This window comes from Drosophila hydei, unplaced genomic scaffold (genome assembly GCF_003285905.1).
Source record: "Drosophila hydei strain 15085-1641.00,03,60 unplaced genomic scaffold, DhydRS2 tig00000232-arrow-arrow-pilon, whole genome shotgun sequence".
Lineage (NCBI taxonomy): Eukaryota > Metazoa > Arthropoda > Insecta > Diptera > Drosophilidae > Drosophila > Drosophila hydei.
Genome location: NW_022045690.1, coordinates 2,089,533 through 2,233,711, shown reverse-complemented (window position 1 = coordinate 2,233,711; position 144,179 = coordinate 2,089,533). Strand labels below are relative to the sequence as shown.

The window sequence follows — 144,179 nt, the reverse complement described above, 5'->3', positions numbered from 1 at the left end:
AGGCGATTGTCTGCGTGCATTCTCTTTCAATTTTTGCAAATGCAAATATATAAACATATATATATACATATATATATGCACATATAGACATATAGATATATATATATATATATATATACATATAAAATTTCAATTGAAATTTAACTGGCAATAAGTGTTTCACATCTGTTTTCAATTAAAATTTCTATTTTTTAATTAGTTCTCTTTTCTTCTTTTGCTAGAAAGGTACTTGAAGTGTCTACACTCAGAAGGAGCCGGGGCTAGGGCAATGGGGCGGTTGTGGGTGGTGGGGGTAGAGGCGTGGCGTTAACTATATAGTGTGTAAATAAATTGCAGCGCAACTTGCAAAGCGTTTTTCGTATTTACATTTAAATTTAACTAAGGTTTCGCTCTACACGTTCAACCATCAACGTTTAACAATTTTTGTGAGTTGACAAAAAACAAAAAAAAAAAAAAACAAAAATTCTTTACAATAAAAATAAAAGAAAAGAAAAGGAAAGCTCTTTAGGTCCGGAAAAACAAAGAAAAAGTGTTAACAAGATTTGCATAAATTTGTAACTACAATATAGTTTAATGCCTAAAAACTAATTGTTGTTTTGTTTTTATTTGTTGTTTCGTTATATATTGTTTTTTTGCTTATGGTACTAAAAGTATCTTTGATTTAACATTTACTTGAGTGTCGCATGTTGTGTTATTGTTTTTGTTTGTTATACATATACATATACACATACATATACATATGTATATATATATATATATATATAGGGTATGCGGATTGCTATGCTACGCTTTATTGGCCCGTGTTTTGTTAATTGTTTTTGTTTTTGGTTGATTTTGTTAGCACTTAAGTTAATAATGTATAACATATGATAATTGTAATAATAGTAATATAATAATAATTGTTGTAATCATAATAGTTATAATAATAATATAGTAAGTAGTATATAACATGTAGCGATATTTAAACAATTCAATTTGATTTTTGTTTTTTTTTTTTTTTTGTTTCTCTTCTTACTTTTTTCTCTCTAAGGACTCAATTATAAGGCGCTATATGTTGTTGTTGTTGTTGGTTTTTTTAGTACTATGCATATGCAAATATGCATGTGTATATATAGTTGCATGTGTATATATATATAAATATGTGTGTGTTACATATATGTTGTTGTTTTACTCACAGCAAACAAACAAATAAAAAGTACTTTGATAACGCAATTGTTTGCTATTTCCTCTCATTTTTCGTTCTTTTTTTTTTTAATTTTTCACATTTTTGCTATTTTTTTCAGTTTTTGTTTTAATTTTTTCGCCTTCCGCTTGTCTTGTTTTAAGTTTCTTGTACATGTGTAAACAATTACATTTAAAAAATCGTGCCCAGCTAGCACCTTAGGACATTTCATTTTGTGTTTTAGTTTTGTTGTTTTTCATTTAAAGCGAGTTAAAAATTTTTAAAAAAGTTATGTATATATATATACATATATATATATATACATATATATATATATATATATATACATATATATATATATATATATATATATATATATATATATATATATATATATATATACATATATATATATATATACATATACATATATATGTCTGTTTATATGCACAAGTTGTAAATTAAAAGCTAACAAAGAAAATTGCAACTATTAAAAAATTATATAATGGCCAACAATCAAGTCGAATATAAAAAATTAACATCTAAAATTAAGCTACTAAAAAATGGATTTTAAAAAAATAATAATAATCATTAAATAATAAATATATATATATACATATATATATATTTATATATATACATACATATATATTCATATACATATTTATATATATTATAATCAAGAAAAAAATGTATCATCGATAACAAAAAAAAAATAATAATAATAATTATAATAATAATAAACACAGAGAATGGGTAAATATTAAAATTGAAATTGGATTAAAACCAAAACATTTGACTAAATGCTACGCATTGTACAGAAATCGCTTTAGAAAGAGACAACAAATGGTGCGAGCAGCATGGTGAGGAAACTAGTGTGTGTGTTTTTGTTGTGTGCCAGTTCAGCAGACAGAGAGAAAACATAGCGATATAGATCTCTCTACAGTCGGCCGCCAGCTTTGCGCCATATTCACCGCATCCAATTGGCTTTTCGCTTGATTTTGGTACGCACTCCACGCAGAGGCTTTCCTTTGCTCTTGGCTGGCGCGGAATTTACCATAGCAGCGCTTAGCGACAGCATGGATTGCCCATTACCAGAGACGGCACCTCCACCATTTGGCAGACAGCTTATACTGGACAAATACAAGTTGGACGCATTGTTGCCCGTCGCAACGTTTGCATTGTATGGCTCATCGTAGAGCGGCCTTTGCTGCTGCTGTTGCTGCTGCAGCTGTTGCTGTTGCTGCTGCTGCTGTTGTTGCTGCTGCTGAGCAGACGCCCCGGCAGCAGCTACATTGGCAGCAGCGCTGCTGAGTAATGCCATTTTACTGCCGCTGCCATTTGTATAGACGCCGGTGTTCTGCGGCTGCTGCTGATGCTGATATTGCAGCTCGAGGTGCTGCCATTTCTCCTCCTCGATGCTGCGACTGGAGGCACGTTTGTGCGGCGAGCCGTGGCTGCTGCCACTGCTGCCATTGCTATGATAGTGGGTCGTGGTCGTCGACGAGCCGCACTCCACAATTGAGGAGCGCGAAAGGGAGAGCAGAGCATCAACACCATCGCGATGTCGCTGCTGATCGGCCAGCTCCTCGGGCGTGATATTATGACTAAGCAAACAGAATTCAAAAGAGAAGAAGGTTTAAAGATAAGCTCATACTATTTAAAGTCCACTCGACTCTTACTTCTCCTCGCTGCTGTCGTAGGCCGCATCGGAGCTGGCACAATTGCTGTCGCCGCCATGGCCAACACTCTGTTGTGTCTGCTGTACATTTTGGCCATTGCCGTTGCCATTGATCAGAGGTGTCGAAGCCCCACTGTCTGCATTGCTATTGCCGCCAGCCGAATAGGTGTGATCCTCGCTAGGAGAACTGGTTATCACTGGAGCACTATAGAGACAGAGAAAGAGAGAGAGAAGAGCAATCCTCTGATTAGTTGACCGTTGACGAATAACTCACGCAACTTACCCGTTGTGAAAGCTATCAAGGAAGGCTTTTGAGCCATGCTTAAGGAAAAGCATCGCCGCAGCCGCATGGACATCATCGATGCTATCGGCGCCGCAGTCACGGGCCAACCGCTCGAAATTTACGGCACTAATGGCAACAGAGCCAGCACCAGCTCCAGGTCCAGCTGGTGCTGCTACTACAACATTACCAGATCCATTCGCATAGTTGTACTTATTGTTGTTGTTGTTGTTAGATGCATAGTCCACCGACAGCTCCTCGTCCACAGCATCGCCCATGTAGTGCGGCTCCTCGATATTGCGAAATGCCTTGGACAGATTAGGAAATAGCTTCGGATCGAAGCGGGGATGATTGCCGCCAGCAGGCGCCGGTCCTGTGCTGCCATTGGACGTGGCAGCCTGGCTGCCGCTGCCGCTGCCATTGCCATTGGCCAAGCCGCCAATGCCCTTGGCGGGCGTTGTAGACGCCACTGAAACATGAGCAGTACCATCCAAGCTATCGTAGCCAGCAATGCTGCCAGCGCCGCCAGCAACGCCACCAGCATGGCCATTGGGGCTCTTAAGCATCGGACTTATCTTGTCAACGGCCGAGTTGGGGAAGTAGGGCGAACGGTTGAGAGCCTGCATCAGATTTGGTCGCTGCTGCGGCTCAACGCGCCACAGCGAGCCTTTTCCCATGTTGGGCGCCTTCTCCACCTTGACGAAACTCTTGTTCAGCGACAGATTGTGCCGCACGCTGTTCTTCCAGCCATTGGGCGCTGACTTGAAGTAGGGAAAATGCTGCACGATCCACGCGTAAATCTCCTTAACAGGCAACGCCTTCTCATTCGAGTCCTCAATGGCCATGAAGATCAAGGAACTGCAAGAGCGTAAAGTGCATGGGAAATGTTAGTTAAGCTCGAAGATAAGTTCGGCAAATTGTCAATTTAATATTGCTGCTAAAAGCAATGGAACCAAATACTTCACTAATCACGGAACTCGTTCTTTAGACTCCAGCTTCAAATCTTACCTAAAGCTATATGGCGGCTTATTGTTTGTATGCACGTATGGATCATATGGCACATTGTTGGGATGCTTTTGCTTTTGGGGCGTGCTGCTGCTGTTGTTGCTGCTGCTGTTGTTGTTGTTATTGTTGTTGTTGTTGCCAGGGCCGGAGCTGCCGTATGTAGCTGAATTGTTGTTGTTGTTGTTGCTGCTGCTGTTATTGTTGTTGTTGTTATTGTTACCGTTGGCTTTGGACATTGATTGATATTGAGGCGTGCTCGTGTGCATGCGTGCCCCATTGCCCAGGCCAATGTCGAACTCCTTGAGCGAGTCCTCGTTGTCGTAGCTGGCATAGCTGTTGGGGCTGCGCAGATTGGCAATGCCGGAAGCGGAACCAGTCGAAACGGAGCCGGAACCGGAACCGGAACCAGAACCATTGTGCACCGCCGTAGGCGTCATGGACGGCGGCGGCGGCGTCACCGACAACTGCAGCACACCGGTTCGCGGCTGCACCGCACTGTAGTAGGTGACAGGTGGCAAAAGAGCCGCACCTGGCGGCGTCTCCGGTGAGGAAATATTGGCGGGCTGTTGTGACCTGGGCATACAAAGAGAAGAAACAAAATATCGATTCAATTTCATTTAAATTTATTATTATTAAAGAGCAATTTAAACCATAAAAACTACTTCAAAATGGCAAGAGATGGGCAAGTGCGAACGAGACGGCAATCAAATAAAAATTGTTGGCAACTTTTTCAGAATGTTAACAAGGAAACTAATTCATTCATAACAATGAAAGCCTTTCCTCTTCACACCTTTATAACGAGTGAAAGACCAGATTCAAGACGAAACTCGCGATTAAGAGGCAGACAAAGATCGAACGGAAGAGACTGCATAGAGTGGGGGAGAGGGAGGAGAGAGAGAGAGAGAGAGAGAGAGAGAGAGAGAGAGAGAGAGAGAGAGAGAGATTAAGAACAGTTCCGGTCTGAAGAAGAGCGAAATAGCTTCAAAACCAGCGACGAATGCAAACAAAGCCAAAAAGTGTAAACTGACAGACTCCCTACCTCCCTCTCTCTCTTCTTCATCTAAGTCTGCATCTCTCTCTCTCTAACTCTTTCTCGCTTTTTCCTATCTCCCTCTCTGTTCCTCTGAGAGTCACTAAAACGTTTACGAATGCGAACAAAGCAAAAAGCCAATCATTTTTCGGCTCTTTTTCTATCTCTATCTCTATCTCTATCTCTATCTCTATCTCTATCTCTATCTCTATCTCTATCTCTATCTCTATCTCTATCTCTATCTCTATCTCTATCTCTATCTCTATCTCTATCTCTATCTCTATCTCTATCTCTATCTCTATCTCTATCTCTCTCTTTCCATCGCTCCACCTCTCTTTGTCACTCTGCCAAACAAAATAAATTGTTAAAAGCCACTTCAAAGATGATTAAAATATGCAACTTACATAACATGTGGAGCGGTAACAAAACTGTAGCCAGGTGGCAACGTTGTGGTGCTAACCACCGATTGTGGCGTTGTGTGTTGTTCGCTGGTGTTGTTGCTGTTGCTGTTGCTGCTGCTGCTGTTGGTGGTGGTGGCGGAGGCTGTGGCGGTGGTGTTGCTGCTGCTGCTGCTGCTATTGGGCGTTGAGTAGTTGACGGCATCGAATACTGCATTGAAGCTGTTCGATTTCGGCACTGGACTGTTGCCCCCATTGACGGCCGCCGTCGAGGAGCCCGAGGCGGAGCATGAGCTGAGCGTCGAATTGTTTGAGGAGGCGGGCGAGCTGACCACGGTAACGGTTGAAGCCACCACATGGCTGATATTGTTGTTGGCGACGGTGGTGCTACTGGTGTTGTTGTTGCTGCTGCTGCTGCTGCTGCTGTTGTTATTGTTGTTGGTGATGTTGTTGTTGCTGTGATCCACATGCACGTTCATCTTTTCGCGCAGATATTTCTTGTGCGGATGATGCGTTGTGGTATTCCCAGTGGATTTATAGCTAGCTGTTCCATTCGTACCATTGCTGCTGACAAAGATTTGCGACTGCTGCTGCTGCTGCTGTTTGTCAGTTGCTGTTGTTGCGGGCATGAAAGTGTTGCCGGCAACACGCGGCATAAAGGCACCAGCGACTGTTGCACCCGCTGCTGTGGCATTCGGTTTGCTGCTGGCTGCTTTGTACTCCACCACGGTGGTTGTGCCGCTGGGTCCCTTGTGCACCGTTGTGGTCCTATAGACGGCGGGTGACTGCGACAGCTGATGCTGTTCGTTGGCATCGCTGTGTGACAGTTCCTCGATTATATCGTTCACTAGGCAAATGTTGTAAGGCTCTGGTGTGGCTGCTGCAGCTGATGCTGCTGTTGCTGCAGCTGCTGCTCCGGCTGTTGTGGTTGTTGTCGCTGTGGCCGTTGTTGTTGGCGACGATTTGAGCGCCACTGCAACACCACCGCGTTTCACTGCTGCTGCTGCGGCAGCAGACGTTGTTGTTGTGGTCACAATGCCTTTGATCAGATTGCTCTCATTCAGCCAGGACAAGGGACGCAGCTCATCATCATCAGCAGCTGCGCCTGACGCGGTCAAAGCATCCGCCGCACTAAGCTCCAATTGCTCTGTGGCAAGCACCACTATATTGCCAGCGGCTGCTGCCGCTGCCGACGACGCGTTGCCCGCCTGCGTGGCATTCTCATATGCCGTGAAGCTGCCGCCATTGGGCCGCAACAGTAGGTACTTTGAGTTGGAATTCATGTGGGCGTGGCCGTGGCCGTGGCTGTGTCCGTGTCCAAGTCCCAGTCCCAGTCCTAGTCCGTGTCCGTTTGATGGCGGCGCTGCGGCCGCTGTGCCTGCCACGCTGTGGTAGCCGTGTGCAGCAGCTGCTGCTGCTGCCACCACGGCGGCGCTCGTTGCGGCTGCTGCCGTCTGCAGTTGCCCACGCAACTGGCTCAAATCGTGCGTCGTTAACAGCTGTGTGGGATTATCTGTTGACATGCTCCTGCAACAAAGGTCAGAAGAGAAGTTGATTACCGAAATTCAGCTAAACAAAGTTAAAGCTTTAACTTAAACCGAATCACGGATATCTAACTGTAGTTTCATTATATAGCCTATATCGGACAGATATCGTACACCATATATCATTTATACCATCATACAAGAGACAAAATTGAGGGAGATAAGTCTGAAGTGATCACATCAAGTTCTCAAAAATATCAAAATATGCAGCCAACAATCGATACATATCGATACATCGATGTCTGCAGAGGCTAAACGTGAAGGCAATTTAAAAGCGAAGAATTCAACTCATAATCAAGTGTTATTTTCCAATTAGCGATTGCTTATCAAATCAGTAAATATAAAAGACACACGCATGTGTCTTGCGCTTCTTCTATTTCTTGTTATTTTTTATCGGCGTCCTTCATTTTTTTTTATTGCATACCTCAATGCGCTGTCAGCACCACTGTGCCCCATTTCAATTACCCCGCCGATAATAAGTAATATTGCCACTAATACTCACACAAGCACAATCACAAGCACAAGCACAATAACATGCACACGCACTATCTCTCTCTCCCTCTCTCACACACGCTGTTCCTCTCTCCTTTCTTGTTTTGAAAAGTGGCCACATTTTTAAGTTAAATGCTAAACGCTTTACGCAATCATCACCAGCCGCCCGGGCCACCATTTTGTGTATGTATGTGTGCGTGTGTATTTTGTTTGTATTTGTTTCTATTTGTGCGTTGCTTTTTGCATTATTTTTATTTTCCAACAGCATTTTTTTATTGCTTCTAATTTACGCGTGTAGTTTTTGCCGTCTTTATGGCTTGATGAGTGGCTGCGACGCCGGCTGAGACGCCGACAGCTTGCGTTCACCTGCTACTAGAAATTGTATTTGTATTTGTATTTGTTATACTTTTTTACTTTTTTCGGCTGTTTTGTTGCGAGCGTCGCTTTGCGTTTGTATATTTATTTGTGTGTGTGCTGTATGCCTGAAAATTGTTGTTTACGCTCTTCATCTCCTCTCTTTCTAGATGGCTAGGTGTGTTTATTGTAGAATTATCTTATCAGCATTTTGCATTTAAGTTATAGCTACAACAGTAATATCTCTTGTTCAAGCTGAGAGCGAGCGAGTGAGCGAGCGAGGCAATATCAAAGGATATTGTATCAATGACTAATTCATATTTCTGGTATTTAAATAAATGTGGTACAGTTAAGCACACGTTTCTCTCACAGTTAGAGCTGATTAATTAAATAAATAGCTACACATGTCCGCATTAAATGCCGTAAGGGACAGCACTGTAAGTGTATTATTTATTGATTTTTATTGGCCACCAACAAAATTACTGTGACAACAACAAAAGAACAGTAAAACGAGCGCGCCACAACAAAGACGGCGAGTCAAAACAAACGATACGCGAAACGAACAGCAATGTAAAAGCAAAAGCAAAAGCTCAATAACAACAAAGACGGCGACAACAAGAGTTTAAGCGCCATACAATAGTCGCTTTACAGTCGCATGCCAAAATAATGGACGCACATAGCGGAGCAGCACTTCACAGCTGTTGTTCTTGTTATTGTTGCTGGAAGGCTGACTGCGAAAACACAAACAAACTAGAAAATAAAGCTTGCGACGCAATTTTGAAAGTTTCCGTCGTTGTCTTGGCAACTTTTTATAAACAAAATACAGCAACAACGTTAATTTGCACAGTAGCGTCGCACGAGAGAGCCGAACGACGCCGACGTCAGCGTTTGGGCAAACGACAACGTGGTTTTGGTTAGGCTGGCTCTCCTTCTAAGCAATGTATGTATGTGTATGTGTGTGTGTTTACCTAATTAGCTAAAAGAGACACACATACACACAATATACAAAACCATTATACGTTTGCATATAGTTATAATATTGCAATTTCAACACAAGCAAACATACGCATATACACCCTAGTGTATATATTGCAAGTTATTTGAGCCGCGGTTGTGACGTGTGCCAAAAACAAAGAAATGACAGCTCGTTGTTAGTCTCTCTTTTTTTCTTTCTCTCTCTCTCTCTCTCTCTCTCTCTCTCTCTCTGGCCGACTCTCTGTTGTTTATCTGCTTTACATTATGTGTTTGTTTATTTTTCAAGCGCAAGCCAAACGTCGCAGTTTTTCAGGCTTAGCTCAGTTAAATGCAAGAGAATGCGAATAGAAGAGTGTCGCAAAGAAAAGAATAGCCGTTGTAGCCGTAGCTTTTGCGCTTCGCTGCCGACAACGTAGCCGCGTCAGTTGTCAGTTTTTCGTTCTAGAAACGTCAACTGCTTCTGCTGCAGCGCTGCCTGCCGGCTGTTCACTTTCTGTTGTGTGACCTATGGACCTTTCTATGCTGCTTTTACTGCAGCTGCTGCGCTGTTGTTGTTATTATACTTTTGTTGTTCTGCTTATGTTGTTCATGTTATTATTATTGTTATGTGGGCGTCAGGGAAGAAGCAGCAGCACGGAAGAGTAAAATACGATTGGTTAAACTGTACCTGCTGCTGCTTATAACACGCGCTTTGTACTTGTGTAGATGATTCATACACATAAATATAAATACAACTTTAACCGCTGCTAATCACATAAAAACCACAATATCAAACACAATTAAGTACCGTTGTTTTTGTTGTCCCATTTAAAAGTATGTTTTAAGGGATATGCGTAAATTAACTGCTTCCTCTTTAAATAATCAACACTAAATCGAAAGAGTGAAAAAACGTGAGACAATCAGCAGAGGGGGTGGGTTATGGGGGCAGTCGGCTGCGGGTTTGTCACAATGACAAACACATATTAATGGATAATAATAATAATAATAAGAGAGGATGAGGAAGAGGAAGATGAGGGAGAGTAGGACATGACCAAAGCAAAACAAAGCAAATAGAAGAGAAGGCGCAACACTGTTGCTTTGTTGTTGCTTCGTTTATCTGATGCCATTTCGATCGCTCTCTAAATAAATAATAACAAATAGCAAAACAGTTCACGTAATCAAATAAAAAAGAGAGCGAACGAGCGAGGAAGAGATGAAGAGAGCGCACACGCGAGGTAGAGCGAGCTTTGCATATTTCCGGCAGCGCCGCCGCCGACGCCGCCAACAACAAAAACAACACTTTTAACAACAACAGCTGGCCAAGCATTTTTTGAGAGCTTTTAATGGCGTCCAATGACATGCGCTCCCGCTCTCCCATTCCCAAACGTTGTACTGTACTTGTCTATGTGTGAGTGTGTGTATGTTGGTGAAATATAAACAAAAATTATTGAAATTAAGTGTAATAAAAAATGCCAGAATACAAACTTAAATTAATTTAATAAAAATTCAAAAGTTCTAAGCTATATATACACTATATATACACATACATATATAATTTTTTTTGTTTTACTAGTTTTTTTATTTTAATATAGTTTGATGTACTGTTCGCTTTTAATTAGGTATTTATCTGGTGTAATTGTGTTTACTTTTTACTAACACACACACACACACACACACGTGTGGTAGTAGTTTAGAATTTTCTCGAGCTTTAGCTAAAGTAGACAACAAACAACGAAAAATTGTCGGCGACCACGCGGCGTATACGTAACCCCCATGCAAACAGCTCGCTGTATATGTGTATATATAATGTGTGAGTTTTGAGTCTATATATATGTACATACCCATATGTACATATATACACGGCTATTTGTGCGTGTCTGTGTGATGACTTCAAGTTGGGTCGCACAATTGTATATTACGTATACGCTACATATGCAGGCAGGCAGGCAGACAGACATAAGAAAAAGAAATAAATATACAGCAACGCACACACACACACACTCACATAGTCGTTTACAACAGATAAACAACTGGTAGATATATAGTAGAAAATATAGCAAAATACGCAAAAATATTAAGAAAACTTATCAAAAAAAAAATAAGTAACAAAAATAAAAACAATTTTAAAAATGAATAAATAAATAAGTAAACGAACGTCTGATGGAGACAGAAACACATAGCGGTGACAAGGCCGCTTTGAATGTGTTGTTGTTCTCTTAGTTCACTGTCTGCGTGTGTGAGAGCGAGACAGGGTAAGTGTTATTGTTTTCATTGTTGTTTCTAAACAACACTTTAGCTTTAAGTAAAAATTAAAAAATATTTATATGGATAAAAAAAATATTATTCAATTTCTTCTATTTTCCTTGCATAAAATAAAAGTTGTATTTCTTTTACTTTAAATTCATACACAAATACTAAAAAAAAAATGAAACGCTCTGCTGCTCAGCTCACTGCTCTCTTTAAGTGCGAGCTTTCACTCTTCCACATACGCACACAACGGCAGCGACAGCGCTGCTCGCTCTCTCCCTCCCTTCAACACAAAAACACACACACGTTAACTGTTCAACGTGGTTTTTATTATTTTTCTATGTATTTTTATACTTTTCGTTGGTTTTTAGCGAAATTCGTATATTTCTAGCATGCGGATTATGAAATCGAGACACCGATTAGAAGAAAAAAAAATAGTGTAAACATATGTAAAACCGACTATGGCAAATCATTGTATATTTTTTTTATTGTTTTTCGTATCCATGACTCTCACTTTGAATGCTCTCTCTTACTTCTCTTCGCTTAAGCTCACGTTCCTGTGCCCACTGACGTACACACGCACACACACTTTAACATATGCATATGTATATGTATATATGGCACCTTTTGTTGTTGGAAGTGATCCACATACCTTTGCACTAGAAGAACTGACAATGTTTTCTAAACATTTGGCACACAACAATTTATTGAACTCTTTTTAATTTATTTATTTATTTAATTATTTTAGCTAAGAAATGATATCTGAAATTTTGTAATTTCGCCTTTTATACTGAGGCCTCGCACAATTTGAACTGTAAAGCACGCGAGCAGACAAACGAATGAAGCGAAACGGCGGCAGCACCAGCAAATGAAATGCCGAAACGAGCCCCACACACACACATGCACACAAACATATACGCTCGCGAGCGCAAACGTAACAAAGCACGTAAGTTTGCAATGTGGGAGAGAGCCGGCATGCAACACACAAAGTCAAAAGCGCGTCGTAAACAACAACAAGAAAGCTAGATTTGACAACCATACAGTATGAGAGAGCATAATAACAGATAGACGCCGCTGCTGTTTGTGCTTTACGTATATATCTGTATGTTTGTGTGTGTGTGTAAGAGCGTTGGCGCATGACATTGCCATTTATTGAAAGCTGGGCAGCAGCAGCAGCAACAACAAAACAAACGACGGCAGCGTCAGCAGCGGTGTCGACCTTATTGACGAGTTTTACAAACTATTTTTGTTGTGCTTTACTCAAAGGATCAGACCCGCAACAAAAGCACAACAAACAGCTGTTTGGGTAAGGCCCTTGCGTGACTCAATTGAAAGATACAGAGAGAGACAGAGGAGGAAAGAGACAGAGCATTCATGGGTAAGCTTGAGGGGGAGAATGAATTAAGCTTTGATACTCTCTTCATGTTGATTACAATTGTTTATAAATATATGAGACACAAAAAACCATATTGTTGATGTTCTATGTTGAGACTTAGCTGAATTAACTCAAATTTGTTTAATTAATTAATAAATAATTAACGTACTTACTGAAAGGTGGTAACTAAGACGCTGGCGTCAACACGTGCGCTGCCAACGCATCAAAACAACTATAGCGTCGCTTAATAGCGGTCGCAGCAGGAAATACAAGAAGCCAAAAAGCTAAAGCAACAAAATGAAATCAGAAAAAGCTAACAGTATAATAACAACAACGCAAGCAGCGGCAGCAAAAGCTCGGCCAAATGCAGCGCAAGCATATATACTTGTTGTTGTAGTTGTATTTAGCATATTTAATTTTAGCCAGGCGGAAAGGAAAATTGAAAAACGGCATTGTCTTTTCTGCAGCTTCTTCCTCTTTGGACTCTCTTTGTTAAAAATAAATTATTATATTCATTTTATTTACGCACAAAACAAAAACAAAGCAAACGAAAGCGACAGATGGAGTGTCATATAAAAAGAGAGCAATGGAATGGAAGAGAGACGGAGAAGGAAAAAGAGAGCACGCGTTCGTCAGACTGAGAGCGGAATGAACTTTTGCCGGCTTTTTTGGGCCGCTGCGCAAGGGAGGGAGGAAAAACTGCAATCACAGCAGTAGCAGCAACAGCACAAGCAGCAGGCGCGACGAAAACTAAAAAAAGCGCATCAAACAAAATCGTCAACTAAAAATAAGCACATCTTTGTTGTTATCGTTTTGTTTTTGTATTTTGATTTTGTTTTTCTTTTTATTTTTGCTTTGGCATTTAGAGAGCACGCGCTTTGCGTTGCGTTGGTTGAATTCATAGTAGATTTTGTATTTGCCTTTGCTTTCGTGACTGCTGCTCTGTTGTCAAGCGCCGAAGTGAGAGGAATGCAGCGCTGGTCCCTTCCACACAGTCCCCGTCGCTCTTTACACTATCCTTTGAGTGACAGTTCTTGGGCAATTTTCAATTTCAATTGATTTCGTTGTTCAAAAAATAAACCTTTGCGAGTGCGTGTATGTGTTTTTTTTTTGGCTAAGCCAATTGCTGTCACAAAAACAAATTGGGTCAACCACAATTAATAAACCTAAATATAGCAAAAAAATACATCTGCAGCACCAAAAACAACAACAAATACTGCTGATAACAGAACATAACGAAGTAGAAACATCAAAGCTTTGAGGATCGATTATATTAACCGTTAAAGTAACAAAAAATCATAACCATCTAATCGTAAAGGAGCATAATTGTCCACCCGACAAAGATGTCAAATGACATTTTATATTCAGTTGTTACCTGCAGATTTATCCATCTATAAAAACTTATTTTTCATTTGGTTATTTATTTATGTATTTATTAAGTAGTTAACAAAAAACGTATATGTTCCTTTTATGTTACTTAAAATGGCTCCGCACAAAGCAGCATAAGTTTTTTCTTCAAATGATTCTCTGCTTGGTTAGCAACAAGATTGAACAAACCTTCAACATATAAATCACATTTTTCTTTTTCTTTTTTTTTTTAAAGGTATAAAATTCGTTGGTTTCTTGTCGCTCTTTAATCAACTTACTCGAGAGAGACAGAGAGAAAGAAAAACAGAGCGCGATAAACGTTTTCAGTCAATTAGCACATTGGAAATAATTCAATGCAGGAACAACTGAACTACAACAAACTGAACTACTTACTGACTATATATCTATCTATCGTATATATATATATATATATATATATATATATATATATATATATATATATATATATATATATATATATATATGTATATATATATAAATTAATCTGCATGGAGATCATCGGTGTTATAAAAACCAGCTCATAACTGGAACTGACTGGGTAGAGAGAGAATGAATTAGTAAATGGATTATGTACACGGGTTTACATCCGGAAAATAAGTGTTGATCCACTAATCTGCATACAAATAAGCATATTTACATATATGTATGTATATATATAATTGTATGTACATACGAATTGTATGTGTTAGATGTTCATCAAGCTTATCTAGATCAAATGTAATAACAGCTATTTTATTATGCAGTCTTTTTAGGAACGTTTTCTGTCATTTCACAAAGTAAACCAATTTTAATTTTTCTAAATTTATTTATAATTTAACATTAAAATTGTTAGAAAGTATTGGAATTTGATAGCTTGTTTTTTTTTTCGTATTGATATTTTTGTCGCATGCACCAAAAAAGGGTATGTTCAAGTGCTCAAGTGTTTTGCTTAGTTCGTTTTGTTGTCAAATTTCAGTTGCCTTATAGCTGTTGTTATAGTCGTTGTTTTTGTTTTTATTACTGTTGTTGTATAACAGAGCATACACGCCGGTTGCCTCTGCTGCTGCGCTGTTTCTGTTATTTTTTTAGTTTCTTAGTTTTGTTTGCATTTTGCGCATCGTTCGTATTGTTATTGTTGTTGCTTCAGACACACAGCCACACAAGTGCACACACACACATGCTCGTCTACATATACATATATGACTATGTATGTACATACATATGTATATCTTATCGCGCTAACAATACAAAGTTCTTTTTTGCTACTGCTTTTGTGTGTATATATGTCTGTGTATGTACATATATACATAAGTACTGTGCGAGCTAAATGCATACATACATAATTATTTTCATTTTTTATGTAATCAACAAAACAGCGGCCACATGCGGTGGCGGCAGCGCTGGCTTTTCTGCCGCTAGACATGCGGTGGCGACAGCGGCAGCGCTGGCCTCTACCGCCACCGCCGCCTATTGCTTCTCTCCTTTGCCAAGGTTCTCAAAAAAAGCACCAAAGACACTGACACCACGACACAGCACACGCACACATCTTGTGTGAGGTGCAAAGTCATAGCGTCAACAAAAAAAGAGGCAGACAGAGAAAGAGACGAGGGAGCGTCGTTAGTTTGGTGCCGAGTGGGTGGGCAGAAAAAGCGTCGCCTGCCTATGCGTGTGATGCTCTTTTTCTTCTCCTCTCACATTCTCTTACACTCTCCCGCTCTGTGACTGGCCGCCTTCAATCCCTTTCGCAGACGTCATGTCAAAAATATTATGCCTTGTTTGTGTCTGTGTGCACATTCATATATATTTTTGTGTATATGTATTCAATTAGTTTTTAATGGGGGCGTTGTACAAATTTCCAATTGATTTTTAAGCACACGCACACAGAGCTTAAGTTATCTTTATCATTGCATAATCTCTCTTTGTTGTCGCATGCTAATTGCACACAGTTTTTCTTGTTCTCCTTCTTCTTCTTCTGTCATTTGAAGCTCACGAGCGCAGCTCCGATGCTCAAGCAAAAGTCAGACAATGACGAGGTCGCTTTATCACAAAATTCAAACCCCGCTACGTCTAAACGAATCAACAAATACTAATGCAGCTCTCAATGCGCGCTCTCACTCTCTTATACACTCATACGACGCGAAAAAAGCAAAAGCAGAGTTCAGAGCGAATCGCAATAACAATGCAAATCCATAAAAGGCTGATCGCAAAAACAACAACAATAACAAATAACCAAACAATTTACAAAGCAGTGGCGTCGTCATGGGACGCCAACGCAGACGTTTACGTCGCAACGCTGTCGCTCTGTTTCTATTTTCCTGCTGACGCAGACTTTGCTGAGAGAGAAGCACACCATTTCTCTCATTTTTCAGTTCTGCCAAATGTGAGCGCGTAACGACGACGACGACAGCAACAACAATAACAACTGACTGAAACCGAAGACGTCGATTAGGATGCCACTGTACATTATTAACTCTGAGTTCGAATGTAAATCAATTATTAATCAGCATATAGACCGTTTCTATTCCAACTCAACTGCATGTGAATACGACATGATACCAATCGTATGTATGCATTCACTTATTGTTACAAATGACCCAAATATAATTTCATATTGTTCTGACGTCACTAATATACTGATATACTACGTCACACGCAAATGCAATGCGTAAGCACATTTTTCTTGCCAGATCTGTCACTGGTATGCCATGTGCTGTGCATGCATTAGTCTTTGTGTGCAAATAGGTGATATAATATGTCTGTAGGTACATACATACAAATAGAAGCAAAATATTCTTTTAGAATATTATGCGCAGCAAATAAATTATAACAAAGACGCAAAGAACAACAAAATGTAGCGTGGCTCTCTCAGTATGCGAGACTGGCACATCGTTCCGGACGACACTGTAGCAACAAAACGTACAAATGCGGGCGACAATAATTGCTGACCACCTCACACCACCCCCAACCACGACCCAGAGAGCTGATCGTTTGCAGTTGCATTTCAATTTCAATTGTTGCTGACTATGCGCTGGCAGCGACGCCGCCGCCGCGTGCGCGTCTGCTGCGGGCCACTGCAGCAGGGGGCGTCAAATTTACAACGAAAACAAACCGCAATGAGACGCGGGGGTCGTCGTCTCTGCCAGCACTCTGCCTGCAACGAAGCAGTTTTCTTTTTTTGGCTGTTGGTGTGACCAAGTTTTTGTATTAAAACGCACACACACACATTAACAATATAAAAAAAAATAAATAAAAATAAAAAAAAATATGGACACACCACGTTTTGTTATTGCTCTCATGAAATTGAATTTTTGTACGCTTATTTTCTTTTTTTATTTCGTATTTTGCACTCACGTTTTGTTGTTGTTGTCAGAGCCAGCTTCGCTGTTCCTCTCTCGCGCTGCAACGTCACCGTCGGCGCTTGGATTCTTATGCTTATCTCCTGCTCTCTTTCGTTTCTGTTGTGGGCGGCACTTGCTAACCTCTTTACGCACTTTTTGAATTTGGTTGTTATTGTTGTTCTTCTGCCTCTTGAACGTTGTATCGACCAATTAATTAACACTGCACGCGAACGCGCCACAAAAAGTTTGCCAAAGACGGCGAAAGTCAAAAAGCAAACAATGAAAAAAAAAGTCAAGTAGGCAAAATATGTTTAGCGTTTATGTCTGTGCATTGTCTAAAATCAAAGTCATCAACATTAACTTTAGTTGATATTGCAATAAGGTTGTTGTTTACTACTATTTAAATATTGTTCAATTAATTTCTAAGTGTTGTCTCGACACCGCACGTCCGTAGCGCTGAAAGGCACAATGCAAAATGAATGAGATTTACAGAACTCTGACTGTGGCGACAACGGAACGAAAAATGAAACGAAACAACACAAAACGAAAGGCACAAGGCGGCAAACGCGGCGCAGTCGCCTACGACTCACAATGGGACAAGTTCACCTCACAGACTACTCAATTAATGTTTTAAATTAAACATTTATTATTGTATATATTGTATATAAATTATGATTTTACACAGAATAGTATTTGAAATTGTTTGCAATCACTTTTGATTGTATTCATATAAAATAAGAATTTTGCCCATAGTGCGACTGTAAGAATTACCGTAGCAGTCGGCTCTGCTTATGCCTCTGTACCTGCTTGCGTGTGTATGAGTGTTTTTGTGTGTTTGTGACTGAGAGCGAGAGAGAGTGCGTGTGTTGGCGCTCCCGCTGCCAGACTTTCTGTTGTTTGTTGTTATTGCTGCTGTTGATGACGCTGTTGTTGCAACTTGTCAACACATTGACGTAAACTGACAACAACCGCAAAGCCAGCTTATTTAATTTTAAGCATTGGAATTTGGTGTTGCCGCCTTTTGCAAATTTCATTTATTTAAACACTAATGACACTCACAATTATTTGCATTTTAATTGCAAAAAAACAAAATCTTGTTTATGTGATTTTGACGCTCGCATACTACCGCAAGCACAGCGAACATACGAAAACATATGATGGCGCTCTTTTGGCATATCGCTTGTGTGTATGTGCGTGAGTGTATGTGTGAACAGCGTAAGAGAGCGAATCAGCCAGATCAAAACGCGTGGCAAACACATGGTTTTTGTTTTTGGTCAGAAAGAGAAGTAGCAACAGCATGGATCGCTTACAGTTATTTCAAGTGTGTTTGTTTGTTGTTGTACTTTGTTTTGCACAGTGGGACAAGATGCTTGCTAAAAGTGTTCGAACATAAAAGGTTATACATCAATTAATATAACTATTTCGCACATACATACATACATTCACGTTATATATTATTTTAAATGGACGTGATTAAAATTGCCAAGAAAATAAGAATATATATAAGCACTATATATATATATATATATATATATATATATATATATATATATATAAATTATATATATATATATATATATATATATATATATATATAATTTTGATATCTATCGATACAAAACATATACATAGTTACATACTCTATTCTATGTTTCGTACGTATATAGTTGTATGGCTTTGGATATTTTATGTACATATGACAAATATATTGGAAGGTAATGGTATTTATAAAATTAATGTGTGTACACCATAAAAATTATATGTATACATGTATGTAGGTATATATATGTGCACATGTGTCACACGCTGAGAGGCAAAAAAGTCAATCACACAAACACAACCGCAACATCAGACGACGCTATCGTGTGCGTCTGACGCTGAACTGCCCATCGACACCCGCCCGCAAATAACAAAACAGCGTCGCCGACAACAATCATCGACTGTTTTCATTCTCGCTCTCTCATATTAAGTTTATTTCTCTCTTCCTATCTATCTCCTTCTGTCTTTGTGTGTCTCGCTCTCACTCATCTTTCCGCATATACTGTTTAATACTTTAGCACAAAGTATCGGCATTTAGTTGATTCAGGCTAGGTATGCTAACAACAAACAAAAACGAAAGAGCACATCAAATACAAAATTTAAGAAAGAACAAAAGGTGTTATTAATTATTGTTTTAATTATTTAAAAAAAAAAACATAGAATATAAATATAATTATTAATATTTGTTATTCATATAAATAAATAACAATTATATCAAATTGTGCGCTGCTTTAGATTTATTCCTTTTGTCGACATATTCGAGATCAGCATGCTAGCTATTGACTAAAACAAAGTGGAAACTAAAATGCCGTTACTGTTTCTACGCTGCGTGTGTGTTGCGCTCTAGTTTTGATCACGAATATACCACACTAACGCGAACGCATACTTACAAACACAAGCAGAAGCACATGTACACGCTCGAGCAGAAGCACATGCACGTATGCAGACAGTGGGGCAAACGACGACGCACTTGTTCCACGTCGTACTATTAATGAAAATGAATTGTAATGCGAACGTGTTAATTAGAGAGAGATAGCAATGAAGAGAGCGGCTTTTTATTTGTCAATGTGTTTGTGCTTGCACTGGTCGTTGCTGATGTAAAAACAAACAAAACAAAAAGCAAAGCATAAGGCGAGTAGAAAACAAAGTGTGGCCAGAATAGACACAACAACTATTACTACTACGACTACAAAAACAAGAAGAGGAGTAAAAAGAAAGCCGATAAGCAACAACAACAATAGCACGAGTTCTTATCGTTTTGCCACTCAATTATACAAATTTTCATGATTTGCTATTGCCATTTTCGTGCTGCAGCTGGCGTCGATGGCTACGCCGACAGAGCCGTCGCACACTGTAAAACATTTTGCGACGCTCACGTAATTGAAACGTCGGTGGCGGCTTTTACTCTAATTGGAATTGTTGTATGCCCGTTTTCCGGCCGGTTTTGGCCAAAGTGATTTTTTTTAACGTGGCCGGCCAAAAGTAAATACACACATGAGCAGAGATAAAATGTATATAAATACAAACATATATATGTATTCATGTATGTTTACCTAAATATGTTCAAAATGCATACATATACACATATGTATGTATGTTTGTATAAAAAAATAGAACAAATGAAGCAAAAAGAGACAGAGAGTCAGAGTTAGCGGCATTAGCTGAGACCGCGACTGCATATAAGAAGCAGAAAAACTAACAAACAAAAATTATGTGGGCCACGCTGAGCGCAGTAGAAAGAGAGAGGGAAACCCGTAGAAAGAGTGAGACGGAGAGCGCGCGCATTGGCATGATAAGAGCGGCCCCCAAAACTGTTTACTCACAGTTTTAGACGCTACTGTCCCCATGCGGTCACTATGGTCGTTGCTTCAAAACTGCTCTCTCTCTCTTTTTTTTGCTGAAATACATACAGAGTGGAAGTGTATGGAGTTATACAATTCGCTCAAATCCAATAAGCAAGTGAAATTACTTGATTGGAAATTGCAATGCATGGCAATTTCAAGAGCGGCAGCAAGAGCACAAAACCAGTTAAAACATGCCACAATTCAAAGAGAGCAAGAAAGAGGGAGAGAGAAAACTATAAACAGTTAAACAGGTGCATAACAACAATGAATCGACTGCGTGAGAGCGTGCAAAAGCTTACACCACACAAATGCAAAAATAAACAAGTAAGAAAGCTCTAGTCGGGGTGCCCGACTAGGAGATACCCTGATCCCAGTCCTCTGAGTTTTTTTTAAATTTTCCGTAGTTTGTATCGAGTATTCAAAAAAAAAGAAAACAAATAAAAATCGACATTGCGAGACCAGGATTCGAACCCGGATTATTTGCGCAACGTGCACAAACTCTACCAACACCGCCACTTCATAACTAAAAAAAAAAATAGAACAATAAAAACATTTCATCTCCACTGGTCTCGAACCCGGCCCAAGCTGCATACGAGCGGCGTCTCTACCAACGCAGCCACTTCCCTTCTTATGCGAGATGTTGCAAATTTGAACATAAGTAGCAGCTAATAATTCAGCACAATTCAATCGCAATTTCAATTCTTGGAATAGAAAAGAATGCACGCATTTGAATGTATGTGTGCACACGCATAGGAAAAATGCGTGCGCGTGGCGCTGCTGACATGTGCTTTTGCAAATTGGCCAAACGTTTTGTTTAATAACTTCTGTTTCACTTAATGGATTTTAATGAAATTTTCAGCATATGATCTACATATCCTATTGGCTTGGTTGAGATGCAAACGCCTTCACATAATGGCCCTAGTTCCAACTAAACTTAAATTCTAAGAATTTGGGGGAATTTGGAGCCGGTATCCAAAATCCAACAAAAATCAAAATTGCATAAAATATACATAAGACTAAATACAAAATTTGGAAGCTCTAGCTCTTAAGACGTTCGAGATATAATTTATTTACTGCATTTCAATAATGTTTTTATTCGATAACAATTAAATGCGAATAGTTATCGAATATTTGAAACAAACTTGACCTGCGCGTGCTATACACGGACCTACAAAAAAAATTTCAAGTCTCTAGCTCTTATAGATGCTGAGATCCACGCGTTCACACATACGGACAGACGGACAGACGGACAGACGGACAGACGGACAGACGGACAGACGGACAGACAGACAGACGGACAGGGCTCAATCGACTCGGCTTGTCGTCCTGATCAAGAATATATATACTTTATGGGGTCTGCCACGCCTCCTTCTGCCTGTTACATACATTTGCACAAAACCATTATACCCTGATTTCCCATTTTTAATGGGATCAGGGTATAAAAATAAAAGAAAAACGAAAAACAAAAACAAAAGATACGAAACAAAAACATATACACACACATACACTTGCACGCACAGCGCGTGTTGAGCGTGCACAGTATGACCAGTAGTAGTGATAATGCTATGAATCTAGGAAAGTCACGCTGCGCTGTCAACACGTGATGACAAAAAAAATCATACATACTTATAAACGAAAATGCGTGTCTTGTCAAGATAACGCAAAGGCAAACGAGCGAAGGCAATCTTTTACGTCACCATATTGTGCCGTGCCAGCAGACAGCGACAAATGTGGAGATCAACACAGATCACTTACTCAACCCCAAAACGTGAACGTAAACCGAAATGTTTAAATGGCATTTTCCTAAACTATACACACACAAATACTCATTCACGTATATATGACTGTGTGTGTTTGTATAATCATGTGATACCAAAAATAAAGAAAAATGTGAAAATCAAATAACAGCGACTGCGACAAGGCACTAAAAAGTCACAAGCAAAAGTGGAGCAATAAAGCAAACAGTCGAAACAGAAACAGCCAAAAAAACATCATTGTGTGTATACACACACACAGTTGCATATATATATGTATATATAAATGCATGTGTGCACGGCAACAGTTCGTCCATTTCTAATAGGTTGTATTTGCAATTTACAACAAGAGTAAATCTATGCAAATAGCCGCAAGCAAAAACAAAACCAAAAGCAACAGCAACCGCAAACAAACAATCAAAAGATACGCACAGCAAAAATGTCTCGGGACGTCGTCTGTATTAAATTTCAATGAAAATGAAAACAGAATGCAAAGGAAAAGCTTTTGTACATATGCATGCATGTGCGCAGACATACATATTTATTTATGTAAATAAATTCAGTAAGAACCCAATCAACACTGGACCATCGAATCCCAAATACTCTACATACATACATATGTATTTATGCAAGAGTTGTACTCACATACATACATAATTAATTAAGACGTTCCACATACATTTTTTGTGGAAATAGGTTAGATGGTTAAAATTGATTCAATCTATAATTCTTAACAATATTACCGCATATCAGAAATTCCATGTAATATGCAAAAAATTGCATAGAAAGTTATATATGTGTATGCTTACGTATATATGTATGTGCATGCTACCATATCCATATACACAAATGACAGCAAAAATCGAGATGTCGTTAATATATTTTTTTTGCTCCTAGCGCGCACACCAAAAACAAATGAAAAAGCAACAAAGAAATTGGGAAAGCCAAAATTGTAAAAACAATCTTAGCAGCTAGTGGTGGTGAGTAAATAGAATAGAGAGAGCACAGAGAGAAAGAGGGAGAGAGAAAGCGCTTCTTTATTGTTGACAAGCTTTAGAAGCAGCTCGAATGCTGCACAGTGTCGTGAGTTTGTTGTGCAATCTATTTTTGGCGGCTTGGTGATAATCATTACATATGCAATGGATATCTACCACATAGTAGCTTGTAATTTTTATAAATTTGTTTTTTTTTTTTATGAAAATACTAAATATATTTACAGTATATTTATCAAGTTGTTATTTCACGTAAAGCTATTGCAGTGTGTTAACCACTGTACACTGTGTTTGTGTGGATCGCCGACTCGGTGAGGTCGTGTCGCCGATTTCATGTTTGTTTTGTTGTTGCTGTAGTCAGGCGAAGGGTGTGTGTTGGGAGGTGGGCGAACACATTAAATTTGTTTGCATTAAATACATGTGTTAATGCACGGACGCACACACATACACATGTCAACAAGCACATATACATATGGATGCATTTGTGAGCGCACGACAAAGAGTGCAAAAATAGTCGAAAAAAATTGCAGCAAATTACAATTTGATTTTATTCTATTTTTGGGTTTCAAACGCATTTTTGTTAGAGCCTCAATCGTCGTTTTAAATCAGTTGGTCTTTTTCACTTTTTATTCATTATTTGCGTTTTGTTCGTTTTGGGTTTTTATTGTTTACTCTGTCATCGTTCTTCGTTGGCTTTTGTATTTGTTTGTGTTATTGAGTTTGATATATTTTGCTCTTTGTCGGCCTGATTGCTGAGCCGAGCAAGTGTTCCAGGTATTGGCTATGTAGCTGCTGCTTCTGTTGTTGTTGTTTTTCTTTTCATCTAACCAGCTAAATAGTTGAATAACAAATGTACAAGTGATTAATAAAAAGCAATAAAAATAAAGCAACAGCGAACAAAACGACAACAATGCAAACAAACACATACGAACACGAACGCAATACAACCATAAGGCACCAACGCTCGCTCTCCTGATTCTCTTCCTCTCTTAAACGTTCAATGGCTCTTTGTACATTTGCGCTCTTGCGGCATCGCAATGTCAACAGACGCAAAATTCGATCCCGTTTACATTGGCTACGTTCACAGTATTATGTTTAATGTGCTTAGCTTGATTGATTTTTTTAACAATTGTAATTAATTTTTTATACTTTACGTAATAGTACATTATCTTTTTACTAATCTAAATGTCACATTCGCTTTGATATTTTTGGACTTTACATACATTCAAACACACACATATATATATACATATTTATATATACTTACATGTTACATGTACTCTACTGAACTCTACAGGCGAAGCTATGAAAATCCGTTTGAAATTTTTTTGGTGGTTGTTGTTGCTGCTTTTTTTTGTATTTGGCGACGTGTTGCCTCAATTAGTGCGCATTTCGCATGTGAGAGAGCTGCACGCAACAACACAAACATACGATTCTTTTGGCTTGCTCTATTTGTGTGTGTGTGCGTGTGTGCCGGTGGATCATGAGAGAGCCAGTCAATGGCTGGGGAAGAGAGGTCATATATATATGTGTGCGCTGTGTAAGAACAAGCTGAAGTGATATATGCATGTGTATATATATATATATATATTCAAATGTATGTATATTTGTATTTACGCATTTTTTCAGCATGATCTGAATGTGTTGTTATAGTTGTTGTTGCTAAATACAAGTTTGTTATGCGTACAAACATATGCAAAAAAAAAAACAATGTATATGCGTATTTAACTACACATGAATACACACGAGTAAATAAGCATGTGTGTGCATGTGTGTATGTGTGTATGTATATGGATGTGTGTTGTGTAAGGCCAACAACTTTTTGGGAACAACTGCAACGATCAGAAACTGCGTCGATAATCTATGGATGTCTTCATACATACATATATACACATACATATATACAGACACACCTATCAAAAGAAATTTTCCAACTTCTTTATTTTCTTTCTTGAAATAATTTTAAAATAAGTTCAATCAAGTTTTTATTGTTTCGCTTGCAGCACATGCAATGCAAATACATAGATATACATACATACATACACATGTACATACATATCTAGTTCATTTACATAGTTTAAAATATACGAAATCGTTTGCTTATCACCAATTTGTAATGGACAACGAAACCCAACGAAATGAGAAAGAAAAAAAAACTGAAAAGAAAAACGAAATCGAATAAACAAATCGCCAGCACTCACATATTAATGATAATTTGCTGAAGGTTAAATTGTTAATAACAAATCGATGGCGTCGTTTGTTTGGTCTGCCGGCAAACTGGAAACTGGAGTGTGAACGCTTTTAGCTCGATCCGATCTCATAATTGTTGCTAAACAGCGTTAATGACAAATCCACACACCTGTTTATATTCAATTATTCCAGCAAACATTCGTGCCATGCCAAAATTGTTATTTCTTTTTAAATTGCGCGCCAAAGCACGTGCTTCAATTGCCAGCTGCATAGCCACAGGGGGCGTTTCTTTGTACTTAATTAGGAAACACAACATAGATGGCGCTAACTAGTATGTTGAGACGAACAATAGCCAGTGGCATAACGCTTGGACTTGGCTTACAGTAGATGGCGCAGCAGAAATCGCGCACTCACATATTTCGTGAAAACATGAACAAGAGATGGCGTAACAGGGCAGCGTTTGTGAATGACATTTAATAATATGAACAAGAGAGGGAGGTAGTACAATATCGTTGCTCTGGTGTATGTCCTATAATATAAGCTCAAGATGGCGCTAGCTCAACTGTGCAGTATATACAAGAGATGGCGCCATCAACGATATTTGGATAATTACGCAATATTTGTAAATGTGTTAAAAAAGTCCAAAGTGAACTTTTTATTAAATGAAGATTGAATAATTCTTAAAGCCCATAAGGCAAATTAACAGCTGTATTGATAAGGGGCAAAAATCAAACATATTGAGGCAGTAATATTAAGTATACGTCTTCGCTGGGCCCCAAAACAGTGTTGAAAATGTTAGAACACATTAGCACTTCAACATCTTTACTTATTTAAGTTTTATTTATGCATCGTTTTTGGTTTTTTTGTTTTAAATATACAATTGGGTACATTCAAACATGCATTCAATTTACAAAGTTTTGAGTTTTAAACGTTATTTAAGTTTTATGAATTTAAATTCATTGATAATATGCGTAATATTTTGTTTTTGTATTTTTTTTTTTTGGTTTTGTTTTGTTTTTAATGTTATGTTTTACAATTACAATACAAAAAAAAAAAAAACAACAACATTTATCTATATTTATATAATATATAGCGTAGTTTTTCTAAGTTTTTAATTTTCAGAATATATTATTTATTTTTTTTTTGTATTTTTGGTATTTTTTAGTATGTATTTTTGGTATTAGTAGTATTAACTATGTAAGCTTGACTTTACGTATAAAATGTTGGATGTTTTATGCTTCAAGGGCATTTCTAAACAAGTTTTAAGATCTTACACAATTTTCTATTATAATGCATATGTATGCATACGTATATATATATATATATATATATATATATATATATATATATATATATATATATATATAGAGTATACACATATATATTAATAGTAGTTGTTTTTTTGGGATTTTTCTTAAGTTTGATGTGGCGCTTACAGAAAAAAAAACTTTGCGGAAGGCTCTGATCAGATTTTCGATTTGAAAAATACATACATTAACGTACATACATACATACATTGATGTATATACATAAGTACACACAAGACGAACATTCATATATTATAAGTGTATACACATGCATGTACATCAGTTTGCATACATACATACACAAGTGTACATATCTACATTACTGAAGATACATACATTAGTATACATAGATAAGTGTACATACATACGCACACATACATAAGTGTACATACACACAAATGTGTTCATACATATAAATGAAATATACATACATACGTCATTATAATGTATATACATACATCATAATATTGCATATACATACATATGAAAGGAAACATACATACTTATGCAGGTGTATGTATGTAGCATCATTGCAGATACAGTCATACATCAGACTGATGTAATACATATACCATAAAATATGCATGCATACATCATAAGAAAGTATATGCATACATACATCAGTTTCATACTTCATAGCAATGTATATACCAACATACATCATAAAAATGTATGCACATACATCAATTTGGGACTGTCTTCACAGAAAGTGGCTAACGAACATTCATCCCCGCGCAGGCGCAGCCAACTTAGTGCGGGCTGTGCAGTGTTGCCAGACTGGCTTGGGAAAGGTTAAAGAAGCTGAAGAAGAAGCTGACATCTACAGCTGGCAAAAGGATTTCGTGGAATTCAACGCATAAACGTTTTGTTCAAAGTGCTCCTTATAGATATTGATTCGTATTTTCGTATTTTCGTTTAGGGTTTTCATTGTTGCTTTTGCTGTTCACTACATTGACTAATTACTGTAGGTAGCGCACCTGGCGGCGGCTGCTTTATGCTCAGTTTACTGTGCTTACGTGCTACGGAAATGTTTCGTCTCGTCTCGTCTCGTCTCGCTCTAGCTGAAGAAGCTACCTCTCTCTCGCTCGCTTTCACGTATGCGTGCTCGCTCTCGCTCTCTCTCTCTGTCCTGCTCTTTCTCTATATATCCTTCGTATATACAATGATAGTCAAACTTAGGGCTAGGCATTTCGTTTTTCGTTATTTATCCGGGCATGGCCCACACACACACAAAAAAAAAATTAGTTTTGGTAATTGTACACGTTAAACTGACTTGGCTAAGGACTAAGAACTAAGCCTAAACGCTAACGACCTACTGCCGTTGGGGCTGGGGCTCTAGACGCGTTCCACTTGCGTGTCCGTGTGGACGGCCTGCAGCTCGAGCTCCGTTTCCTCGGCCAGCGTGTAGACGCCGGGCTTGATCTGCGCCTGGCCAGCTGTGAGTCCGTCGAGCAGCGGACTGCTGAGCGTGTTTTCCGAGGCGTTGGCATAGACGGGCGCCGGCTGGGCCAGGCCCAGGCGCGAGCCGTTCGGATCCATGGTCAGTATGGGCACCAGCTCATGGTTCACATAGTCCTTCAGCACCAGCGAAGTGGGCGTGTCTGCAAAGAGGTCTGAGCATTAAAAGTTTGCCCGCGAGTGGGTTTCGCAAGAGCTTGGCGCACCTGTCACCAGTGTCTCCTCGGTGGGATTGCGCTGATAGAGATGGCCACGCTTCTCATAGTGTCAGGACGCGGGCATATAGTATTGATTGCCATCCTCGTGCGACACATCCAACATGGAGCCGCCGGCGCCGACAGCGGTCGCGGCACCCGCCTTCTTGAACTCGACCACAATGCGTATGCGATGGACGATCTCCTCGTGGATGACATTGAAGCACATGGCGGTCAGCGTCATGCCGGACATGATGTACACCGAGCAGAACCAGGTGGTGGCATTCGAGTCGCGCCGCAGCCCAGGCAGCATGTCGCCGAAGCCGATGGTCGAGAGGCTCATGAAGCAGAAATAGATGCCGTCGACAATTGGCCAGTTCTCCAGGCGGTACAGCACGGCGGCCCCAAACACTATGTAGATGATCATCATGGAGAAGCAGAGCAAGATGGGCGCCAATATGCTCAGGCCGTGCATCGAGCCGCGCGACTCGCTGGCGCTCAGCGAGTCGATGTCGGCGCCGCCCGTGGCCGCTGCTGTGGGCATGCCCAAGCCTGGTATGCCCGTGGGTGTGCCGCCACTTGAGGTAGCCGCAGCGCCAGCTCCGACACCACCGGTGGCAACACCACCACCACCACCACCACCACCACCAATACCACCGCCTGGTGGCGCCTGCTTCTCGGGCGTGGCATGGTAAACGTCGCGCACGTAGTACGGCTCCTGCATGACGGCCTGCTGCTTGCGCAGCTCCTCCTGCTGCCGCTTGCGCTTCATGCGGCGCTCCTTCTCGGCCATGCGCTTCTCGTCGTAGCAGCAGTAGCCGCAGTTCGAGCACAGGCAGCAGCACAGCGCCTTCGAGAACACCTCCCGCGCCACCTTGGCCAGAATGCTGCCCGTGCTGCTCAGGTAGACAAGGGTCAAAGGTATGCCGAAGAAGGCATATGCCACCGTCACGATCCTGCCCAGAGCTGTACGTGGTGCGATGTTGCCATAGCCTGCAGAGAGGGAGAGAGAGACGAGAGTTAGTTGAAGATGTCAATTGGAGGTGTGAGAGCGAGAGAGAGAGAGGGGGAGAGAGAGAAGGGAGAGAGGGGGGGAGATAAGACGGGAGAGGGAGAGAGACAGGAGATGAGGCTAAGAAAGTGGGGAAGACAGAGAGATAGTGAAGGGAGTAGAACGAGAGAGCGAGAAAGGGAGAGACAGGTCACACATGGAAGGAGAAAGCGAAATGCAAAGAAAGAAAGAGGGAGAGAGTGAGAGAGAGCGGAAGATTTTAAACGACGCAGAACTCAAGAGATAGAAGGATAAATTATGAAATACGCTTCATAATAAAGGAAGACATACAAAGATAAAGAGAGAGAGAGAGAGAGAGAGAGAGATAGCAGGAGAACAGGTAAAATAGTGAGGAAGATAAATAGAAATAGTGCGTTTGTGAGAGAGAGATAGAGAGAGATATGGAAAGATGGAAACAAAGAAGAGGACGCTAGAGAGAGACAAAGAGAGAGAGAGGAAAAATCTAAGGATAGCAACATAAATGTAAATTGGACAGAGCTAAACAGAGATAGAGAGAGAGCAAGAGAGAGTCAGAGAGAGAGATAGTAAAGAAGAGAACAGGCTATAAATAGAATATTTAAATTCTTCCGAAGCTTTAGTTAAAATCTCGAGGAATTTGTTGAGAATTTCATAGACTGTACAGCAAATATGACTATATAGTAGCTATATAGCCTTAAGTTGGCTTACTGCATTTCAGCCAACTTCTGTTAGCTTAACAAATCGCTATGGCATAGCGACTTGGATCGGTTTAGTCAGTTCGTGTTGGCGCTTCAGTTGGAAAGTTAGTCGTCGTTATTCTAATTGGAATTCGTGCAGTCGACAGAGCTGATTGGAACGCATCACAAGGCAATTGGCATATCTCCGCCTCGGCTTAAGCATCTGTTGCAGAAATAATTAAGCGGGCGAGGCAATAAAAGTGCCTAACAAGCTGCGTCAGGTAGGCCGCAAATGAACGTAGTTATGTGTGGCATGTGCATGTGGTTGGTGGGCGTGGCAGACGCACACACCTGTATACATTGTCGTCATGTTCGTCAGGTGTCTCATGCATAAATTGAAAATTTCTTAATTTTATTGTTGGCGCTTGACGTATTTTTATGCACACGGCTGTACACCTGCGGGGCAGGGGCAGTGGCAGGAGGCGTCTCCTGTTTTATTGCCGTGACAGTGAATGCTTGGGTTTTATGAAAGCAGCGAGCTGCCGAGTTGCGGGCGCCGGACATTAAGACGGAGCACAGTGCTCAGAGCTCGGAGCACTCAGCGCAAATAAATTGAATCAATATAAAATCAGATGAAGCAAGTCGAGTGCCGACGACACAGCCAATAGAAATAGAGCCAAAGACTTTACATTGCTGCAGGGCCTCAATCACACTCACATACACACACACACACGCTCGCACAGCATGTAATTGCGTTGACAGCAAATTTAAATGAAATCCTCCGCCTGCCCAGAAATCTATGCTATAGCAAAATGTCAATGTGTCAGAAAGCAGACGACGCAGCAGCAGCAGCAGCAGCAACAGCATCACACACCCACACGCACAGCTTGTGATTTGGGTTTGGGGCTAATAATATTGGCATTGACCCGAAACCAAAAGCCGTTGCGCTGTAAAACTCAGCTGGCGCGCTGTCAATTTGTCGAGCAAGGGGTAGGGGCAGGTTGAGCTGATTGAAGCATCTACATATTTTATTGAAAGATATTGAAAGATTTCAATATTTAGACCGTTTATTGTGGGGCGTGTGTGACAGCGGGTTGCCCAGTTAAATGCATTATTCGACGCGTTTAACATACCAAGCATACAGATATATATCCAAATGTATAGTTAGTTATATTCAATAGCAAAGCAAAGTTTGTGCTGAGTTTTCAGACGCTTTTGTTCATTGCAACGCCCGAGCTAAGCGTCTTTTTGGCAAGTTTCTTATGAAAGTTTCTTAAAGTTTTCAGAGTTTATTCTGAAAGTTATATACTGAAAGAACTATTAATCTTAGTATTTCATTTTAATTGGCATTGGCAATTAATTAGCCTGAAACACATCCAGTTAGACTATGCATAGAGTTAGAAAAAATCTAACTAGAAACTCCAATTAGAGTTGAACTGCAGCCAGAGGACTTTGTATGCAATGGCATAAATTAACACAGCTCGACAGCGCATATATACACATATACATACATGTTTGTTCTTTTCAGCACACATTTAATTTAATCTCTGATATAATTTAGTCTACGCTGATCGCCTTCCTTTCTTATTTAGACTGCCCATTTGTAGTCGCTTTCTATTCGTCCAGCCAAATCATAACGACCCTGTCAGAAGCCTATCAGTAGCCATCTCGCTCTTACTGTGCACTTTCCGGGGCTACGTTTAGTAACAGCTATCTTTGTCTCGCTCTTTCGCAGTAAGAGTATGCGGACAAAAGTACAAATGAGAAGCGAGCAAATAAGACGCAAACTCACTCGGATTAGATTTGTACAACTCTAAACAAGGTCAGCTCAGCTGCTCACTAATACAACTGCAACAAAGGCAGCCAATCGCGACAAAATATAATGAAACTAGGCAGCTGTAAAGAGACTTTGCTACTCCTTGCACAAGATGGCGTCATTATATCATAACAATACGATTTTTGATGAAATTGAACAGCTTTTGAAATGTTAAAGATATATATAAATAGTGCTATAGCTTTGTAATCCACTTATCGCTATTTTGCTTATGCATCGGAGCACTCTCATAAAGCAGGATATGTCAACGCATAAAAGCCAATTCCCAGCAAAAGCAAAAAGAAGAAGAAGAAGTAGAAGAAAAAGAAGGGCGCCTGCCCACGCTAGATGCGCAATTGATGATAGTGAGTGCTGTGAAAATGGAAAATGAAATTTAAAATTATTTTGCAACTAAATTACTTGTCTTATTGCCGTCCAGGGATTGCCGGAGTTGGCTATTTATTGTGGCACAGTCGAAGGCAGCGCCAGAGTCGGAGTCGGAGTTGGAGTCGGGGTCGAGGCTGGGGCCGGAGTCGATGCCAAATCGGGACAGAGTCAGAGCAAACCGCCTATAAATTCCCATTTATGCCCAAGACAATCATAGCGAGATGTACGCACACACACACACTCACGCACACTCGTTTACATATAAAGTGTATCCTATATACATGCGAATGTGTGTGTGTTTATTATGGGAAATGTTCCCAAGCTGAAACTAGCAATGGACGCGTGGACGTGGCAGCACGCACGATCCTTGCACGAAACTCTGATTGTGCGTGGAGATGGACTACGCAATGAACTGTTGAAGGAACTGTGACTGCACTGTGACTTGACTGTGACTTTATTTATTTTATTTATGGACAGGTATATGGTATGATATGTGATAAATTTGGAGTATATATATGATATATAAGATATATGTATGACATATATATAATACATGAGCTATATGTGTAGAATACATATGATATATGAGATATAAGTAACGAGTATATCTGATATAAGTGATATATGATTGGAATATATATGACATATGTAAGGAATATATATGTATATATGTGATCTATATGATATATGTGATATATATATAGAATATATATGATATATGCAATATATGAATGGATTATATATGAATATGCACGATATATCAGATATATGTAAGGATTATAGATGATACGTATGATATATACGATATATCAGTTATATAAATATGGAATATATATGGTATATGTAGTATATGAATGTAATATCTTAAATATTTGTGATATATGCAATGTATATGATATGAGGGCTGCCTTATATACTAACATAGGCATAAACTAACTTCAACTTAGTCAATTCTGAGTGCTACACAACTATTTCTTTGCCACAACTTTTCCGATCAAGCAAAAGCTAAACTCCAAAGACGAATCCTGCTTCAATAATGCAATGCGACTTCCCCGCATCTCTAGAAAAGAAAGTGCTTGAGCCGTCCAAAGTTCTCTGATTTCGCACCGAATAATTTCTCTTTGTTCCCGAACATCAATAACGAATGCCTGAAGCCGCTGCAGAAGCCTTTAAACAGCTTCTCTCAGGGCTGAGTGGCAAACAATTGATTCAAGCGAACACCCAAGTTTATTGACTTCCAAGTAGAATGTTTTGAAAAACAATAAAAATATTTTCATGATTTCTTTGCTATATTTTCATTAAAAAGAGGCCTCGAAATGACTTTTCACTAGAATAGAATAGAATAGAAAATGTCATAAAATTCAAAGATTTCATTTTTATTTTAGCTCAAACTTCTTTCTAAGCACAGCTCTGATCATCAGAGTTGTGTGGATACTTTATAATATTGTAAAGTATTAGTAGCAAACGAATGTCGCATAAAATTAAGGGAAGCTCTTTAGCAAGACTTTGCCCAAAGCCTATGAAAATAATATTCCATTAAAAAGGCTCAGGTAACTCCAGTTTAAAGCGACTTAATGTGGGTATGCTAACTGTTGTTTATAGTAATCAAAATTTCATTGGCATTTCGTGTTCCAAACAAATGGGAAAGCGAAGCCAAAGGACGAGCCATCTCTAGGCAATACACACTCTGTGTGTGTGTGTGTGACTGGGGCCCAGTGCAGTGGCTTAGTCGAGGGCTGGCCAATAATAATAATCATATTGTTGGGTGCTCACAGTTCTTTGTAGGCGTTCGTCCAAGAACAATGTGCGTCCATTGAAAGCCGCAAAACAATAATAATAATAATAATAAGCCGCCTGGCAAGCAGGAAGCCATGTTAATACAAATGTCCCAGTGGCTGCCTCTGCTGACTAACGCAATTGCAAACTGACAATGCGACCCGAAATTCCTCCGTCGCAGACCCCCGCCGAGGTTCTCACTCTCTGCGCCTCGCTCTTAGCCAGTTGAGTATTTTATGCAGTGGGCGGCATTTGGGGATTGGGATTGGGATAGGACTGGGACTGGGTCTTGGGCGTATTTGCTTGTCGGCCCTTTGCATGAACTGCCAAGATCAGCACAAAATTTTTGCAAATTTTATTTTATAGCATTTTCACAAGTGGAAAGTCGTGTCTATGCCTCTCACTCACTCACTCGGGCACGTTCTCTAGCCTTGTCCCTGTCCCTGGCTGTAAGTGTGTGTGCTTTGGCCATTCGGGCTAAGCAAATAGCTTCGTTTGTTGTTTTGCTCTATCAATATTTGACTTTCGGCTTGTTTTTTGTGGGTGAACCTACGAAATTACCGAGCAACGACAACAGCAACAACAGCAGCTGAAGACAAAAATTACAAAAAACAAAAATAAAAAGCGCAAACGCCAGCACTTGACAGCCCCTGGGAAAACGAACAACTGCAAAACTCTGCCCCAGCAAAGGCAGCTCACATATATCCCACACACACAGCTTAAATTGAGGTGTGTGTGTGTGTGTGTGTGTCGGAGCGCCTTGACAATGCCAATTGAAAGATATTCTTCTCACATGAGCACACAAATGACAGATGAGCATCTCTGATAAGCCACACTCACACACACACACAGATTGTCAGTCTAACTGGATTTGTCGAAATTGTTCAGAATTCAAAGTTTTACAGCTATGGAATTTGCAACATTTTACCTTATATATGTTTATATATCCATGTATATATAGCTACATACTGCCTCTTCTCTAAATTGTTAAATTGGTCAAATCGACCTAAAGGGAAAACCTATTCGAGTGATTAGCCTCATTTTCTCATTTCTCTGTGTTTGTTATTTGCTGAGCTTTAATTGCTTTTCATGATTGCTTTTCGCCATGCTTCTTGCTTTGCTTTTCGCTATACTTCTCGCTTTACTTCTCGTCTTGCTTCTCCCTATGTTTCTTGCTTTGCTCTTCGCTATGCTCCTAGCAATGCTTCTCGCTATGCTTCTCCCTATGCTTCTCGCTTTGCTTCTTGCTTTGCTTCTTGCTTTCCTTCTCGCTTTGCTTTTCGCAATGCCTCTCTCTACCTTTCCTACCTTACTTCGCTGTGCTTGAAGCTAAGCTTCGCAATGCTTCTCCCTTTATTCTCGCTGTTCTTCATAGTAAGCTTGTTTCTGCACTTCATGCTATGTTCTTGTTATATTTCATGCTCCACTTATGCTTCTCACTTAGCTTCTCATTATGATAACCAGCGACACTATGCTTCTCCCTTAACCTTATCATTCTTTCTTATTGCTATACTATTCACTTTATACCTGTTTCTCTTTGTGCTACTCTCTATGCATCTCGCATATCGCTATACTTCTACATTAGGCTCTCATTATGCTTCCCGCTTCTTACTAACTTCTTACTATGCTTCTCACTAAGACTCTCGTTACGCTTCTCATTGAGCTACAAGTTAAGCTGCTTCATTATACACTCCACTAATCTTCTCACTAAGCTTCTCACTATGTTATTTATAGAGCTTCTCGTTCTATTTCTCGCTAAGTTTCTCTCTGAGCTTCCAAATTTTCCTTTTCGTTAGGTGGCTCTCTGCGCTTCTGCCTAACCTCACGCGCTGCATCTCTCATCATTTCATGTTTCTTGCTTAACTAATCACCATGATTCTCTCTGCTTCTCGCCTTATCGAACAATGTATTTAGCTCTATATAGCTTATAATGCTTCCCTCTGGGCATCGCTCTACAGCTCTCGCTGCAGTTCAATTACTCTGCTTCTCTCTGCTCGCAACGTGGTCTATGCTCTCGGTTACACGTTGTGCTTCTCGTCACGCTTCTCACTTCGCACTGCACTTAGCGTTATTTTGTGCTTGGGTTTTACGTTTGGTTAATTAAACTGGAATATCGAAGCGCCTGAGTTCATGACGCCATCTCATCGATCCGCTGTGGTCTGTAGTCTGGCTTCTGTGGCCGTGTCAAAAGGTGAATGGGTCGTGGACCCTATTGCGGCGCTATCTAAAATCAAGTGCACGAAGTTCACTTGATGTTCTCACCACTGAAGTAAAGCAAATTTCCGTTTGGTGGAACATAAAATTTATGGCCCACGGCCATGGCGTAATGGCACAATGCAGCCAGCTTGTCGGGCAGCCACACATGGCATTTGCTCTCTCTTTCTCTCTCTCTGTCGCTCTCTTGGTGTCTGCTACTCTGTCATGCATGTGCTAAGCACTGGTCTGGTGGGCACTTACCAATTGTGGTCAAAACGGTCAGCGAATACAAAAACGCTTTGGCGAAATTCCATTCATGCGGTGGTCCACCCACGCCGACGCCGCCGGCGAGGCGATGATGATGAAAGTGTGTGTGAAGGAGCACGGCTTCCGTGGCTGGATTGTTGGCTGAACCAGCTGAACCACCAGTGCCACCCCCAGCAGCAGCACCACCACCACCACCACCAGCAGCAGCAATCGAATGTCCGGCAGCCACATCGTCGTGTGATAATTGCAGCATAACATCCTCGTTCAGTCTCTTGATTAATTGGTCTTGAAACTTGGCAATTTCAAGTGCGGCTAATCTGTGAGTGAGAGAGACGAGGTGCGGTGGGGTTGAAAGGGAATAAGTAAGTAGTTTGATAGCTAAGTGTGAAACAGAAATGGGACGCTTTTGCTTACTTTGTCCAGTTCTCCTTGTAGAGTATGTTGAGAGAGACGGTTATGTCCCAGATATTCTCAATGGTGCGCTGTCGTACATCATAAGTGTCCGGCGATAGGGCAAACTGCGCCTGCCCCCCATCCATATCGTTGTCATCCAATCCATAAACAAAGTCATTCGATGCCTGACCGTACGCGCCACGCTCGATGCCATGGCCCAGATCCTGGCCCTGGGCAACTGCAGCGGCCACCGTGTCATTGTCCGTGTGTGGTCCCTGCTGCTGTTGATGCTGTGGCTGGTGCTGTGACTGCGTCTGCGTCTGCGTCTGCGGCGACCTTTGCTGTTGATAGATGCCGTTGCTGTTCCCATTGGTGTTGCTGTTGTGGCTGTTGCGCTTGGTGGATGCCAGCGTATGCTGTTGATGCAGCAGTGCCGAGTCCTCGTTCTCGATGGTTAGGAATATAAAGGAGCCTGCAAACAAGACCAGCAAACAGCATTAGACTCATGGGACTTTACACAGACAAACAACGACAACATAGTGTTAGCCTCCAAAATAAGCAACGGCAACTCATTTGTATTGTCAGCATAGTGGGGCTTGGGGCTTGGGGGTTGGGGTTTGGGTCTTGGGGCTTGACTGCTTTGGCCAAATGGCCAGCCAAGCTGGCCAAGAGTCATGCACGGCAATCATCAGCTCTTAAATAGCCCAATTTTATGGCCAACTTCGCATTGCAATTGTGTTGCTTAAATTGTGCCCATTCAATTTCTCTGTATTTCTCTGTATTTCTCTCAATTTCAATTCCAATTCAGAAATTTGCCAAGAATTTGTCCGAAAATCGTTGCTTTGTCAAGCTAAGCCAGCAGTAAGTCCTAAGGAATTTATTTTACGGCCTTTTACACAGCAATTACAAGTTAAATCAGTTATTGTTTTATTACATATATTACAAGGCTTTTAGATATTTTACTTTGACAGAGCAAAGGCTGCATTTTGTCCCAATTAATACGAAATGTACAAAATATTTATTCATCTCAAATAAAAATGATTTTTGTAATTTTCATACTCGTTTCCTCGTTCATTCTGGTTTCAATTTTCAAAAATAATTAAATCGAATAATTCCCAAATCTTTATTCTGCAATTGACTTAAATAATCGCTTTCATTGTTCACATATAGTTGTTCTCACTCAACTTATACTTCCTAACTTATGTATTCCTTTGTTTTAAGCTTTTTGCTTAGTTTCTCTTTAATTCTTAGCTCAGCTTAGTTTCTTAGTCGCCTTCTTTAAGTGTTTAGGCTTGCTTAGAATCGACTGAATTTTAAAGTTTTATATTTTCTCTCAACTTTCACTAAGTAAAACTTAGCTTCTTTCTTCTGCATTGCCTTTTTAGCTTTTGTACTTTAAGTCTCAAGTTATCTGTGATAATATTTGTAGTCAATAATGAACTCTTTGTTCTTTTACCATTTTCCCAGTCTCTGTCTGCATCCCTTTCTTTCTCGTTCTGACTCTCTCCCTCCCAGCTTGTCGCTCATACTCTTTACCTCCTTTTGTGTGGCTCTCCCTCTCTTTCTCTCTCATTCTCTTTTTATATCGCTCTCTCTCTCTCTCTCAATCAATCAATCTCTCTTACTATCTCTATGCTCATCCTGTCACTTTATCTCTGTCGTTTTCTGTTTCTTTTCTTCTCTATATCTCTCTTTGTCTCTCTTCTTTTCTATTTCTCTATCTTTATATATATTTTTATTCTAACACTTCCTTTACTTGGGTCTATTTATTTATTTTTATTCTCTCTCTTTCTTCCTTCCTGTCTTTCTCTGCCTCTCTGTCTCAATTTCCTTCTCTTTTGTCTCCCTCCCTCTCTTTTTCTCTCTGTTTTACTCTCTCTAATTTTCTTCTTCTCTCTGTGTCCCACAATCTATTTCTCTCTCTGTCTCTGCCTTCCTCTCCCTCTCTTTCTCTCTTCCCTCTAGCGCTAGAACTATCAAATGGACTTCAGGCTTGACATCGAACTCTTCTAAATTAAGTTCAATTCATCAAAACATTGACATTTTTAAGATATTTGCCCGTCGTGGGGACAGGCCTCTAGGAATTCCGGTCCATCAAAAAAGGGCAACGGGTCATGACGAATAGTCAGTGCCCAGTGCCCAGTGCACAGTGTAAAGCTTGACATTTGCTGCACAAATTCCGAGGCTGAAGCCTTGTCACTCACATAATGTCTATGCTGATCAACCAACACACTCACTCACACACGCACACACACACTCTGGCGCATAGGCAAACATGTGCTGCTGTAGCGGCATTTGTCAAGTTTGTGAAAAAGTTTTTCTGCTACACTCGCCGTAACTTGAACAACATTTTTCCATTTTTTTGTTGCTTTTTTTTGGGTCTGCAAATGATATTATGAGGGGTATGATGAGTCGATGTCGTCGACAAAAGCCAACACATGTCAAAGTTAAAAATAATACATGAGCGTGTGTGGCAGCACTGTGAATTGGCGGCTGGACGGCAGCAGCAGCAGCAGCGGCGACAGCAGCAGCAACACAAAAGAAGCAATTGTTGTTGTTGTGCTTGGCCAACTTGAAACTTTTGTTGAAGCGTTAAAATGCACGCAAAATGGAGTACACACTAGCACATATGCATAAACACGCACGCACACACACACACACACAAACACACACGCGCACAGACACACAGTTAGCTGTCAAATGGGCGTGTGCTGACGTCACAAACTCACGCACCGGAGCCTAGAGAAAGTTAAATAATTGTTTGTGTCATTTGATGATTTCCTTTAACAAGGCAACACGGCTAACTTTTTGCGCAGCTGTCACATACAGCTGTACACACGCTTACACACACGCACACACACGCACACGCACACACATGCTTGCTGGAGATGAGCTACAGCGCAATTTTGAGCAACGTCTTCCTCAATGAATGGGAAAAAAACCAAAGAAAACTCTGAAGGCAACATTTCAATTAGCCTTAAATGTCTTCAACTATTTTTCGATGTTATAAAATTGATAAGAAATTAATTAAAATTTTTTTAAATAATAATATAATAATAATTATTAATTATTAGTTGAATCTAAATCAAAATAAAAATATAAATAAATTATATTACATACATTAGAAATCCATTTGCATTTTTATTTTGTTTGCAGTTGCCATATGTGTGAAAAAATGCAAGCTGGCAACACTGCAAAGATCTCATCTAATGCTAATTATTTAAGGAATTGTTAACAATTGGTCAAAAATTTATGAAAAAATCTAACTAGACTTACGAAGCTGATATATGTCTAAAAAAGTGGCTCTAAAATATTGAGTTCATGTCAAATAGTTAACTGGCTGTTAAAGTTAAATGGATTGCTGTTTAAAATTCTGCGACTTTTTCTGTGTAAAGTAAAGCTGTGACAAAGTAAAGCTTGACTTTCAGAAATCTTTAGAAATGTTGTGACTAGCTGAAGTAACTGTGCTAAGTAGCAGTTTCATATGACAAGTAGAACTAAATTTGTAGAAAGCTTATTATAATTAAAATATATAATTAAAAAATATATATTATTAAAATATATATTGTCTTGAGCTGCTGTGACTTGCTCACTCAATCGTGACAAGTAGCAGTTTCGTTCATTCTTCGTTCAACTCTGACAAAGCTGAAGCACAACTCTTAGATAACTTTTATATGATGGGTCATAAAATGTTGTGACTTGCTCACTTAACCGTTAATAGTAGCAGTTTCGTTCCTTACACCCTTCAACTCTGACAATGTAAAGCTTAGCTCTGAGAAATCTGCCAGCTTCAGTGACTTTCACGCTTCGCCGTGATACGTTCGGCATCTCCGACGCCCCTTCGATTTGTTTAAAGTATTTGATGTGGCGCATGTGCTGCCTGGCTGCCAGCCAGCCTGCCTTTTGCATGCTGCCTATTTTGTCACTTTGTCTCGCAGCCTGTCACTTCCGTGGCCGACATGTTCGCACAGCCGTCTTTGGTTTCAAATGCGAGTACACATGGCTGGCGACACGGCAGCAACATGACAGCGATGCCAATGTGTGGGATGATAATGCCAAACACACTCTCACACACACACTCACATACACACACACACACATAATTGTCAGCCGCATAACTTCTTGAGTTTTCGGCCTTGTGGCACAACTCGCGGCCGACGCCATTTTGGCGTTTTCTTTCCATTTCGCATGCGGCTGGCAAAATGATTAATTAAATTTATCACATCGTTGTTGCTGCCGCTGTTGTTGATAATTTAAACGTCGAAATTGTGACAAGATACATTAGGTATCTGTTGTTACAACTGCTCAGACACGAGCCCTCTCTATCTCCATATCTAACTCTAACTCTAACTATAACTGTATCTGTATCTGACGCAAAGCAGCCGCAAAAGTCAGCGGCTTGAAAGGGAAATGTTGCGTTAATTAGTCAACATAACGAAAGCTCCTGAGGACAAACAGCAATGTGACAACAAAATGTTTATACAACTGATAGTTTCTCAGTCTAACTATGTGTGTATATATATATATATATGTATATATATATATATATATGTATATATATATATATATGTATATATATATATTTGTCTGGCTATAATTAATCTAGCGAAATGCCACAGTTGCTGTCCAAATTTAATGAGCAGCTTGACTCGAGCGTCTAGATGTCAGCGACACGTTACAAATGAGCTCGGCTTTCTCAGATCTGCCTTAATTGGCCTTCAATTTAAGGACTAATCTATAAATACTATCTGTTCTTATTCGTGTTTAAAAACGGAACTAAACGAAAGAAGCAAACACCTTCCTTCGACAACTCTTTTAATGTTTCGCTTTTGGGTCAGCCAAAAGTTGCACCTAATTTTTTATAATACGAGGTCTGCTCAAAGAGTATCACGAATTTTGTATATGTTCTACATAAATGATTTTTATATACCTGAAATTTATTTTAACCCAACTTAGTAAACTCTTAAAGATGTTATTCCAATCCACGAAGCTCTTCATAAAATCATTTTTCTACTAATTTCAGCTTCTTCTTATCTATTGTCGCCTATGAGAACAAGGCTGCAAAAACAGCTGAAATGATCATTTTATATAATATATATATTATATAGCCATATTCTGATTTGAGTCAGTGTCATTTCAGCAAAAGAGAATCGATGCCTGAAGCCATGAGACAACTTGACAAACGTTTCTCAATCAAGCTTAACAGCTCACTCCTTCAGATACTTGAGCATATTCGTAGGCTTTTCTCAGTTTGGATGGGGCAATGCCGACTCTAGACTTACCGAGCAAAGTGTAGGCCAGTAGCAGCATGCAGATGCCTAAATTGGTGAGCAGAGCGGACCAAACCGTTTGAGCTGTTTGCTTGCGCTTCTTGGTTTTGGTGGCATAGCCAGGCGGTGCCTTGGCCTCGGATGCACTGGGCCCAGAGCCGAAGCAGGCGCACCAGCCCTGGCGCCGGGGACGCTGCTGCGACTGCCCAGCGGACGTCGTCGATGGTGGCTCTTTGCGTGTGGGCACTGTATTGGCTACCAGCTGCAGGGGCAGCAGCTTGGCATTGCTCTTCAATGTGCCGCAATTGCTGTTAATGGAGCTGCTGGCGCTGGTCGCCAGGGTGGGGGCTGGGGGTGGCAATAATTCGGTGACATAGCCAATGGTCGAAGCTGTTGGGTATTTAAGTATGCCTGCTGGCTGCGGCTGTTGCGTTGCCGGCTGCGGCGGCTGCTGCTGTTGCTGCTGCGTTGCCACTTCAATGTCCTCCAGCGTCGGCATCGGCAGCAGCTGCGTCGGCAGCTGGGTCGGCAGCTGGGTCGGCAACTGGGTCGGCAACTGGGTCGGCATCTGGGTCGTCAACTGGGTCGGCGTTGTCAGCGACATGGATGTCAGCGACATGGGCATCATCGTCGTCGGGTTCGTCGGCTGCTGCTGCTGCTGCTGCGGCTGCAGCGTTGATGAAGTCGTAGTCGGGTTCGTCATCGAGGTGATCGTAATTGGGATGAAATTGGTAGGCGTGGGCGTCTGGATGGGGATCAAAGGGGAAGTTGAAGGCGTCGATGTCGGCATCGGGATCGTCGTCGTCTTGAAAGTGCTTGTTGAAGGCGGCGTGGACAGCAGCAGCGGCAATGTGGGCGTTCCTGCCCCGACGCTGGATAAATTGGATAGTACGCCAAAAGAACCGTAACTGCTGGTTGACGTAGTCGGGATGCCGCCATATCCCAGACTCGTGGCTGCCCCATAGCTCTCTCTGTCCCCGCTGTACTCGCCGCATGTAACTCTCTGCGACGCAGGCGGCGGCCCAGATGGCATCTGTATTGTTTGGTCCGAATTCATCTTGCATTTGTGGTGCTGGTGTTTGCTCCTGGCGTTCGGTTAGCTGCAAACGAGACAAGTACATAAATTAAATATCAATTATATATGACTATAATACAATATCTATCAAAACTGAGTAACAAGAAGTCTTCATAAAATTTGGATACAAAATCAATTTGAACTTCTTTTATGCTGACCCAGCAAGAGTGTTACTGTTGCCAATAGTTATATTTCAACAGCTATTCAAAAAATCTACAAAGTTTATTTCTTAAAATGTTGCATAAGATTTGCCATTTAATCAAGAAGCGTCTTACATTTGTGGAATTTGTGGAAATAATCTGAAATATTCAACCAAATTCCGGCTCAACTGTTGAGCGTGCGTAATTTGAGTTTTATCGTGAACTCTGTCGTCATTAGACTTCAACGTGCACGCAATTCTGCACATAGCAAAAGAAAAGTATTTTTTTGCAGCTTAAGCCAACAGCCAGACAGATATTGTCACGAAAACAAGAGCGCATAGTCGCCTTAGCAACCAGCTCTTAGCAGGTCTCAGAAATGTTGACGCTGAGCCAGCACTCGAGACGCATTTGCCGGAATAAAAGCCGACGCTAGAAGCACAGCTCTTTTGTGATCATTCTAAGCTCATGAAAATGTATGTAACAGGCAGAAAGAGTCGTGGCTGAAACAATTAAGTATATATATTCTTGAGTTGATTGACTCGTTCGATCTATGTCAGCTTGTCCATTCATATGAATGCTGCGATCTCATTAGTTACAAAAGCTTAAAACTTGAAATACATATTTTTAAAGAGTGTTTTTTTTAGAGAGGAATGCTTAGAATACATAAGTTTTCGTCGAATCATCAATACACTCATGGAAAATTAATATTTGTTGCTAGGCTGGCGGATCCATTGGTCGACATGTCTTCAAAAACAATATTGTGATGATACTTATGATGGTAATCAAAATTTATGTTTTGTAGCAGTTATTAAATAAATTATATCTGAATACGAATGTCATAAAATTTTAAATTTAATAAAGTTTATTTTATTGATATTAAAAGTTAATTATTTTTTTTTTATTTTAATTTAAACTTATGTAAATCTAAAAGAAACATTTGGTATATACCATACGTAGCTTGAGCTTAACATGTTTTCTCCATAAGCTGCTAAATTTTTCAGGCTTAACTACAATGGAGTAAAATCTAGCTAAAAGTAGTCGAAGCTTAAAGTAAAAAAAGAAAACACTTAAAAATCTACAAAAATCTGTTGAGTTTTGTAGAAGTTGCTCAAGCTTCGAGTAAAGACTAAAGGAAAAATAACTAGGTTCAAAAAGAAGCGCTGACAGTGTCATAGAGAGCTTAATATCTTAACATCACAAGCTCTGTTTACTAGCCCGGGTCATATTCCATTCCGAGTCTTTATTTAATTTGAGTTTTATTGTCTTAATTTGTTGTTGCCCTCCGCTTGGTTGCTATTTCGTTCTCTGTTCTCTATTTGCTTGCGTCTGTTTGCAAAAAATAGAAGTAGAAGGAGAAAAAACAGCTCGTGAAGTGGAAAAGACCTTGATGCTGTCCGAGCTGTCCACCTTGCGGCAATATTCGCACCTGACCACGCCTCAGATGTGCGCCCAAACATTTACCTTGCACCTGCATGGGAAATGTGCAACAAATTTTGTGCACTTCAACTGAATTATTGCCATTGTTGTTGCAACTGGCTTGCCTAGTTGTTTTTGTTGTTGTTGCAAATTGTTACTTGGCACGACACTCGACGGCCTTTTGACCGGCTTTGCCAATGCAACAACACCGACAACGGCTGCCTCGTTGTTTGCTTTGCTTGGCGGGGCGTGCAGGTGGGAGCAGGCGGGACTCGGTGGCAGCTTAAAATATGCAACGCACACTTAAGCAACTCAGTGGCAGCTGCCGCTCTGAGGCGTTCATAATTGCCCAAGCAGCTATACGCCTACATTGTGCCGCCTTGAACGCATACACTCGCACCTGCGCTGCTTGTGAGCCTTCAATATACCCTGGCGAGTGTATAGAAAAAAGTAAGCTTAAACTAAATTGTTACTTATATAAACTAGTTTAAACTATTTGATTTAACTCGTTTTGCCGCTACTCCTTGCTGCAATTCTCAATATATAAGAAACAAGCTCTGCTGCTCTTTTGTAAAGTATAAAGTTTAAAACTTTATTTTTTAAAATAATAAATAAATATTAAAATATTATTTATTAAAATATTTATTTATTAAACTTTTAATATATAAATGTAGTTCGCTTCAAATTTAAAATGTTTTCAACTGGGGAGTCTTCTGCCCAATAGCTCCCCTACAATTTTAATGAATTTCAATATTTTTCTCGTTATATATCTTAATATAATAGAATTTATATGAATATGAATCGAACTAAATTTGATCTATTTGGAGCTTTACTCTATCTTTCATTTTCAATATGAATATATAGTCTAACTTTAGTCTGGTATGCCCATTGGCATCACAGCTGCGCAGGGTATTCGAGCCTCAGCATCTCGAAGAAAATACATTTTTGTTTTTCTTGCTTCTTCTTTGGCATTTCTTTGCATTCATTTGCGCTTTTCCAGTTAGCTGGGGGCTAATCAGCCGACGCTTTTCTTTCGCATTTCGCAATGCTTTGCTCTGCACTAATTGCCAGCCAATGGATTTTTCGGAATGCGTTTTCTAATGAAAACTAAACAATTTCCACGCTCACATGCATTTCAATCAGTCGGCAAATACAAACAATGCAATTGAATCGATTCTGCACAACTTTTCCTTAAAGGCGAAAGAGACAGCTATACACTGTTTAGGTGTGTGTGTGAGAGCGAGAGCGAGGGGGAGACGAGCTGAATTGGTTCTAGTCAAAGCAATAGCTATAAGCCGCTTAGGCGGCACTGCGACCTTTACGCAATCGCCTCAGCAGGCGGCGTCGCTCGGCTTCGATTGGGTTGTCCAATTGCCAAGGCGATTAATTTCGGGTAATTACAATTTAATGAAAATCATTCAATTGTGCAAATTAATGAAAATGTCTGCACAGTTTAAGCCAAAACCATAAAGTGGCCAGCACTGGCCACGCGTTTGCACAGTCTCAGACCACAGTGGGCGTGGCAGCTGCCTAATGCTCCTTAATTACTCGCACTAAGCTCAATTGAAACTCAAAGGGCGCACGCAAATCCTATCAATGACAAATACATACACAGACGTACGTATGCCTATACACATATATATATATATATATGTATATATATATATATATATATATATATATATCTGAAGCCATGATCATAATACCTTGAAGCATGGGCGTGGCTGTTGGGCATAGTCGACAGCCAAATACTCTAGGCCCAGCTGACGCAATAATTCTACATGTTGGTTGTGCTTGAAGCTGTTTGGCCTAACTGAGATATAGATTAAAGGAAATCTCCTTTCTTAAACGTGTATATATAGCAATCAGGATGACTAGTGGAATCAGCAAAGATCTCTGTGCGTTTGTCTGTTGGCCTTAACAACTATTCTAAATGAGTAAAAAAGAAGTTTAAATGCCTAATAGTTATAAAGAATATTTTGGCTGTAATTAATGAAAAAAAATATATATATGTATATATATATATACATATATATATATATATCTATTATATATATATATATAAATATATATATTTAAATATATATACGATCCGCACGATCAGTAGTTGTCTATATAGTGGCATGTATTAGTCTGTCCTTCATATCATGTAAAATGAGTTAAAAATAAAAAAGTTACTCAACAGCAGCAAGAAAACACTCATTTGTTACACATGTATAGCATGAGTTAGCTTAGCTCTGTCTGTTCGCATTTCTTTCTGATTCTAACTCAATTCAAGATGCGTGTAAATTCTCACTCAAAAGGGGCTCAGCTGATCTGCTGGCGTTGTCTTTTGAGTGACTTTTGGGTATAAAAGGGCGAGCATCGGCTGCGGGCGATCAGTCAATTTTCTGACCTGGACTGGGTCAGTCGCAGTGCAGTGCAGTGCAAGTGGTGAATAAATTTAAGTTTTTTTTTGTTAAATTGTTTAAGTTTAAAAAATTGTTTTGTTTATAAATATTTAAATATATATTTAAGTTTTTTTGTTTTTGAACATTGTCAATTTGTTTAATAAATATTTAATTGTTTAAGCGTTAGAAATATATGATTGTTAGTATTTAAGTTACTTTTAATTATTATTAATAAAAACTAATTGTTATTGTAATAATGAAGCTTGTCATAATGTTGATTAGCGATAATGATCATTTAAGTACATAATTATTTATGTATATGATCATTTCTGATAATTATCATAAAAGATAATCATCATTAGCGATATGATTTTATCATCATAATTTGCTAAGGGAGATCCAAGTGCTTATGCTGTCTTGCTCTCTTTAAAATTGTTAATTACTAAATACTCTTGTTATATAAATACTCTTAGTCTTAGTTTTACTCTTAGTCTTAGTCTTGATCTTAGTCATACTTTTACACTTAGTTTTAGTCTTAGTCTGTTAGTCTTAGTCTTAGTGTGAGTCTAAGTCTTTGACTTACTCTTTCTCTTGATCTTACTCTTAATCTTAATCTTATTGTTTAGATAGCATTTTATTTTATTTTATTTTATTTTATCTACCTCATTTTTGTGATTTAGTTCAATTATGTGCTTAACGTTTATCATAGGCAGAGAATTTTTTCTCTTTATTTTAATTTTAACATTATATATTATATTAAATATTTACAAAAAACACTAACTTGTATATGTATATATGCTGTATACATGTATATATGTATAACATGTATTCATATTATGAATATTTAAAAACAAGAATACATAAATGTATTACATATAAATATATATTTAATATATTATATAACAATAACATTGACAAATGTTTGCAGAGTAATCTATTTATGTGTTGCAAAATGAATATATTTGACTATATATTTTTAAAAATAAATAAAATATCTAAAACAAATAAAAAAATAAAAAAATAAATAAATAGTAAAAATAAATAGAAACAAATAATATTAATACCTATCTTTAATATGCTTCAGTAATAATTTATTTATTTTTATTATATATGTACAGACATATATGTTCTATATATAAGAATATGCATTGACTTGTTTTTATACAGTGAAATTGTAAAATTTCGATTTTTGTTATATTTCGGATGCCGGTTTCAAGTTTTCTAATTTAAATTCGAGTTCAGTTGGGAAAAGGGCCAATATTTGAAGGAGTTTGCATTTTTACTCAGCTGACAAGTACTCCAATAGAATATGTAGATCAATGCTGACAACTTTATTAATCATTCCGGCGAGTTCTGTATCGGGCCCGACTATAGCTACTAGAGTAAGAACAAATTGGAGCAAACTGATCGAAAGATCACTTCAAACTATTTGAACATATTTTACGAATTTTTCTGGCTTTCTCTCTGCCATTTCTCTTGGCCGGCTTTCACGCATTGCCGAAATGGGAGCAGCTGGCTGGCCATATTCAGGATTTTAAGTTTCATCTTTTTTGGGTTTCGCCCTTTTATTCTCTGTTGGAGCAAACCAATTAGGCAACCCAGCGGCAACGAGCACAACAGCAATGGCTTTCGTTTTTCTTGACCATTTTCGTTTTTCATTTTTTTTCTTTTTTAGTTTTTTTTTCTTTTTTCGAGGGTCGCTGTTGCTTTAAACCAAGTGCGCTTATTGGCTCAGTTGGAGACGAGCGCAATTCCACTCTTTCCGTCTAGTTGGCTGTCTAACTGTCTGTCAATCTGTCTGTCTGCCTGCCTGCCTGCCTGTTGGCTTTCATCCATCTCAATTTACTGCGTAAGGCTTTTGTCAACGGCAAGAAAATTGCTGTCAAAAATTGCAATCCCAACAGAGGGACAAACAAACAAACAACGAAAAAAATGAAGAAGAAGAGGAAGATATATATATAAGCCGTCTCGTCTGGCCAGCAATGGGCCAAAGCTAACTGGTAAACGTAATGGGCAACTGGCACTGTAAGCGGGCCTGCAACCGGCTTTATAACTGTAACTGCTGTTGACCCAACATTTCGATAGAAAACACAACGGCAACCAAACCGAATACCAAATGCTCCCTTAGCTGCAGCCTTTCTTGCCACAGATTGAACTCTGCGCAACTGGCAAAAGTTTCTGGTATAAAGATGGACTAGGCTGCGTTTGTTGGTAAACAAATTGATATTAGAGATTCGTAAGCGTATCAAAAAGAGGCTTTGAACAGAGTTACTGAGTTGATAATGATATTCTGGCTTATAATTGAAATACACCATTTCAAGATGCAATTCCCAGAACAACTTTTTCATTTAGTATGCCTCTGTGGTTAGTTCCAACGTCTATTTGTTAAAATTTCAGACTAGTTAAAGTTGCGATATATTGCAGCTACAGCTAGCTGCTCTATCTGTTTGCCACTTCTTAAATAAGCAGCTTTTCATGGAGTTCGAAGACCATAACGATCAAGGCCACATCTTCAATGTGTTACATGCTGCCTGGTGAAGCTGTGATACCATTGCAATGGGCACACAACGAGTAAGCAATGCTTAAATGCTTTTGGTGCGCAGCTGCGTCTGTGTGTCTCAGGACGGTTCGCACTTGTGTTGATAACCGACCAGCGATGCCATGTTTGGCTGCCTGTCTCTCTCTGTGTGTGTGTGTGTGTGTGTGCGTCTGTGTATGTGCGCAAACATAAACAACAGTTATGCTTGAACAACGGCCAAAGTTGCATTTCCGCTGTAACCGTTTTCCGCACGGAAATGCGTTCGACGCGTGTTTGAAATATTGGCCAAAGTCTCTGCGGCCGTGCGGCCGTGTAGCTCTGCGGTTGCCGCCTCCATTTCTGTCTGTCTGATTGTCTCTGTATGTGTGTGTGTGTGTGTGAGTGTATTGTTTTGCCAGCTGCAGCTACAAGCGGCTGCTGTGCGCGTAATCATTTCAGCGGCAAACGCCAAATGCCACGCCCCAGTCGCTGCTCCGCCCCGTTGACATCCGTTCATTTCAGCTCATTTGAGCGAACGTTGCCTGGCCACACTTTTATTTAACTTTTCATGCTCGCTGATGAGGTCACCAGAGCATATTGGCTTTGGACAATATTCGTTAGGGACTGGAAATGGAGTATTTATTGCTGCTTATCCTCGTCTAGGGCTTGTTGGATATGACAGCTGGGAGGCGTGGCAAGGAGGCAGTAACTATTCTTCATTCGTAGGTGCTTCGTAATTCTGACAATTTTTTGCTTCGCTTGAGCCATGAGCGAGTATTGTTCTGTCAGGTTGCTGTTGGCTAGCAACGTTCTTACTTCGTTTTGTTGAAACTGTTGCATTCAACTTTGGAGCAAACAGCAATTAAAGAGTAAAACTTTGTTGTTGTTGTTTATTTGTTGCTGCTGATGGGGCACATCCACTTTAAAACTTTTGATTCATTTCGATTCGTAACGCATTTGCTTCGCCACTTGCTGCGGCCGGCATCCGCTGGCATATGAACACGTTTACGTCCACGTCCACGTCCACAAATATATGTATTTGAGACCCTTAGCTTCACTTTTTTCTCTTTGGCAATATATTTCACCTGTCGATTTGAGATTTGATTCAAGAATGTTCGTGAAATATATGTCTGAATATGGCATGATAAAAAAATTGGAAAAATATATAAATAATTTTAATAATAATGTTAATATTTAAAGTAATAATAATAACAATAAAAATAAAAATAATAATAATTATAATTATAATAATAATTGTAATAATAATAAAAATAATAATAATAATAATAATAATAAAAATTATTATAATAATAATTGTAATAATAATAATAATAATAATAATAATAATAATAATAATAATAATAATAATTATAATAATAATTGTAATAATAATAATAATAATAATAATAATAATAATAATAATAATAATAATGATAATAGTTGGATTGATTGCTTGATTTCCTACAAGCAATATATATAAATATATATATATATTCCATATATTTCACATTTGTTGAGTATGTACTTGAAGCGATTCCCCATGATTCTTCACATCAAATCATATGCCCTCGTTTCAATGTCATATTCTTGACATTTACTCAACTTCATATGTCCCTGTTTCAATTCCATGTGTTCTAACTATTCAGCCTATTGCTTTTTGTTTCGTTTGCATAGCTTTTACTTATAATTTTGTCCATGGTCCACTCTTTCACAACTCAATCGTATTTTTAACCATTTCATTCCATTTAATTTACTTCAGCTGCATTTCAATTCGATTTCTCTGCATCTCGTACGCATTTCAGCTCATGTCCGTTTCCTCAGTTTCGCAACTCTCTCACTTTCGAGCCATTTGCATTTTATTTCCATGCTTCTCCAATACGCACCCATGTACGTTCCATTTGCCATTTGTTTCATAATCGGTTTGCATGGAAAGTTTTAATTTCAACAAAAATAAAGCAAGAGAAGCGATCAAGAGAGCTATTGAAAACGAAACTCGCAGTTTGCATCAATTGAAATGCATTTATTTCGTTTTCGCTCGGCTCGTTATATGTAGTTTTTACTGTATGTGAGAAATATTTCATATCCCATTATACTTATTTATTGTGTGCTCTCAGCTGCCATCGTACCCCTGTTTTTTTTTTTTGGCCTTTTTTTGTGCACTTGTTTATAGGAGTATATTGGTTTTGTACGTAGTCAAAATTTGCAAGTCAAGTTAAGTTAGATTAGGAAGATACGGACAACATCGACGAAGGAGCTGAAGGAGTTCATAGGCAAATATTTACTGAAGTGCTGTGGGGATTGTAGAAGTCGTTGGCACAAGTGAATAATAGCAGATGGGGATTTCTTAGAAGGCGCAAAATATATGTTTTTAGCAATAAATAAATACGTTTTGAAAAAAACTGCTCAAAATATGCGATACTTTTTGAACAGAGCAGGTACTTATGCTTTATAGCATTTCAGAAGATTTGGAAATTTTCGTAAATTTAAATGAGTTTCACAGCCTTTGATACATGAGCGAGTATAAAGCAGTCAATGGCGCTTACTTAATTTTTTTTAGTTTTTTGTTTTATGCTGATTATTTGAGACTGCAAATTTGCAGCTGTCATTAAATACCGTTTTTATTGGCCATGCAAATGGTTTGCATTGCGCTTTTAATGCATTAATTGTTCAGCTGCTGTCGTTGGGAGTGGCGGACAGCGACTATCATTGTCCTGGCGACGTTTTATGAGCGGCTCATTTGAGCGATGCTCGCGGCATTAAAACGGCATAAATGCTGCGCGTCGTTAACTCCGCGTGCAAAGAAAAAAACCAAAATAAAATCAAATAGACGAAACAGTAGAAGTAGAAAGTTGGCATTGGGGCAAGTGAGGGTGTGGGGGGCTTGGGCGTAGAGTTTGGTCGGTGAGGCGACGAAAATATTTGCTTAATGAAATTGTATGCGCGCGAGAAAATTTTTGTGTGAATGAAATTAATTTCAAACATGGCGCATAGCCCACAGCTCATGGCGCTTGGAGGTAGAGAGTGTCGAGCGTATGGAGGGGGGCATTGTGTATTGCCCAAGTGTGGGATGCTCTGTAGCAGCGGCGCTGGCAACGAGTTTATTTACCCAAGATTAAGATGCCTGAGCTTATGAAAAGAAATGTTACTCTTCGGCTGCTGCTGCTGCTGCTGTTGTTATTCTTTCTCTTGTTTTTTTTTCTTTTTCAGCCCATTTGTGCGAGTCGAGTGTTTACGTTCAGTTTTTGGCTTTTATGGCGCATTTTTGCTTATATGCCTTATATGGCATTCATGTGCTTATATTCAAGTGTTTGTTTTCTCTTTCCTTTCGGTTTTCCCTTTGTTTTTATTTTATGATTAGCTGCATATTTAAATGTCTTACATTTAAGGCTCCAACTCACTTTTGTATCCTCTTCCCTTCCACTCATTCCCTCTCAGGCTAAGGCTAAGGCTTATGAATTAGTAAATGATGCGATAGACGGCGCACTCTTTGCGAATGTTTTCAGATGATTCCCGTTATTACATTAAGTCTGCTCAACCTCTGGCATTTGAGTGCTGCCTGATATGGCAGGCAGCACAAACAGGTTGCTAATCTTTTGTCTTTACACGCATCATAATTTCCACAAAAGTATGTGCATATATCAAGTGATAAGATCTGAGTTTATAAAGTGAACTTTTGCATTGAATAAAAAAATATATATACAAGCTCTTATTTGGGATTATAGAAAGAAACTCCTGTGCTTAAATTGCTGTTATTCGGTTTTCTTTCTTATTTCAAAGTGCTTATAATATATTGTTTACTATTTGGCATAAGCCCAGAACCTCCCTAGAGCCTGCTCTACAGACTTTCCATTATATCATTATTGTTGCATTTAGTTTTTGCTTTGCTTCTTTTTATGGCTATTTCACGGCAATTACCTCATCTCTTATCTCGTTTGTAGTCAGCTTAGCCAAGCAGCATCTGTTGCCTCTCTTTGGTTACCTTTGTGGGCTTGTTGGCGCTTTTATGAGACTCAATTTGAGATTTTAGTAACACTTAGCACTTGCGCTTGTTAAAGCTGGTGAGCTTCAGGTGAATTGTGGATTACACATGCTAACAAGAGTTGATAACTGAGAATCTGAGCTGGACTATGAAACTAGAATTGTATTAATACATCAGGTTTTCGATGTATTCCAATCAATGTTTGGCTTGGTAACTGCAAAAAGACACCTAAGATATCTGACAGTCGTACATACACTGTCTAAAACCCTTTTAAAATCGTTAAATAACGCCGATATATCGTCTGTTGGAAATTGGCTTTTGGCTAGAGGCGAGAGGAATGGGTCTTTGGATACGTTATTGACTGTGTTTTGGCATAACCTGACTCTTAGTAACGGAAATTTTGTTGACCTGTGTTATTTAAGGCCAGGCATTAAATTTCTAACCAACATTATCAGCAAAGTATTTAAGATTTTCATTGTATTTGTGTCTAATATCTAAAGAGATTAAGGCATATATAGATGAGTAAACGATAAGCAAACCAGAGTGTTAATTGTGCTGATAACTCTATATCTGAGCAGTGTTAAGTGCTTAATTGGGTTTTACGTCATTATACGAGCGGCTGAAGTATGCCCAAATATCATTTAATAACTACCGTCTGTTAGCATTTTATACCTTACAAGCTTAAGACATAATAAAATATAAAAATATTTACTTAATATATATAAAACGAACTCTATGATATTGATTTTGAAATATGACGTTGGCAATGTTAGCGTCAATTGGCAAAATGTGGAACATTTATTAAAACAAAATTAGCAAAATGAACGAAGTGCATGATAAGTTTATAGCATTATGTTTATAAGACGTTAGCAAAACACATATTAAGCGTAGCTTGTTAACAAAATGTCAAGTCAAACTGAACAAAACACAATCATCAGCTATTAAATCAGTTGTTAAATAGCGCAATGCTATCAAGTTAAAGTTGTAAGCATCTAAAGGAAAACCACTTAAAACAAATGTCCACAATTTTATTTTCTATTATTCTTCTAATAGCTGAGCTTTGTTGAATTTTTTCTTGAGGCCCAGCGTTATAGAGTTCAGTATATGAAAATGATGCTGATAATGAAAATGTAATCATCGTCGGTTGATTTAATGTGCTGATATTAATTAGTATTACAGTGAAACCAAAAAGAAACTACCGCAACAACAGGCAAGCCTAGATTAACATCACGAAATGTGATAAAAGTAAGCAACACAATTTGGTAAACCAATTGATATACATACAGGTACAATATATACTATATACACTCAGATATATATATATATATATATGTATATATATATATTTGAAGTAGACTCTGTGGCAAGCGTCGTACAATTGAAATTGATTACAATTTATTGGACGCGAAATGGCAATTAATTGGATTTACCATAATTCAATTGCAAGTTGGCAATAAATTTAATGAAATGCGCTGAATGTTCAGCAAATTAAGAGCAACAAGATGAGGCGGGAAGAACGAGCGAGAGAACGTATTGATGAGGCACGCGTTTAACACAAAGGTAAAGCATTTGAGTGCGAGACACGAAGCTGAGCTAGTCAAACACCTAACGCTGCGTGGCTTGTTGTTCCTATTTGTGTTGCAACAGCAGCTGATGCTGCTGCTGCTTTGTGGCTGTGGGCGCTTTTATTATTATTTACTCTGATTTGGCCGCTTGCGCAAACAAGCTTGCGCTCTTGTGCTTGTGCAATTTTGAATCCAGATTGCATAAAACTCGTGGCTCAACAGGGGCGTGGCTAGCGTACTCGAGCTGCAGTCGCTGCAGCTGTGTACATGCCGGAAGTAAAAATTACTTTTTAAATTAGTGCACACGCACATACATGTGTGCGTGTGCAGGTGGTAAGCAGTGGCCGCTAGCTGTTTAATTTAGCCAGCATTTGTCTAAGTGTTGCAAAGCGGCAAAAGTTGCCACACTCGCTGTCTTGCTCCCTTTTCCACTCTCCCTCTCTCTCTCTCTCTCCCTCTCTCATTAGAAAATAAAAACAATTACGCTTTTCTATTGTTGCAGCTGACATGAAAGCCAAATTGAAAGTGAACATGGTACAAAAAGTTGCAGCTTTTTTTCTACCCCATCTGTAAATAGCTGCAGCCAAGGGCCATATAGAGCCAGAGTGCTGAGAGAAATGTGTTTATAATTGTGTTTTAGTAAATTTTGTTAAAGTTACTTTTTGTCTAGCTGGTGCTGCTGCTGCTGCTGTTGTTAATGATAACATTAAGCTAAATGTTGCTTTACTGCATACACTCTTTTAACTAGTTCTTAAATATGCATTATGTAGTACTTTGCTCTGACCATAAAATCCTGCGATACTCAACTGCATTTGTTTCCCCCCCCCCCTCTCTCTCTCACTCTCTCTCTCTCTCTGTTTACACTTAATTTGAATTGTTAAAAGATTTGATGAAAAGTTGTATGAATATAGTTTTTCTATTCAACTCTCTAAATGCGGTATAAGTTTTCCGTGGGAAATATTTAAGCACTTATGATAACACTAACGATTGTTGGCGAGGCTAACATACCGATTGATTTTATAAAAATTGAAATGTGTATTTCGTATATCTTATATTATATATCCTTTACCAGATTTCTTTTAATATAAACCGTATAACGTTCCTTGTGATCCATGAATAGTATATCTTAAATCACATTTACTTATTACAATATTATAAGTAAATGTGATTTAAGATATACTATTCATTCGTTCGTCGTATATCGAATATCGTGTATTGTATATGCTGCGTCTTAAGCCGTTGATCGTATATCAAATATCGTATATTGTATATTGTAAAGTGAATAACGTAAGTCGAATATCGTTATTCGAATATCGTAAGTCGAATATCGTAAGTCGAATATCGTAAGTCGAATATCGTAAGTCGAATATCGTAAAAAATTTAAATTTACATCAAATTTCCAAATCCAATTATAATTAGAAAAGCTAGCGATAGCGTATGCACCGACCACGGACTCTTAAATAAAGCAAGCGTTATATTACGAAGATTCGGTAATCAAGCTGTAATTAAAATGGACTTATTGATTTTTAAAATGAATCAGCTGCCAAAGCGAGTTGCGTTTCGTGCTCTTGCATTTGATTGTGCCCCAATTGATTTGTATTTAATATTGCCAAGTGCATGTCCGACCTGTGAGTGCTGCATCTTGCCCAGCTCCGTAAGCTGGCAACGACTACGGACTACGGCTACTTAATTAGACTTGGTTGGAAAAGTGTTGGCAATGTTGAACCGCCCACAGCTGTTGTGGTTCCTATTGCTATTGTCAGACTGTCTGCCCATCCGCTTTCTGGGCGCTCGGACCACAATTATTTCCGTTTTAATGTGCCTGACGGCAGCCCTTGACTATCCTGTGCAGTACTGGGCTTTAGCTTTTGGCATGTTGCTTTGACTGCTTTGCATGCTTTTAGTATTTTAATTAAATCTGATGTTGATTGAACCTGAACCTATGACTGCTGATTCGCAGCCACATTAGCGGTCATAGCAATTGACTCTTAACTTAATCAACTGAAAAAAGATGCTAAGAAAATTTTTAAATTTCAGTTTCCATTGCCAGGAACAGGGAGGAGTTTGCTTTTCTTCTTTTACTTTTTTTCTTCTTTCTCTCTTTTTGTGTGTGCTGACTGAGATTTATGGCAAGTGCAGAGTGCAAAATGCAGTTCAAGTCCCCATTGAGGAGCCGTCGATGCCATAGTCGAACTGACGACGTGTGTGTACATGTGTGATTCTGTGAGTGTGTGTGTGTGTGTGTGTACAAAGACAAGTACAACAAAACACGGCACAAAAACAGCATAAAGTAGTCAGCTCGTAAAAACGACAACAGCCAGCAACTGGGCCAATCTGCCATATTGAACGGCCGTTTTAGCATAGATGGAAGAAAGCCAGCTAAACACACTCACATCACAGCACAGTGCATGCTAGACTATACTATGCCCTAGACTTGAACAATGAGTGCTTTTAAAAGTATAAAGGAAAGTGGGTTATCGATAATGGAATCAAAAGCAGATGACTTATCTGAGTGTCATTCAGAAGCTGGTCAAGTAAGCCAAGTTGAGGAATCTAATAGAAAAGCAATTACAGTCGTTCTTCAATTGTGGGCTAGCTTACTTACTTTATGACTTACTTAAAGCTATAAATAATATCGCTTATTGTTATCGATAGGCAACAAATGGCAACAGCTTTAGGCAAAGGAAAGTAATAGGAATGCCGAAATGAAACAGGGCGATCTGCAAACAAATTGAACAGCATGTTAGCTGTGAAACTTTCATCGAACTTGATTTACAGCATGGCTTACTAGCCACGCCCCTAATCGACCATTGATCACAGCGACACGCACACCCTCACACACACCTGCACGCATTGACATAGAAGTCACGTCAAATGCAACAAGCGTGTCTATCAATTGTGCAGTTGTGCCAAGCTCTCGTGTCCACTTCCGTATCCGCTTACACTCTCCTAGCACTGCTGTGGGCATGCCAATGTCCGGAACAGCGCAGCAACAACAGAAACAGCAGCAGCAGCAGCAGCAGCAACAACTCGCAACAGCATTGTGCATACAAGAAATGTGCAATCACTTGGCAGTTTGGGGAGGCGAAGGACCCGCAAAAGTGGAGCACATCAATGGGGATTTATAAAAAATGCAAATTCATTAGAGCCAAGCCGCTATGCGGAGCAGAGTTGAGCCGAGCTGAGCTGAGTTTTGGCTCAACTGTTAACTAAGCCACAAATTTTAAGGTCAGGCCAACTGCCGAGCTGAACTCAGCTGAGCTGAGCTGAGCTGCCGTCGTCAACGCGTCAGCAGTTAAGCGAAAGTGCAGCGTCATGACATTTAGGTTTTTTCTTCCTTTTTTCTTAGCCCTATCTCCCACAGCTACACTTAAATTTTCAGCAGCATCATTAGGAAATTAAAAAAAATTATGAAAAAAAAAAATGATTTTCGCCAAGGCTGAGCTGCGAATTTCAGTTAACTAAACTACTAAAAGATACGAAGTTTCCTAGTTAAGAAATTTTACTTTAAGGTAGGCAATGCAAAGGTTTTCCATATTAAGTTGAAGGTAAGTTGAATTGAGAATTAATGAGAATGAGAGAGATAGAGAGAGAGCTTAGATAAGATTCAATTGTGAACTGGTTCAGTTAGTTTAGCCTCGAGAGCTTAGTTCATAAACAATGAATATTAGTTTATCGATCATTCGTATTGATCACGATCGACAGAACATTTGGTTCATAAACAGCTGAACCAGTAAATAGAAATGAACTAGCAAAGCGAAGAATATAGTTTACGAACACTCCATTTTTGTCAAAGGTTAACTGAGATAGTTCAGTAGTTCACTTAACACTTAGCTATAGCAAAATCGCTAGATACCCTAGGCTAAGCAAAAATGTGCTCTGAGAGAAAACCAAAGGAAATTCAATTGCCAAAATGTTTTAAGACGCAGTAGACGAAATATTTGAGTAGATTTTCTTGTTAAGCATTGAAGTGGTCAGAGAATTTCTTTCGCTTGTTCTTCGGCTGCTAATTGGTTGTAGCCAACGCTCTTTGACCTAGTTGAGTTGACAATATTTATGGCGCTGTTCAGTTCAATCAAATTTGGAACAATCTGGTCGAATTTGTTTACCATGCTGCACTTTGCCAATAAACAAAGGCCAGTGCAGCAACAACAACAAGGAGCAGCAGCAGCAGTAGCAGCAGCAGCAGCAGTAGCAGCAGCAGCAGCAGCAGCAGTAGCAGCAGCAACAGCAATGTGAAGGAGCCTGTCGAGCCATTAACAAGTTGCTCTGGCAATTATGGCAACGCCTGTCGACCAAAGCACACAACTCATTCACACAGCAACACTTGCACACACACACACACACACAGACGCTGCTTCCGTTATAAATTATTGGCATACCAAGCGTTGCTCATGAATTGCCCAATGCAAAATCCATGGCATTTCCATTGAAATTGTGGGCCAGGTTCAGGAGCGCAGCCAGCAGGCAGCTCACTTTGCCTCGACCGTAGTTCATTTGCATGTTTGCCTGCTTTATTAAACAGCGACCTGTCGACAGCCAATAAAAACGCAAACAAACACCGAAAACACTACAAAAAAAAGTGAGCTCAGTTAGCAGCTAGCGCTGTGCTTGCTGCCAAAAGTTGGGCCAACGTTAATTAGCTGCATTGCATCGCATATCCGCTCCCAGCGGCGTCATTAGAGCAAGGCCAAAAGGGTTTTTCATCTCGTAGTCGCATCGATCATGACCATGCCCATCATTTCATTTTATGCCTCTCTAGTCCGTTTCGTTTCGTTTTGTTCCGCCCAACATAGACGCTTAGCGGCTTTAACTACAAGTCATTATTATCGTCAAGGGCATTCGCAGCCGGGTCGCAGTGAGAAAAAAGGAAGCGAAACGAAAGAGCTGCAGCCAAACTGTACTCCAAAGACAGCTCTCTCCCAATTCCATTTCCAATTCCAATTCCAATTTGTATTTCGGATATAGGACTGGCGTTAATACGTATACGCACGCACAGACACACAGACACACACACACACATACACACAGACAGACGCTGCACGGGTGCACTCATGTGTGATTGTTTCTCAGTAAATGGGAGTGTACATGACACACACACACACACACACATAGATACTCACGCGCAGCCATTCACATGAGTGTTTCTTACAGTGCTGCACATTTGTTTAGCTACAGTTGTTTCAATTCTGCTTTGTGTGACATTCGTAAAAGTTTTACTGGCTGCTTTGCTTAAGGCTTAATATTACTAGCTAACTATAAGCATATGTTTCTATGCCCGATGGTTGTTAGCCCTGACAGAAGTCTTAGGTATACCAATATTCTTAAAACTAACTCTAAATATATATATATATATATACATATGCATATACACATACATATCATTTCAATCTGAGCTACAATATTTGCCTTCCTTCATTGACATACCTTCAACACATTAACGAAATAGCTTTGGCCTTTGGTTTAGCCTCATGTTATCTGTTGCTATTAAACTAATCCGCATTGTAAGTAGAAACTTGTGATATTCTCACATAGAGGCTTGCCACCTCTCTGATTGTGTGCGACATTAACCTCTGGGGAAATTAAAGATACATTAAATGCCGCAGGCAAGTGGAGCATGCAGATGCCAACTGTTATATATATATATATATATGTATATATATGTGCATATATGTATGTGTGTGTTCTTTATATTTTTGGCTGACTCGCTAGTCATGCAGTCGCTTTCAGGGTTTTAATGCTGTTCACTTTGGCTGGGCAGACAGGTCGTATGCTTTATTTATTTATTTATTTATTTATTCTTTTTCTTTTTACTACACTCAACGACAATTTTTTTGCCTAAGCTTTGACGTCTTTTGGCTTGTTTCTACTAATTAATTTAATCACAATTGGCATAAACAAATGCAGACAATGGGAAATACTTGAATTGAAAGTAAAGTCGCCGTTGCCTGGTTATAATAGAGAATGAAAGCGAAAGTGGCTGCTGGGCATAATTTTCTATTATGAATGGGGAACGTGGCTCGTCGTGGTCGTGGACAGCATGCAGAAATTGTCGCATAACAATAATAATAACAGCAGCAGCAATAACAACAACGAAAAATAAAAATAAATTGCGCACAACTTTTGGGCTTTAATATTTAATTAAAATTTTGCGTAACGTTTTGTTAATGAATTCCTATTTGACGCGCCCATTGCACGTGTCGTGTCCCAGCCGCAGGCTCCCACGTCCATCCGGTACCCTAACTCTCCCTCTGTTGACCGGTTGTTTGTGTCCTTGGGCGCTGGGCGCTCAGACTTGGAGTTGTTTGTCGGCCACTTTTTGGGCCACTTTGCTGCTGCTGTACCCAAAGGAATGGCAAATTTATGAAATGATTTTAATTAGCTCGCCATTGTTGCTTCTGTTGCTGTTGTTGTTTGGTTTTCGGGTGCGCGTTTTGTCCAGTTTTATACCATTTTAATATCTGCATAGAAAGCATGCGGGGGCAGCTCAAAAAAAATGAAACCACTCTGGGTCGTCGTTCGCGAACAGGAAGCAGGAAATCTGCTATTGAAAAGCATCAAGCAAAAACAACAGGCAAAACGGAAACAAACTTTCATTGCGGCAAGCTGTAAAGCTGTAAATGTCTTTCAAGAGGCGGCCTTTGCCGCTCTGCTGTGGGCGTGCCACATGACAGCCAACAAGAGCATTAAAAGTTATGACTGCCATGCTTGTCAAAGGTTTGCATCCTCTGCCCATAAAATGCTCGAAAAACTTTCTGCGATTTTACATTAACTTCGGTTAGTCAAAAGCTGAGGACATAAAGTGAAAATCTGTGTAGATAGGCCACGCACACGGACACACACACCCACACACACATGTATATATAGACATGAATGTATATATACATATGTTTCATAATTTTCACAGAAGTCTGTCTGTCCACACTAATACTTAGATAATAGAGCTCATTAAAAAGATACGCAGCTCGGGGCGAGTCCAAAGTTACTTTGGAAAATTTATAAAAAAATATGAAAAAAAGCGAGAGCTGTTTGAGTTAGTTTGACAGCTAATGAAATAATATTAGCCACAATTTGAAGTTTATAAATCAGATGTTTCTTTTAAAGGTACATGAATTTAAATCATATTAAAGCAAAAAAATGTATTTGTAATATTATAAAATTGTCTTTATTTGATGGAACGTCTTATGACATTAGTGTTTAATTATAATTTTGGCCACAAAACCAATCTGGATAGCAATGTTTACAATCATGAAGCCAATAACCAATGACCCACATTTAAATATTTATACCTAAAAATAAGAACAAAATTATTATCTCTTTCTTTGGTTAAATGAGGCTGCTAGAGATTGTCAGTCAAATTTATTTATAACTCAAATATATTTTACTTAACTCAAATACCTTCATCTCTGACCAGCTCATGTAGCGCATTCGAGAGTCGCCTTAAAGCTGGCATTTACAGCATGGCGAGGGCTTTTAACCATTTGCTGGGCATTAAAAAGTTTGCTCATTTTTTTCTTGTTGAATGAATAATAAAAGTGAAATGGAATGTGCAAAACCGCATGGCGGGCCTGGCCTTACGAGGCCAGACCAGGCCGGGCAGACCGGACAACCCGGCTGGCTGGTATATGCCAAGGACAGCCGGGCTAGCTGGCTGGCTGGCTGGTTAGCTGCCTGGCTGACCGCTCCTAATTCTCGGACAGCTAATTGCGAGCTAAAAGTTGCTCATTAGTCGACCGCCGCTCGGCCGCCATTGGTGCTAAATACAATCAAATCAGACATTTCCGCTGCTGAATTATGCCACTTCCGGTGAACGAAGGGCACACATAGCACATTTAGCTATTGCTGCCTACCGGGCATACCCTATACGATGTGTGCGTGTGACTAGCGTATAAAGAGAAAGGCGCGCCGAAATGTTAATGAAGACAAGTCTGAAGATAACAACTATATACATGATAATCCTTTTAAGCAGGCTTGAGAAGAGTTACTATAGTTGTAGTTGAGATCTGTCGTTGCTTAGGGATGCTTGGGATCTGTAGTGGCTATGGCATTGGCTTAGATTTAATGGAAATTATGGAGATTCGATAAACGAATTTCAAAATATTTTTAATGTATAAAGAGACATCTTCAAGAATATTAGAGATATTTAGAGACTTTCTCAGGAATAAATAAAACTCCTTATATAAGGATGCTTGAGATTTGTAGTGGATATGGATATGGCAACACCTTAGCTTCAATGGAAATTATGGAGATTCCTCAAAACGAATTTCAAAATATCTAGGAAAGGATTTGGAGAGTCAATGCTTCAGCTTCACGGAAAAGTATCCAGATTGGTCATCCCATTGGCAAACATAAGTTTATACTTGCCATCTCTAAGCACTCGCTACACGCTAGGTTTATGGCATATTTATTTCTCTGTTTTCATCGGACACTTCCGGTCCAGCTATATGGCCCAGTGAGGGCAAGGCAAATGGTGCAGCATTTCATATGTGACAGCAAAGCGTATGAAGTGAAGTGAATTCTGTTGGCTTGGCGCATTCATATTTTGCTGATACTCGAATGCTTTATATTTTTATTTTTTTTTTTTTTATAAAAGAGAGTCGACAAATGTCAGTAAATAATCATTTATCTTTTTATATGGCAATGCATATTTTTGAAAGAATATTTTTACTGAGATTTCAGCGCCATATTCGAGCATTCTTGCTGCTGTGTATTTTTTTGGATTTCGTTTATTTGCGACTGGGGGCGTGGCACCTGTCCAGCTGTGGGCATATTTTGCATATGGTGTGTGTGGGTGTGTGTGTGTGCCTGGGTGTGCGGCTGTGCAGTTACAGTTATCTTTTAACAAGCAAACGAGCCGTGAAGCGAGCGCTGCTAGAGGCAGCGTCGACGTCTGCTGACGTGCCTCAAACTGTGGCAGTTATTTAGTGTTGCATACTTTTTGGGCTTTGCTTTTGGGATTTATTTGCATTTGCACTGGCCTCCTGGTACGCTACAGCCACAGCTCCAGCTGCCGCTGTTCTTCTCGTGTTGTGCAGTTTATTTTGCAAATAGTTTGCCGCAATCTGTGTCTCGTTCTGGCCAGCGAGTGTCGCATTTAAAATTTATGAACTTTTACACACACAGTGCCTGTGTGGGTATTTATACATATATATATTTTAATTTTTCTACACGTGTGCGCAAATCTAAACGTTTTCACCGCTCACCCATAACGCTCTTTTGCTCACTCTTTCTCTCGCTCCCTGGCCCCCTCTCTCTCTCTCTTGTGCTTTCCTTTCTTTGTGCATGTGTTCATGATGCATGACTATGTAAATAGACATTTTTACACTCTGACAACAGTTTTCATACATTATGGAGTCATGTTTTTCACTTTGCTCCACAGTTTTGCCTCGTTTTGTAGTCGTTGTGTTGCAAAATTTGTTCTGCACCTTTTTAACGTTTTGCATAATTTTATTTTTTAACTTTTAAATTGTTGCCGCTCGTTCTCTATCATTTTTCCTACTTGGCATACTTAAGGAGTTATCCAAATATGCGCCTGCACAGCATTTTTTAGTATTCATAACAACACTGAAATTTAAGTTGATTGCTATTTCCCACAGCGAACTCTATATATATATATAACTTTTTATTGGCATTTCATTTGATTTAAAAATCATTTGCTTTTCAATATGACTTAAATTAATTCTATAGTCTAACAACACTATAAATATGCAGTTTATCAAAAATGTATTTTTAGCTTTGCAACATTTGTGTTTGCTTTCAGTTGTTGAAGCTGTATTTGCATTGTTTTACGGCAAATTTGTTAGCTAAACAAGCAAGAGGAAAGGAGAATTTGAAAATACGTTAATGCGAGCGTTAACAACACTGGCAGAAAGTTTGTTAGCTCCGAGTTGTTAGTAAGCGTTGAGAGTTATTTTTGCAGCATGGCTTAAGCTTGACTTGCATGGGAATATAATAAGAGATAGAGATAGAGATAGCGATAGCGATAGAGGCAGAGATAGATATAGAGTTAGAGACACACTGAAACAAATTGAGTGTACCCTTTTCACTCATTTCCAGGGTATATCAAATAAAACTACTTTTTATAATGTTTATGAAGTTAGCCAAGAGACTGACATTCAAGCTCCAGACTAATTGCTCTTCTTTTGTCTTCGCCCTAGGCCAATGACGTTCAAAAGGAAACGAACTTTGTAGTTTGCAACTGAAGCAGTTGTTGGCTCTAACAACAGCTTGACTGTACGAAACTTCTAAAGCATTTAGCAGCAGTATACAAATAACTGTAAAATATTTGACTTATTTTGTAATTTGTGTGTGTATGCGTGTAAATATATATATCTATATATCTATGTCCTTAGGTCATGGTAGCATTAAGACTTGTTGTGGAAGTAACATGTTGAGATAGCTATAATCAATGCCCTAGATCATACATATATTGATGCATATATAGACCAGAGATAGTAATAGATACGCAGCATAAGTTGCAATGACACTTGAATGATTGAATGATTGATTCTTGCAGCCGTTGCCTTTGACGTTTGCAAAGGGCAGCGCTTTAGGCTTGCTCTAAATTAAGATTCTGTTCGACATGCTTAAAGGCCATTGGTCATTCAAGAGTTGGCCGATGGGCATTGCCAAACACTTGAGCTAGATTTTGTTGTCTATAAGTTAAGAATCTGTTTGCGCCGTCATTCAGCGCAACTCAAGCTTATGATTATCTTTGCTGCTGAGGTGCTTATCCAATTGTCTGCCAAGTCATTTTGACCTTGTCAAAGTTAGTGTTGAGAGGGTGTGGGTGTGTGGGTGTGCATGTGGCCAGCGCTGATTGACGTGCATTATTGAAACAAGTGTGACGTAGTTATTTGATTGTACGACGAAAATTCCATGAAATTTGCATGAGCATCGTAATGCAAAATTGGTTAATTAAATTCAAAATTGCTGCCAAGTGGATCAATTAAACATTTATGGGCGTGGCTGAAGTTTTGCCATTTGCTAAAAGCTGTCAGTCTTTGGTTTGGCCATTGTTTGTCGATAAACACGAAACGAGCCAATGGCATATTAAACGCTCAGCTTGTATGACCAATATTTTCAATAGATGCATAATTGATGCGCTGTGACCAAATTTGTGGGCTCAACGGCAGAGTGGCGTGGCGCGTGGCAGGGTGTGGCGTGGCGTGGCGTGGCGTGGACTGCTTGGCATCGCATGCCGCATGCTGCTAGTAAAAATATTTATTTTAATAAATTAAATGCAGTTTGTGCATATAAACGAGCGCATCAGCATGCATTTTTCATACTTTTTGAATGCAGTTTCATAAACTACCCCAAGCAGCAAACAACCAGCTCATGGATTTACATATATGTAAATATGTATGTATGTATGTATATTTATGTAGATGTATATGTATATGTATATGTATAGAAATGATATGGAAAAAGCGCACATAAATTACTTTTATATTTTGTCGCTATTTTTATATTGCCAACACTTGTGCGGAAATTGCGCGATGAAACGACTCGACGGCAAAAGCTACAGCAAAGAAATGGCTTACAGCAGCATGGATATGCATTTTTGTAGCCAAACGGTAACACAACACAGTGCGACTAAGCCCCCACGTTGCAGCCACGACTGAGAGTCTGGGAGGCAGGCAGGCAGGCGGGAGCCACTCTGGCGTTGGGTGTCCTGCTGCACGGGGCGTATACGCGATATTTACGAGAGATACGCAGCAAATGGCTGCGCTGCAAATGCGCCATAATTCAGCTTGAAACAAGCTGAAAACAAAGCAACAACAAAAAGCACAAAGAGCACAACAAAACAAAACAAAACACAACAGCAAAGCAGCGAAAAGCAAAATAAGCATAAAAAGAATTAACTAAATTATGCATCTTGCACTTAAAGTGGACGCCCGCCCGCCCGCTTTAAATTTATGTTGAGTCGAAAAGTGGAAAGTGCAATGATTGGCCCCGAGTATTACAGTTAGGCTGTAAGCAATGGGAGCGATAAACATTAACCGCACCAGATAAATATGCAATTACTATGCAAATGGCAACTGCAACTGGCAAATTGCAAGAGAAACTCAAAGCATCGGCTCCATAGTAATTCGTATTGGCTTTGCCAAGCTGTCTAAATAACAGATTATCTTGACTGCAGCCAGATCAAGCAAACACTATACATAAGCTTGCTTTCAAATCCAATTAAAACTGAAATATCTTTAGATATATATATATTCATGCCATCAGTATTTCCTAAAGTTGAGCTTGAGCACTTCGTGAAGCACAAACTTCCTAGGGGAAGTACAAGTGCTTTTTGCTCATAAACAATTGCCGTATATAAGAAGCTCAATTTGAGCTTTTGTCTCCTGAGTTTAAGCGAACGAAGTAAACCAAAAATATGCTAAAAACCTTTTATGTTCAATTACTTTCTGAATAAAGATAAAGTAGAAAAGACAAGAAATAAGAGCATACGACTAGAAAATACTCTGTATATACTAAATTATATGCTAAACTTAAGCTCAAAGCACCTGAAAGACGACAACGAAGAGTGAACATGTGGTAAGTATACGACTAGTAAATATGCTGCACTTTGAGTAAAGCTGCTCATTTAATCATTTCAGGACTATTTTGCAAAAAATCTGGGTGTCCAACCCAATTGGCTATATTTATTCATTCATAATGTGTGTATCGTCTTCAAATTATGCTAAAAGACAAAGTCAAAATATCGATTTTTATCGATAGTAAGCTGGCCGAAAAAATATATAAAATCTGGCTAGATTTTACATGCACAGATGAAGGTCAGAAGAAGAGCGCATATAGCCAGATCGTTTCAGCTTGTGGACTATTCAAGAATACATATGATTTATGGGGCGTACCAAGTCTATATTTTCAGTCTATTGAGAAATTTAAATTTAGTAATATTAAAATAAATATAATACAACATAAATATGTTACTTATAAGGAATCCTTAATAAAAATAGAAATTAAATTAAATTAGCAAAAGTATATTTAAGAGAACACCAAACAAAAAAGAAGTTATCGATTTATTGGCTATCGATGCATGACTGAACTCACTGAAGTCATGATCTGTGCACGTTTTAACAAGTTGAAGTAAACACTTTTTCAATAAGCAATCAAGTTTCACATTGAATCAACATAAAAAAGCTGTAATCGAAAATATTTTATTTTTGTTTTTTATTTCACTAGATTAATTAAAAATGAATTGAATATATATATATATATAGCTTTATGCACATAAACATGTTGCTCGCAGCACACAAATTGGTAAATTTTTTGATCTGTGAAGTTGTGAAGCGCTCGAAGCTCTTAGTGGGACTTATTTGTTCATTTTCCATTTCATTCGCTTTTTTTCTGTACTTTTTGTTTTGCCAATAATTAACGAACAAGCGCTTATGTAAAAGTTGTTCAGTGTAACAAAAACAAATGAACAAGGAGAAAAAATGACGTGTGTGTGTGTGCGCGTGTGTGTGTGTTGACTGAGAACACAACAAGCGCATTAAAAGTGAACAAAAATATATAAATGCAGCATATAAAGAGGCGTAACAATAACAAACATGTGCCATATACAAATAATTCGCGTTGTCGAGTTGGCATTCGCAGCTCCCTTGGCGACTCGAAATTGTGTGGGTACAGTGGCAGGGGCAGGTGTCGTGGATGGCAACAGCAAAAACAAAAAACCAAAAGCTACAGCTCGAATTAAATTAAAATGTAAAACAATTTGCTGCAGTGTATTTGGTGCCTTTAAAAAGTAAACTATTTTCTTGCCAGGCCACAGGCCACAGTGGCCCTCGCCGCTCTCGATGGCATTTTGTGGCCACTGGTAAATATTAAACAAGACCAAGCAGAGAGCCAAAAACATAGCATTCGAAAATGTAAATCTAAAAAAAAAGAGGAGTCTATCGACTATTTGATACACGCCAGAATTTCGTTGCATAAAAAATGGCGTTAAAAACTTGACATTTACGTAGTGCATAAATTATATAGCTGGAAGCTTGAAGCTAGCCCAAGCAGCCAGTAAAATGTTTCTCCATCTTGTTCAGCTAGACAGTGTTGTAAAAGGCCAGAAAAGCTGATACCAAAAGAATGCAGATCTCTCAGCAATAGTTGTGTTAAGGTTAGGTTAGAGTAAGTGAGGGTCAAAAAACTGCAGTTGGACCAAAAACCAAGAAGAGCTGAAATGCGAATTTATTTTTAGCTGCGGACTATATTCTTATTAGTAATGGAATCGAATTTACCCAACTATTCTCCTATCTCTATTCTCTATTCTCTTTGCATTTTAAAATAAGTAAAAGAGTATTGTCCAGACAGATATACCCAACTCAAGGATCACTTCAGTAAAAAGCTGCTCAAATTGTTGGCCAAGACTTTGATAGTAGTGTGCAGTCTGATATACTCGACTCTGCTCACTTTTTCTTCAGCTCTAGCCATCATGTGGCTATGAAGTTGCTTGCATAGCTTTGAAAACCTCTACTATAAATGTATGTATGTATGTATGTAACATGTATGTATATACATTTATATATATATATTTTTATATATATGCAGGCAAATGAACTCAGTTGAATAATCGTCTCTTTGGGAGTTATCTCGCACTTTAAATACGTTGGCGAATTTTAATGAAAACGTCCTTTCAGCGCCAGATAAATTATTCAAAAGTTTGCCACTGCCACAGTTTTGTTTGCCCATTGTTGTTGTTGTTGTCTATGTTGTTGCATTGTTTTTCGTTCTTTTTTTGCGCCATACCTTGCTGTTGTTCCATTCTTATTTTGCACCTTTTGCGCTGAAAGTTCGCTGAAGGCTGAAGTGTCGCCATCCTGTCCACAACTTGGCCATCGCAGACGCGCGTCCATTGTTAGCTGTTTTAGTGTCGTTCTTTAGTCGCTCGCTCGGCTGCTTGCTTGCTCAATTCACAGCCCATTTCAAGTGGCTGATGCCGGCCGAGATCTTTTGCAGTTTTGTTTTGTTAGCCAAACGGAACAATTGCAAGCATTCAAAATGTCTTAAGTGGCAAGAAGTGCAACGACAAGCTCCGATAGCAAAAGTGCGCAACTGTCTTAAAGCAGTCGGACATTTGAAACGACAGCTACCTGTACCATTTAACAATATCTTTAGCTAGAATTTGCTGCATTTAGTTTCCCTGACATGCCACGCGACACACCTTAGATCGGTCTTCGATAGAAATGTTATAATGAGAAATAAATTAAGACGGACGCAAGACCCAACCTTAATCTGTTTATTGCCTGCCCTATTAAACGGAGAACCTTTCAAAAAGGTGCTCCCCACTTAGGCTAGCAATGTATGGGAAATCATCTGTGTGGCCAGAGTCGTTCAAGAGTCGAAGCTAATCTGTTAAAGGACGATAAATACAGATTTATAAATGTTTCTTCAATTTGGGCAAACGTAAAACTAACTTTTCGCCATAAATTATAATTAGCAACAAAAGTCACACATGGAGAGTGTTTTTATGGTTGTGCTTGACATAGTTTTATATATTTAGAGGCTATCACTTTTTATACGATTCTAATGGCTCGACCCATTCGCCACACAAGTCGTATAGCACATTTATAGTGTCCACTGCAAGAGCGAACTTAAAGCAAGCTACATATATAGCGCACATATATATATATATATATACGTATACATATTTATATATATATATATATATCCTTTATATATAAACTCCATTTCAAGTGTGTGAAAATGTTCAGCGGCCCATGCAAGCTGTGTGGATGGGCAGTTGGGATGTGGCAAATGATGGGTTAGATGGGCTGCTGGACTTGCTGGAAGCTGGACTCTGGCCAGGCTGGTCGGACAGTGGTTAGGTCGTTGTTCGTTGTTCGTCGCCGGAGTTTGGGTGACAAAACGAAAATGCCGTTGCGGTTTTACTCAGCTCGGCAAAGATTTTACCACATGCAAGTAATTTAAAATTTATAGATTCAGATTTAAAATGTTTTAAAACCGAGCGAGTGTGAGACAAGGAAAAAAATGAAGTGTAGTGAAGTGAAGCTGTTTGGCAAAGTGTTAAACGTGCAGTGAGTGGCACGATGCAGAGAGGGTGCGGCTTTAAGGCCTGTTTTACGACAGTCGGATTGACACTTGGGCGAGTATCTAGAGATAGACAGAAAGAGAGAGAGAGAGAGGCCAAGCGAGTGTCGATTGCCACCGATTCTTAGGCATAGTTTTGCAATCAATTTAATTTGAAGTAAAAGTTGCTATAATCATTTATAGCTGATAGTTTATGGATGCATAGTTGAGAGTTTTATTGTTGAGAGTTTGCTTTTGTTTTTGAGTCTATTCATGCTGCATATGTTTGCCTCTTCAGTCAAGCTTTCAATCTGAAAATCATTTGAAAATTTGTTTGCAAAATATATGAATTTTTTGTTATGATTTGTATACAAAGTCGACTTCTATGGTATATCATATTTCACAGAACAAACGAGCGCTTATAAATAGAACATAAAAAGCAAAAAAACTATTGGCCAACTGACTGACGGGCAATTGACAGGCGAAGCAACGCCAACTAGCCATGGGGAAATTATGAGCCAATCAATAAAATGCCAAAAAAAAAAATTGAAGGAAAATTGAGGAAACTATGCGAAAATATAGGCAAACGCACACACACAAGCAGGCTATATGCGGTGTCTAACAAATTGGCAGCGGGTATATTTTTTGATTAAGCATTCCCCAGATACGAATTAAATCAATAACTTTTTGGGCCGAGCGACAGGCAAGGCGAAATGCTAAGCGGCCAGCCGAATTGAGCCCGGTATCGGTTTGGCAGTCTGCCCGCTGGCAAACAAATTGAATTCAAAACTTCTCCCGGCCCGACACACAAAAATAAGGTTAGACCAAGTTTTTAGCGTATAAATGGCTGCCAGAAAGGAGTACCGGGTTACGTACCCAATAAACGTAATGAAACGTAATTTGAATGCCACTCAAGTGGAGCCCTGGCACTGGCTACAGTTGCACTTGCTCGATGCTTCAGGTGCGAATGGCCAATGCCCAGCAGTCAGTGGCCAGCAGCCAGCGGCCAGCGTGCAGCGGCCAGTGGTCAGCCGTATAGCAAATCGTGTGCAAATTGAGCTGCCAGGGGTAAAATTAACTGCTCGACCGCATGCCGTGGAAAGCCATGCCCGATTTATAGCCCTGGATAATGCAGGCGACTTACGTGTCCTCAAATTATGCAGCCACTGCATTAAAAAAGCGCAGCATACATACAAAGATATAGATATATATATATATATATGTATATAGAGGAAGATGTACTCGTATATAGATATGCGTCTGTATGTGGAGCTGGCATGCAGGCAGCAAGACAGTAACCCAACTCAACCGTATGCCAGCGCTGCCCAACACTGGCCAAAGGCATTAAATGTCGAACAGATGGCATCAATTTTTACCCGAAAATGAAACTGAAGCTGCCCCGGACGCGCCAGACGCGCCTAGCGTTCAGCAGCCAGCGGATAGCAATCGAAATGAGTATCCATAAAGAACACATGAATACTTTTAGAGCGGCAAAATAGTGTTTTGGGTGAGGATTTGGGAGGTGTGGGCGGCTTGGGCGGCAGCAAATCCTTTTGTAATGCGAGCGCCCATTCAGAGGACTTTGTGGTTGGCTTAGCAGCTGTGATAAGCACTTCAGACATTAATAGATTATTCGGAATATATCCATATAAGAGAACTTTGCAAATAAATACAAACATTTTACTACCACAAAGCTATTGTACTCAATGCTCGATAGTAATAGTATTGCTATAGATAGTTCTTAATATATTGATGAATCGATAAACTAGAGTGGGCCATTAAAATGGAGCATGCATTAAGTGGAAGTGTATTTTTAAATTATCGACATAGTTATCGGTTGAAATTATCGAATTGTCTGTTATTAATAATTGATAATTTTACGATATATTTATTAAAAAAGAGTGAGAAATTGTTATTGGAAATAGTAGCTACAATATTCAAAGTAACAGTGAAATTAGTAGTATTTAGGTTATCGATAAATCGAATTTAAATTAAATCGATGAAGCTTAATTTGATTGCTACGAATAGTTTTTCATTTACTGATTTACTAATATATCAATAGATCGATAAGTGTATGCAATGATAAATCGATAAATAAAAGCAGGTCTTAAAAATAGATTTTAAGCAAGCTAAAAGTAGGTACTGCAGATACCAAATTTAACCATGATTGTTTCGATGAATTATCGATTTATCGATCGGTTAGTTATCGATCATCTAACGAATTGACTATTCAAAATCACGCACCAAAATCAACATCATTGTTGCTAACAAATTATCGATTATTTAGTCTTGCTATCGATAATTCGATCAATTTTTCTCAGTTCAAATTTGAATAATCTAGCCAAGGGACCATTTGAAATTAAACTGATTACTGAATTATCAATTTTAGCTTAGCTATCGATAATTCTTATCTGTGAAAATTTCGATGATTTATAAAAGATACCAATACCAATCAAATTTACTACTAACAAATTATCGATTGTAGTTTAGTTATTAATTCGATCAATTTTTGTCTGTTCAAGTGTCGATAATCGAGCCAAGTGACCATTCGAAATTCAACTGCTTATCGTTAGCCGTCATCCATTATTAACTATTTAAATGGTCGTAGGTCGGAAGCATTCTTGGCAGACTACCAAAGACGTTGTCGATTTATTGCCGGCGAAAAAAAGCGAAAGGAAAACAAAATGAAACTTAAGTAGAGAGCATTAACACTTGCATTCACTTACACTCAAATAAGTAGCTCCATCAATCACTGCAATGAGTTCAACACTCACATTTGCGCGCGCGTACATTACATTCATTGGACAACAAATAGCGAGCGAAACAGGAACACAATGCGAATAAAGTGTTATAAGAACACGACGGGGCTGGGTAGCGTGCGAGGGTCCTTAAAGGCAGACATCGTATTGGACATGGCAAGACATGGCTGTAGACCCGAGGCGACCTGCTCTGGTCGCCATGTAATGTAATGTAATGTAATGCGCGTGCTGCCAGCTAAAAATGAAGAAAACGAAGCGTCAGCCTGGACCCGGTAAAGGCAATCGAGCGGAGGAGAGTGGCGGCAGGTCTGGTCTGGTCTGGTTTGGTCTGGCAAAAGCAACATTGGCAACAAAAGCTAAAAGTGGCTCTCAGAGTAAAGTAAGAAAAAATATTTGTGCAGAGAGCAAGCGAGATGCACATTCTGCGCAAGGGAGACAAACAGCGGGCCTATCGAAGGGGTCAAAGTTTCGGCGAGGTCACTGAGTCAGGGAGTGCACTGTGCGACTGTAAGTATGCGTGGCGTATGTGTGTGCGTGCTCAACATGTTCAATATTTTATGGTGTCGCTTACAGGCATCGAGTGGCCAAACAGACAGCAAAGAACTGTGCCTCCAAGGCGCACAGCATCAGGGAGCAGAGCCGGGGCCGGGGCAGGGGACGGTTGGGTCGTTAGTTGAGGCCAAATTCGTGCGGCCGCTCAAATAACGCAGCTTTCGAAATTAATATCGCAAAAGGGCCGCAACAAAGTGCAGCCATAGAATTCGTTCTGAATTCGCTCTACTATGGTCTACAAAAGAGCAGCCTGGCCCACAGTGCTGTTCGTAATCAAAGTAGAAAGACGCAGAGAGAGCGAGGGAGCTGGAGTGCGGTAGCAGGTGTGCCGATCAGATGAACTGCGGCACAGCAATAGGCCGTTGGTCAATTGAAACGGTTCAAAGTGTATTTGCCCCGGCAGCAATTTGCCCCTGCCACGTATCATTTGCCAACGCCTTTTTTTCTTTTATTGACGCGCCCATATAAATTTCACTCTGGCAAATGGTTTTTATTGGCAACAGCGAGTGCCAGCACACCACAGGGCACTGGCGTAGGCACCGGCTCGGCCACAGAGCCACCGAGCTCAGCCACAGAGCGCCAAGTTCAATTGCCACCAATTGCTGCACGAACGGCGGCCCAGGCTCAAAAAGGTTAAATTTGGAAATTGGTACGTGATTGGATTCAAAGCGCAAAATAAGTGCGTCAGTTGGTTTGCTGGTTGCCCGCTTCACTTATGAAATGAAAAAACGAACAAACAACAAAATGAAATCAAAAACAAAATAAAAAAATCACAAGCCAAAAATATATAAAAAAGGATATTACAAAGCGGATGTGCCAAATACTCTAACAAAAGGTAAAGATGTCAACAATTTTTAAAAAACATAAAACAAATTATTAAAATCCAGATTAAATTAGATTTTAAAGTTACTTAAAAGATTTTTTTAAGCATAAGAAATATTATTAGAAAATAATAAAATAGAAATTAAAATATTTAGGTGCATAATGAAATAGAGTAATTTAGAGTAAGCTAAATTGTATATGTACTAATTGTAAAATATATATAATATTTTAATCAAAAATATTATTTATTAAATATATTTTTGATATTAAAAAAAAATATATATGTTTTATAATTTAAATAAAATATATTTTTAATATAGTTTAAATCAAATATATTTGTGATATTTTTAAAATCAAATATTTTTGTTATATATTTTACATAAATAAATTTGTTGATATATCTAAGAAATAATTATATTTTAATTACATTTACAAAAGTCGCATTTGTTTTAAGCACAAATAGCTAAATTTAGAAGCTTGACTCAAAAATTGCTGAACTTCTTTCAGGTTAGCTCACATATAACTCCAGGCCAAACAGAGTGTTAAATTTGATATAGCTCTATGGGAAAGGGTATGCGCCACATGCATAACAAGTCTGGCAAATCGTAAGTAAAAGGGGTAATAGTCAGGCATGTGAATGTGTATGGAATGGGCGGTGGGTGTGTTTGGTTCGCTGTTGTCGTTCCGACTAGAAGAGAGAATTGTAGCATATTTTTTTGGCACACTCGGTCGCTCGATTTGTAATAAGAAATGTGTTTTTTATTTTGTGGTTTGAAAAATTAGAACTTTTGCCAACAGCCAACAGCAAACAGCAAAACGATGGCGCGCACATGGCAAGCACCCAAGATTCACACACACAGCGTGCTTTCTATATGTATTTGCGCCAGGGGCCAGCATAGTTTGTGGCTGGTTGATGGCCTAGCCATAAAACGTCGATTTGTTTTTGGCCAAACAGCAGTAAAAATGTGTAGAGGAAGCGCAAAACGAAATTCAAAGTCAGCTAATAACCGGGCAATGGCCGTGACAGCGGCATGTTGTCAACATGTTTGCCAATCAGCCAGCGACTGTCAACACTGCGTATGAGTAATATGTCAACATAAATTCTGAATGTGTGCGAATGCAAATTCGCATTCGCGAAGTGCTGAAAAGATTTTGTAACATGTCAACTCTATGCTAGGTTAATACTAAATTTGACTTTTGCTAATTGAAAACTGCTTATGACAGCTCGCAACTGTCGGAATGCAGCTCTCGACCCTTTAAGGTTAAGCTCTGCTAAGGAAAATTAAGGCAGGTATTGGGATGGAAAAATTACTATTTTACAGGCATTAGCTTTGCACTTGTGAGCTTATTCAACCCTGACTAGGTAGTGTAGACATCTTTGACGGGTCAATTAGATTGGATTTTTGAGCTTATTCTATGGGATTGTTCATCTATGGTTTGAATAGCGTTAGCGGCATTGATAAATTTCAAACATGTTTACCACAAAGCCAGCCAAATCTAATAACAATAATTAAATAGATTTTCTAACTGTTTGCCTGGATGGCTCAGGTGCGATGCTGACACATGGCTGACCATAATTCAACCACAATGTTGATAAGAACCGCCAATTGCTCTCGTCGCTTTGACAACGTTTTGTTGTTGTTGCATTTCATTAAAAAGTCATCACAATATTTCTGCTGTCATTATTTTCAAATATATATATCGTATTTTCAAATATATACATATATATTATGCAATGCTTGTTTTTGGGCAAACATCTGTGTGTACTCTATCTACATAGGGCAAACCATTTAACATGTTTATTTTTTCTGCATATCTCATTGGGCAATTTACAGATTTTGTTGTTGCTTTTCTTTAGCGCTGATTTCATAATTTGCATACCCTGTACAATCTACATGCCATGGGCATGATGTACCAATTGAAAAGTGCGTTTTGGTAAAACTTGGAAACTGTTCAGCCTCTGCCTAGCATAGGTCTTTCTGTTTCCAGAGTGAAACAAAGAAGAAACAAAACTGACTCGAAAATTTTCAAACTTTTACTTCAATCTTTACACTTCAATCTTCAATCTTCAATACTTTCATACTTCAGAACCTGCCGCAGATGATCCTAAAATTATAAAAGAAAACCATAAAATTAGCCTTTAATAAGCGCAGGGTATTTCTTAGTCGGGCACTTCAAGTCTTAGCTTTCTAGCTGTTTATATTTTTTTGTTGTTGCTGATATCATAATTAATTGGCGTTTATTATGCGGCGCAGAATGCGTCCGGTTCCTGCATAAATTATTATTGCCATGTTCAAAAAAAGAAAAAAAATGAACTAATAACAATTTGCACTCGTGTATGTTGATACGAATAGATGCAAATATTTCTTTTTAGGCTGTTTTTAATTACATAATTGGCCCTAATTAGATGCGCAAATTAAATGAATGCCCGAATGAACAAATTTCACGAAATAATATACAACAAGAAAACAAGGCGAAAAAATAAAATTAAATAAAAATTGAATCAATTGAAATTTGATTACACCTTATCGCACGCATTTGCTGACAATTGGCATTGTGAGTTATTGAATGAATGATGTGTGCGGTTAAAGAGAGTTGGAAATATTGAGAGAGACACAGAGAGAGGGAAAGAGAGTGAAACTGAAAGAGAGAAACGTAGATGTGAGAGAGAAAGAGAGAGTAACAGAGAACGACACAGAAATTAATAGAAAGAAAAGAGTACGGAATTCCGAGAGAGAGATGAGGAGAGATAGAAAGTGTGAAGAGTGTGAACAGAGATATAAAGATAAGAGATAAGAGAACGCAGAATGCAGAAGATTTGGAATGCGACAAGTACAAAGTGAAAGAGAGTAAGAGAGAGAACATATCAATGAAGGATACAGATAGAGCGATAGACATATAGAGGGGAGAGAGATCTAGGAAAGACTCAAGGTGTATAGGAATGAGGATGAGATAGAGCAGAAGACAGTTACAGAGGGATAGACGGTACGATTGAGTGAGGCAGAAAATAAAGTAGACAGAACGAGAGAGAGAGAGAGGTGTGAATATTGAAGAATGGGTTACATTGTCTATGCAAGTTTCAAGGTTGTTTACAATGCTATGCTGTTTACATGCCAGGCACAGCCTTGAGCGAGGCATTTACAAGTTTTCTGAGTGACACGTGACTTCGAGGCGGTAATCAAATATGCAAGTAATATACCTCACTCGACTTAGCTCACTCACTTTAAGACAGAACTCCCACGAGTAGGATAGAGTAGAATATATTTTCCAAAGCTTCCTCAACTTCAAACATCTCTAGATAAATGTTTTTGCAGCAAGTTATTCATGCTACTCGCTTGAACCATAATTTCTGCATTACTTTATGATCTACTTTAAATAGGTTTTCCTGCCCATATACATGTATATATACATATTCATGTGCAAGAAACAAGTACGAAACATGCAGCTTGGGATAATTTCAGCAAAATTTAATTTGAAGTAATGGAAGAGGATAGATTTGTGCAGCTATTATGCTGTAAGGCTAACAACTTGTGCAGCTATTGAGAGATGGGGCTGGACAGAGAGATACTATTTGAAGTGTGGCTCCATTCAAGGAGCATGGAGACGCTTCTATAAAACATCATTAAATCAGCGCAAAAGTTTACAAATGCATTTCATTTGAAAATCATGGCCTGGCCAGCAGTAAATGGTAGCTGCGCGATGGTAACTGTTAACCGGTAGCTGCAACAACAGCAGCAGCTAACAACAAACAGCAAACAGCAAACAGCTCGGTACTCGGAGCATTACAAATTACAAGTTGCTGTCTGTCAGAGAATCGCAGCTCCCGGAGCAGCACAAAAAGCAGCCCGCAAAACTTTGACGAGTGCTAGAGGAGCGCATAAAAAATCAGCTAGTAAATGGATGGATGCTGGCTAGAAAGGCGGTACAGAGACAGATGCAGATAGAGAGAGAGACAGAGAGAGAGTGAGAGAGAGGGAGGGAGTGGCGTGGGAGGCAACAATTGCAATCTGTGGCGCTTGAACAACGCTTAATGTTGCCTACAACCGCAATGCCAGGCCATTTATCATTCAGCCGAGCCGAAGCGGGCGAGGGGCCAAGGCAGAAGCGGTTGACGAGCGGACAGACGAACAGACAGCCAGACAGATAGACAGACTGAACGAATGACTGACGCGCGACAGACTGACAGAAGCCGTACAATAAAATGGCATGGAGGCAGTTGCCTGACCGTAAAAAAGAACTAAATTGACCTTACGGAACTGCATCAGAGCCGTAGCGCATGGAATACGATTAAGTCTGATCTATGCTCTGGGCAGGTAAATCAAATTGCTTAGCAGAATGAATAACAATTTCGTTTTGCTTTGCTTTCTCCACCTGCTTTTGATTATTTTTGCCCGCCCCTATAAATTGCAAACCTGCGGCCACATTTGCATGTCTGCCGAGCACTTACCTAGAGCGAGAATACGATTTGTACGCTGTCTTCAAGTGTTGGGCTGAAAAGAGAGAGAGATTGAAGCAGAGCAAATACAATTAGTTGTTTATAAGGATTCATAACGTTAGAGATAACAAAGGCATCAATTACAACGATTATTCTGCGATATTTGCCAATCAAGCGATAGTTTCTTATCGTCTATCTATCTACTGAGCTTCAAAATAATTGTATCAATTTTACTTTAACTTCAATCACTATCTAAGCAAAGTCCATTTGGCTATTACCAGATCGAATTTCTATGCATTCGAGATATTTCAAGAGCTATGCAGACTGTGGCCACATTTTGCTGCTGTTTTTTTCTCTTCTTCATCCAGCTGCAGGAATATGCAAAATCGTGCTGAGGCCAGCGCCTCGTGAACCTTGGGGCATTTCGAGCTTTGAGATGCTGATTGCAACAAAGAAATGCTGATAATCCCTTGCAGTGGCCCCTTAAAGCTGTGCACGTGCAGCGAGAAGAAAACATAGAAAATAATCAACTAGATGGACTTTAAAGCTTGAAGTGGCCTAAATATACATATATAGATATATGTATATATATATATATAAATAAACCACTTTTATATGTAATCACTTTTCATATATTTCAGTTTTAATTCCGGCATTTCGAATGCAGTCAGATTTAACCTGATTCGAATGATGACCCGTAATGAGGGAACAAAGGCAAAAATATATTTCAAAAATAAAAGGGACTGTCAAATAGCAAGCAGCTTTTGTGGCAATTTAATTTGTTTAAAGTATTCAGTATTGATTGCCATTGTCCCTAAGGATGTGTGTCTGTGTGCCTGTGTGCGTGTGTATGTGTGTGCATGCAATTTACTGATTAATTTAAGCGGTCTAGTAATGCATAAATTAATGTTTAATAACAGTTGCGGGCTGCCAACTCGCTTGCCGGCAGCAACGACAATGGCCTGCCAGCTGGCAGGCATTCCATATAATGAATGTGGCACAATGCACATGCACACACACACACACACACATGTATACACACACAGCCATATTGGCCCGCACTTAGCTAGATGACCGTATCAATATGCTTGTGGATTTGAAATTATTTGATGCAACGTTGCACGAAAATCTATCTTTGCATCGACATCTATTACAATTTTGGCTTTATGATACCCTGTAAACGGAAGTGATTGTGTGTAGAGCATATTCTGCTGTCTCTGTCTCTGTCTGTGTCTGTGTCTGTGTCTCTGTCTCTGTCTCTGTCTCTGTCTGTGTCTTTGTCTTTGTCTCTGTCTCTGTCTCTGCCTCTGCCTCTGCCTCTGCCTCTGCCTCTGCCTCTGCCTCTGCCTCTGCCTCTGCCCATTCTTATGGCCATATGCTCTGTCGACTACCAGTTGCTTGTGCTACCCTCAGCCTGCGTGTTAAATCATTTGATTCTTGGCTGGCTATAAGTCCATCTGATGCTGTAGCATTACGATCCATGGCAGCTGTTTGGTTGCTCAATTGTTGGCTTTGCTGGCTAATTAGCCAGCTGCCAATGCATTTGCATCTATTTTATTTACGAGCTTGTTTCAAATTACACATGTTTGTGCAAAGCTAGCAGCCGACTAGCTATCAGTGGCATTGCTTTATGAATAACATAAAGCACACATTTACACACACACACATACACACAAGTGCAAATTGCTTTGCAATTGTAAATAGATTGATGTGCGGCAATGATATTTGGCCCATTACCAATTTACAAATTGGATACAAAAAGTAGACAAAGTGAGTGCACAAATTAAATTGGCTTCGATATGCATTAGTCATCATAATTACAGATATGTCAAATGGGCCTACCGCTCGATAGCTGAAATGATTGTCCAATGCAAATAGCTAAATCGTTTGACGTGCAAATCGCAATTACAAAATTACGAATTGCAAAATTTTCTTTAATGAATTTTAATGCCCAACTAATGTATAAATTTTGAGTAATCAATGCCAATTCGTGTTTACCAACGTTTAGTAGGTTGTTAAGGGTTTGGTGGGTCCTACTTCACTTATAATCTCTTGTCTATGGTTTCTGATCGAAAAACTATCTAACTCTCTATCTAACTACCGCAGCTTTAGGGCAAGTTTTATTTGAATCGGCACCGATCTCCTTGATTTGACATAGAAATATTCAATTTTTTATGAGAAACCATGGCTTTAAGATTATATTCAGAATACGTTGACAATAAACCACAAAAAAAATGAATAGTATTCTTTATAAAATTGAACGAAAAATGTTCAATTACTAAAGCTGATGCGCATATCAAATTCAAATTAAAATCAAATTTTTGTGGCATAAAAACATTTTGCTAACAACTATGTGGTTAGCAGCGCAGGCGGAGCGATAGCTATATATATATATATATATATATATATATAAAGAGAGAGAGAGAGGGGGATAAGGAATTAGATAGGCAGAATAAATATTTAGAGAGCTCAAATATTTTACTAACTGACACTGACCACGCCCAGCTTTATTACTGATGAAAAATGTGTGGAAAAAAATGTCAATTAAATGGAATAAAATGTCATTGGAATTGAAATGGCTGGCGTTGGTGTTTGCATTGCTGCTGGGGGTGGTGGGGGTGGCGTTGTGGATGGTGCTGCTTTATTTTTGATTGGTGTTTGGTGTCAGATTGCGGGTTTTCAGTTTGTCCACATCGGATTTCAAATGGGCGGCAGTTAATGCCACTTAATTAATAACAACAATTTAGCTCTTTTATTTGCTGTGACACTTTTCATTTGTTTAATGATATCATTTTGAGGGTGTTTGGAAAGTTGTTGTTGTTGTTGTTGTGGCTGTTTTATTTATTTGCCATGTAATTGTAATTTATTTGCCATTTGTTGGCACTTAAAGTCTTAAGTGGCGAAATTAATAAATAAGTAGACCAATATGTATGCGTGTGTGCGTCCATTAACGAACCACACAGAGCTTAATGCCAAGGATTCAAAAGTGTTGCCTACTTTTGTGCGCTCAAGCGAACTCCTAGCAAGAAGTGAAAATAAATGTAGAATTTTTGTTTATAAGACACTTCTGTTTTTAAGAAGCTGATATTTCATGAAAAGAAAATCTACTTGACAGATACCAAATATGTTAATGAAATTGAAAATAGTTAAAGAATTGCTGCGCCATTGGTAGTCAAAGAACATTTTGTATATTAGCGATTTATATTAAAGATACATCTTAACTATACTACTTAATGTCCGTATTTCGCTTCGTATGCGAAGCTAAGTCGCTTTCAATTAATTTGTGCCACTTCGTTGAGCTTTCAAGCCACCCTACATGGATTTCGGGCGTTCAGATAATGTGTCTTCATAGAGCAGGCATAACAAATGCAATGCTAATGACAGCCAGGCATTAAAGACACACCCATACACACACAACCTTGGCACCCAAATCCCAATACCGAAAATCCACACGGCTTTCAACACTCCACGTGCCAATGCAAAATGTAAATCCCTATCAAAAAGCCAAAGCAAAAGCAAAAGCAAAATCAAAATGAGAATGTCGCTGTACACAATAAATTTGCATGCCACAGACACACACACACACACACACACGCCCACACACAAGCGTTTATGAATAGAAATTGTTAGTACAATAACACACACACACACACACAGACGAAAGAAGCGTATGCAAGAGAGATATAGATATACACATGCATAATGCCTAATAATCCGCATATTGTAATATCTGTATTATATGGAGAAGCCGCCACGGCGACGCGACGCGACGCGACACGCTGCGCTGCGGCATTTGCAACTGTGTGCATGAATGTCATTATGTGGCACGGACAGCTAGAATTCTAACCGGCGCTTGGCGGCACCACCCGCCAGTACAATTCTTAATGCGCCCACACACTGTGTAAATATTGTATAAAAATTGCAGCTTAATCACGCCCAAACATGTGTGCATTTGAATGCGCCGCCGCTGCCGCAGCTGCTGCCAAAGTGCCTTCAACTGCAGCTGGAATTCAGCTGCTCTGTGTACGCTTAGCAGTATCTGCACCCGGATGACGCCTGCCAGGCTGCTGCCAGTGTCAGACAAGTGTCGCTGTCTCCAGCTCGCTCATTCTCTCTCTCTCTCTCTCTCTTACTCACACTCTCCCTCTCTCTTGCTCGCTTAGCAGCTCTCACTTCTTTGCCGGCTTTGGCAGTGCTCCACATGGCCATCATGGCCGCTGCATCACTGCATTATTTGTGCTCATGTGTGGCCTGGCCTCTCTGGCTGCTCCTTTGGCCGCCATCGCCGCCGCCGTCGCCAGCTTTTATGCCCGCAGATTTGGGTTAAAAGTAGCTTCCCTCGTGTATTTAATAGCCATTCAGCCATAGTCATCGCAGCCGCTTGACTCGTCCTCCTTCTATTTCCACATCTGCATTCTGCATTCTGCATTTGTATCTGCATTTGCATCTGGTTTTCGGTTGTATTTCTAGCTACGTTTCTCGTTCTGCTTTTGCCTTTGCTTTTCTCACATGCCATTGCCAATTGAGTGCGGCTTTCAATATGCATATCACGCTGGGTATGTGTGAGTGTGTGTTTGTGTATGTGTGTGTGGCTCGAAACTTTGGCCTTCGCTTTAGTTTACTTTCCAATTATAAATATTATGCTAGTTTCGCAAGCCATTGATAAAGACTGAAGCTTGGAGTCAACTTATTTTGACTGTATTTGATTGAGCTTGGTTAGGTCTGCTACCACATTTAGTTTGCGAACCAAGGCTGGCAACTCTTAGTAGACATATATGGGCGTGGCACTTGGTATATTCAAACAAGGTGACTCATATTGAGTATACGCAAAGTGGACATTCACTGAAGCGATGCCATGGCAGCGCATCATTAGCCAAGGCAGCTCAACTTGGTTCAATGCAAAGTCGCATGAAACTCTTTGTCAAGTGAGAGCTGCCATAACTTGCAGAGAAAGAAAACTTGACTACTAGTTGCCAGTTGCCAGTTGCCAGTTGCTGTTATAAATTTGCCAACAATATGCGTCATCATCTGCTGCCAACTTTTGCTGGCCAGATCAAAGTTATCGTCGGCATTTCGTCAATTTAGCTGGCAACTAATGCCATGGCCATTCGCCGTATTAATTATACGCAACACAAACACTTTGTTGCAAAGTTGCCAAGGGCTCATGGCATGTTGCTCGCTGCGTGTCCGGAATCTCTGGGCGCTACCTCGTTCATCGTCCCGACCATTAAATATTTAACGCCTGCCAAAACACTAATGACAAACACTAAAACGCGACACTAAATTTGAAATGCTTTAAAATTTTATTTAAGCATCCATTAAGCGGAGCCTTAACAATGCTGGCGCGTTGGGGCCTTGGGACAATGCGGCGTATGCGCAATCGCAAAATAAACGCAACATAAAATCAAGAAATGCCAAAAATAAATTTGCTACTTTAAGCTGTGGCCGCTTGGCAACTCGCACTAGTTATGCCCGAACCGGGCAAAGGGGGCGTGTCCGTTGCCATACTTTGCTCTTATTGCTGGCTACTGTTGGCTGCTGCTGCTCTTAACATTAAGGTGAACTTCATGTTCTTATAAGACGCCAGTGTGCACATGCTGGTCGCGTTGGGCAATGGGCGATGGGCGATGGGCATGGCATAGGTGAAAGTGCAGAGGAGCAAGGTAGTAATACAAACTTCAGCGAGTTGCCAGTCAGGCAGCGGCAGCAGCAGCAGTGAGCAGCGAGTAGCGAGCAGCCAGCAACAGCCATACAATTTTAATCACATTAAGTTCACCCAGTAGATAGCTGTCAGTGTGAGTGAGATGGTATTACGCTAACCTCTCGTTTGCCCCACCAAACGCTGCTAAGTATATGCGTGTGTCTGTGTATGTGTGTGTGTGTGTGTGTCTGTGTATGCGTGTGTATGTGTGTGTGTGTTTGTTTGTAATGAATATTTGCAAGTTGTGCCTTGAGCCTCGCTGCAAACACAGCGCAAACAAACTTAAAAACTGTAGCGCACTCAGGCAAAATAAATACTTGAACAACAACAACGACAACAACAAGAGCAACAACCACAGACGGCGCTGCTCTCTTTATTTCTTGGTATTCTTTTTCTTTTTTTTCTGGTTTTTTTTTTGAAAATTTATTTGGTTAAGTGACTTTGAGCCCCTAGTCGACATGTGTGGGCGTGGCGAGGCGTGGCATGCATATTGAAACAAAGTGACTCCCATTGCGTATACGCAACGTGGCAGTCGCGAAGGCAAAACGAAAAACTTAACCATGCCATGGAAGCGCAATCATTAGCCAAGCTAAGCCAAGCCAAGCCACTCAATATAAAGACAGCGCGAAAACTGTATTTCAAGGTACAAAGCCGCCTAAGCCCGGATAACTGATTGAGTCTCAGCGCACATGCATCTAATTTTATTATATCAAAATCGGGATATAATAACGATCTGATCAGACAGGAGCAACATGAATGAAGGTGACCAGACATATGTTTCATATATATTCTTGGCTATAAGAACTTAATAGGCGGTTGCTTTTGAATAATAGTTGGTTATAACTTTTAATTTGTTGAACATTTAGATGAATTGGCCGGGCTTAAGTGGAGTATAAGTGCCATGGTACGGCGGAAATGTGTGGAGATTTTAAAAATGGCGAGTTCGTGGAGGACAGAGCTATGGGGCGTGAATGGTGGTAAATTGAAGAAGCCAATGATTGTCTACGAAAGCCAAATAATAGATACCCTAACACATATACTTCATGAAATTACATTCTATCTAAGACTGAACTATGACATGAGAGAAAGCAAAAAATAGAAAAAAACCTATAAATTAGTATTACTTTTATTTGGTAAGATACACATGCCTCAGATATATAGCTTACTATGCTTTCGCCAACTCATAACCAAAGGCACTACACAGTTTATGATAATTTTATAGTACTTTCCATAAGGGTATACAAGAAAAAGAAGAAATGAAGAGGGGAAAAACCTAAATGCGAACAGCTGCTGTCGATTTCAATGAGATTTTCCAGGCAACTACATCGCTTAAGATGCGACATTTTTCAAGACACGCTTCCGTTTGTAGCCAAAGCTTTGATTAGCTTTTGAAATGTTGCTGTTGCTGACGTTGTTGTTGCTGCTGCTGCTGCTGCTGCTGCCGCCTCTACTGGGCCACTAATTAGAATAAATCTAAATTGCTCGTTTTGCGGCAGTCAGCGTAATGACTTTTATGCGCATGCTTAAGCCCGCAATTATCCACAGCAGCCAAAGATTAAATCGTGACAACAACAATAGCAGCGACAACAACAACAATAGAGTGCAACAGAAACAACAAAAGGCTGACAGCCGGCAACTGGCAAGCCCAAAAAATCCACATTATTGATATAGGAGGCTATGACCAAGGCCAACAAACGGAGGCACGATTCAGCCAGGCCAGGCCGCCCACCCACAAAGGCTTAAAAACCGCAAAAATTACAAAGCATTCAAGACCAAAGAGAGCCGAAGAGGGGGCGCTCAAGCAACAGCAGGCGAGCAGCCAGCCAGCCAGTCAGCCAGCCAGTCAGCCAGCGGAAGTTATTCAAGTGAGGCATGAGAAAATAATTAAAAACATAAAAGCAACTGATAGCAAGAGCTCAGCCCTGTCTACGATATGCTCTATGAGAGCAGAGCATATTCAATTAAAGCAAAGTCAGCTACAAAATATATAAAACATTTACTTTTAAAAATATGTTTAATAATCAATTTCAGTGAAATAAACTAGTTTAAAATTTGCTTGAATAATTAAAGGAAAAATTGTTGCGAAATATTTTAATATTGTAACTGAAAATATGTAACAAAAAATGTTGTTTAAACAAAAAAGTAAAAATATATTTTTAGTTCATTTTGCAAAGTTTTAAATAATTTATGAAAAAAAAAATACTAATAAAAGATTTTTTATATAGTAATTTTTTCAATTTTCATATTTTATAATTATAAAAGAATTTTTATTTTATATTGTATAGCACTGACCTAAAAAGGATAATATAATAAAAATATAATAATAATATAATATTATGTGTAAATTGGAAAGGATTCCTATTAAGCCGCAAAGTTTAAAGTTTTCGTTTCCGAAAGCTGAGCTGAGGCTCATTAAATATTTAAATGTAAGCATATTACTTTTGTAAGCCATCAGATGGCAGGCTGCACTGTATGATTACTGCTGAGGTTTTTGTTGATAACTCAATGTGCCAGCTTCAGACCGTCTCGTCTTGTGCATGCATGACAAACAACTCCTTTTCTCAACCAGCAAACCACGGGCCACAAAAGCAAAAATAAATATATAAAAAAAAAACAAGGGGAAAAAGAATATGTTTGTTAGCAAAAGGGGCAACAGTGAAAAAAGAAACCCAGAAAGAAAAGAAAAATGTAAAGGCAAAGAAAAAAAAAACAAGAAAATGGTAAAAGTGAAATGTCAAGCGAAACGAAGGCAAACACAAAGATGAATCTGAAAGACGTGGTGGCATAGTAAAACGGCAAAGGCAAACAGCGCGACCCCAAAGACGTGGCGAAAGCCAACGAACTTTTCGCTTTTCAAAGTCATATGGCAAATCATAAATTTAAAGCACACACATACACAGACACACGCACACACACAACAAAGACGTGATCTGGTATGGCATGGGCAGCTGCAGCTAAAAACCCAAATCTAAAGCACCAACTCACATGCCCATAAGTGGGCACAGAGTTTCTAAAGAAACTCGACCGCAAATTGGGCAGCGGAAGCAGTCCAGTCAAATCAGTTTTCCACTGCATTAAACGATGCCCACCGACCATACAAAACAGATATAGACATGTGCCACACACTGTGTGCCGGCTCGTGAATGGGCGACATGCTTAAATATGTAGGCCACCAAATAAGTGGACAGCCAGTGTCGATGTTCCAAATGATGATGGCCTATCGCCATTGTCTTGGCTAGGCACTTTTTGCTAGAGTGTGGAAATCTGGACGTGAGGCCATTTTCTATGTGGCCCCGCTTTATGACAGCCACTTGTCTGTTTAACAAATAAGAAAAAAACTAGTACAAGTGGCTCACAATGGGTAGTCGACAGGCAAATACCCTGCAACTAATATTACTTACGTTAGATATACATATGTCAAGAAAATTATTGAAGTAAATTTTGAAAATAGAAAATAGAAAATAGAAAATAAATAATAATAATAATAGGTATTCGTATCTTATCTGCATCAGTTGTAATTAAATATATAATTCAACTGTTGCTGAAGTCTGTCTACAAAAGCACCTATATGCTATGTGGTCCAATTACATTTGTGTGCTGTGTCTACAACAGCTCGAAAGGACTTGGTCGGTGTTGCCGCTCGTCGGTTGTGGGCAAGTGCTTAAAGTTGCAACTTCAACTGTCAGTCGAGCTATTTGCTTGCGGCAAACTCAATTAAACCAGGGCACTCTTTCACGCTCACTACCCCCTACCCCCATCTAACATATACATCATCCTAGTTCTAGCCAGTCCCATGGGTCTGCCAGCGGCCAGGCGGGCAGCCAGCCAGGCAGCCAACGGAGGCCCCACATTAAGAGTTAAGTGAGCGCAAACAAAGTTCCGAGCTGACAATTGCTGTACACTTCAGCTGATTGTCATAGTGTCTAACGTGCCCTGAAATCAGTGTATTGTGTGCAGTGTTGTAAAACGCTTGCTACAATTTCCACACTGTTTTCATTTACGGCACGCAAACATAAAAAGTGTGGTAAAAAGTTGTAATGAGTTCTGTTGTTTACTGCTTTCCACCAGGGTGTACAATATCACAATACAGTGTTGTAAAACGACAAAAGCTGTTGTCTCAGTGTTTGATTATATGCACTAAAATTCACAATTTACAACAAATTTTAATGATTTCTCAATGAATGTCGTGTATGATAAAGGTAAAATAGCGTAACTTGCCTTTACAGTGTTGAGTAACGACACGAGAAATTTTAAGTGTTGTGCATAGTGTGAAACTTGAGTTGTGAAAAGAGCTAGTTTTGGTTAGCTGCTAAAGCTGCATAAATATTTGGCTAGGAAGCGTGGTTAGCAGTCTTTGTGTGCACAAGTAGCTAGTGTTGTAGTAGTGTTGTAAAACGAAAATGAAATGCAGAAAATAAGGTGCATTTACGTGTTGTTAATCAAATTTTATTAAAACAGTTATCAAATGAAAAAAATGCACATTAAAAGTCAAATAGAATGAATTGCACAAAAAGTGTTTTTAGTGTTACATAACGCCAAGGGAAAAACAGTGTTAGAGTATAGACTTTGAAGTTATATATAGTGTTAAAACTGATAGAAAAGCAAATGTCTAGATAGTTTATTTAATAGTTTTCTAGTAAAATATTAGTTTAGTGTTGTAAAACGACAAATGTTACAAAGACTGCTCTATATCATTATGTAAATCAGAGCACATTACATTAATTATTCAATTAGCGCTTTGAATGATCACAAGTTGATTTATGACGTTGTCCAACACTGATTTGCTAGCGTCATCAAGCTGAAGCAGGCTCTGAAACCTATGCAAATATATTAGCCAACCAACTGGGATTTTTGGTGAAAAATGATTTTAGTTCCGGGGCAGTGTTAACCAACACTGGCAGCGCGCATTCCAACGAGCTCGCTCGTCGTTTCGTTTGCTGATTCAGACCAACCGCAAATATTGCTGAGCCGCATGACAACAAGCAAATAAGCGATGCATTACAGATGTGAGCCAACTGGCAACTGCCGACGATGGATGGCATCGCCTGACGAGTTGCCCATGTTAGTTTCGCAACAGCGTGTGTGCGCAGTGTGCGTGTGTGTGTGTGCTTTGTGGAAATGCAGGCAAATTATTTGCTATAACGTAATTAACATGATTTATAGACGAGCACACAACAGACAGCCAACAGCGAGCATCAGTCAGTCAAGCGGGCCACAGAACACGTATGTGGTGTGCGTAGCTTGTGTGTGTAAGTGTGTAAGAGTGTGTGTGTTGCTATATTTGCGATGTTGTCTGTCATGGCGGTGACAGGGACGGACGACTTATATTGACAGCTGAGCTGCAGCTTTGATGGCCAACTGACTCGTTTCGGGGTCATAGCCGGACCACATACTCGAACATTCAGCATTTTGTACGAAGTTTATACAGATGTGACAAATATTTGCCCAAAGGCGAGTGTACTTTGTGTGTGCGCGTGTGTGTGCTGGTGTGTCTGCAATTGATTAATTTATATGATTCAAAGGGCGGAGGGGCGTGGCTGGCTGATGTGTTTGGCAATGCGGCTAACAAGATAAATAAACATGAAGTGCCAAATAAAGATATTGCTACAAAGCTCCAGACATTTGTTGGCGTGAATAAAAATGTATTTGCCATAAAAACATAAATCAAAACATTCTATAGCAGCGTAAAAGGCGGAAATGAATTTGATATGCCTTGCCACACCACAGTGGGCCACACATGAAATATTCAATTATTTTCTAAAATTACAATTTTTGCAACTGTTGCCAAATATTTTCAGTTTCGGCTTTAATTTGGCCACCAATGCATATTAAAATTTACACAGAGACAGAGAGAGAGAGAGAGGGAGAGAAGGGGCGAGAGTGCACAAAAACATTGTGTCCCTGGCTTGACTCGTTCTGTATTTACAATTCATTAAACATGTGGCGAAATCAATAAGCGTAATATTTAAAATTGTAAAATATTTGCATATATGTATTATCCAATAAATTTTTAGTACATAAACAAAGCTGCTAGCCAACTGAGTGGAAAAAAGGAATATCATATTTTGTAATAAATTTAGAATGGGCAATCAATTTGTAATCAGGCGTCAAAGTCAGCTGCTGCGCATGACAATTTTGCTGTGCTCCATGGCAAATTTAACAGTGACTTTAAACTGAATCAATGCATTCGATATTTGTAGCTGTTAGCTGTGAGTGCGTTTAGGTGTTGCTTGTCAGCTCAAATACCTGGTAAACTTGCAATGCACTCTTGCATCTAGATGTTATTTTTCTGACTCGAGCTTGCTGTCCACTTGGCACAGTTCAATCTAGTTGAAGCTCACTTAGCTGCTTGGTTTGTCATGAACTTTGCAATGAAAACGAGTCAAAGGTTCCTCTTTTCGAGTTAATTAATTTCTAGTTTTTTTTTTCGTCCTCACAGTTACTTTGGCTACAGCAATTTGAGTGGGAAAGTGGGCGTGGATAAAAAATTCTTGCCTAAGGTGCGCACCCATTGCTCGATTTATTGGATTTCGGTTAGTTTTTTATCCAAGTTACTGCAATTAATTTCGCAACAAACATTTTTTTAGTGGCTGGCGGTCATTTTGTTTCAGCTTTTGCACTTTGTTTGCGTTTTTTATTTGCGTTGTTGCTGTCAGTTTTTTAGTTTTTCCCTTTTGTTTTTGCTCCTTTTTTCCGGCTTGGCCCAATTTGAAAGCAATTTTTTTTCCAATATGACACCCACAGCGTCATGTGATGTGGAAACTAAAACTAATGCGGCATGAGTATGAATACGTGTGTGCACATGCTTTCCACACTGACTGTTGTTCCAGATGCGGTTGTTGTTGTTGTTGCTGTTGCACAAATTGCTCAAGCCACATTGTTGCACTTGGCGAGACTGCGGCTGGTAGAGCGTAAGCGCCACAAAAGTTGCTCTGCGCCCTGTGGTATGCTAAGATTTATAGCTGCGACTACTGCTGGCTTCTGTTGTTGTTGTTGTTGTTTGTTTTGGCTTAAAACAATTTTGAAAAGTTTGGCTCGTGCGTCGGCAGCAGAAAGTATAGTACATCAAATTAAAACTATCCACGTGCTCTGTTAGCTTTGCTCTCGCATCATACAAAATATTGCATACGCATGAGCAAAATAAGAAAAAATATCTATGAGCGAAATCTTTTCCAAGTTTAATGTCCTTTTGGAACTGCTGCTGGCGCCATCTGACGGCAGCTTTGTGCACGACTTGCAATCTCTTTGTTGCCATAAGTAAATTAACTTTATTAAATTCTATTTTTGTGCGTGCCAGCCAGAAGCTGGCTAAGTTAAAAGGTGAGAGAGATGGTGAGAGACTGGGGGATAGAGGGTAAGAGAGAGGGAGAGGAAGCGATACGTGGGTAAGAGGTGAGGATAGAGAGGCAGAGGGAGAGGAGTTACGGAAAAGAGAGAGAATGTGGGTGTGAAACAAAGAAGCAGAAAGATTGACAGAGAGAAAGTGAGAGCGAGAAGCAAACAAAGGCAGAGAGACAGGGAAATATAGAGAGATATAAATAGAAAGAGAGAAGGATAGAAAGACTTGGATACGAGGTGAAGGGAGATAGAGAGAGAGAGAGAGAGAAAGAGAGAAAAATAAAGAGAGTGAGCGAGAAGCGGAAAGGTCAAGAGGGAAAGTGAGCGAGCAGAGAGAGACGCTGAGCGAGAGAGAGGGAGACAGAGCTACACAGAAAGAACTACAGCGTGAGAGAAACAGTGAGAGATACGAAAAGAGAGAATAGAATGGCAGCGAAACAGAGAGAATTCTAAATCTGTGCACGTAGCGCTGGCAGTAACTCTTGCTTGACAGCCAATCGATGAGCATAGTTTATTGTATTTATCGATTACAGCTCCGATATGCACATAGAGATGTGCAGCTTAATTTATTGGGCAACCCTCGCAAATGTTGCAGTTGAAGTAGCACAAACAACTGCGATTCATGAACTACATTTGAATGTTTTTTCACGTGTGTTAAATGTTCTTTGTTTGTTTTTGCTACCTTTTTATTTAGCACCTGTTTCTTTTTGCCTTTTTGTTATTGTTGTTGTTGTTGTTGTTGTTGTTGTTGTTGTTGTTGCTGTTGGCTTTGCACGTTTTGTATTTATAGATACGTGGTTGTTAAATTAATTGCGACTTTGTACAGCGAACATTGTGTTCTTGCTGTTTATTGTTGTTGCTTTTAATCATTTGTTTGCTGCTGCTGCTTTCATTGTGGCATCAACCACATCAATGGCTCATTAATTAATTATTAACGCCATTCAATTCAGTTGCCTATCATGCTAATTTACAATGTTAATTGGCAGGCATAGCGTTGTTAATTTGATTTTCATGTCATGCTTAGCCCTATTTCAATTCTTTCTGTCGCTTTCAAATTTAATAATGTATGACGCAATACGGCTGGCGAATTCAATTCAATTTATATCTGTATTTATAATTAAATACATATAATTAAAGGTGCACGACTAGTGCAACTATCGATGGCAACTATTGTTACGGCAATCAAAGCCATGAAGCATCTCATTTAAATGCGAAATTTCATTCAACTCTCATTATTGTTCATCAGCTAAAAAGAAATCATCAAGAGGCAGGGAGAGAGAGAGAGAGGCAGAGGTGAGAGAGCTCGTTTTTGTCAGCAATACACAGACTATACAAATGTCTCTTATAGACTGAGATCTTGGGAGTATCTGACTTGAAGATACTCGGACTAATTTGAGACTGCAACTTTAGGTATTGGGCATCTTCTAGTCAGATACTCCCGACTAGTGCTCTTGGGAGCATCTGACTCGAAGATACTCAAATTTGAGACAGCAGCTCTGTGTAGCGGGCATCTTTTAGTCAGACACTCCCAACTAGTGCTCTTAAAAGCATGTGACTTCAAGATACTCAGACTAACTTGAGAAAGCAGCGCTGTGTACCGGGCACAATATCTGACTTGAAGATACTCAGACTGATTTGAGACAGCAGCTCTGTGTAGCGGGCACCTTCTACTCAGATACTCCCGACTAGTGTACTCCCATTGCATATCTCTTCCAATTCAATGACAATTAGCCAGCTATAAACGAAAACTTACTGTTGACATTACAATTGATAGCTGGCTTGAAGTGACTCGAGTATTTGCATTACATTTTAAGCGTATCGCCCAAGTCTGTAGCGCGTCAATAAGCCGCGTCGCAGCGCGGCTCATTGTGTGCTATGAATGAAGCTGTTTAACTTGCTGCTTATGTTTGAGCACATAAAAGTGCCAACTATTTGGGGTCCAAAGTATGTGTGCGAGGCCATCAATCAACGCACAAGAGCTCATCACTAGTAACTGCTCTTTAAACAGTAACAAGTCACTGGCTTAAGAGCTATCGATATGCAAAGAGCTAGCGAATGGTCTTGGTCTACTGCTTGATAAAGTGCACGCGGATGGGATTCTGTATACACTCACTGAGTGTGTGTGTGTGGTTCAGGGGGCTGCACTTCGCTGCTCATTTTAAGTGAAGCCAAAGTATTAAGATGCTCACACCATCCTCGACTTGGCTAAAATGCATTAATCTTACACCCGCCCAAACAGCAAATATGGGAAGATGGCTGCAGTCGAACGGCTGGAATATCGATGGCGGGCGCTTCATGTCGATGTCGCTGTCGCTGTCGCGGATATTGCAATTTGATGGAGCTGCAGCAGTTGGGAGCGAACACAAACCGCAGCAAGCAAGAGGAAGCGGAAGTGCCGTCTGGTGGGTAAACAAAGCCTAAGACACTTGAGCGCTAGCTTACGCCATGCCCAAAAACCTCTCCCTCTCTCAATCTCACTCTCTCTCTCGCTCTATCTCTTCGCTTGTTGTCGTCCCTGTCTTTGTTTCGCTTGCTGCCAGCTTTGCGAAAGTTTACTTTTTATCTTTTGTGCCACTTCAGCTCAGTGGTTGGGTGGCTTGCTGGCTGCCTGGCTGGGGACATGGAGGGAGGCCAAAGATAAATGCGCAACAAATGCAGTTTGTTGAAGTCAATTATTGTGTAAGTAGCTTAATTCGGTTGGCGCACGGCTGCCGGCTATTCGTAATTGAATTAGTAACGTAAAAAATTTGTAATTGAATCCAAATTGGGGCCATGCGATGTGTGCCAAGTGGCAACCGCTTTAATGAAATGCTTCAGTACCCGAAACCTTAAATATTTAGTGAAAAACTTTTACTTCTCCTTGACGCTTCGCCCTCTCTATCTCCTCCCCCTCTCTTTCTGTTTGTTATGTTTGATTTAAGTTTATGCCGCTTCTATTTGCAATTCTCAGAGCGTCTTTCACTCCTTGTTTTAAGCACATATCATGCACCTTAAAGTTTCTCGTTGGCTCAAAAACTCTTTCTATCCGGTTTTTTTTTTTTTTTTTTTTTTTTTTTTTTTTTTTTTTTTTTTTTTTTTTTTCGTTTTTATTTCTTTATTTTGTTGCAGCTTATTGTCTTAGACTCTATAGCGCATTTAGCTCTAAACCTTAACTAATGGGAGGGCAGATATGCCAATTATTCTGCACTTGTAGCTACTATCTTAATTAGTTCTAATATTGTCTAGAGGATGCAATCTCTTCAGTCTTCGCCTATTGTTGTTTATAGCCAGGTTGCTTGCGAGATGGTTAGGATGCGCTGCAAGTCTGTCCGCGTATCTTGAACTGTGTCGCCCAATGAGTTCAGCAACTGTGGGAATTGCTAAATCCCTATGTAAGACTGAGTTTCTTACAAACCAGCTGGCTCCAGTCCATCTGCGTAGTGCTTTATTCTGCAGGGTCTGAATTTTGTTCCTTGTAGTCTTCGCCGAGGAGCCCCATAGAGAGATACCATATACGAAGGTTGGGACAACTATTGCCTTGTAGATGGCGGCCTTGCTGCTGTAAGACAACTTGCTTGAAGCTCTCAGCATCCAGTCGAGGGTTTTTAGCTTGCTTTTGCATTTTGAGGTTACTTGACTTATGTGCGCTTTAAAAGTCAGCCTTCTGTCAAGAGTGATACCAAGGTACTTTACTTTTGAGGCTTTGGGAATAGTGGGCCCCAATGCAACGCTTGGGCAATCTCCTCTTCTAGTGGCGAAGGTAGTATGTACAGACTTTTGTGCATTAATGGTGATACACCACCGTTTTGCCCAGCGTCCGAAAGAGTCCAGATATTTTTGTAGTGAGTCTGAAGCTTCTTGCGCAGATACGTGACGTGATAAGATGGCGGTGTCATCTGCATAGGTCGCTATGAGTACTGCATCTGTACTTCCTATATTTGGCTCGGGAGTTGGCATATCTCCTGTGAATAAAGTATAAAGTGTTGGGCCTAGAACACTACCCTGTGGTACTCCAGCCATAATTGGTCTAGTCAAGGATACTGTTTGCCCCCTTGACACTTGGAAGGTTCTTCCAATAAGGTATGAGGATAGCAACGCGAAAAATGGGGCTGGAAGGGTGGTCCTCACTTTCTGCAGCAGTCCCAGGTGCCAAACTCGATCAAACGCCTGTTTGATGTCTAAAAAGACGGCAGAGCAGTACATCTTTTCTTCAAAGGCTCCAAGGATATGGTGCACAACTCTGTGAACCTGTTCCGGTGTTCCATGCTGTCTCCTGAAGCCAAACTGATGGTTTGGAATGGCCTCCTGGCGTCCCAGATGTGTCAGTACTCGTTCCAGAAATATTCTTTCGAATATTTTGGAGAGTACTGGCAACAGGCTAATTGGTCTGTACGACTCAATTTCTCCCACGGGTTTGCCAGGCTTAGGAATCATCACAATCACGGCGCGCTTCCAGCAGGCTGGAAAGTGCCGGATGCGGAGCATGGCGTTGTACACCATAGTTATGTAGTCTATGGTGGAGTCAGGCAGTGCTCTAAGGACTCTGCCGTTTATTAGATCATATCCAGGGGATTTTTTTGCCTTCACTCTTCTGATGTGTTCAAGAACCTCTTCTTTTGTACATCCAGTTATCTGGTCTTCAGCTGGGAGGGGCGAGAGAACGATGTCTTCTGTTGCTTCGATTTCTGAGGCCTCTGCGGTAATCACCGGCGTGAATTGGTCTTGAAGGTGGTTTGCAAAAGCCTCAGCTTGAGCTTCGTCTCCAATGTGCCAGGAACCAGAAATGCTCCGAATGGGATGACGTCGTATTGGCTGCCGTTTGAGCTTTCTTGTAAATTTCCATAATTGAAACTCTGCGTCAGTGGGCGATTCAGCTCGTACCAGCGCATCGCTGATACACCTCTTTTGAAGCAGGGCGAGAGCAGCTTTAAGATGCCTCGTGGCTTCGTTGTACATGGATTTGGCATCAGGCGTGCGTAATCTTAACCAGCGTCTCCTGGCCCATCTTTTGTGTATTAGTAGGTGTTGGGCCTCCAAGGTGAGGGGGATGTTGTACGGAGACTGTTGTCTTGTTTGGCAAGATGGTGGGGCGGCTTGGTGCGCAGCTTTGACTATTTCTTCCTGCAGTTTGTTTGCTGCGTAGTCCACGTCTTCAGGAGTGTTAAGTTCCATTTCTATGTGCAAAGAGTAATGGAGCTCGCGCCTAAAGACTCCTAAATCTGATCCTGCTGGCAGTAGTTGTTTCCTAATGGGCAAGGGCTGTGGCTGCGCGTGGATTGTGACTATTAGTGGCAGGTGGTCAGAGGATAGGTCCAAGGATTCTTCAATGGTCAATTGCCGGTCACAGATGCCTTTGTAGACAGCGAAGTCGATTGCCGAGGGCCTGTGTCCATTAATTGGGTAACGGGTGGGGGCTCCAGTCGCCAATATGCTGAATTGTAAGTTTTGAATCGCCTCAAATATGACTTCTCCGCGACGATTCGCACTATTGCTTCCCCAAAATGGGTGCCATCCATTCCAGTCGCCGCCGATGAGGGTCTTATTCAACCTTTGGCCTAGAACCTGTTCCATGTGATGATCACACAGACCAGTGTTTGGCGGAAGATAAATTGACGCAACTTCGATCGCTCCAATAGACGTAGGCAGGGTGATGGCTGAGACCTGCATTGTTGCGTTGCAAATTGGCAGTAAAGGTGTATGCGGTATTGTTGCTCGTATGAGGATTGAGGATCCACCAAAGCAGTTTGCTCCTTCACCATGAGCCTGATAGTGTTCGTATCCGAAAATTTGTGTAGTGGGGCACTCATGAGTTTCTGTTATTAACATTATATCTATGTTTTCTTGTGAGAGAAACGCAGCCAGTTCCTGAGTCTTGTTTCTCAGGCCATTGGCGTTCCAGATACCCACACGTAAAGCCATTATTTGTAGGCAAGCTTGGTTATGATGGCCATTAAACTGTTTAGCATGGTTGCTTGTTGGGATTGTACTTCTCGCATCGCTTTGAGCTCGGCATTAATTGCGTCAAACTGACGTTGTTGTTGCTGAAGCATTTCAGTGAACAAAGTGTCACTTGTGGTATTCTTATTTGACGGTCCACCTCTAGCGGCCTGTGCGTAAGAAACACCACTAATAGGCGTTGCAAAGCTCGTGGCTTGGGTAATGCTCCGGGGCCTTGTAATTTCGGAAGCAGTACTCGGACCCGTAGACGGTGTTTGTGTGGGACTCCTTTTTTGTGCTGGGGATTGCAATTTGCGCAACCGCTTGTATACTTGGCAGCCCTTATAGTTGGCTGGGTGCTGTAACTCACAGTGCACACAAGTTGGTGCCTGGTCCTTTTCGCGGGTGCAGTCTTTGGATGCGTGTTTCCCGGCGCAACGCACACATCTGGGAGCTTTGTGGCAGTAGCGTTGTGTGTGTCCAAATTCTTGACAGCGATGGCATTGTGTCAGGTCGTTGTATCTTCTTGGCAGTTCCACTGTGCAGCGTTGCCTGCAGACAACTCGAATGTCCAAAATTTCTTTGTTGTTGGGGGCCTGAGCCACGTCAACAAAAAATATATTTAGCGGTGTTTTGTCCATACGGCTCAGTGGGTTGTGCACATTTGTAATTGTGTGGCCTTTGGTTTCCAATTCCTTTTTAATTAGTGTTGTATCAGTGCTGGAGTGAAGCCCTTTGAACACGACTCTATATGGTTTGTCCTCCTTAAGCTGGTAGCAGTGGAACTCCAATTCCAGCTTAGTAAAGTGGTCTATAACTCTGCGATAGTCCTCACTGCATTGGGTTAATACACCTATGTTATTCTTCTTTGGCTTAATTACGTATGATTTAGCATCAATTACTTTATCTATTATCTGTTGAAGTAGGGCCACAGACTTGATGTTTGGACACCATATGGGGGGCGGACGAGGTTTCGGAGTAGTTTGCTGGTCGGTCAATACTGGGGCTTCTGGAGCTACAGGTGATTCGCTGTAGTCTTCATCTTCTTCTACGAGCAGTGAAAATCGATTTTCTGATATTAATGCTGCATTGCTGGTGCTTGGTTCGTCGAAGATGAGCCTTTTCTTGATGGTTTTTGGTGAATTTGGCTGTTTACGTTTCGTGTTTTTGTTGTTAGTGATGCCTTGCACGGAGGCGATATCTATTTTTGAGTTTATTGGCATGATGGAGGCTTGCCTATTTGCCATCACAACGTTAAGCTGGGCTTGCATTTCTGCATTTACCTTTACAGCTGTAGCGAGGTTATTGACATTAGATGTCATCGCGGATTGTGCTTTTGAGTGCAGGCGCACTCGCGCCAAGCGACGAAATTTCGTAAATTGCAATTAAAGCAATTGAGTTACGCGGAAGCAAGCGATAAGAAAACGCTGCGTGTGCGGTTTTTGTTGCTGTTGCGTTGAAGAATGTACCGCAAAGTTCTATTTTTAGAACTCTGCAGCAGTAGAGCTTAAGCGAAGGCTGTTCGAATTCACGTCTTTACAGGTCGAACGACTGATCGCGATTGCTCTGAACTCTGCTTTTGCTTTTTTCGCGTCGTATGAGTGTATAAGAGAGTGAGAGCGCGCATTGAGAGCTGCATTAGTATTTGTTGATTCGTTTAGACGTAGCGGGGTTTGAATTTTGTGATAAAGCGACCTCGTCATTGTCTGACTTTTGCTTGAGCATCGGAGCTGCGCTCGTGAGCTTCAAATGACAGAAGAAGAAGAAGGAGAACAAGAAAAACTGTGTGCAATTAGCATGCGACAACAAAGAGAGATTATGCAATGATAAAGATAACTTAAGCTCTGTGTGCGTGTGCTTAAAAATCAATTGGAAATTTGTACAACGCCCCCATTAAAAACTAATTGAATACATATACACAAAAATATATATGAATGTGCACACAGACACAAACAAGGCATAATATTTTTGACATGACGTCTGCGAAAGGGATTGAAGGCGGCCAGTCACAGAGCGGGAGAGTGTAAGAGAATGTGAGAGGAGAAGAAAAAGAGCATCACACGCATAGGCAGGCGACGCTTTTTCTGCCCACCCACTCGGCACCAAACTAACGACGCTCCCTCGTCTCTTTCTCTGTCTGCCTCTTTTTTTGTTGACGCTATGACTTTGCACCTCACACAAGATGTGTGCGTGTGCTGTGTCGTGGTGTCAGTGTCTTTGGTGCTTTTTTTGAGAACCTTGGCAAAGGAGAGAAGCAATAGGCGGCGGTGGCGGTAGAGGCCAGCGCTGCCGCTGTCGCCACCGCATGTCTAGCGGCAGAAAAGCCAGCGCTGCCGCCACCGCATGTGGCCGCTGTTTTGTTGATTACATAAAAAATGAAAATAATTATGTATGTATGCATTTAGCTCGCACAGTACTTATGTATATATGTACATACACAGACATATATACACACAAAAGCAGTAGCAAAAAAGAACTTTGTATTGTTAGCGCGATAAGATATACATATGTATGTACATACATAGTCATATATGTATATGTAGACGAGCATGTGTGTGTGTGCACTTGTGTGGCTGTGTGTCTGAAGCAACAACAATAACAATACGAACGATGCGCAAAATGCAAACAAAACTAAGAAACTAAAAAAATAACAGAAACAGCGCAGCAGCAGAGGCAACCGGCGTGTATGCTCTGTTATACAACAACAGTAATAAAAACAAAAACAACGACTATAACAACAGCTATAAGGCAACTGAAATTTGACAACAAAACGAACTAAGCAAAACACTTGAGCACTTGAACATACCCTTTTTTGGTGCATGCGACAAAAATATCAATACGAAAAAAAAAACAAGCTATCAAATTCCAATACTTTCTAACAATTTTAATGTTAAATTATAAATAAATTTAGAAAAATTAAAATTGGTTTACTTTGTGAAATGACAGAAAACGTTCCTAAAAAGACTGCATAATAAAATAGCTGTTATTACATTTGATCTAGATAAGCTTGATGAACATCTAACACATACAATTCGTATGTACATACAATTATATATATACATACATATATGTAAATATGCTTATTTGTATGCAGATTAGTGGATCAACACTTATTTTCCGGATGTAAACCCGTGTACATAATCCATTTACTAATTCATTCTCTCTCTACCCAGTCAGTTCCAGTTATGAGCTGGTTTTTATAACACCGATGATCTCCATGCAGATTAATTTATATATATATACATATATATATATATATATATATATATATATATATATATATATATATATATATATATATATATATATATATACGATAGATAGATATATAGTCAGTAAGTAGTTCAGTTTGTTGTAGTTCAGTTGTTCCTGCATTGAATTATTTCCAATGTGCTAATTGACTGAAAACGTTTATCGCGCTCTGTTTTTCTTTCTCTCTGTCTCTCTCGAGTAAGTTGATTAAAGAGCGACAAGAAACCAACGAATTTTATACCTTACGCCATGCCCAAAAACCTCTCCCTCTCTCAATCTCACTCTCTCTCTCGCTCTATCTCTTCGCTTGTTGTCGTCCCTGTCTTTGTTTCGCTTGCTGCCAGCTTTGCGAAAGTTTACTTTTTATCTTTTGTGCCACTTCAGCTCAGTGGTTGGGTGGCTTGCTGGCTGCCTGGCTGGGGACATGGAGGGAGGCCAAAGATAAATGCGCAACAAATGCAGTTTGTTGAAGTCAATTATTGTGTAAGTAGCTTAATTCGGTTGGCGCACGGCTGCCGGCTATTCGTAATTGAATTAGTAACGTAAAAAATTTGTAATTGAATCCAAATTGGGGCCATGCGATGTGTGCCAAGTGGCAACCGCTTTAATGAAATGCTTCAGTACCCGAAACCTTAAATATTTAGTGAAAAACTTTTACTTCTCCTTGACGCTTCGCCCTCTCTATCTCCTCCCCCTCTCTTTCTGTTTGTTATGTTTGATTTAAGTTTATGCCGCTTCTATTTGCAATTCTCAGAGCGTCTTTCACTCCTTGTTTTAAGCACATATCATGCACCTTAAAGTTTCTCGTTGGCTCAAAAACTCTTTCTATCCGGTTTTGTTTTTTGTTTTTGTTTTTTTGTTTAGTTACAGTGCGAACAAATTTAAAGTATTGAAAAGTTAGTTCTTGGCTTATTTTTTTGTTAGCTTTTGTTTGTCCACAAAGTCTCTTGAGCCATCTCACAGCGCACACTTCAAATGCATGGCGCTCTCGAGAAACAAATGCACTTTAAGTACGAGTACTTTTAACACTCACGAGTGCGCCTCAAAGCGGCTTGTGATCTGAGGCCAACTTGGCCAAGCTTTTTGTGTGTGGCTAAAAGGAATTCGAGAACAACGAAAAACTGCAGCCACTTTGCTATTAGAGTCTGAGCCCTGTCCGCGTGCCCAATGCCACGCCCTGTCAACTGCTGTCAGCCCAAGTGTGTCCCTATGCCTGAGGCGTCAACTTTTTTTGTCGCAAAAAACGATCCATGTCAGTGCCATTCATAAGCTTATTAGAGACGAAAATATATCATTCATTAATAATATATTTTTTTCATATTTTTCATTTTATATGAATGCTATTAATATTTAAAGCATTTTCATTGTGCAAATACGTTCAATATATTTGTATTTATATATAAAGAATTTTCAATTATGCACGCTGCATTTATTCCAATAAAAAACACGAATTAAATCAAGTGATTGAAATTTTTTCATTAATTAACGATTGAGTTTTTTACTTTCGAAATACCCTGAACAGTAAAAGAAAAATCTTAACAAGATCATAATTAAGATTTTTCTTTTACTGTTCAGGGTATTTCGAAAGTAAAAAACTCAATCGTTAATTAATGAACTGCCAAGAAGATACAACGACCTGACACAATGCCATCGCTGTCAAGAATTTGGACACACACAACGCTACTGCCACAAAGCTCCCAGATGTGTGCGTTGCGCCGGGAAACACGCATCCAAAGACTGCACCCGCGAAAAGGACCAGGCACCAACTTGTGTGCACTGTGAGTTACAGCACCCAGCCAACTATAAGGGCTGCCAAGTATACAAGCGGTTGCGCAAATTGCAATCCCCAGCACAAAAAAGGAGTCCCACACAAACACCGTCTACGGGTCCGAGTACTGCTTCCGAAATTACAAGGCCCCGGAGCATTACCCAAGCCACGAGCTTTGCAACGCCTATTAGTGGTGTTTCTTACGCACAGGCCGCTAGAGGTGGACCGTCAAATAAGAATACCACAAGTGACACTTTGTTCACTGAAATGCTTCAGCAACAACAACGTCAGTTTGACGCAATTAATGCCGAGCTCAAAGCGATGCGAGAAGTACAATCCCAACAAGCAACCATGCTAAACAGTTTAATGGCCATCATAACCAAGCTTGCCTACAAATAATGGCTTTACGTGTGGGTATCTGGAACGCCAATGGCCTGAGAAACAAGACTCAGGAACTGGCTGCGTTTCTCTCACAAGAAAACATAGATATAATGTTAATAACAGAAACTCATGAGTGCCCCACTACACAAATTTTCGGATACGAACACTATCAGGCTCATGGTGAAGGAGCAAACTGCTTTGGTGGATCCTCAATCCTCATACGAGCAACAATACCGCATACACCTTTACTGCCAATTTGCAACGCAACAATGCAGGTCTCAGCCATCACCCTGCCTACGTCTATTGGAGCGATCGAAGTTGCGTCAATTTATCTTCCGCCAAACACTGGTCTGTGTGATCATCACATGGAACAGGTTCTAGGCCAAAGGTTGAATAAGACCCTCATCGGCGGCGACTGGAATGGATGGCACCCATTTTGGGGAAGCAATAGTGCGAATCGTCGCGGAGAAGTCATATTTGAGGCGATTCAAAACTTACAATTCAGCATATTGGCGACTGGAGCCCCCACCCGTTACCCAATTAATGGACACAGGCCCTCGGCAATCGACTTCGCTGTCTACAAAGGCATCTGTGACCGGCAATTGACCATTGAAGAATCCTTGGACCTATCCTCTGACCACCTGCCACTAATAGTCACAATCCACGCGCAGCCACAGCCCTTGCCCATTAGGAAACAACTACTGCCAGCAGGATCAGATTTAGGAGTCTTTAGGCGCGAGCTCCATTACTCTTTGCACATAGAAATGGAACTTAACACTCCTGAAGACGTGGACTACGCAGCAAACAAACTGCAGGAAGAAATAGTCAAAGCTGCGCACCAAGCCGCCCCACCATCTTGCCAAACAAGACAACAGTCTCCGTACAACATCCCCCTCACCTTGGAGGCCCAACACCTACTAATACACAAAAGATGGGCCAGGAGACGCTGGTTAAGATTACGCACGCCTGATGCCAAATCCATGTACAACGAAGCCACGAGGCATCTTAAAGCTGCTCTCGCCCTGCTTCAAAAGAGGTGTATCAGCGATGCGCTGGTACGAGCTGAATCGCCCACTGACGCAGAGTTTCAATTATGGAAATTTACAAGAAAGCTCAAACGGCAGCCAATACGTCGTCATCCCATTCGGAGCATTTCTGGTTCCTGGCACATTGGAGACGAAGCTCAAGCTGAGGCTTTTGCAAACCACCTTCAAGACCAATTCACGCCGGTGATTACCGCAGAGGCCTCAGAAATCGAAGCAACAGAAGACATCGTTCTCTCGCCCCTCCCAGCTGAAGACCAGATAACTGGATGTACAAAAGAAGAGGTTCTTGAACACATCAGAAGAGTGAAGGCAAAAAAATCCCCTGGATATGATCTAATAAACGGCAGAGTCCTTAGAGCACTGCCTGACTCCACCATAGACTACATAACTATGGTGTACAACGCCATGCTCCGCATCCGGCACTTTCCAGCCTGCTGGAAGCGCGCCGTGATTGTGATGATTCCTAAGCCTGGCAAACCCGTGGGAGAAATTGAGTCGTACAGACCAATTAGCCTGTTGCCAGTACTCTCCAAAATATTCGAAAGAATATTTCTGGAACGAGTACTGACACATCTGGGACGCCAGGAGGCCATTCCAAACCATCAGTTTGGCTTCAGGAGACAGCATGGAACACCGGAACAGGTTCACAGAGTTGTGCACCATATCCTTGGAGCCTTTGAAGAAAAGATGTACTGCTCTGCCGTCTTTTTAGACATCAAACAGGCGTTTGATCGAGTTTGGCACCTGGGACTGCTGCAGAAAGTGAGGACCACCCTTCCAGCCCCATTTTTCGCGTTGCTATCCTCATACCTTATTGGAAGAACCTTCCAAGTGTCAAGGGGGCAAGCAGTATCCTTGACTAGACCAATTATGGCTGGAGTACCACAGGGTAGTGTTCTAGGCCCAACACTTTATACTTTATTCACAGGAGATATGCCAACTCCCGAGCCAAATATAGGAAGTACAGATGCAGTACTCATAGCGACCTATGCAGATGACACCGCCATCTTATCACGTCACGTATCTGCGCAAGAAGCTTCAGACTCACTACAAAAATATCTGGACTCTTTCGGACGCTGGGCAAAACGGTGGTGTATCACCATTAATGCACAAAAGTCTGTACATACTACCTTCGCCACTAGAAGAGGAGATTGCCCAAGCGTTGCATTGGGGCCCACTATTCCCAAAGCCTCAAAAGTAAAGTACCTTGGTATCACTCTTGACAGAAGGCTGACTTTTAAAGCGCACATAAGTCAAGTAACCTCAAAATGCAAAAGCAAGCTAAAAACCCTCGACTGGATGCTGAGAGCTTCAAGCAAGTTGTCTTACAGCAGCAAGGCCGCCATCTACAAGGCAATAGTTGTCCCAACCTTCGTATATGGTATCTCTCTATGGGGCTCCTCGGCGAAGACTACAAGGAACAAAATTCAGACCCTGCAGAATAAAGCACTACGCAGATGGACTGGAGCCAGCTGGTTTGTAAGAAACTCAGTCTTACATAGGGATTTAGCAATTCCCACAGTTGCTGAACTCATTGGGCGACACAGTTCAAGATACGCGGACAGACTTGCAGCGCATCCTAACCATCTCGCAAGCAACCTGGCTATAAACAACAATAGGCGAAGACTGAAGAGATTGCATCCTCTAGACAATATTAGAACTAATTAAGATAGTAGCTACAAGTGCAGAATAATTGGCATATCTGCCCTCCCATTAGTTAAGGTTTAGAGCTAAATGCGCTATAGAGTCTAAGACAATAAGCTGCAACAAAATAAAGAAAAAAAAAAAAAAAAAAAAAAAAAAAAAAAAGATCATAATTGATTATATATAGGAATAACGAAGTGCATCGAAATGTTCGCTTGAACTAAGCGTATCTATGAGGGACTTATAGATTTCTTTATAAATTTCATTATGAATGTTAAGTAATCTGGATGATCTCACATGTTTCTCTAACCTAAACACATTGAAGATGGAAAAGATATTGTAAAGGCAACAGTAGGCGTGGCAGTCTACATAAGTTTATTATATTCCTTAACAGGATGATGGGCTAAGTCTAGCTCCACCATGCCCTTCTATCAGTCTGTCAACTAATCAGTTCCCATTAAGCCTATTAGCGCAGGGTGCTTGCTGAAGTGTGTGTGTGTTAGTGTGCGTGTGTGTGTGTGTGTGAGTGTGCGCATAAATGCATAAAACTTAGCGAGAATGTTTAAGGTATTAGCGCTTCGACTCCCGACTAGAAAGTATGCTCCGCCCATCCATTTATACTTTTCACAGCTTTAATGCTTTAGTTAACATCTTCAATAAATATGAACCAGAAAGTTAAAGCTCTTTCAGCTTGCATCTCAACTGCTGTCTTTGGCTCTATCTGATATCAACTGCAGCTTATTAGCTGTGCTGGCCGCTGCCTTAAGTAATATACGCTTTTATTGATAAAGCCAGCTGAATTAATTCAATATTTGGCTGCATAAATTACGCTCAAATGAAACACGGAACGAAACGAAACGAAACAATAAATCTTGCTATATATACAGACTATACATATATATATAGCATTTACCTGTACCACGTTCTCTCAATTGTCTGTCTCTCTATCTGTTTTTGGCTAACTGCGATGAAATATTACCCTTCACATGTCGTGCATTTCATTTGGCCATAATAACTAAAAAAACAAAATTGTGATAAATTTAGTTGGTCGAAGCCACCTATGCAGGTGTGTCTGTGTGTGTGTGTGTGTGTGTGTGTGTATTGACATACTTATACATAATGGAAATATATATAAAGTTCACTTATATTTCAATTCAGATTAAGTTCTATAATTCATCAAGTCGACAGCGCCTACTATTTGCTTTGTCCCTCTGTATGCCGATACCCTTTAGCCAGCTGTTGGCCAAAGGGCTATGCTCGTTTTAGCTGCCATGTCGCTGGGCCTAGCTATTAATAACGTGCAGTCTGTTCGATTTGCTATTCGGTATCTTGTAGTCGTGCCAAGGTCTTTGAGTCCTCTGACTTGATTCGTATATTTTGTTTTGGCTTTTTCGTTGGGACTGTTGAATTATTGATATGTCTGCTCTGTCTCTGTCTCTGTATGTGTGTGTGTGTGTGTATGCTTAGTGGACTGCGAGGATTCCAGTTGTGAGTGCCCTGCATAATTCATTATGTATTTCTGCGTCCACGTAACGCCCCACACCCCGCCACACGCAAAGCGAGCAGCGCTGCGTTGACTGCCGGCCACGCCCAGCCGTTGCCAAGCGCCTGGCGCGCATGTTGCCTTCGCCAACTGACGCCTGTTTAGGCATATAAAACATAATAAATTCCTGCTCAATTTTCGTTAGTGGATTATGCCATATAACACACTTTAGCCCAGAGTTTTTAGCATAATAAAGTAGCCAACTGTAAAAAGGGCTGCCAGCCGCGAGCTGTGGACCGTGGGCCAGCAGCTCTGTTGCATCGTAGATAAGCAAACAATAATAAAAACAACGGCAGCCCAAAAAGCCGTAAAGGAACGAGAAAAGAAGCAAAAAAAAAACCAAAAGAAAACAAAGTAAAAAATAGAAAATTTCGTTGGATTTATGCGAATGAAATGAGCGCAGGGCAAAGCTCGATGATATTTATGCTGAATATATGATTGCAATTTGGAATAGTGGGGCTGACGTGATTTATAAGCGACGGGGATAATTGATTTGAATGAGATATCGATGCTGAGCTCTCCATGCTGAGCGAATGCCATTTGCATTCATTGAATAATTTACACGTGGAGAAAGACTTTCTCCTTCTCTCCGGTCGAGTTAACTTCTGTCTCAAGATTATGTTAATTGGAAATTGTTGTGTCTGTGCCTGCGCTTCGGCAAGATATATTTAAGCTTTTCCTATTTAACACAAATAATTAATGAGTAAATTTTCTATTTTCCTTAAATTTGTAGTATAAACAGGGTTGCAGCCCGATAAGCTGTTGGAGCCACGGCTCGAGCGCTTTTCAATTAGCTGCTGTCACTCAGTTGTCCGTCAGGCTGTTTGCCTGCGCTCATAATTGAAATACCACTTTCCCGAAAAGGTCAACTTTCTTAGCTAATTAAATCAGGAAATGTTGCTCGCACACAATTAAGTTATGTGGGAAGCGTGCTCGACTAAGAGATGCCCACTAGCCAGCTTTCATAATCAACTTTTCACTTGAGCTTGAAGCCATGAGCATGAATCTTAATTGAGTAAACTTTAGGCTGCGAGGCACTGAGGTGCCTGCAGTTGAATTCTGTTTGAAAGGTTCGTGGATCACTGCAAATGACTACAAAATATATGAAGTTAAGCTGCTCATTGATATTTGGAATAGTTAATCAGTTGATGACCAATGCATATCATGTGCTTTGCTCAAGCATGAACATATGGATGACTCTAGCGATCGCTGAAGCAGGAACTGTTGTCGACGCAGGGAGATCGCTGTGCTCATTCAACATCTGGTGGGGCCCAAGCAAATTGTATACAGGACAGCAGAATGGATCAGTTCCTGTCGCATGGAAGGCAAGTATAAATTCGTGTGGCCTTTCGAGTTAGTTGTCTGTCTGCCGCTGCAAGAGCCATAATATTTTATTCGTGCAATGACGTCACAGACACAAAGCTCTAGCACAGCAGCAAACAGCAGCCGCAGCAGGAGCAGCAGGCGTCTGCTGCACTGTGGCATGTCGGGCCCTAATTGGCCCAAGTGGCTGCCCGGGCTGCCTAAAACTACAGCTTGGCCGCCCTGCAGGGCACTCATTGTAGTTGTTGCTGATTTCTTTTTTTTTGTTTTCTCATTTTTCGTTTTGCATTGCGTTGCACAAAGAAAGTTGTTTACGCAAAAATGTTGCGCGTTGCGTCCGCTACACACTTTTCAAGTGGCCAGAAGAGGCAGACGTTGATGGCGACGGCGGCAGAAAATCCAAATCAAAAACAAATCTTGTTACGACAAATTTCAGCTACTATGCGACCAAGTGGAACAAAGGCGGTCGCCCGAGACGCAGACGTTGCATAAGGATGAGGCATAGCTGGGGTGGTCAGGGTGGCAGGGAGGCAGCCGCAGAATGTCTCGCTGCACAAAAAGAAATGCGCATGGGTAAACACAATGGCAGGTCCTTAGATGCTGACTGCCTCTTTGCTCGACTGCCCCCTGGTACGTAACACTAATTTGCTTAAAGGCAGCCGCGGACAAAACTCAACAAATGACATTTAAAGTGCAGCGAAAAGTCGCTAACTAGCACAGCCGAGCACGGCCGAGCAGAGCAATGCGACGACAGCCAGAAATGAAATGCAAATACTATTTACAAAGCAGAATAAATGCAGAACAATGCAGCGGCGACCAGCCTCTGCGCAGGCCTCCAACTACACTTGAAGAAAACTAATTACTTTTAACTCATTTCAATGAATATTTGATTACCAAAAGTAACTGGCTCTAAAGCCATTGCAGACATTACTTAAAGTTAGTTCAAATTGCGAACATATTGGGTATGAGAATCGCATGGAACGCCAGTGAAATCTCAACTCTAATTGAACTCTTATGATGCGCTCGTTCAGTGAGTAGAAGTTGAATACTTTCGAGTAGATATTTCTTTCGTGTTTATGGCTTTTTCTTCAAGTGTATTCCGTCAGTCTCGACCTGTTCGCTGGCCGGCAAAAGCCACTAAAAAAATTTTGCATTGTTGCTGTCGCTTGTCAAGTGTGTTCGGCTGCTGTTGACGCAAAGTCTTTGCCTTGGCAAACTCGAAATGTCACTCAGGGGCAGAGCGCGGCGCGGCTTGGCGTGTTGGGCGTGCACAAAGGGGTCGCAAGGCTGCTGGGTAGAGCACACAAAACTTACTGACAAAAGCCTGTAAGGCACAAAATGCGTGCATTCAACTGCATGCGAAGACGGTAACTTGGTCGACTTGTCCTATGTACATGTCTCAGTATATATATATATATGTATATATATGTATGTGTGTGTGTGTGAGTGTCTATCTGAAGACATTGTATGCCAAATTGAGTCAATTTCCTGTGTGCACATTGCTGTCAGTTGTGTGCAGGCTTCGTCAACTAATCAATTGCCACTGACGCATTTTAAAATGCCTCTAAGTTCAGCTCTTTAACACATGCTCAAAGCAGCTCATATGTGTGTCTGTGTGTGGGTGTGCGTGTGCGTGTGCGTGTGCCAAGTGCCTGGCATTTAATGTGCTTTAGCAGTTGATGTCATTTTTATTTCTCCATCTTGACTGCTTTTTCTATCTTCTCGCCTTATTTGGTTTTTTGGGGTCGCTTTTTTTAACGCTTCAACTTTTTAATGATCTCTCAAATTGCTTATTTCCTACATAATGCCGGCTGCCAGCAATTACTTCTCTGTCTCTTGCTTTCAGTTTGTGTCGTAGGTATGGGCCCGACTGTGGCTGGGTGGCAGTGCGGCTGTCACTTGACACAAGAACAGTGATGGAAATAACGATGATAATAATGAAGTTTATCTTCTTCTATTTTCTTTCTTTTTTTATTTCTGTGCAGCTCCTGCTCTAAAGTTTCGACACATGCCTGGCTAGGGACGTGTGAGTGGGGCAAGTGAGGCGTGTAGCTTTGTTGATGATATATATATGTATATATATATTGACATGTGCAAGTAGATTTTTTGTGCCCCAAAAGTGTCTTGAACACACAAACAGACACAGAGCATGATGCTTAACTGCCGTGTGAGCGTGAGTCGTTTGTCAAAAGGCAGCAAAACTGTTGACATAACAATGATTATACGCCTCATTAGTTACATATCTCATACATATACATATGCATGTCAGCTTATTCAAGTGTACGTGTGTGCGTGCGCGTGTGCGTCTGGTGTGGCTAATAAGCAGCTTGAGGCATACTAACTAGCCGGCCCATAAAAGTATGCTACACTTTCTGATCATGCAGCGGAAGTAGCAGTCAGCAAGCAGTGCCAAGCAGTGTAACGACCTCTCAAGCAGTGCATGTCTAATGGCTACTCAACAACTCCCGAGTTGGTCACGTTAAGCTGGTTGAGTTTGAGCGCGCGTGTCTTTGTGTGCAAATGTCTCTGTGTTGGTATTTGTGTCGATGTCTGCAGATGTCTGCGTGGGTGCACTTAGCTATTTATATATTCAAGAAGTGTGTGTATTTTAGTGTTGTGCTTCGAGTGCAAAGTGCAGTCTCTTCAGAGCGAACCTGTGCGATGAACATTGTCACAAATATTACTCAATGCAATATTTATTGTATTATCTGCTTAAGTTAAAAGTTATTTACTTGAAAGTCGAAGCAAGCTTTGCTTCTTTAGTATACTAAATCGCTTGGAATTTGCCTAAAATGATCAGACTTTCATTGCTATTTTGACACTCGTCCAATCACTTGAGTTTTTGTTAATCTCTTCAAATGACAGGTAAATGGAGCAGCTATTAAAGCGTATTATGAACAACAGATTTCTTTAATACTCAATTGAAATTTGTATTTTTGACACTCAAATATTTGCGTACTGCCTGGAATTGCTGTTGACATCGTCTTTTCCTCCTCCTTTTTTTTTTTTTTTTTTTTATGTATTTTCGCTCCCCAGTTACAGATAAATATAAAAGATCTATTGTTTGTTGTGCCATATTTATTAAACTAATGAGGCGTTAAGCAGTCGCCAAGTGCCAGATAAGAAACGAATTGGGCTGTGCCAGCGTTGGGTGGCAGCGCTGTAAAGCGGAAGCAAGAATTTCTGAAATTTTCAATTTGTAGCGAAGCAGAAAAATGGCATCTGATGGGCCTTTTATGGGGCTTGGCGGCTATTGACAAAAGGGCCAACAATTTAAAAGCTCAATGGCTGCGGGCAGCTGTGCGTGCGTGCTTGTGTGTGAGTGAGTGTGTGTCACAAGGTGTTGTGGGCTTGTGTATAGGTGTAGCTTTGATGCTGAGGCTGGTTGGCTGGCAATTTTCCGCGCTTGAATTCATTTAATAACGTGCGACACATAAAAAGCAGTTGGCAGTTGCCAAAATCATTGCGGAAAAACGAAGAAGAACACCACGCAGCGAGACGCCAGCAACAAAAGATAAAGACAAAGACAAAGGCAATGGAACAGAAAGCAGCAAAAGGTGCGCCACAGTCACGTGTGTGTCTCTCTCTCTCTCTCTCTCTCTCTCTCTGTGTGTGTGTGTTTGTTTGCTTACATGTGCATGCCTTGGTATGTCAGTGCGTGTGTGTGTGTGTTGGTGGGTGTCATCAGTGTTGCCATTGCAACATATTATGCTTGTAAAAATTGAATTTTAGTGGCCGGGGCATAAAGTTCTCGTCTGTATGGCCAAGTGCAAGCGAGATAGTAGCATGTCTTTTGGGCATATATTCGCACATTTTATTATTGTGCACACTACGTGTGTGTAGCGTGCTCTATATGTGCGTGTGTGAGTGTGTGTAAAATTTAATAATAACGACCCTCTTAAACCAACAGCCTGCCCGCTTTTCTTTATACTCTCTACTCGCATACATTCCATTTTCACTCGCCAATCTCTCTCTCTCTCACTCTATCTCTCTCTTTTCATTTCTCAGTTTCTTTATTTCTTTATATGTGACGTTCTGTTGTGTTTTGCTTGGATGTTGCTTGCAATCTCTTTGCGTTGACATTTAATGTAATAATTTTTACGATGATGCTCGACGGCATTAAAACGAGATTAAACACAAACAAACGAGGCGCGGGGGTTGGCCAAGAAAGGAAGGAAGTGAGGGAGAGAGTCGAGGCAGAAAGGGGAGGGGAGGGCTGTGTGCGGGGTGTGAGGGTGTGTGTGTGTGTGTGTGTGTGGATCAACAGCAGCGAATGGAACGTATGAACATTTCCTGTTTGATACACTTGAAAATACAGGCAAAAGATATATATGTATATATATATAAATATATATGTATGTACATATGTATATATATGTGCTCATAAAAGATGATGTAGCACATAATTACGAGCACGCACAAGCACCCATATGAGCACACACACACTCACATACTCACACTCACGCGCACGCATGCACAAACAAAAATTCATACAGATAATGGTTCAATAAAATAATCTTTTGAGTTAACACAGCGAAAAAAAGAGAGAAAATATATCATAAAATCAGTCAGAAATGCTAGCGACAGCTGGCAACAACCTTAACTAGCTGTAATGCGTGTAACTGTATATGTGTATACTTATAATTTATATATATAGACATCTGAACATATATTTAAATATACAATTACATTTTACAGTCACTTAATTCATGATGCTCTCCGATCATTGTTTGCCCGACAGAAACCTTTGAGCATCTGTCAGACGTGCTCGAGCTATTAATTTCCGAGCGATTGCCTCCTGTTCGCACACACTGAATATTTTTCCGATGTCTGCTGCGAATAGTAGGATTACAAAGTTTCCTCACGGGAAAATGCTGGGAAAAGCTCGAATTTAAAGCTTAAATTAAGCAGTAATTAAACAATTAGTATGAATTCAGTAAGCGATATAGAATTAGCATTTATAAGTGCAAAGTACAACTAATTCATGTTTCTTATAGAGTGTTCTCATTGCAAAGTCTATTTCGAATTGCCAGCCTCACTATCTGAATGTCTATCTCAGGCTATATGTTTGTCTGTGGACAGATGTTTGCTTATCTGTCTTATATGTGTCTGTTCACATCTTTATCTATCTGTTAGTCTGTTAGTCTTTCTATCTGTGGACAGATGTCTGTCTATCTGTCATATAGCTGTCAGTTCAAATGTGTATTTATCTGACTGTCTGTCTGTCAGTCTGTCTAACTGTGGACAGATGTCTGTCTATCTGTCATATATCTGTCAGTTCAAATGCTTATCTATCTGTCTGTCTGTCTATCTGTGGACAGATGTCTGTCCATCTGTCATATATCTGTCTGTCCACATGTTTATCTACCTGTCTGTCTGTCTATCTGTCTGGCTGTCTATCTGTCTATCTATCTCTCTGACTATACTGGCAGATATATGTCTATATGTCATTTATCTATCTGTCTGCATGACTGTTTGTCAATCTGTCTGTCTACCTGTCTTTCTGTTTGTCTACCTGCCTGTCTATCTGTCTGTTTATCTGTCTTTCAATCTGTCTGTCTACCTATGTGTCTATCTGTCCATCTATCTCTCTGTCTATATTGGCAGATATCTGTCTCTCTGTTCATTTGTTTTTCTGTCTATCTGTCTGTCTGTCTGTCTGCCTATCTGCCCCACTATCTGCTTCTATATCTGCCTCTCTATCTATCAGCATCTCTTAAGTCGATAACTGTAGAATATCAAATGACGTTAATCGAGCACTTCTAGCAGCTATACGATCTTTGTCAAAATATTTTGTAATCAAAAGCTTATAAAAATGTTCAAACTCTTCTGTATATCTGACACGAACTCGAATAACATGCCATATCAAATGTTTAATACATCAGGAAAGGAAGCTGGAATGGCTGCCAAGTTCTAGTTTGATTCATTTGAAATGTGATTTTATTATAAGTGTGTGTGTGCGTGTGCGTGTGTGCGTACTGTTAGCATTGTCAAGGACATTCGTTTCGAGTAGTCCATTGTTATATTGTGTTAATTTTGTTTGATTTGCTGCTGGCTGATTGCAGGCCTCAGCTAACATGGCTAAAAAACTTTTGCGCAATTTTGCGGCCAAAAAGAAGATGAAGAAGAAGAATAAAACGAAGTAGTAGAAGAACTAAAAAAAGAAAGCCGAAAACAAATGTGAACAAAGCAAAAGTTGTGGGCATTGTGTGTGTTTAATTTGCTTGCCTGCCTTATTGTTAGTTTATTTATTTTCAAGCAAAGCCTTAAGCTCCTCAAAAAGCTGACAATGCGCTGTTCTCGTGGCTGTGTGTGAATATGTGATTCTGTTTGGAGAGCGTTGTTTTACGCTTGAGCGAGCAGGCAAAAGCCAAAACAAAATGGAAATGAAAACGAAAACGAAAACGAAAATGAAAACGAAAACGAAAACGAAATTGGGACTGTGCCTTCAAATGAAAATGAAAACGAAAATGCGATGAAAACGCCTGGCCAAAGGCACTCGCTGAGCCACTGTGCTCCCCAAGGGGCGTGGCCAATAATAAAAGGGATAAAATCATAAGCCCAAATTTATAGCACTCGGCACAGCAGAGCAGTCGAGTCAAATTGTATGTGTGTAATGGATCAAGTTTATTTATAAGGCTGCCGCAATCGCCTACTTCAACACTTCAATTCGCCCCCTCAGCAACCAAGCCAGGCAACCAAATATTACGCATACGCAGCGTTGTTCGCTACTACAGTAAAATCCAGTGCGGCGACCCCCACATGAAAGACGCTGATGGAGAAGCAAAACCGTCATCGGCAACTGGATGATGAAGTGTTATTTAAATATAAATATATTATCTATCAATAAGCTGCCTAGACACACGCACAAAAGCCGCCAAAATGCTGAAAACGTGAAAAGCATTTTCCCGCATCAAATCTTCAAATTTGATGCCATTATTGTGTTTGCTTTTTTATGAACTGTGTCTGCGTACATGTGTGCATGTGTTTATGTGTGTGCGTGTGTGTTTGTGTCTGGCTTAATAATAAAGTGATTGCCTACTTTGGGTCACAAGCGCTGCCCGACGGCGCTTTGCCCGCACTCAAAGTGCCTCGACTTTTATTAAATTATGCGCGTTTGATGCCGCAACAAATTCAGTTTTGCCTAGCTCGCATCTTTTCTAATTTAATGGCCATGTCTGTGTCGCTTCGCTCAAAATTACTAATCGATAATTGACAGACGATAGTTGGAGAGCTTTCAGCTATCGAAATTCGAAATTTGACAAGGCAAATTGCATTGGGAGTAGGACAGATAGCTGAACATGTGATTGGCTTTAGCGATCGCTGAAGATGGAATGATTTCTGAAGCATGTAGGTTTTAGATAAGAATCTTGAAAATTTATGTAATATAATCACTCTTCGATGCGACAAACTATGGGGCATAACGTTTTATCTCTCAAGTATCTATATAGAATTCACACTAATAATATTTTAAGAGAGCTATCTAACTCAACTAGAGAGGGCACAAATTAAGTTTTCAAAGAGTTGGTTAAGTTTGTAGTAGGTTAACAGAAATGTCGTTGATTTTTGTCATGAAATTGCAGTGAATTTTATTTATTTTTTTACTATTAATATTTTATTATTCATATTTTCTTATTTATTTTTTATTCTTTCTTATAATTTTTTATTTTAGTTATTTTTATCATTCACCATTGTTGGTTACAACAATTAAAATTTAATTATTTTGTTATTAAGCTTATTTGTGCATAATTAATGCATTTTAGTGCTTTAATTGCTGGGCTTAGTAGCGAGTGGCACGCTCAGCAGTTTAATTTAAGCGTGGCCTAAAGACTTTATTTTTTGTAAAGAGTTTACTGTCGTTTACTCAGTCGTCTCACAGCTAGAAGAGAAGCGACTAGATATTGTCATGCTGCATATGAAGCTGGCTGTGCGTGGTCGTAGAAGCACAGATCGGAGTAGAAAATGCAACATATCTATTCGTATATAAGTTGCTCTTGGTTAGCATCAACTTTGTTAAGCACCGTGCAAAAGCTTTGCGTTATATATTTCCTGAAATCTGTCTAAAATTTATATATACATTTCACTTAGTGCCACAATTTCAGTTAATTAAATGCTGCTTTTTATTTTCACAATTTGTTCACTTCAAAAATACGAAATGCTTGTCCAACTTTGACGCGGATTTCACACATATTTTTTGCTTGCAAAATTAGTCAAATTAAAAGTGTTTAAAATATGCTTTGTGCTGCTAACCCTAAGCCAGAAAAACAGAAAAGTTTCCATAGCACGAGAAATGCGAGCAGCAAAAGCTGATCAGACGTGGCGTATGCGTAATATCGAAGTGTTATTTAATTGAAATATAATTGGAGTAAACTCAATGTTAAATGTTGTTGAGAATTACTCTCAACTAAAGCAAAATGAGAGCTAATTGAAAGCAAAAATTAAGCTTACACAACTGCCGCTGCGTGCTCAGCGCGATTTGCATAAAATATACTTTATCGATTTACTTGTTGCGTTTTGCATTGCACTGGCTGCAGTTGCTGCCTTTGGCCAAGAAATTAGCCCATTCGCTTGAGTGGAGCGAATCGCGTTTAGAGCCAATTTAAATTCAATTCTTTGCAAGCTCATTTTCTTGTTATTATTTTCAAATATCCATGCTCGTATTTCCATATAGCAAAGAGAGCTGCATAATATATTTTATATGCATATAGATAAGACTCGTAAGTATATGTATATAATAGATTATGTGGCGCAGGCCGCAACAAAATTCCCATTTTGTTAAAATGCAAATTAAAATATTTATGCAAATGCGAGGCAAGCAATACAATAAATTATGCCATAGCAGCAAAGGAATAAAGCAAAAAAAAAAAAAGAAACAGAAGAAGCAGAACAAGGAGAAGCAAACTGAATTTATAAAGAAAATAGGCAAAGGACGAGAAACAAGCAGCAAATGAGGCGCAGCGAGGCGACAGGCACGCAAACAATTACCTGTTACATGGCGAAGCCAATGCGCTGCGCATTTCCTATTGTGTTTGTCACAAATGTTGCCGTCTGTCACAATAATTTGCTGGCCGTAAACAAGTTCCTCACGGCAACGAAAGCAGGCAAAGCGAGCGAAATTTCAATACACCGAAAAGTTGGCTAGAAAAAAAGAAACGCAAACGGAAGCCGGAAATATGCAAAGCCAAACGCAGGGAAGTCAAAGCAGCCGGACAATGGAGACGCATTCGCATTCGCCTGGACGGACGACTTGCAACTGGAGCGCCTTTGTGTTACCTTAGTCGAGCTATTGCCGCACTGATTGTTTGATAGGGCCGGATCACGCATACGCCCCGTTTGCCAGCCACTTTAAGCCGTTTGCCAATTAGGTGCTGCTGCAGCAGCAGCAATAATAATAATAATAAGAACAAACAGCGGCAGCAGCAAGAGCAGCGGCTGCTGAAGAGGGGTAGCAAACGAGGCAACACCTTTTATAGCAGTCTAAAGAATTTAATTAATGCAAGTCGCGTGCGCTCTTTGAAATAAAAGCGCCCTGCCACGCCCACATACCCACGGCAAGTGCAAATTAAAAAGGGAAACGTAAAAAGCGACGCAACTAAAAAATTAATAAATAAAACTGTTAAGGCTAGCGAAAAGTAGTCGACTGCGCAATGCTCTACATGGAAATTATGAGTAGCGTTACGTATACGCCATGTGGCGTGAGCCAAGAGTTAGCCAAGCGCGCCACAAGTCAGGTATGCCGTGCCTCTGGTAGGGCATGCGAACGAAAGTCAAATGCTAAAACTTTCGTTGACAACGCAGACAGGTAAATACCGTGCAGCAGGTAGATGGCGGCAGGTGGCCAACGTTCTGTCTGCTCCGTTCAGGCTCTGAGGCATGGCTCCGAAATCCGCTTAGAGATGCGCTTAACAGCAATTATCTTCATTACGCGCACAGCGCACAGCGCAAAGTATGCAATGGTAAACAAGAAAACACAGAAAGAAATCAAACTGCAAAACAACAGTGGAGCAGAGCTTTCGCCAGGCCAACGACGAACGACGACCAGAGTGAAGACGCAGCAAACAGACCTTGAATATGAGTGAAAGAAGTTTATTTGTATTGAAATATAGATTTGATATGCGTGCTCAGGCATCAGCTCTACCTTAGCCTGCATTGTCAGCTAATGGGGCAAAACAAATTTGAATTTGCAACGCCATTACACTCGGAGAAAACTTGCTATTTAAATGAGGCAGCATTCCACAGTATATAGTTCTATGAGTGCCAACTGTCATAAAGCTGGAGACGTGTTCAAGTTTTATTGCCCACGGCAAATGGAAACAGCAGAGGAGGAGAAGTGGGAGAAGCGAAAGAAAAGACGTGCAGTCGAACAATTAGGTTGACAGCGGCAACAGCAACAGCAACGGCAGAAGCGCTCTCTCATCTGCCGCTTTCACCTTGAGCCGCCGAGCCTTAAGCTCTTCATATAAATGCGCCGCTGATGGATGTGTTTTGAGCGTCGACTCTCGGCTCGCGACTCAGCGGCTGACGTCACAGAGTTTCCTGTTTGACTTGTCGCCGTTATCAGCGTTAAGCAGCGGGTGGCGGAGCGGGGCTGGGTCTAAGCGATTTATAAAAGCCAAACGACAAACGGCAAACGGCAAACGGCAAATGGCGACAGTCAAAGCCAAAGTGTTGCAAGCAATTTGCGCAATGGCAGCGAGTGCCCTTTGCCAATTGTTGTTGCCAGAGCAGAAAGACAACAACAGATACAGCCCTCGCCGTTGGCTCTTGTTAACTTCTGCTGCCATTATTGAGTGCGTGCACGTAACTGACATCAGCGTGCTTATAAATCAAGTTGCAAATACTTTTACCTGCTTGCCTCTGTCTGTGTGTCTGTGTGGGTGTGTGCGTGCGTGGCAGCAAAGGAATGGAAAGCAAAGAAAAGCTGAAAAGTTAATATGAAAACATGGTCACATTCAGACGTATATAAAACTCCTTTTGGAGTTCATGAATTTGGCAACTGGCATATTCGCCCTCATATGATTAGATTAATGCATTGTATAATGGCTTGAGCGGAGACCAACCTGCAGCACCTGGCCAAACCACTGCTCTCTGCCCATCTGTCATCAGCTACACACAGAGCAGGCAATCTCTCACGCTGATTGCTTCTCTCCCCTCCCTCACTCGCCCACTCCGACTCGTTCTGCGTGCGTAAATCATAATTTAAATGCAAACGCTTGGGTTAAACACTCGTGTTTCGTACGCTGACAAACTGTGCGCACATCTATCATGAATTTGGATCGCAATAATTGAATATAAATTATTAAGTAATGCTGTTTTATGGGGAATGTGAACAAAGCATTTAATACTATGAAGAGTTTTGCTTTCCCATTGAATTGTAAAAGGAAAAAGTTCTCTTTTTTTCTTCAATCTAATCTCCTTTTATGGCTTATCACATTTCTATGAATTTTTATATATTTTTTTTTAGTGATTTTGAAATGTTTTACACCACGCGATACAGAACAAAAAATAGATGTGCAAAAAGCGAAAAGATTTTATATCGTAAAATGTGAGAAACGAACTTTTTGCATTTATTGAAATGAACTTGGTGCTTTTGGCCCTGTGTATGAAGGCCACGCAAACATTCTTCAAGCTAAAACATTAAGATCCAAACATAAAGCATTAGGCAACAAACCAAAAATAAAGTAAAAATAAAGAAAAAACAAGAGAAAAGAAGAAGAAAACATTCTCTGTGCTTGCGCCGCGCCTGTTCAAGTGGAAATCCGATGAGAGGGAAGTTTTGAGTGAAGTCAACTTCACTGCTGGCTTGTAAAAGTATCCGAAAAGTGGTCCGCGTTGATGGATTAGATGCGTAATATGAGCAAATGTGACAGACTAAAAGGCGAAAGACGAAAGGCAGGGACTTTGGTTGTGGCTGGGGCAATGACAGTGAACGCAAATTTAAAGAGAATCAAAGTAAAAACGATGAACAGGTAAGGAAGTACGCTCTGGGCCAGGTTAGGCTGCCGAGAACTTGTCTTTGGACACCCAATTGTAGATGATGAGCTGAACGAGATGCAGCATATCGTAGAACTGCACGTTCCAGACATTGATGAAGAAGAAGGCGCCCTGCATGAAGTTGAGTCCACGATATGGCTCCAGAGCGAGCATTGGCTCAACCGCTGCACTCAGATTGATAATCATGTGATCGAAGAGCCGTCTGTCCTCTGTATCGCGCAGCGAGTCCATCGGTATTAGGCCCAGCTCCTTGATGACCAGGCCGCCCTTCGGCTGCATGCTGGTGCCGAGCAGCATTATGAAGTCGCAGCCGTGCTCCGAGGCGAACTGCTGCAGAGCCAATTGTGCGAACTCGAAGGATATGAAGCGGGAGACAGCCATGGGGAAGCAGCACTGGGCGATGCGCACCAGATGGATGCCATTGTTGGCGCGCAGCAGCTTGAACTCGCGCCGCAGAATCTGTGGAAGTGTCAGCTCGTTCAGATCGAACATGGCATTGACCAGCGTGTCATAGAGTATGGTCCGTTGCGGTATCTCCAGCTGGCCCAGCTGCTTCTCCAGGTAGACCAGCAGCTGATAGTCGCGCACATTGTGCAGCTGATCGAGCGGATGCATGGCAAAGTTGCTGTTCTGCAAGAGCAGTGCGGCATGCAGCAGCTCGAAGACGCGCAGGCAGCGCACGTTCGCATAGTTATAGATGGGGCTGTCATAACGTTCCGTTATCAGAGCGGCACACGAGCGCATCGGGTGCATGATGCGCTGGCAGTAGATGGGCAAACGGGCTGCCTCGCACTGATACGGCCGATAGTCGTAGACCTCCTCGGTGCAGTAGTGAAACGGACTCACATGATGATTGACCAAAATGAAGCGACTGCGCAACAACAGATCCTCGGGCACATCGTCGCGAAAGACCAAGTGGCGTTCGGGCGTTATGTGCTGCTTATCAAGCAGAAAGCGCACCTCCGACTTGCTGGGATAGTCGCGTCGCATCATGTTCAATACGGGCATATAGTTGTGCTGCAGCGTGCCCGGATTGCGATAACGCAAATAAGCAATTGCCAAAGTGCTAACCACAGAGTCCAGGTCACAGCTCTCGTGCGATAGAGCAATGTACATTAGCTCCGGGCCGCCGGTGGGGCGCTGTAAGTGCAGTGGTAGCCATGCAGCTTAGCTAGCGTCTAGATGCTTCTCTGCTACAGCAACTAGCAACAACAACTACTCACCCACTGGGTCAGACGCTGTGAGTTAACCAGAAAGCTTAAGAAGTCCATCTTAAAAGTCCAGCACAACAGAGCACGGCCGTATAGCGCTCCGATTTATGTTTTTAGATGTTGTTGCTTTCTCAGCTGCTGCTTGTTTCAGTTATTGTTATTATTATTATTATCGTAATTTGATGTATTGTTTGCCTTTTCATTTCCAGTTGTTTGCCCCATTTCGTGTGCTCGATTGTGTGTGCTATGCCTGAACTGATGAACAGGTGCTGCTGACAGTACGAAATTTTCACTTGCCCTGAGGGTGACCCAGTAGGTGTGATACTATTTTCGATAGCCTAAAGCTGGCGGTGGCTCAACCTATCGATAACATCAAGCTGTTAAAGTATTTAACAAGATTTGCCATTGGCTTACGAGTTGTTTTATACTTGCTAAGCACGTCGTTAAAAGGCTTGAAGTTCTGATACAGATTTTTCGTTTTGATAAATTTAATTTGAAGACAATTTCAGATAAATTTCTTTTATATTCGAACTTTATTGTTAGAAATCAATACAAAATACTATTAAATTAATACACTTTTGCTTAATTGTTCAAATTTGTATTAGCTCGTTAGAATCTGCATTAAATATCACCAAGCTGAGACGCGCCTTATGTAGTTCGCTTCAAAGTTCTGTGTGGCTGTCACTAGTAAAAAGTTTAGTGTTGGTAAGTGTCATGTAGCTGTTAGTGTTGTGGGCGTGGCATTAGGCCTAGTCAAGTCACGCCGCCGTCTTGTCTGTCAACTGTGGTCCGAATTGGCTGACTTTTCACATTTGACCTGCACACGTAACGCGTTACCCACGCGCGCACACAGTTAGAGCCAAGGTCTTATGCATGCGAGTGTGTGTGTGTGTGTGCGTATTTGCAGTTATAGTTGGCACTTTGCTGTGGGGCAGAACGTGTGATTTATAATGCTCGCTACGTTGCTGCTGCTGCTTTGGTAAATTACTTTTGCACACGTTGAACTTAAACAACATATTTTCGACACAGCAAGTTGAGCGATTTTTATTTTATTTCGCCATTTATGGACGGCAGAACAAGAACGTGAAGCTGCTTTAATAAAAGGACGAATAACAATTTTGGCAACTCGGAATACTGAAGCGCAACAAGGCATGCCATTAGGTGCTGGCCAAGTATTTTGATTTTGTGGCACGCTCTCAGGCGCGGCCAAAAGTCACTTAGACATTAGCCCCAAAGTCGAGCCCAAATGACCTTCAGCTGGCAAGGCATAGACACACACACATACATTCATATGTATACACATATATGTATATATATATATACTGTATATACTCTGATAGTTGCTGCTTGGTGTTGCTGCGCATCGTCCCATTTAAAGGCTACATTATGTTGAATATTCAATTTAATGTTGCTTATAAATCATGTAGATCCTTTTGCTGCTTAGCGCCTGTCCGCTGTGCCCATTCCCCATTTCCACTCTCCATTTCATGATTTCTCTGTCTCTCTTTTTCTCTCCGTCATGTCACAGCCTGTGTTCGCCGCATTCAACCACTTTCAAAGTCAAGTAGTTTCGTTATCGTTTCAGTGATAGCTCGCTCGGTTTCTTATTTCATTTTCCGTTCAGCTTTGTTTTATGCTCTTACATATTGATAATTTACAGATTGATTAGCTGCGCTGACCAACAACAACACCAACATTTTAGCATTGCAGCAATGCATTATGCCAAATGGAAGACAAAGCCACTTAGCAGCATAGAGCTTGGAGTAGATAAGCTATTCCTCCTGCCAGCACTTCAATTATTCGAAGCCAACTAATTAACATATTGGATTATTCTGTTCTGGCTAATGCTTAATGTATGCATACACACATAGGTACATACATACATAGCTTTTTCATTTTCTAAATGTGTCAATAAAACCTGTTGGATTATGCTAATATAGCTGCAAATTTGTGAGGCTGCCGCCTACAGCCTTAAGCTGTTTCCATTTGCAAGTCGAAACAATAGTAAAAACAAGCAGCTCTAGTCATAAGATGGGTATAAATCGTGTAAATAGTATGATTAGTGTATGTACAAGTATTCTTGTATATATATAGATATAATATATATCTTTGCTTTATTAATGGCTTGAGGAATCATGGAACTAATCATTAAGCCTCCTTCCACTGAAGAAAGTTGAAATGAAATTGCAATTTCAAAACGTTTTTATTTAAATATTTCTTCACTTTTATAAGTTTTTTTAGTAGCTGCACTAAGAATTTTTTATTAATATTTATTAACACGCAAAAAATGATTGTAAACTTAATAAAGTATTTTAAATATTTTTGAAATTATTTTAGGTCATTTTAATTATTATTTAAATAAAATAAAATCTATAAAAAAAATTAAATTTAAAAATAAAACAATTTAAAGTTTTCAAAAAGAAAAAGTAAATATTTTAAAATGTATCAATATTTTCAAATATATTTAAATATTAAAATGTAATATTTTTAAATATTTGATTTATTTGAAAATATTTAAGTATTAAAATAATATATTTAAAAAAATTTTAAATATTTTTAAGATATTTAGATAAAATAGTATCAGGTAATTTAAGTAGTTTAAATACTTTAAATACTTTTATTTATATTTTTAGATCATTTAAAAAATTTAGAAATATTAGAATTATTTCCAATCATCATTGCAGCTGTATTAAAGCTATTTCACAAAATTTAAAATAAAAGCAGAAGTTAGAAGTAAATAAAAAATGTATATATTTGTTTACAATTGCAAAAGGCCTGCGGCATGTTTTTAATTGTTTCCAGAAAGTACTTAAATCAAAAATGAAAAAAATAGCAAATGCAAATGTTAGCAAATGAATTAAATTATTGTTTTAATTTTAGCTAAAAAAATAGGAACAACCTGGCTTAAGCATTATTGAAATATATAAATAGAGAAGAATAACATTTATTGATAAATTAAATTAAATCAATTATTTTTTTATTATTTTTATTTAAATTCTCATTTTAAATGGATTTATACTAACCGCTTCAGCTAGAGATTTTAGCTGTTTGTCTGTTTCCTTGTGCGGAAAAGCGGAAAAGTTTATGCAGTTTCTTCACACTCGATTGTCTGGATGCGTGTAATTGTATAACGGGCTTTTGTCTGGTATTTCGTTTGATGTTTGTTGCATTTTTAAGCACTTGCCAACTGATTAAGCATACGCACTGTGCCGGTTATTTCTGTTTGATCAACAAATTTGGCACAATTCAGATTTCAATTCGTTTCAGATGCTGTTTGCTGTTTTCACGAGAAAAAAAATTGATCACAAAAATTGATTAGCGCGATTTGATTATTAACTTTTATTTTCCTCTTCTTCCTTTCCTTCCTTTTTGGGCAACACAAATAAATAAATACTCGACAAGCTTAAGTCGCGTGCAGAGGCAACAATTTGATTGTTAAGAGAGCGGGTGGCCGTTGGACGCGTCGTCGTTGTCGTCTTCGCTGTCGTTGTCGTAGTAGAAAGCACGTACCGTTATGCGCTGTGTGTGTCACTGCTGAGAGAAGTGAAGCAACAAATAGCGGCAGAGTTCAACGTTAGACTGAACGGCGACTTGGTGCGAGCAGCACGGCGCAGCCAGTGTGGTGAGTTTGCCGTGGATAACATGCCTCTGCATGCCTGCCAGTGTGGTGAACTGAGCGCCAGCCTGCGAGAGCAAGAGAACGGTTCAGGCGACAGGCGACGAGTTCGCTCTCTTTCTATGGTTTTTTAATTTACAAGCAGTTTTCTTTCTCTGCGTCCTTACGATGGGCTGCGCTAATCGTAGGTGCTGTCGTTGCTGCTGCTGCTGCTGCTGCTGCTGCAGCTGCGGTTATATTGAATCTGTCTCATAATTGTAACGCGTGGTCGTGGGGACCACACACATATGCAGGTGTCAGCTAACCCTCCTGTCCCCGCCCCACTGTCACTTCTTTTGGCAGTTTGTCGCTGGCACAGCTCCAGTCCATTTCGCTTTGAAGCAACTGTTGCAAATGGCACCGGAAATGGGTTTCTCGATGCTGCTGCTGCTGCTGCGACAGCAGTCACATTGTAGCCAGCAAAGATCAAAGGGCTTAGCCCGTATAAGCCAGGTTCCTCTCTCATTTCATTTCATACCAATGCAATTCTAATAAGAAACCAAGACTCCGACGATAAAAGCTAAACTACTTGGTCTGCGATGACTTTAAGTTGAAATCTGAAATCCGAATTGAAGCAAAAGTTGAAATACTTGGAATAACTTTAGTGTTGCTAGTGAAAGAAATGCATGCCTGACGAGCAGATACCTATTAAAACTTAAGTTCTTCGGCATCTTTCAATTCACCAGATGTGATTAGGTTTTGTTTATTGGGGCACTCAGGTGAGACGTGCTTAGAGTTGAATATAGCGGAAAAAGATATAACGCAATGACGTCTCAGGCTATTACAGGGCATTAAATGACAGCAATTACTCGTATTTGAGCTCAAACTCTTAAAGTACTTTAACGTGTGCAGCATTACCATGATAAATTGAGCTTTACTTTACTCTTTTTGTCAGATGCCAAATAGGCTGTGGAAATATTGTTTTCCAAGAATTTTGTGGCCAAAACTTGAAGGCGAAATAGATGAAATATATTTATTTACTTAAAGATGTGCTAAGCATATATATATATATATATATATATACTTAGCAGTAGAAGCTGCCAACAAATTAAATTAAAAGACATTGCAAATGAAACAAAACGAAAGTCAATTATTCCTCTGGAAAAACTACTTGAAGCCGCAATAAACGAATGTCAACAGAGACTGCTGTTAGTTATATGCACATATATATGTATATATATATATGTATATATATTCATTAATTTAACATAATCTTGCTGGCTGAAGCTCATCAGGCGCAGTGACTAAGGTATTTGGATGACAATCGAAGCACTGCTGGCCCTCAAAAGCGCTTTGGCTATGATTAATGGATCTGTTGTCGTTATATTCATTGCTCTACAATAATTACAGTTTAGTTTTTAATGAGCCAACTCATTCTGGGCATAAAGTTTCTCGTCGCCCAAGTGACCGAAACCGAAAATTCGACACTTGCTGTACAAACAGCTGCATGTGGCAGCTGCCAAGTGGCTGGGGCATGCCATGCTCTTTCGGCTGCTGCTGCTGCTGCTGTTGCTGCTGCTGCTGCTTCTGCTAATTGGTCAACAACAAGCTTTGTACGCTGCGGGTGAAGTAGTTGTTATTATTGTTCTAGATGCGTATGTGTGTGCCTGTGTGTGTATGTGTCTCGTACAACACTTGATTATGCATTAAACAAATTTCGAAGTGCAACCCGAGGGGGCGCAGGCAAACAGGAAAACAAACAACGTCGACTGCTCTGAATACCCTGTAGTTGAGCAGCAACTTGCAGCAAATATTTGAGCTGCCTTCGCAGTTCCGTTAACACACACACATACACTCACACACACATGTGCAATTTGCTGGCGCATTTTATGCTGCGGTTGTTTTTTGTTTTAACTTCGCGCCATGTAAAATGCATTCTTTGAATAACTTTGCAGCTTCATATCTGTTTACTATTAACGAAATTTATTGACGTGTAAAAAGCGCACGATCAGCGAAAAGCTTTAAATTATTATTCTTTAAATATTAAGTGTATGCGAGAGAGAACACCACTTCGTCTCCTTCAGCGACAGACACAAAGCTCGATGACAGTTAGTAATAAAAAACTTTTGCTGAAGTTGAATGTCGCTCTACTCGGCTTTAAATAGGTAAATAGGCAAGACAAGAATCACATGGAGTAGTCTTCACTATATATATATAGATATATATATATATATATATATTATATATATTTATATATATATATATATATATATAGCGATAATCTATATATATTGGTTGGTTATTTTAAAGTTATACAACTTAATATAAAAAGAAAGCAAAGAAATGTATTTTTAATATTAATAAAATAGACTTTATGATATAGAAAATCTGATGACAATTATTAAATATGTACTATAACATTATATTAAACATATATTTTAAGCATTTGCCCGCCACGTCTGAAGCGCACAACACGCAATCAATGACTGCGGCATTCCATAAAGCGCACTAAACCTCCGTTTACTCTGGAGTGTCAACAAAAGCATGTGTATTATCCTCACTTTAAATGCAACAATTCTGATTATTTATGTACCCAATGTCAAGTCAAACTGAACAAAACACCAGCTATAAAGACTCTTAAAGAAACACTCGTTATATACATATAACGTTTGCCAAACTTATCTAACTTCGATAGGTTTTAGCTTTACTCAAATTAATTTGATATTGATTTTAGCTGAACTCAGTTAAAAGTCATTAATGATTTGAAACGAGCCAGGAAGACAGTCAAGGCCAGCTCAACTCGAAACTGAATGCCGTTTAAGACTTTGCCTTAATAACCTTCCGTAACATCCATCTGAGTGAACTGTATAAACCATTTTCAATAAGCCCAAAGTTGATTAAGATGAGCTTGAGTGCAATATGCGTGCATCACCAGACTTAGGCATAAAAAAACTTTCGCTCAGACTTAAAACAAGTGAAGCTTAAGCTGGCATTCGTAGCTGCCATTAGACATTTGCTAACAGTAGTTGATAATACCCTTGACAAAGGGCATGCGAGCTAGGGAGGGGGCGTGATGGGTAAGTGTAATTGGAAAAAGATTTGCGTGTGCATTTCGTGTTTAATTATAATAATTATTGTCCTGAGACTAATGCCTCACTATGTAAATCGTGCTCAAGGCTTGCTGCAGTTGCCGCATTTCCAAGATGCAAATTTCCGGTTTGCGTTATCTCGATGCTGGGCGTGTGGGGTGACTTAATTGAGAATGAGATTTGATTAATTTGCATGCCATAAACAAGTTTCAATTTGTTTATGTGCTCAAAGTCAAGCGAGGCTCGTAATTAAAGCAAAGCTGCTGCAGCGCTAGCTCAGCAACTCAACGACTCAACGAGTCGACGACTCGCCTAACCAGCTGGCCTGCGCCCCTCCAAGCCACCGAATCGTCGCTCGCAATCATGCAAATGAAATTCGCAGCAAAGCTACAAAAGGAGCAGGAACAGAGTGAAAAGCGAAGGCGAAGTGGAGACCGAAAGAATGCTGCCAAGGTAAGCAGATTAAAACGCCTTTGACTTGGCAACGTGCAGCAATCCGTAGCAATCCAGACGCTCCCTCATCTAGTCTTTGCATGCAAATGAATGCGCGTTGCATGCGGCAACAGGCGGCGACGACAGCGACGGCAACAGCAGCGTGTGGTAAATACATATTTACCCAATGTATTCATGTGCAAACAATTACGCGTTCATTTTTGCGACTTTTGTCTCGCACACACACACATACACACAGAGGCTGACACACACACTGACAAGCCCACGCACGCTGTGGCAACAACAATGGCCGATGCGTCAGCTGCAGTGGCGACAGCGACTGCTTTAAAGTTGATGAACCTTTGTCCATGCTGGCTGCCAGTGAGCGTTGTCGATTCTAGTTCAATTTGTTGAACCAGTTCAACCATGAGCTGCCATTTTATTCATCCGTTCACTCAGCATTTAATGCAGCATTACTCTTATTGCTAGCTGAAGAGCTCAATAGAACTAGTGTCGAACTAGTATGCCAGTGCAATTAGTTCAAAAATGAACTAGTTCAGCTCATGCACAAATAATACTATTTAGTAAATCAACTACGTGGCTCACTCATCAGTCAGCTTTGCTTGATGAATCCTGAACTAGTTCCATTAGTAAAGTCGCCGCGAAGTAATGATTCAAAAGAACTAGAACTGGTTCTAGAACTGGTTCAGTAGCTCAGTTGCTTAAATCGTGAATAACTGTATAAGTTGTACAGGTTACAGCTCATTGAACTGCATCGTTCAGTAGTGAAGCAGTTCATCTTAAAGTCCTGCTCAATCGAATCAGTTCTGAACGATATCAAACAGCTCAGCGTGCAGTTGCTGTTAGCTTTATTTTGTTCCATTTGGCTGGGCTTAGATCGGTTTGGGTTGCGGGTCTGTTGGGCTTTGTTGTGATTTGCGTTTTGTATATTCATATATGCATAAATATCCTTGACCTGTTTGCGTGTCTTGCGCTTTTGTGCGTGCCAGGAAGTCAAACCAACCGCCCGCCCGCCAGGCCAGGCAGTGCGTGCCATGCAGGCCTCTGTCCACATACAGATATGTGTGCGTACAAACAAATACATATAGATGTACAGTATTTTACATAAAACACGCACACAGGAACAGGAACAGGGTCGAATGCCCATTTGATATGCAAGCAATCCATGCAGTTAACGACGTGCACATAAATATTAAGAAATCTTAAAGCTCGCCGAGCTCTCGACTCGAAGTAAGCCACAGCCCAGCAAGGAGCATACGGAATCCAAGGATTAAACGCTCTTAAAGTGGCAGCAAAGTAATTTTGGCTTAAACCGGCAAAAGCAACCATAAACTGCTTTCAAATCCAGGAATAAACTTTTGTCTAGTTTCATTAATGTCAAGCACTTGCTTAATTAAACAACCTGCTTCATGCCACAGAGCTGCACGAAAACAAACTTTGCTAGAAAAAACCTAGCGAATCAAACAATAATTTGCAGTCAACTATTTGTAGAGCTTGTGCTGAGCAGCTGCCAAGATTATAAGCTGAAGCTATATATAATTAGTTGTACATATTGTGAAGCTATATATAATATATATAAATATATATATATATAATTTTCTTTTCTGCTGGCTTAACTAAATCAAACAATGGCATGATGCGCATTGTTTCTTACGCATTGTTCATTTTTAACTTCAAGCACTGCTCGGCTTCATTTGCAACTACAGCTTGGGCCAAGAATAATATTTTTGATTAGCAAAACTATATTTCAGGCAATTAAAGGGGATTTAGTTGCCAAGTAACTGCCCCTGTTGAGTTCGTATTTAAAGGCAGCCAAGTCCTAGCCAGCCTTTTGAAGCTGTAACTATCTTCTATATACCATCAATGATGCGCCTTCATATCCATATTGCTATCTTCTGTGCCGTCCAATCATATGGTCAAAGCAAGACTTAAAATTGAAAATGTTGTAAATTTTTTAAGCTTGGTTTTCCATCAAATATTTGTAGCGAATCGCAGTTAAAATAAGTCAAAATTTGCTTTGCTTAATTTTAAAGTGAGTTGAAAATTAAGTGGAAACTTGTAGCTGCTGCATTTGGTTGGGGAAGTCTTGATTGAACGCTGTTTGGCGGGGGCTGCATAACAATTTATGTGAGCATAAACAATTTACAGTCTGTTTGCACTCTGCCTTCTGTTGCCAATTTCAAGTTCATTGGCCAACCCAGGTGGGAGACAGAGTTCGGTCTATGCCTGCTAACTGCCAACTGCCAACTGCCAACTGCCGAGCGGGAACAGTTCGTTAAGTTTTCTTGATTTGCCTGGCAATAAAATGGGCCACGCCCACAGTGGTTGGCATAGGTGGGAGTTGTGTCATCGACACGCTGAAGGTGAAAGACAAACAACTTGGATGCCAAGTTGTTAACAAAGTGCTGCCACGACCTAAACGACCTAACAGCCAGGTGGCCAGGGGCCACTCTTTCTCTCCCTTTCTCTCTCTCTCTCTCTCTCTCTTTGCTGTCTATGCAAAACGCAAACAGAGACGGCTGGCTACAGAAATATGCTGTTGGCCAAACCTGACAAGACAATTGACTGGAAAATGTTGTTAATGAACTTTGTGCGACATTTTGATTAGCTGTCAGTTGCTGGCTGCAAGGCAGGTAATGTCCGTCTACCTTAGCTATTCAACCAACCACCCAACCACCCACACATCAGCCAGCCAGCTAGCTAGTCAGTCTCACGAATTTAGGGTCAACAAGTGTCGGCAATGATGGATGTCAAAGTTGTTCGCTCGGCGAGCGGCTGCTTGACATACATTTTTTATTGTGTCTTTGCTGCTACAATGCTATTTTGTCACACTGTGATAAAACATTGCAACAACAACATGGGCAGTGGCAGCAACAGCAGCAGCGGCATCAGCAAATGGAACAATGAAAGCTACCAAAAAAAGTTTTTCGTCTACTTTTTTTTTGCGGAAAAGTTGTAAACTTAATTTATAGTTTTTAAGCAGCCGCCGGCTCGAGTTGTGCCCGGCAGTTGGGGCGCAGCTAGAAAAATGTGTTTTGCCGCTATCGTTGGCCTGTTTGCTGTAGGCGTGGCACACACACACATACACACACACGCACACGCTGGCCTATATGTATTTGTACATTTTCACATTTCATTCTCGTCTTAGTGCCTGGAATTTCGAAATGAAATATTTGACTTTTAGTCTAAAAAGTCAGCAAAAAGCAGAAAAAACTTGCGCAAACAGACTGTGACGTAGCCACCCACCGGCCTCAGCCACCGCCCAGCCCCGTGCAGCCCTATATAAGGGCACGAAATTTGCATTAAATTTAATCAGAGCTGCTGCCCTTTAAGCAACAGCTGCTGCACTCGCGTCTACTGCACGAGCACATTAGAAATGCATGGACACATATTTGATTTGCGTCTCTGTCGACTTTGGCTGTTCCCCAAACCTTTGCCATTTATTAAAAAATCTTTTTGGCAGCGCGCACAATTTGTACATTTAATGAACTTCCGTCCGCCCCCTCATCCTACCTGCCTCGCTTTTCAAGGTCCTCCACGCTCAAGTACTGACCATAATGATGTGTGTGCCCAGTGTTGCATTGCAATTAGAAAACCCGCGTGTATTTGGGACACTGGTCAACACGTAATCGCAGTTCCAGACTTTGCTCACTTTCACAACTCAGAATTGAAGCAAAGATGAAGCGACTAAGCGTGGCTTGTGGATTGAAGACTCCTATATCAAAATGCGAACTAGATTCCTATTTTTATTCGAATAAATAATTAAATATAAAAAGGAATGAGGTTGAAAAATGGATAAATTGAAAGACTGGAAAATATAGTGCATTGCGTAGGGCTAGAAATTATCATAGCTCCCAGGACCTATTTAAGATAATGAGAATCGCATAGAACAGCATGTTGAAAATTGATTGGAATAGACTAGAGCTGAATTAGGAGCAGAGATTGCCTGAAAATATTCAAATATTATATTAAAATAATTTAAATATTATAGCCTTATTTATAAAGGCTTAGAGTTGAAGTAGGAACGCAGATTGCCTAAAGATAATCAGATATTTAAGCTCATGAGAAAATTTAATGGAATAGATTCGAGTTGAAGCACAAGCTGATAATTAAAGTTAGCAAGCACTATTTCAATTAATGAGAATCGCATAGGAGAGCATGTTTAAATTTCATGAAACAAGTGAAGCTATAGGAAGCGTGCAGTCTGCAGCTGGTCCAATAATTGGATGTTAGACTCTGCGGTCTGAGAGTGAGCTGCTGGCACACCTGTTCAGCGAGAGCTTGCGGTAAGTGCTGCGCAAGCCCACAAAGCTTACGCTGCGCATGCGCAAGGTGTCGATAAGCGAGCGAACTTTGCTGTTGCTGGTGCATCGTGAGCTGCTTCTGAGGCAGGATCATAGCTTGCTGTTGCCATTTCCAGACACAGCCCGTCTGCACCTTTGTCTGCCAGTGTGGCCAATGGAAGGCAAGACTAGGAGACTAAGAGACTCAACTTGGCTACATCTATGAGTTCTGGCTGATGGCTGTCTATCTATGCAAGTCAATCGCAAGCTGCAGTGTGGCCTGGCACACGTGCATTGCCAACTGCGCAGTTGACTGCAGCTCAATCATTATTCGCTGCTAGCGGATGAGCATTATCTGACGCTGAGCGAGAGCCAGATGGATTAGATGTGCTGTCCGCATGGCAGTAGCTGCTTGCTCGAGGTGGCTAAAAACTTTTGCTCTGCTCGCATTTGAATATTTGTAAATTTATGCAGATTACATTTGATTATAAAAGATAAAAAACAACAGCAACAGCAGCTACAAAAGAAGACAACAAATGTAATCAGCAAGTTTCATTTGGTTTTGGGGACGGGCAGCATGGAGGAGGGTTCACTTGTCAGCTGGGCTCACATAATGAGGCAAAAGTTTTCCGTTTAGTGCAGTTTATGGCGCTGCGAGGGGGATGGGGCAGCGATGGGAGGGGCAGGTTGGCGCTGTTAATAAGCCGAAATCAATTTAAAGTTGATTTGAGTTCAGTTCCGGTCGCTTCTTCTTACTTAGTTTTCCATCTCTCATTTGCTACGCTCTGAAGCTCTGCCTTTTTGTGTTTTTTTTTGTTTGCGTGTTTTTTAAGCACGAATTCTGCAAGTTTATTGCCACATTTTGTGAGGCGCGCGCATTATTGATTTCGGTTGGCACTTTATTGCCATTTGCCCCGCTGGCCCCATTTTTGACCCGTTGCCTCTTTCTGGCCAAACGAGCTGAGGCCCATTTTATGAGCGCAACAGACGACGACGACGGCTCGGCGTGAAGCTGGAAATGTGCCATAAATTACGGTGTTTTATGTCTTGCCAGTCAGTCACTCAGACACACACTTACACACACACACACACACACACATAGATCAAATCAGATCAGATTTCCAAATGTAGCATAAGTGATTTTTCAATATTGGGCTTTGCATTGTTTCGTTTGGTGAGGGTAAAGCTCTGGAAGCTATTTGAGTTGACGGAACTAGTTCGAAAGAACTCAGCAACGAGCTTGCCAAGTATTTTAACAGCCGAAATTAACTCTAAAGAACTCGTAAATGAGAATGGATTGCATGCTGACTGGCGGAACTAGTTCTAAAGAACTCTGAAATAAGCTTAGACTTTATAATAATTGCCGGAGTTATTCCTGGAAACTCATGAATAAGCTAGGCACGTAATTTAGCAGGTGGAACTAGTCCTAAATTACTTGTAAATGGGCTTTAATTGTATTATGACTCACGGAACTAGTTCAAAATAACTCTAAAATGAGCTTGGATGAAAATTTGATTGCCGGATTTAGTACACAAGGCTCCATAAATGAGATTGGCGTCTATTTGAACAGCTGAACTAGTTCCAACGAACTAAGAAATAAACTTTGATTGTATTTTAAGTGTTGGAACTAGTTCTAAAAGGCGCTAAAATGATTTCATATGTAACCAATTCAGATATATTTAAATTTTCCTTAATGGAAATGTGAACTAGTTCACTTGAACTTTTATTCATTAACTAAATATGAACTCAAACCACTCTATAAAGCAAAGTATGCACTCAAGGAAGCTTCAAAATTGTTGTATCAAACGCCAGTTCGAAAGGGAGAACTGGTTCGTAAGTTTTCGGTGTCAAGAAACTAGCTCGAATAAACAATTGAAATAGTTCAGAGGGAAGACAACGTATTTTATTGCCGTCGCACTGAGGGTTATTTATGCCAGGTTTGTTTGCCAAGCAACTTGTGCCGGGTGCCCGCCCCATCCCCAAACTCAGCCTATTGGCAAGCAATGCTAACAAAGCGAGTAGCTCAATAAGCCAGAGCACTCTTGAGCCCATCAACTGTACCAAGCGAACCAGCTGAGCCACCAACTGCTACCTGTATGTGTGTCCACTGTTGAGCAACAACAAAAGCAGCTGCGACATTAGCATTGACAGCGATTTTCATATTCGCTACTCGAAATCCTAATATAACACGGCGACATGTTTACGATGCACTCGCAGAGAGAGATATATATGCACATACACACACACATACATATATACATATATCTATTCACAAACACAGCCGCTACTTTTACTGCATAGTTTCATGTGAATGCCTGCTGGCATGTTTGAAATCACAAAAAAACCCTTGTCCCGCTTACCATTTATATCCCCTAGGCTCTGTGCGTGTGTGTGACTGTTTGTGCGTGCCCCAACATCCCAAAGGTGGGGCAATGGCAATGGCATTGCCGACATCGACACCGACACGGACAGCGACGCCGCCACCGACACCGAAGCATAAAGGCTAAATGGAACTTGAATGAGCGCCGAGTGGCACATGCTACCAAGGTGAATGGTTGAGTTGGGCGGGGCACCAACTGCTCCCGGAGGCTGGAAATAGTCAACAGTAGCGGCCACTGGACGCAGCACTTGAGTCATTTAGCGCTCGTTAAAATATAGCCTAACGGCCTGCAGTCTATTCAATTGGAAAACCCAATGGGTTCTGCTTGGAGCGACAAGTACAATGGGCGCGACTTGGCACATATCAATCTGTGTCTTAGCCTGAGCTGAGGCAAATCTTCCATAATGCCAGGTCATCTTACTTGCTGTCTATATTCATTTAAGGAGCTTGAAGCTAGTCAGACAGCTTGCATGCATTATTTTGCTTTAAGCTATGTTTTCAAGTTAAAATTAAAAAATAAATTAATATAATATTTATAAAAATAAATATAAATATGAAAAATATCTTCAGCTACTCAATCATAGCGTAGCTTTATCCTTCCATGGACCTCTTCATTGGTGTCTTGCTTGTGGAAATTGTTTTCAAGTCTTAAGGAACAAGCAGAATTACCTTGGGTTGCTTATGTGCATGAGAGCTCTAAGGGTATGAGATCAGCAGAGAAGATCAACTGAAACCAGCCTTTTGGCAGAGCAATTGCTTGATGCTGCGCCAAACAAGATCCTTTGCCCCATCTTTAGGAATAGCCAAAGAGCGAAGACGAACTGTCATAAGAGAGTAGACCGAACAGACATTTAATATATAATTTATATTTAATTATATATCATTTATTTATATTTATAAACAATTTATTTATGTTTAATTGTAGTTTATTTATAATTACATAATTTATTTATATTTTTATATAATTTACTTATATGTATAAATTATTTTTTTTATGTATTTAGGCTTTTGATAAGCCAAAACCAAATTGCCTAAAATTTAATCAAAACATTTTTGATCTTTACTTATGTGGCTCAAGTCAAGCAAGCTTAAAGCTCTCATTTGAGATCTGATATGAATATACATATATACAAAAAATTTTAATTTATTTTCATGGGAATTTTTGAAATTTCGGCAAAGTCTCTTAAAGTATTTGATGTCTCATCTTAGTCTGTTTCTCCTGCTGCTCTTGCTGCTGTCGCATTTGTTGTATCGGCAAACAGTCAAATGTTGTCAGCGACGTCTGTACAAACATTTGCCATAATCCAGACTAAGATGTTGTTTCCGGACAGCTGTCTTGGCCACGAATGCAAAAAGCCAACTGCTGTACTTGGGACTGGCCAGACATGTGAGAAACATTTGCTTGTTTTGTCTGCCCAGCCGCTGGGCGAGCTGTCTGTCTGAGATTGAGATTGTTCTATATATGTTGCATGTCATATCTTATATCTATATCAATATGCATATATCTATATCTCTATCACAGGCATATCAGTGCCATTGGCGTGGAGGGAATCTCGCAGTGTTTTAACAGTCTTTGAACTTGTTTGTGAAAGGCAACAAAGGCAACTAACATGGAAAATCTTATTTCAAGTTCTCTTTTTCTCGCTCTCCAGTCCCATTCCCAGTCCCACTCCCATTCTCTCCCTCTCTCTCTCTCTCTCTGTGTATTGTGGCACCTGGCTGCAAAAAAAAGCAGGTGGGTAGCTAACTGTTCGTTCGTTCGCTGTCAACGTGCTGTTGCTTGCTGTGCATGTCTTTGTGGTTTTTCGGGCGCTTAACTATAACAACAAAACTTAACACCTTTTGATCGGCAGCGCCAGCAGCAGCAGCAGCAGCAGCGGCAAAGGCGTTGATAGCCGCCCACACAAACATATGTATACGTATGTGTGTGTGTGTGTGGGTGTGGGTGGTTGTAGTTATGGCAGAGAATAAATTCCTTTAAGCTTACTGAAGAGCTCGCACACATTCGTGTTGAAGCAGCTCGTTATTCATAAACTTAATGCCAAAAAGAGCATAATTTTCATTTTGCCTGCTTTTCGGTTTGCTTTACACTCCCTTTGGGCATAGCGCCGTCCTGCAGCCTCCTTCCAATTGGTATATATGTGTATTCAGTTTATATGCTAGCGTGTAAGACTAAAGTACACACGGCAAATAAAAGCCAAACATTGAGGCAGCAACAGCAGCGGCAGCAAAAACACCAATAAACTTGTACTTGTGTGAGCCAGCGGTAAGTGGGAATTATATAAACATATACATCAGTGAACAAACACTTTCACACACACACACGCACACTCTCACATACCATATAACATGCCACATACACCAAGCCAGCAGCTGGCAGCTGGCAGCTGTTGCTGCGTCTTATCAGCGCTTAGATCGACAACGTGCCACATGCAACGCGGCGTATGAGCAATATGTACTGTGAGCGAGAGAGAGAGAGAGGGAGGGAGTGCAAAAATGGAACGCTATACACAGAAGACAGCTAAGTAAAAGACATATGTATGTGCGTCTGAGGGGCATGTGGAGGGGGCAAAGTATGCCCAGCTGTTGTTGTAGTGGAATAAAGGTCAAATGCTTTGACAACTACATAAATGCGACTTCTACAAATAGTTGGGCCACAAATCAAGGCCATGAACTAGTTGGGGGACGTGGCCAGATGAGCTGGCCGATGTATGATAAGATTTGATTGGACCTGCCTCGGTAGAGTGAGTTAATGAAGTGATTTATGAGTGGCGGCGCCTCGAGCTCACAGTTCTCTAATATAGCCATCGAGTATTGGACTTGGAGCTAGCTGAAAGCTTATCGGCTGCATCGCAAATGAATCAGAAGAGGCAAAAATTAGTTTTCACTTTTTCCCATTTTATTTTCCGCTGGGAGCGTAAAGCGCTTGCGGGCCAAATGCGTTTAAAGCGAATTAAATAAATTGCATTTGGCTGGCTAAAAGGCTCTCGGCTCTCGGCTCTCGGCCTTTATGAGTGCTGTAAAAGTGAAATGCGTTGCAAGTTTGACTTTCAATTTTTGCTTGAACTGCAATCGTTGCCAAAGGGCCGGAATTCACATGCCATGCCCGGCCCTGTCCTGCCGTGCTGCTTGTCATATTTCAAATGGGAATAGCTGCTGCCAGGATAAGCTGGCTGGTTCGTGTTGAAGGGCGCAGCATTCGCATCATTGGACGCTTGCCCCATTCGTAATTCAATTATGCATTCCGGCAGCGTGTCGGGCATGCCTTCTGCTGGCCCCGCCCTGCTGATGGTGGCGGCGGTGCTGGTGTTATCCTCGCGCTTCGCAATGCAACTAAAAAATGTCTGTTACATTCCGCATTCAGGTCATTAATACGCCATCTTCGGCGGCTGGCCAGCTGACAAAGCGTATGCCGGACCGGCATGCGGAGGGGAGACGACATCAGCCGTGGGGCATGCGGCATGCCCAATGCTCTGTTTGTTGTCCGTCCGTTGCGCACGGACGAATAATTGGAATGCAGTTTGTGCTGTTGTTGTTGATGAAATGTTGCACGCACGGCTGCATCCTTGAGTAAAATAAGATGAAATGCTAATGATGGCAAAACATCGGCATACCGTTGCAATACACAGCTACCCACCCACACACACGCACACACACAGACAGACACTGGCTCACATGTTCATTAGCTAATTCAGATAATTATGTACCGAGTACTCCATATTCGCAAGGCTGCATAGCGCTAAGTGCATTTAAGCATCGCTGAGTGGCACAGCAATGGCTGACTTTATTAGCCATAATCGATTACAGCTGTCGTGTAGGCACTGAACCCTCAATTGCATTTAAAATGATTCGCAAATGTCGAAGTGGGAAGAGGGTAGGCAGCAAATGGTATGCAGACATATGAGAATCGCATAGAGCGGCACGTTTGATTAGCTCGAACAGCTTTGCTGATAAATCGACACAATTAATCTGAGCAACTTTCGATAGTTCCGTTAGATTCCTCATAGTTTTTACGCTTGCAGCAGCCTGTGGCGTGAAGCTCTATGCAAATATATTTATTCCAAGCAGTTGCCGCTCGCTCACACTTCATTGTTGGCTGCTGTCAATCGGCTTTCGATGTAGCTTGAATTGAAAATTGAATTTGCTACGCCAATAAATGCACACAAGAATCTAGCTTGAGAGCTTGGAACGGATGAGTCGGTCGGACCAGGGCAAAAATCAATCAAACAAAACGGACTGACACTTAGACAGACGATTAGGAAACAGCTACAGCGAACCGGCAACTTGATATGCAAGTCAGACAGCAGCAGCAGCAGCAGCAGCAGCAGCAGCTGAATGAACACCCAAGAGACAGGCTAGAAACAATTGCAGCTACATGGCAATAGAAGCCGCATACCAGATGCTCAATGCCAGCACAGAGGATATCTGATGCAGGCCAAGGGGCAAAGGAATCAGTCATTGTTTCGCTTAAGCGCACAGCAACAGGGCGTTAAATTCAACTGCGATAAGCAAAACTACCCTGTGCCGCATGTGGGGCATGCCCAAGTGCCAGATACCCTGTAAACCGATCAGCGGAAACTTTAACTCGAATCTATAATAAGCGAATTTCTATGCTTGAAATTTATGATAGTCCAATGACTTCAAGCTATGTATACCCTGGACTATAGTGAGAATATATTGTGTCTGGAGCCATGGCCCAACAGTCTCTCAGTCTCTCCAGCTCGGCTTGCCATTTACAGGGCAGCCAGGCTTCGTTATGTGGTCGATCGCTTGTCTTTCTTTTGATTTCACGCACTAATTGAAGATCTTCTCTATGGTAGCTGACTAGTAGCTTAACTCCAAGCTTAGAGCTAAGCCCTCAATTCAAGCCCAGTTTGTACTGAGCGAGCTATGAATTCTATTTGATTGAGTTCTTGAGCTGAAGCAGTGCCAGCCATAGCTTGCTAGTTGCCTGACTAAGTGTTTTTCAGCTGCTTGGCAGCTTTATTTAAAAAAAAAAAACAGCCCAGACGGGCTGACTGTGTGTGTGTGTGTTTGTGTTTGTGTGTGAGGGTAGGCGGCTGTGTGTGCCTGGAGTTACAAATAAAACGCAACCGAAATGAGCTTAAGAGCTTAAGGAGCGCTAAACAAACAACGCAGCACACAAAACCCGCGACGAAGACGACAGCAGCTGAGAAAGGCGAAGAGAGCAGGACGCAGCACGCAGGATGGAGTGGAGCAGGGGCCAAGGCGTTGGCATCGCCGGAGACTCCCAACGTCAGCGTCGTCAACTGGCTTACAGCTGACTGAGTTGGGGCGCAGGTTCGTGGTCCGTGGCCTGGCCCGGGGTCTTGCTCCTGTTGCTGTTGCTGTTGCTGTTAGTGCTGCTGTTGCTGTCCTGCTCCTGACTTGTCGCTGGCTTTTTCTATGACGGGCGCCCCACAAGCTTTATTCCTTTTGGTTAACATACGGCGAAGCGCTTGATAAAGGCACTGTGCTGTATGAAGGGGATATGCCCTGCTTTTATGGCTAAGTCAAATATGAAAGTAAGTTACTACGCTCGCTACTCCTTAGCTGCTTGACTGACTAACATGGCCAAGCCCACGCGCGCTCGCTTCTGCACCCTCGCCCTTGCCCTCGCCCTCTGGCTATGTCAGGGGCATTCAATTTGATTTATTGCCACTTAAAAGGCAACATTCAGTTTTCGAAATAAATAACACGTTTACACATCCAAATGAAGCTTCAGTTGTTGAGAGCTACAATGGAGCCACCCACATCCAGCTCCACTCCACACACGCACACACTCAACGCCCTCCCCTGCTTTTAGCTGCAAACTCATCTGCGCTTCGCGATGGCGACGAAATTGTTAATAAGAACGCATATATTATGCCAGCACAGGCACACATGAAGAGCTCACTCATATGTGTGTGCGTGTGTGCGTGTGTGCGTGTGTAGGTGTGTTGGCAGGGCGCTCACATAATTAATCGAGTAGCACTCGCGTCGTCTCCAGGGCGAATTGGACAATATCGCGGGCAGCAGGTGAGTAGCTGGCCGCGTAATCGACTGTAGCTGACAATCGATTGGCAGCCAACTGTCCGCCAGTCGATTACAGTCGCAGTCGCCGATTGACAGGCAATTAATCGTGCTTCAATTTCGATGACAGCCAGCGATTATAATTGAAATATGCTTAGACCAGAGCCACGCTAGCCAAAAGTGTTTCGGCTCGATCTGATTGTGAGTCAGCTTCAACCGTCGGCCAACTATAGCTGCACAGCATTAAATTCTATACTGAATTCTATACTTTATTATGCTTATTATCTGCCGTTAATCCACTCTTCAGATTAACAGCTAAACCAGGCGCCCAGCTCCCTTGTTGCAGTTGCGCTTGTTAAAATGAAATTGGATACGAATAGATAGATAAATTTGTTAAAAACATATAAATAGTTGTGGCTGTGGGTGTGTGCGTGTGTGCACATACTAATAATATTTTTCGCACATTTTAAAAAGGCATTAAATGGCAATCGCATCAGGGCCACGAACATAATGTTCCAAATGGCTGCCTTCTAGCACACGCACACACACACACAGACACACACTGATACACACTCACACTGTGTGGGTGCTGTTCGCGTAAAATTTATGACCGCTGACCATTTTTAAATAGCCACACGCGCACCTGGGCACACCTGCGCATAATGTGGTCGTTTCATATAAAATTTCATTCATGATAAATGCGCAGCAAGAAATAACAACAAACAGAATAGCAATGCAGACACACACACACCCACACACACAGACATTCAAATTCTTTGGGCAGCACAAATTTTAATTAAAAAACATAAACTTCATTGCTGCGGCAGTTGGCACAGATTTTGTTGCGTAACCAGCTCCGATGCTGCTCTCGTTGTTGTTGCTGCTGTTGTTATTGATGTTGTGGCTGTTGCTATGATTTACTTGCGCGCTGTTTGGAGACACGCCCCCACACACACACACCCACCCACCCTTGGCACTTATGCCATGCACTTTTCTGTCTAAACATTTGGCATTGCGCGCTGTGTTTCACGTCCGCATAAAATGTTCATTAAATTAGTCATTGGGCAGCTAATTTTGTTGACGCTGCATGTTGGCAACTAAATCGCGCCAGCTGCGCTGCAATATGCAAATACAAGATATAAATATATATCTATATGATATTACCTAAACTATTTGTTTATAAATTACAGCTTAATGTGCGATTGTGGTCAGTTCATGTGCCAATTGAATAATAATTGTGCTTGCGGCACTTTGA

General features: G+C 40.4%; 3 protein-coding genes across 4 annotated transcripts; all 3 read right to left on the bottom strand.

Moving 5' to 3' along the window:
* Positions 1-1,921: 1,921 nt before the first annotated feature.
* Positions 1,922-17,756, bottom strand: LOC111601823 (hyphally regulated cell wall protein 3). 2 transcript variants are annotated; one of them, XM_023318646.2, is made up of 6 exons: positions 17,242-17,756; positions 5,563-7,083; positions 4,132-4,701; positions 3,127-3,981; positions 2,845-3,048; positions 1,922-2,769 (listed from the first exon to the last, which is right to left on the bottom strand). In XM_023318646.2, the coding sequence occupies exons 2-6, from the start codon at positions 7,077-7,079 to the stop codon at positions 2,133-2,135; spliced, it is 3,783 nt and encodes a 1,260-aa protein (XP_023174414.2). In that variant the 5' UTR covers positions 7,080-7,083; positions 17,242-17,756; the 3' UTR covers positions 1,922-2,132. The 2 variants fall into 2 exon arrangements, with proteins under 2 accessions (XP_023174414.2, XP_023174415.2); XM_023318647.2 differs by lacking the exon at positions 17,242-17,756 and adding an exon at positions 11,800-11,992.
* A 10,220-nt stretch (positions 17,757-27,976) lies between these two features.
* LOC111601830 lies at positions 27,977-126,673 on the bottom strand. Its single transcript, XM_030223506.1, has 8 exons — positions 126,136-126,673; positions 80,008-80,050; positions 42,328-43,415; positions 37,067-37,517; positions 36,647-36,969; positions 29,164-29,499; positions 28,519-29,106; positions 27,977-28,455 (listed from the first exon to the last, which is right to left on the bottom strand). Exons 3-7 carry the CDS (start codon positions 43,370-43,372, stop codon positions 28,580-28,582), a joined length of 2,682 nt encoding a protein of 893 aa, XP_030079366.1. The 5' UTR covers positions 43,373-43,415; positions 80,008-80,050; positions 126,136-126,673; the 3' UTR covers positions 27,977-28,455; positions 28,519-28,579.
* Positions 121,368-123,362, bottom strand: LOC111601831 (exopolyphosphatase PRUNE1-like). Its single transcript, XM_023318659.2, has 2 exons — positions 123,125-123,362; positions 121,368-123,041 (listed from the first exon to the last, which is right to left on the bottom strand). Exons 1-2 carry the CDS (start codon positions 123,170-123,172, stop codon positions 121,902-121,904), a joined length of 1,188 nt encoding a protein of 395 aa, XP_023174427.1. The 5' UTR covers positions 123,173-123,362; the 3' UTR covers positions 121,368-121,901.
* Positions 126,674-144,179: the final 17,506 nt, after the last annotated feature.

Coding starts and splice junctions, on each gene's coding strand:
- LOC111601823 (XM_023318646.2), bottom strand. CDS start 7,079: ATGTCAACAGATAATCCCACACAGCTGTTAACGACGCACGATTTGAGC. Junction 3,982..4,131: donor AAGCCGCCATATAGCTTTAG/GTAAGATTTGAA, acceptor ACGCTCTTGCAG/TTCCTTGATCTTCATGGCCA. Junction 3,049..3,126: donor CTTGATAGCTTTCACAACGG/GTAAGTTGCGTG, acceptor CTGTCTCTATAG/TGCTCCAGTGATAACCAGTT.
- LOC111601830 (XM_030223506.1), bottom strand. CDS start 43,372: ATGAATTCGGACCAAACAATACAGATGCCATCTGGGCCGCCGCCTGCG. Junction 37,518..42,327: donor ACTGGCCTACACTTTGCTCG/GTAAGTCTAGAG, acceptor TCTTGTTTGCAG/GCTCCTTTATATTCCTAACC. Junction 29,107..29,163: donor GAAGCAGGCGCCACCAGGCG/GTGGTATTGGTG, acceptor GTGGTGTCGGAG/CTGGCGCTGCGGCTACCTCA.
- LOC111601831 (XM_023318659.2), bottom strand. CDS start 123,172: ATGGACTTCTTAAGCTTTCTGGTTAACTCACAGCGTCTGACCCAGTGG. Junction 123,042..123,124: donor CACAGCGTCTGACCCAGTGG/GTGAGTAGTTGT, acceptor CTGCACTTACAG/CGCCCCACCGGCGGCCCGGA.